The 144,179-nt window shown below is 38.9% G+C and overlaps 7 protein-coding genes and 1 long non-coding RNA gene across 13 annotated transcripts in view; 5 read left to right on the top strand and 3 right to left on the bottom strand.

The window, feature by feature from the left end:
• LOC111862599 (cadherin EGF LAG seven-pass G-type receptor 2) overlaps positions 1–28,697 on the bottom strand; it is a 29,389-nt gene extending 692 nt beyond the window's left edge. Inside the window, exons 1-8 of one of the 3 annotated variants that reach the window (XM_023848115.2) lie at positions 28,592–28,697; positions 15,123–15,246; positions 14,003–14,190; positions 13,612–13,776; positions 13,114–13,299; positions 11,681–11,791; positions 4,101–4,337; positions 1–1,712 (exon numbers count right to left, since the gene is read on the bottom strand). The exon at positions 1–1,712 is cut by the window's left edge and continues 692 nt beyond it. In XM_023848115.2, the coding sequence (XP_023703883.1) occupies positions 1,494–1,712; positions 4,101–4,337; positions 11,681–11,791; positions 13,114–13,299; positions 13,612–13,776; positions 14,003–14,190; positions 15,123–15,231 (1,215 nt within the window). In that variant the 5' untranslated portion in view covers positions 15,232–15,246; positions 28,592–28,697 and the 3' untranslated portion in view covers positions 1–1,493. Of the gene's footprint in view, positions 1,713–4,100; positions 4,338–11,680; positions 11,792–13,113; positions 13,300–13,611; positions 13,777–14,002; positions 14,191–15,122; positions 15,247–19,758; positions 19,793–28,591 lie in introns of those variants that run through there. The other 2 variants (XM_033750729.1, XM_023848116.2) reach the window with 2 other exon arrangements.
• Positions 28,698–35,775: 7,078 nt separating this feature from the next.
• On the top strand, positions 35,776–64,233 carry LOC111862603 (poly(A) polymerase type 3). The gene is made up of 14 exons (XM_023848124.2): positions 35,776–35,881; positions 38,397–38,509; positions 49,677–49,877; positions 52,666–52,924; positions 53,013–53,117; positions 55,124–55,274; positions 56,680–56,891; positions 57,734–57,939; positions 58,967–59,235; positions 59,320–59,389; positions 59,804–59,855; positions 60,346–60,507; positions 61,277–61,408; positions 62,641–64,233. The coding sequence occupies exons 3-14, from the start codon at positions 49,678–49,680 to the stop codon at positions 62,680–62,682; spliced, it is 1,860 nt and encodes a 619-aa protein (XP_023703892.1). The 5' UTR covers positions 35,776–35,881; positions 38,397–38,509; position 49,677; the 3' UTR covers positions 62,683–64,233.
• Positions 64,234–71,296: 7,063 nt separating this feature from the next.
• Positions 71,297–85,588, top strand: LOC111862610 (WD repeat-containing protein 43). The gene is made up of 10 exons (XM_023848132.2): positions 71,297–71,743; positions 73,482–73,729; positions 74,092–74,316; positions 75,080–75,235; positions 77,205–77,370; positions 79,610–79,696; positions 80,322–80,516; positions 82,957–83,108; positions 83,682–83,929; positions 85,084–85,588. The coding sequence occupies exons 1-10, from the start codon at positions 71,564–71,566 to the stop codon at positions 85,227–85,229; spliced, it is 1,803 nt and encodes a 600-aa protein (XP_023703900.1). The 5' UTR covers positions 71,297–71,563; the 3' UTR covers positions 85,230–85,588.
• Positions 85,589–95,638: 10,050 nt separating this feature from the next.
• LOC111862608 (GPI mannosyltransferase 1) lies at positions 95,639–97,494 on the top strand. Its single transcript, XM_023848130.2, has one exon. The coding sequence runs from the start codon at positions 95,728–95,730 to the stop codon at positions 96,985–96,987; it is 1,260 nt and encodes a 419-aa protein (XP_023703898.1). The 5' UTR covers positions 95,639–95,727; the 3' UTR covers positions 96,988–97,494.
• Positions 97,495–97,677: 183 nt separating this feature from the next.
• Positions 97,678–120,474, top strand: LOC111862602 (cilia- and flagella-associated protein 91). The gene is made up of 15 exons (XM_023848123.2): positions 97,678–99,075; positions 104,242–104,318; positions 105,760–105,878; positions 106,598–106,666; positions 108,492–108,703; positions 109,746–109,912; positions 110,122–110,290; positions 111,234–111,416; positions 112,470–112,616; positions 113,455–113,603; positions 114,130–114,261; positions 115,072–115,197; positions 117,250–117,398; positions 117,614–117,774; positions 119,389–120,474. Exons 3-15 carry the CDS (start codon positions 105,784–105,786, stop codon positions 120,036–120,038), a joined length of 2,409 nt encoding a protein of 802 aa, XP_023703891.1. The 5' UTR covers positions 97,678–99,075; positions 104,242–104,318; positions 105,760–105,783; the 3' UTR covers positions 120,039–120,474.
• On the bottom strand, positions 110,620–120,709 carry LOC117282166. The gene is made up of 6 exons (XR_004512810.1): positions 120,629–120,709; positions 120,474–120,538; positions 111,654–111,784; positions 111,256–111,400; positions 111,041–111,157; positions 110,620–110,949 (listed from the first exon to the last, which is right to left on the bottom strand). It is a non-coding gene; the product is annotated as an uncharacterized LOC117282166 (long non-coding RNA).
• Positions 120,710–122,046: 1,337 nt separating this feature from the next.
• Positions 122,047–133,042, top strand: LOC111862595. 4 transcript variants are annotated; one of them, XM_023848105.2, is made up of 6 exons: positions 122,047–122,191; positions 123,946–124,060; positions 127,625–127,965; positions 130,034–130,094; positions 130,174–130,315; positions 132,603–133,042. In XM_023848105.2, exons 2-6 carry the CDS (start codon positions 123,957–123,959, stop codon positions 132,636–132,638), a joined length of 684 nt encoding a protein of 227 aa, XP_023703873.1. In that variant the 5' UTR covers positions 122,047–122,191; positions 123,946–123,956; the 3' UTR covers positions 132,639–133,042. The 4 variants fall into 4 exon arrangements, with proteins under 4 accessions (XP_023703873.1, XP_023703872.1, XP_023703870.1 ...); XM_023848104.2 differs by lacking the exon at positions 122,047–122,191 and adding an exon at positions 122,349–122,470; XM_023848102.2 differs by lacking the exon at positions 122,047–122,191 and adding an exon at positions 122,518–122,934.
• A 1,223-nt stretch (positions 133,043–134,265) lies between these two features.
• On the bottom strand, positions 134,266–142,522 carry LOC111862594 (F-box only protein 28). Its single transcript, XM_023848101.2, has 5 exons — positions 142,273–142,522; positions 141,255–141,503; positions 136,913–137,102; positions 136,687–136,835; positions 134,266–134,960 (listed from the first exon to the last, which is right to left on the bottom strand). The coding sequence occupies exons 1-5, from the start codon at positions 142,357–142,359 to the stop codon at positions 134,499–134,501; spliced, it is 1,137 nt and encodes a 378-aa protein (XP_023703869.1). The 5' UTR covers positions 142,360–142,522; the 3' UTR covers positions 134,266–134,498.
• Positions 142,523–144,179: the final 1,657 nt, after the last annotated feature.

The following is a 144,179-nucleotide window of genomic DNA, read 5'->3' as shown; positions in this document are numbered from 1 at the left end:
TTCAGTGAACACAGAGTAACATTATTGAAAAATATAATTGTTAAGAGTTTGTGACTCTTGGCCTTGATTTGATGAATATATGAATGATGATTCATAGAAACATCATACCGGTTACCTTGTTAAATGCTTACAACTTTTCATTCACAAGGATGCCTGCACAAGGTAGGATGTTCCCTGGGTTCCTGGATTGGTCCAAGAATAAAAATTGTGGAATGAAACCATGTAATGGGATATCATGTTTATTTAAAGTAGAACTGGATGATCTCTTTACTAAAGCCAGAAGGATAGGTAAGAAATGTAGCCTGAAAACTCTTCTTTACAAACAGAACTATAGCAGGGAGAACAAGTATTTCAAATGTTCAAGACAGCTGTGAAAATTACAGAAAGTTGGGATAATGTTTAACAGATGTGGAACCATATTTTGCTGGTAAATGAAGTGACAACGTTTACATGTTTACACAGTTATATTAGCAATACAAGAAAGGATAATGGATGAGATCAGAAGAGAAGAATCCAGTGGCATTCATACACCCTGCAATGATGGGATTCCAAGGCAGTGTAAATTACAAATGTTTAAACCAATGATACATCATGTTGAAACATAAACAATCAAGCAGGTGAACTAAAGTACAAACAATATTACATTTTAAGACGCATCATAAGGAAGATGAAAAGACATATGATTGAGACAAGCAGGAAATTTAAAGATATTACCTAGTTCCCCCCTAACATAGAAGAAGATACTAAAGAACCCTGACACTTATACTAAATCTTACTTAAACATGGAATATCCAGAAAAAAAAACTGGGCTGATGATGCAAAGCCCTGCTGATACAAATGGAATGGCAAAGGGTTCAAGAAGTTAGAGATGAAAGTATAATAGTTTGAAAGGAAGCTGTCTAGAAGAAGCATGGAATTATAAGTGAAAAACAAAAGAACCAATGGATGGATCTAATTTTAAATTAGAGGAAGGTGTAGAAGATCACAAATGTGGAATGACAGTAACAGCCAGTATTGTATACACATTTCTGATGGATGACAGAAGCCCTCCATACTTTGGCCCTTGTCGAATTAAATGGACTTTCTAATAACTTCATGATGGAGATTTGCAGGGATTGTATTCTAGCATTCACTGGCACAGTACTTCATAAGAAGAAAATTATAAGGAATATGCAATATAGTTCACAAAGCATTAAATGAATGTCTAAAACTCCAGTGACAGAGATTGTCATGAGACTTAATTGGTACTTTTCTTTGGATATCTTCATTAAATAGATGTATTATCCAGCAGTTAACTTTCTTTAATTAAAATCACTTCTAGTGATCTTGGGGTTATCTGTGTCTGTGAATTCACTTGCCGGTCTATATTTATTTCCAGGAACTCCAGTTACACAGATGCTGACATTTGAGTTCAGCTATGAAAGAATTCATCTGTAAATGATCATCAACTGTTGATGGAATGCAGAGTATTAAGGTCCTTGTTGTGAACATTTTCATGAGCTGATAGTACTGATAGAATCGAGTCTGAGTTCTAGTAGTTCTCCACCATTAGCGGTTGCAGTAACTAGGCATGTAGGGCTTGGTGCGTGAACAGGAGTTGTGTCTGAGGACAGAAGTGGTTCAGTATCTGACATCTTGCGGTCTCTCTGTTCCTCTTCTAACACCAGCAATGGAGGTAGCACCATTGATGAACATAGGTACAGGAGCCAGTTCTGAGAATGAGAAAAACATTATAAAATACATGGTAAAAAATACAATGAATTATAAACTTATTATACAATGAGAGTTAGGGCATAAAATAAGGTTAAAAGCTTTTCATGTGATATTCTATATCATCAAGTCAGTTGTTGCCATTTGTTATATTCCTGCGGACATAATGGTATATTCTAGACTTGTATACATGTAATAAACTTCTTGGAGGCCCGTGGTATAGATGTAGTGTAGTTCTGACATTAATAGTTTAGCCGGTGCGTCATCTTATAATGTATTTTGTCCGTTCTGTGGGGAATATACTAGATTGCAACTGTATATAATTGTATATAATAACACAACAAGATGCACAAAATGAAAATTATGCAGCTAGAATTTATCTAAGAGTCTTGCATGTAAAAATGTAAGTTATTTTGACTTGCAAAATGAACCATCCAAATATTGTACTGGAGACAGTGGAACTCTACAAATAAATATGTAGCTAGAAAGAAAACTGTAAGTAAATGATCTCTACAATATAGTTTAGAATGTGCCAAAGTCATCATTATTAGCATCTGCTCTCAAATATGTGCCTATGCCATAATTGTGTAAATGATTTATATACAGTGCGTACAATCAAGTGCGCGCCGCGGCTGCAATTTGCCGTGAGTCATACCACCGCAGAACGGATGCAACTCCTCCCCGCGACTGCAGTGCCGTTCCCCGATAGCGTGAGTGTAGTGGTGTCGCTGAGTCTCCGTCCATCAGTTGCTCTACATGCACACATTTATAAGAATACAGTAAAAAGATAACTTACCGTGGTTTATAACAGGTGCTGAAAGTGACCTCCTTCTGCTTGCAAACATGCCGCGCATCTCACAAATAAATTACGCGACACTCTCTGCAGTTCGTCGACGGTAATTGAATGAATTACGCGTGTAATTTCATTTTGAAGACTATCAATGCTGCGGGGATTATTTTTGTAGACTTTTTGCTTCAGGTTGCCCCAAAGATAATAATCAGAAATACTGAGATCTGGGGATCTGGGAGGCCACAGTCCTCTACTGACAATTCTGTCTTCAAACACTTCCTGTATTGCGACCATGGATGCATTAGCCGTATGTGCTGTAGCGTTGTCCTGCTGAAAATACCCGTATTGTCTTTCTTCGGCATTCAACTGATCGAAGAAGGGATTCAGTATGTCATTAATGTACCGATCAGAGTTCACGGTATCGTGGAAAAATATGGGGCCAATGATTCGCCGCGGGCTTACAGCACACCACACACCCACCTTTTCACTATGTAATGGCACTTGCTGTATAGCGTGAGGATTTTCATTGCTCCATATTCTTACGTTTTGTGCATTGACGTGGCCACCAACGTGGAACCACGCTTCATCAGTCATGAATAGAAGCTGAGGATCCACTATTCCATCGTGTACATTTTGCAGCAGCCAGTTGCAAAAACGAATTCTTGCTGCATGATCTGGTTCTTTCAGCTCATGCACAACTGTTACTTTATACGGGCGAAATTTGATTAACTTTGTGGCTGTGCGAGCAGATCCTAGCGAAACACCAGTTTCCTGTGCTAAGCGTCTTAACGATTTTCGAGGACTGATCTGTAATCTTGCCTGAATATCCTTAACCTTTTCTTCAGTCAGCACAGTTCTCTTCGATTGCTTCTTCTTGTCACTCACTGAACCTGTGGCCCGCCACTTTTTCAGAAGCCTGTTTACACACGACTTTGTGGGAACTGGCGAGTCAGGATATTTCTGACGAAACCTACGTGCGAATTTTCTGTAAATGTTTTTCCTTGCAATAGTTTCGACAATAAACACACGCTGTTTAATAGTGAACTTCATTTCCACAGTCTGTCGACAGCTGTAAACATTCCACTCCACTTCCACAGCAAGACAAAGACTGACTGTTTAATGCAACCTCGGGTTCCGATTATGCAACCATCGGCGAGGGAGCACTGCAGTCGCGGGGAGGAGTTGCATCCGTTCTGCGGTTCTGCGGCAAATTGCAGCCGCGGCGCGCACTTGATTGTACGCACTGTATTTTGCTGACTTGAAAATTCTCTACAACTGTTGATTCACAATCACTTAGACTCATGACCAGAAAATGGCTAACATGGCAGGTCTTTTCACAGTCTCCTTCAGTTCCTTCATTCCAATGCTGTGACAGTTTCTTAAAATAGGACATGACCATTTCTCCTCTCCTTCCTCCTGATTTATCTTTGAGCCCTACATAACCTTGAGAGTTAATGAAGAATTTTTAAACAACTGGACAACATTTGGTAATCATACAGAAAAATGTGTTAAATATTTAGAATTTGGAAAGCTATAATAATTTTAAAGAATTCTGTGAGTTTTGTAATCATGTATTACTTCTAAAAGTAATTTTACTTACAAGAAAGGAGTTGGCAGCAGCAAATAACACTGGAAAGATAAGGGTGGAAGGATTCTCAAGTGCCAATACACCAAGGAACCAAACCACTGCAAACAATGGGAGCAGCATGGCAGCCATTCTCAAAGACTTGCGCAGTGCCTCTTCACTAGTGTTGCTTTTTTCTAGCAAGCAGAACTTGTGGTCAACATCACATCGTGACAACAGTCGGAGTCCCAGCACTGACAAAATAGTATTTGCCTTAAAAACAAGCACAATGTCAGATTAATCAATTTGTAATATTGTGTTGTGTAATATAGTCTAGTTCTAACAGATACTGTACAACTAGAGTCTTACAAAGTTCATCATCATCATTTTCTTGGATTAGGCCATGCTTGGTCTATCCTGTCCTCTTGAATAGTATATTATTCCCATCTTAACCTTGAGCATCCTATGTTTCTTCATCTTATTGGGTTGCATGTTAAAACTGTCTGTAATTTGTCTCATGAAGTTAAATTTTAAAAATGTGTAAAGCACACCATATTTGGTATAATTTTTAGTTTTTTTTTTTACATTGAGTAGATTAGAATAGTGGTAATGCTCTGGACATGTTTGACAGTTTGGCAGTTTGAACATACACATAAATATAGAAAATGACAAGAAAAATAACAATTTTGATAATAAATTTTCATGTCCAATATGAAAAGCCAATAATGTAATACAATACATGAAGATTGCTGTCTTCTGGGATGTGATGTTGTGCAGTTTGATACATTGGTACCAACGTTTTGGATGAACCTGCTGCTCCCATCATCATTGTATATTCTCCAGTCTACTTATCTACTACAGTACATAAATCAGAACTCAGAGGACAGAAATATTCAGAGCCACTGCCATGAGAACCCCATATCTCAGGATGATAAATTCTTGGAACTGATGTGTAAGAATGGATGTGTGCATGTGTGTGAAAGAGAGGCATGCATGTGCATATATGCACTGCTGATTTACCAAAGAGTGTAACTTGCATCTGACATTTCTAACAAATGAAGTATTTCTGATTTAGTCAGTAAGAAGCCTCTGATGTCTTGAAGAAGGTACAGTTGTGATTGTTTTATATTCTGAGTCATTTTAAATAATATGTGGGAACATCCCACATTATCGCGTATTTTCTGCAACGCACACTCTTCACATCACTTTTCACCATCACGCGCGCTAACCAATCAAATTGCTCCAAACGTTTGCATTTATACAGCGCTTCCTGCTAGCCCACATCTACATCATTACGCGAGCTAGGCAATCAGCGCTCAGCAAATTTTCGCTCCACCATCACGCGGTGGATAAACAAGGGCAGCTCCAACGCCGCTTCATGATTGATTCAGATTCGACGCGGAGTTATTCGGATTCGGATAGAGGGGGAGTTCGGATAGTGGACGTGGAGTTGAGGAGTTCGATTCGGAGTTAGTGTGCTGTTGTATACGTCAGAGCGGATTGGATTCGATGCGGAATCGGGATCGAGTGGTGGATTCGAGATTGTCTGTTTGACAGGACAGGACTGATTCACGCTCAAGGAGAGTATTAAGGAGTTATATTGCTGGTAGCTCTGAAATTTTCGATCCTTTGTTGTTAAAATTATCAGATTTTGGTTGAGGCCTGTGTCGTGTCGTGCCGTGCCGGACATGGCGGGCGCCTCGGTGCCTGGCTACCATGCATTCTGGACAGAGAAAAGAGCCTCACTACAGGCAGAGTACAAGGAAAACGTAAAGCAATATCCTGCAGCAGATGAACACTACAGGAGACTGTTTAAAATCATCTGTGATATTGAGGATGTGGCCAGCTTCACACCAGCCACAATTGGAGAAAGTGCTGAGTGGGCGGCAATAATAAATGCCGCTGAAGAAAGCAGAGAGGGCTATTGCAAGGCTCTCAAGGGCAAGATTTTGTTCAGTGCTCTGTACGGAACCTACACAGTTACACTGAACGATCTGAAGTCCCTAGTGAAAGCCAGAACATCGGAGGCAACAAAAACCCAGACGAAGCCCTCCCAAGAGGAAGACTTCAAAGAGGTCCGAAGGCGGAAACGGCAGAGCACAACCGAGTCCGCCCCGACTTCAAAGAAGGCAGCGGCTGCCACAGGCAACACCAAAACCAAAGAGGTGCCTACCCGCAACTACTTTGCTCCTCTCAGGGTGACGACAATGGACACCGACTCTGCTGGTGACGGAGCCACTGCGCTGGAGGAGGGATCCACTACTCTGGAGGTGGATACATCAGGGAGAGCAGGCAGGCCACCCCCAATAATTATAACGACCACTGTAAACCTAATTCAATTGCAGAAGCAACTTAAAAATGTGGTCAGTGGTGACTTTGAGTTCCGTAATACCAAAAGCGGGACCAGAGTCATCACCAAAAGCATGGCGGATTTCGAAGCCGTCAAGTCCTATCTCTCAAACAACAAACTTTCCTATTTCACCTTCTTTCCGAAGTCCCTAAAACCCATTAAGGCTGTAATCCGTCACCTCCCCCACAACACCCCGGCGGAAGATATTTCTGAGGGATTGGTGACCCTGGGATTTGACGTGGTTAGCGTCAAGCAGATGACAACCACCCGAGGGTCGCCTTCAGAAGGAAGGATATCCAGAAACCTTCCCCTCTTCCTTATAACCTTACCCAGGACGGCAAAATCCCAAGATATTTTCAAGCTAAATAACCTTTGCCATATTTCCATCCGGGTCGAGGCTTATAGAGCACAGAGTGGCCTTACGCAGTGTCACAACTGCCAACAATTTGGCCACGTCTGGGCTAATTGTAAACAACCTCCCCGTTGCATGTGGTGCGGGGGTGGCCACCTGCACAGAGAGTGCCCCGAGAAAGAGAACGCTACCTCCACTCCAGCGTGTTGTAACTGTGAGCTGAAGGATGGGGAGAAACCGCATCCCGCTAACTACCGCGGCTGCAGTCACGCGAAGGAGGAGCTGCAGAAGAGGAAATTGCAGAGAGCACCCAAAACCACAACAGGAAGGGTGTTCTCATCAAATATAGTCACTCCTGGAGTCTCCTTCGCGGCGGCTCTCCGAGGCAACACGTTGCAGGAGCAGCGGTCTCAGACTCTACATACACCAGTGGCAGTCCCACCAGCAGTCAAGAAACCGACCGTCCCGGTTCCTGTACTGGAACAACACACAGGTCAGTCAGTTCAGGCTTCTAATGTAAACAGTCAATCTCTCGACAATATGTTGAGAGTGGTGACTGTAGTACAGCAGATTATGACAGAGGTCAGTGGTGCAGTGTCCGAAGAGGAAAAAATAATGGCCATTACCAAAATTGTTCTGAGTCTTATGAAACAGAATGGCCACTAGAGTTCATAGGCCCCTCAAAGTCATAGCATTTAATGCGAACGGCATTGGGAGGCAGCGCTATGAGCTCAGTAAACAGCTGCAAGACCTACACGTAGATGTGGCCCTGTTTTCAGAGACACATCTGAAACCTCATGAGAGGTTCTTTATTCCAAATTACCACTTTTATAGAATCGACCGCCAGTCGGGAAGAAAGGGCGGAACTGCCGTTGCAGTAAGAAAAGGCATTCCCCACATCCATGTAGACCTACCACCCCTTGTTTCAGTAGAAGCGACAGGGGTCTGCATACCAATTGGTAATAGCGAAGTGCTGCTTGCAGCTGTTTACAAATCTCCAAGCAAAGCCTGGAGTGATGCTGACATCACTGAGCTCTTAAGCTTCAGACGTAAGTCTCTTTTGGCAGGTGATTTGAATGCTAAGAACCCATTTTGGAATAGCAGAGTTTCAAACCCCTCAGGCTTGGAACTCGTTGATTTATTTGATAGGAGTGATTTTGAAATTTCAGCACCACAGAGCCCCACTCATTATTCCCCTGCGGGAAATGGTGACGTGTTAGACATTGTGGTTCACCGAAATATCAGAGTGTCAGATGTCATCGTCTCTGATATTTTGGACTCAGATCACCTACCAATAGTATTCCACATACTGGATCATGTTAAAATTAGGAATCTTTCGGAACCCATTGAAAAATTTACAGATTGGGAGCGGTTTCAAAGCCTCGCTTCTGAATTAATATCACCTAAACTAGAAATTAATTCGGGGGTAGAAGCCGATAAAGCGGCACGCGACTTTGCAGCCTCTATTGCTTCGGCATATAGGCTGTCGACAAGTAAAGTTACCCTTTCGGACATAAACAACGATCTTCCTGGTCTAGATCGTTTGATAAAATATAAACAGAGGCTACGAAAATTGTGGCAAGAAACCAGGGATCCAGCGTGTAAAACGGCAGTCAATTGGGTCACCAAATCAATCAGGCAAATGACCCGTAAAAAGGCACTTGAACGGTGGGAAACAAAAATAAGTAACACCGAAGTCACACCTCAGTGTATATGGCCCATTGCGAAATCTCTCCTTCAGAGAGACGGACCAAGGGCACCAACTGCTATTCATGGTTCTTCTGGCCTAAAATTTTATCCTTCTGAAAAAGCCAATGAAATTGCCGACTGTTTGGAAACTCAGTTCACGCCACATGACCTGTGCGATAAAAACCATGAAGAGCGGGTGGAGGCTAGAGTTCAAGCTCTGCTGGAAGCCGTAGATGAAACCCCCCCTCTAAGGATCAGACCATGTGACGTTCATAAATTAATAAAATCTCTGAAATTAAAAAAGGCCTGTGGAATTGACGGCATTCCAAACGAATGCCTCAGGCACCTTCCAAGGAGACCATTGGTTCACCTAACTCACTTATTCAATCACTGTTTTCGGCTCTCTCACTTTCCAAATACTTGGAAGGAAGCAAAAATAATAACTTTACCTAAACCGGGTAAAGACCCGAAATTTCCTCAAAATTTACGTCCGATCAGCCTCCTGTCCACGACAGGAAAACTATTCGAAAAAGTAATTTTGAAATTCCTCCGTAAACATATTGAAGAAAGAGACCTGCTCAACGCAAGTCAGTTTGGTTTTCGTGCACGTCACAGCACGACATTGCAATGTATGAGGCTGGCGGACCACGTGACCCTTAATTTCAACAATAAAATGTCTACGGCTGCAGTGTTCTTGGACATCGAAAAAGCCTTTGATACCACGTGGCACTCAGGCTTGCTGTTTAAATTATCAAAATTGGAATTCCCCAACTCTTTGACCAAGCTTATTGGGTCCTTTCTCTCTAAACGTAAATTCAGGGTCTCTGTTGAAGGCGAAATGTCAACGCCAAGGGAAATGCAAGCAGGGGTGCCACAAGGTTCTGTTCTTTCCCCTACTCTCTTCAATTTGTATATAAATGATGCCCCCCATACACAAGGCGTTCACCTGGCCCTCTTTGCAGACGACACCTGTCTGTATGCGACAGATCGCAAAGAGGGTTTTATTGTTAGAAAACTCCAGCGCGGTCTCAGCTCAATGGAGACCTGGTGTGAGCGCTGGAATATAAAAATTAATGAAGATAAGACTCGGGGGGTCTACTTCTCTCGTGGTCGTCGACCGCCTGAGTCTTGTCTTACTCTAAATGGAAGAAACATTCCATTTGTAAATAGTGCAAAATATCTAGGTGTAATCTTCGATAAGAAAGTGACTTGGAGATTACACATAGAAATGATCGAAGCCAAGGCCTTCAGAACATTCATTAGAGTGTATTCCCTATTCAAAAGTGAGCGATTGAGCGCTAACATTAAACTGACCCTCCACAAAGCTCTTATTAGATCCGTAATGACTTATGCTAGTCCCGCCTGGGAGTTTGCGGCAGACACTCATCTAGTGAAATTGCAGCGCCTGCAAAACAAGGTTCTCCGCACGATTGGCAATTTTCCAAGGCGCACACCGGTCCGCGATTTGCACATGGCATTCAAAATCCCGTACGTATATGATTACATAACAAAATTATGCAGGCAACAAGCAGAAGTCATACAAAATCATGATAATGAGAATGTTCGCAACATCGGACAAGGCGAAGCCCGACACAGAAAGTATAAGAGGCTTAAACTTGGCGGCGGTCAGGCGTACGACCGTTCGAGTGACTAGACTGCCGTGGTAGCTAATACTACTAGTATATATATATATATATATAAAAAGGGCATAATCTGCTGTACCTAGCCTGGACTGACAGAGGCCGTGTATATAGTGTACATAGAAGTAAGGATTAAGTGTGTATTTGTAAATGTATGTAAATACAGACAATAGACTTAATACAGACTGACTGACAGATGACAGACCCGACCTCTCGTCAGAGAGGGCGCGGTTTTATTTCTTTTAGTTTGGGTTTGTTGTTTTTTTTGTGTTGTACTAGCTTGGGTGTTTACACATGGATTNGACAGGACGGTAACTTTCATTGAAAAGAAATATCTGGTCATGAGCCCCAGCTGGGGCTCGACACCAAGACAAACAGACTGACCTACCGTCAGTTGTAACATGACTCTTGCCTCTTGCCTTGCCGCTTCATCAGTCGATCATCAGTCTACGATCAAGCCACACCAAGCAACATCAGCCAGCAGGCTTCGTCGTCAGCGCTCGGTCTTCGGAGGCATCAGCAGGCTGCGCCAGGCATGACTGCCTCGGCCCTCCAGCTCTCCCACACCCAACTCACTGGGGCACCGCGCCTGGACTTCCCGGTGGTCGTGTCCCTGTCCGACCCACTGGGCATCTGGCGCAGCCACTGCCTCATCACTCCTATGACCGCGCTCAAAGACTAGCCTTTCACCAGCAGCCTACAACCACGCTGTGTTAGCCATGCAACTCCAACTCACCTGCCTCACGGCGACCAAGCAACCTCCAGCAACGGCCGCACTGCGGCCAGTCCACTCACCGCAACTAACCTCTCTCCCTACTGGCGCACGCCGCGCTACCTCACTGATCAAACATCTCAGCAACCACGGTCCTTTTCAGGACCAACAAACTATTCCGAAGAAGTGGGTTGTCATCGGAGTAATGACAAAACTACATAAAACCCCACAAATACTTTTAATGTACTTTCCTTGCTACATATCGGATAATCACTTTATAACTACTCTTCTTCCACATTTATCTGCAGCAAGTGGCAATATCAATGAAATAAACCTGTTCTGCCATCTCTTTATATTTTAGGTTACATTCAGCATCCCACAAATTATGTGTTAGTATGAAAAGACAAAACAAAGAATGTATGTCTGCTGACAAAGTCAGCTTGAACAAAGATATTTTGTTTTGTTCTGTTTTGTTTTAATGTTTTGAAAATGTGACTTACAGGGCTTGGAAACTCATGGTTCTTATGTGAGACTCCTTCAGTGACACATTTTGAAGGTGCAGATAATTTCCCCCTGTCAGTTGTCCTTGTAGTGGTTTAGGAGGACAGCAAAACGTAAGCTGTTACATGAAATCTCACATTTTAGTAGGAAGATATCAAATTTCTTCTCAAATTACCATTTTTTATCTGGCACTAGAATTGAAAAACTTTGAAAGAATGCATTTGATATGGCATGACAAACAAAACAAACTGAAGTTTCATTGACAAAATTCTAACTAAATGACAAGACAATTGGAGTTGGCAATGGAAGGTTTTAGGACAAACAACTATTGTGGAAATGAACATGTATTGGAAATTCATTACTGAAACCCACCAAGATAAGTGAGGCAACTGGGACCATGTAGGATAGCAGCATCCCCCTCACAACAGACATCCAGCAATAGCGGTGGGTCTCATACCCATGTGGATTCAGCGCATAGCACATCTGCATACAGACAATGAAAATACAGGTACAGGTAGCTCTCATTATACCTGAGTTTGAAAATTGTAGTTTCACTTTAATGCACTCAACAAATTTAAAATAATAGCACTTTCTTAAGGTAAATTGCTTACTGGCCACTCAAGAGATGTGAGAAGAAAGCGGAGTAGAGAATTTGTGGATGGCAGAGGAGGAATTCAAGGAGAGAAACGAAAATTATGCTTGACTTATGCAGTTGCACCCTCTGCAACTTTCTTTTTTAGGCTCATGGCTGTCACATAACTAACTTCATGGAGCTTAGCCCTTCTTGAGGAGCTGCCAGCTGTGCAGCTACTCAAGAAATTCCAAATATTTTATGGAACCTGAAGTGTCATTTCCGTGTTCACAAGAGCACTCCACTGGTTCCTATCCTCAGCCAGATCAAACCAGTCAGTACCACCATATCCTCTTTCTTTAAGATCCATTTTAACATTATCCACCTTCCTACATTTTGGTCTTTGCAGTGGTCTCTTTCTTTCTGGCTTTCCCACCAATATCCTTAATGCATACCTCAGCTCCCAAAATTCGTGCTACATTCCCTGCCCATCTCTCCCCCCTTGACATGATCTTTCTAATTATACTTAGTAAGTTATGAATCTTCTCATTATGCAGTTTTCTCCAAACTTCTGTCACGCCATCTCTCTTTGGTCCAAATATACTCCTCAGCACCCTGTTCTCAAACGCCTTCAGTCTATGTTCCTCCCTTAATGTCAGAGACCAATTTTTACACCCATACAGTGTGCATTATTATTGTCCAGTTTTAACCAAAATTGGAATGTCTTCTCAATAAATTTCAGTAAAACTTCCCAGGATCATATTTCATGAATATCTGTTTAGTAATTATCAAGTTGTTACATATAGACTGATGGCTGGGCAGGCATCCCATATATAATGTGTCCATTTTTGCAGTTTCTTGTTTGTGTTTGCGAAAAATAGCAGGAAAAAAGCAGATCCAAATATCAGAGGATCCTTACACCAGTACATAAAAGGCTGAAAACGTCAGCAGGTGATCATGATCATAATGAATTCTGTTGGATGAAGATTCTGTTATATGCATCTGAAGGTGGAAAATATCATTAAGCATTCGAACAACACATAGTACATGAATTATATACTCAAAATTATGCAGAATGTGATACAATTATCTTCTTTGATATGTTGATTTGAGTCTCTTGATAATGTATATCATAGTGCTTATACATTTTTTAACATCTGTTTCTGGATTTCAGTAGTAGAGGAAGGTAAATTTCTAATTGAGAAGTTTTGCTAGCCTAAATTCAGTTGCTTACCGTTACAATACTTGCTGGTAGGAGCCATGCTAGGGTGCAATGAAGACGCAATCCTGAATGGCGAGGGCCCTCAGTGAGACGTCGGTATGCCAGTACCCCTATTGAGAACAGCCAGCAACATGCAACTAAGTGCAGATAATGCAGCAGGAGTGCCACGCCTTCACACCAGTGCTGCTTCCCAGTAGCCTGTATGTAAAGGTGAGATTATGTTAATATGATGTTCATGATCTGTGCTAGACTCAATCCAACATTTACAAAACAAAATTCTAGTCCACTGTTGGAATGAATTCAGCAGTTTTTAAATTCTAAAATATTAATAAATTTAAACCAGGTATGGAAACACAGATATTTGTTGCATGTAAATCTGGCATTGGGTATGAAAATCAAATTACTTATATGCAAAAATATTTTTGGAGATCTTGAAGTGACACCACTCAGTGAAATGTAAGTGCACACAGGACTGACATGCATTTGTAGGGACAACACACTTGTACAGACCTGCACACCGAGCATGAAGATCAAGTTACTGGTAAACAATGACAGTTCTGTGTTGATGAATATAAATGTTGCAGGATCATGTGGGTTGGAGCGTAGCCTACGTAGAGCTGTTGTCAGGGATAAAAATTGAGCCACCAGAGAGATAGCGGCTCCCACAATCAGTATCTGAAACATTGTAACAACATAATTATTCTTCTCCATTTTGTTTAGCAATTGCCTTCGCTGTAGCGTAGTTGGTTGAGGCACTATGCTACAAGCCAGAAGGTCGCGAGTTCAAGTCCCAATGAGGTCATTGGATTTTTTCAGTTGACCTAATCCTTCCAGCCGCCCTATGGCCCTGGGGTCGACTCAGCCTCTAACAGAAATGAAAAAATTATTTAATTAATATCACCTGTTTGCCAGTTCCTCCTTCAGTGTGTGAAGATGATCCGAAGTAGATATACATGACACTGTCAATGAGGTCATGATCATGCAAGTCAGTGTCTGCCAAGCTGTCATCAGGTAACACAACCTCTTCAGGTTCAATCTGCTGCCTTGTCACTGATAGCCCTGGATCAGGAATCACTCCAGGCTCATATCCTGACATGAAAAGATGTGCCAGTTTTTTTTACTAAACAGAACGATTTAAAAATAAAGTATTTAATACAAATGACTGGCAATAAATCATGCTGTGATTCTTACATATAGCTGAATTTTTACATGGCTGTAGTTAAAGGGAATTTATGAATTCAGGATAACTATATGGCTTGTACAGCATTGACTAGGAGACACTGTGAAGATTGAATTGTAAAATGTGTGGGTAGAAGTAGACACATCCTATTTTAAGGCTTCATCTCGTCATTTACCTGAAGATACTAAGAAAAACCATAAGAACCCTTACTCAGGATAGCTGACTTTGACACTGAGACTTGATCCTATGTCCCACTGGATATAAAGTGGGAATATTAACTTTGAAATAGTTATGTCAGATGAATGGTTTGAAATTGGTATAATACTAGTAAACTTTAATGAGCAAATTATTTCTTGAGAATCTAATAGTTGCTCAACTAGTCAATAAATTCCCCACCTTATATGGAATCTGGAGATTCATTTCTGTTTCTGAAGCCTGCCACTGAACTCTGTCCTGACCAAATAGATCCAGTCCACACCCTTACACACTATTTCTTTAACATGAGACATTTCTGCCTAGGTCTCTCAAGATGTCTTGTTCTATCTGAGCTAGTTCAATCTGGTTCATATCTTTGCACACCATTTCTCTAAAATCAGTTTTAATATTATCTTTCCATTTATGTCTAGGTCTCATTGTTAGTCTTTCCTATTGAGGTTTCCCAGTCAAAGTGCTCCCAAGGAGGATGTGTGGTCTGTCCATTTTTTTTTTGTCTTTCAACTCTCAATTATATGTTACGTAGTAGTACTGAAAGCAAAGAAGCATGATTATTTATTACTTATCATCGGAGTATGCTAAAAAATACACATTGTATTTGCAACTGCTCTGAAGTTCAGTTTCTTACCTGTGTTGTTAGTTGTATCTGGGTAATCATATGCTGCATAGTATTCGTCCATCTCCATGTCTCCTGCGTACTCACTCCTCACATGACCCATTGTATTGTTGCCTGTCATACACTGCAGGGTTTACTACAAAACAATATGTCATAAAGTCAGGATTGCATTCTTAAAACTGATAATTTTGATATCTTGCAAAAAATTAATTAGTTTCTTATTCAATTATGAGACCAGATAGTGCAGTCGGTGTAGTGACTGAGTACAGCCTTGATGGCTGACGGGTCAGAGGTCAGGTTCCTATAGAGGCAAGAATTTTCTATTCCCCAAGTTGTCCATACCAGTTCTGGGGCTGGCTCAGCCTCCTATTTAGTGAGTAATAGGAGCATTTTCCCTTGGGTAAAGTGGTCAGTGCATGAAGCTGATCGCTCACCTCCAGCTAGTGCCTAGGTCAAGAATACATTGATCGATGGATCCATGAAACAGGATGTTATGTGAAACTGGTGATGATGAAAAAGAAGTGCATGTACCATTTTCTGTGATATGATTTTGTCTGATTATGAAGGTACAACATGTGACAGCAAGAGCATAACTGCACACTGAGAGACACTAAGGTGTACTAATTCACTTTATGTTCACATTATAGCTTCATCGGTAGATGGATGGAAGCAATAAGGAGATACGTTATAGCACTCCAACCATCTATAATTAAATAATGAAGTGCATTAACATTAAGGGAAGAACATGGATTGAGGATGTTTGAGAAAAAATTGTTGAATTGAGTATTTAGATGTAAGGTGGAAGGAGTGAGAGTAGGATGAAGAAAACTTTATAGTGAGGAAATTCATAATTTGTCCTCTTCATAAATTATTATTGGGATGAAAAAATCAAGAGACTAAGATGAACCGGGTGGGGGGCAGATGTAGCCGCCACCGGAAGTATAAGAATAATTTTAGTTTGTGTTATTAACGGGGCACCCGGTAGCGTAGCGGTTGAGACACTATGCTACAAACCAGAATGTCGCGGGTTCAAGTCCCGATGAGGTCATTGGATTTTTTCAGTTAACCTAATCCTTCCAGCCACACTATGACCCTGGGGTCGACTCAGCCTCTAACAGAAATGAGTACCAGGAATTACTTAAATAATTTTCCTGGGGAGTAATGTGCGGCCGGCGCGTAAGGCTGATAAGATAATGTCTGGATAATGTGGGAGCCTCGACGTCTCACAACCCTATGGGCCTTCACGGCCTGTTACAGGGATAGCTTCACATTTTTTGTGTTATTAATTTTTGCTATATTTACTATATTTCCAAAAATCCGTGGAAAGGGGACTGTCCCACAGGCTCCTATGATGCTATGCAATGTCATTCATGACCTTGGACGAAACAAATACAACGGTCACATGAACTTCTGACACGAGAAAAACAGCTGTATCATTTAATACACAGCTTTGAAATTCTGATAGACTCTAAAAAATATATAAAACAGATTGTTAAGTTATTGTTAATGGACTGTAAAATAATAATATGACAGCAGTTCAAAAGTTGTATTTAGTTTACACTTTCAGAACGCCGACTAATAAAATATGGCAACATTTTGGGTAGGTCTCAATCATACCTCTAAAATTGTATGTTTTATTTTAAAATTATGAATATGGTGAACTTTTGGGTTATGCCACAGAAATCTTGAACAGAATTTCTCAGACCAACGCCTTAATTTCCTCCAGAACTTCTTGTTCTATAATAAATAGCGTTGCATTCCTAATGTAATAGAATTCTGTGGGCTTGGCTTTAAATAATAGTTCATAGAAACGGACTTTATACATTTCTTCCCCCTGAAAAACTTCGCGAACCAAGGTCTGGGAAACCCTGGTCTAAAAATATTCGAAATTTGATCGAAAATCTAGAAATTGCTTAAGCACCTAGTACAGTAGTTTAGGTATTTTTTTTTAAACCTTTCATTTATTTTCGAAAAATTTTAAAATGTTTTCCATGATGTCTATCAAAATAAATGGAATTGCAAATACTTCAGCCTGCGATCGCAATTTGATTCCATTCGATTGCCAATTTATAAAGCATTCTTCCAGAAAATGTAAGAAGTGAGATAATATCTTGTGAACTTTTACTCCAGCGCTGATTTCAAAGTCCACAGGAGATCGGACGCATCCATTCCTCGCGCTTCTGTGATCACACAGTTTTACACCCGAGTCGTCATAGCCTGTTATCAACTTCCACTGAAGTGTATCAACAAGCTGTGTTGAAAACACCGGCACGATGCTCAGTTTGCACAGTGCTACAAAATAATTTCATCTTCTCGACCCAAGTTTATTTCCTCGTCATTACTGCCTCTCGTTTTGAGGGTGTTCTAAATTATAGTAGTTAAGTGGTAGAACTATTCTTGTTGGAAATGCGCCAGGCGTGGACTACATATCTTCATCGACGTAAAGGTTTAAATATTCAAAATTATATCTCCATTTGTATGGTAAAAGGTAAAGGTAAAAGTACCCCTGTAACAGTCCGTGGAGGCCCATAGGGTTGTGAGACGTTGAGGCTCCCACATTTTCTAGACAATTGGCTCACAGATCGCGGGGAGGTCAGCCTTAAGCGCCGACCGCCTTTTACCCCCAAGAATATTCCTGGTATTCATTTCTGTTAGTGGCTGAGTCGACCCCAGGGCCATAGTGCGACTGGAAGGATTAGGTAAATTGAAAAAAAAATCCACCTCATCGGGATTCGATCCCGCGACCTTCCATCTTGTAGCATAGTGCCTGATCTAACTACTCTACCACGTGCCCCCACATCTGCATTTGTACATTGGGATAATTAAGTGTGTGCGTAATCAAATGAATTGATATAAATTAATAAAATGTAATCCAAAGGCGTTCTTATACTTAACAATCTTCTCATATATCACCAATAAAATTAACCGCCCACAGAAAACATATGGTTCTGTGTTTGTTACGATCATATTATGTTACAGCGGGCCTGTTAGAAAGTGTTGTCAGGCCGGCTTTTGACCATCCTTGATTTAAGCGAAGAAAAAAGCAACGTCTTCCTGTTAAGTCGCATGTTCATCAGAACTGACTTGGATTCTGTGGACACAACTAAAATGGCGACAGTGACATTTAGCAATACATGTTAATTTATTTCATAATAGAACTGAAAGTATACATTAATTTTCCAAAATTTAAATTTTTATTTCCATCGTTTTATTGAAATTTTAGTTTATTTACGCATAAATATCTCTTTTGGATTTGAGGTTCTTCTTGCACCTGCTTTCACGTCGGTTTCTTCCTCGACTTATTTTTCGAAGCTGCAGATAGAGGCGACATGTTCCTCCAAAAAGTCTATTGACTTTCAGCGGACTACACGGCATTATATCCTCGAAGGTAGAACTCTTCGCAGAAGTTTCTGTTTTCAATGTTCAGTTAAGACATGTGATCTTCCTGAAATGGCACTCACAATAATATCAGAATTCACGTCGTCAAACTCCAGTTACGCCTGCAGCGAATGATCTCGGCATCCCGGTGAAACAGCAGTGTCGGAGAAGTTGCCGCATGTTCGCGGCGGCACGCATGACTGATTACTTAGGCCGAATAACACTACCTTACGATCTTTATGATGTCCTGGCTGCTGCTTTGCGATGAAGAGCCTAGTTCTTCTAGCCACGGTTGTGGCTTCATTTTGAGTCTTTCTGGTGGCGGCCGTTGTCGTTTATATTTGTGTGCATAAACTAAACTTTCATGAAGAATACCGCCGTCTGGGATGTAACAGCTTGTAATAGGATGAAAGTCCACTGACATTTCGATGGGATGGACTACCTCTGTCTTCATGGTCAAAGAGTAAGCCAAAGAAAACACCAGAAGGAAGTAAGCTCAACTTTTAAGATGGTTGTAACCTCTCGTCTCGCCTTTCTGACGGTGGACAGATACGCGGCGACAGTCCCCTTTTGTCTTTGAGACGTGACTGCTTTTAGTTAATGAAGGGAGACAGAAAGTTAAGGTGAATGTGTGGTTTTGGCGCCAGAGGATTATAGGTCTATAATGAAGCACAGACCACTACTACCTCCCACTTCTTGATATTGTGCCAAGATCAACATCTCGCCGGTCATAGTGGACGCGAGGTCTAAGACATAAAATGTTTTGCCCCCTCAAGCACTGGAATCGTGGGTTCGAATCCCACTCGAAACATCGATGTCTGTCGGCGTTTCTTCTGTGTCTTGTCTTTTGTAAGCAGTGGCCTTGCGACAGGGCTGATTACCCGTCCAAGGAGTCCTACTGTCTATAAGATCCATATTTTCAGATTAATTCTGATGAAAAATGGGCCAGAGGGCCTAACAAAATGTATAAGAAGAAGAAAAAGAAGGAGGAGGAGGGGGAAGAGGAGGAAGAGATGGAATAGACTAAGAACTCGGTGAAGCAATTAACTCGGCCAGGGCGTATTCATGTTGGTGGTGATTTGGGATGAGAAGCTGCAACAACTTCGAGAAGTAGCGCAAGGCTCAAAGAGAACAATTGCAGAATTTACATGTATTTGTTTGTCAAAACCAGAATTACATTCCGACTGGCTGTTTACGGCAAATCAGGTAGCCTTGGCGCCAAGACCCATGAGGTTAACGACCAGAGATATATTTTCATCTGAACCCTTACGGTCGGGGACACGCGGTAGCGTAGTTGGTTGAGGCACTATGGTACAAGCCGGAAGGTCGCGGGATCGAATCCCGATGAGGTGGATTTTTTCATTTGACCTAATCCTTCCAGCTGCAATATGGCCCTCGGGGTGACTCAGCCTGTAACAGAAATGATTGCGAGGAATATTCCTGGAGGCAAAGGGCTGCCGGCGCGTAAGCCTGACAACCTCACCCCCATCTATGTGCCGATTGTGTAGAAAATGTTGGAGCCTCAACATCTCACAACCAATGGGCCTCCATGACCTGTTACAGGGAAAAATTTACTTTCTTCTTACTTTTACACTTGCGATCAGAGCCATTATGTAACATCCCTTCTGGCGAGAGAATGAGTTTGTATCTGATGATTATGCTTGGCTTTGTCAATTATACGTATCGCACAAATAACATGTTATTGAAAATTTTACAATTTTACAATTTTAATGTTGTCCATCCACCTACACCTTGGTCTATCCAGTGGTCTCTTTCCCTCTGGCTTTCCCACCAATATCCTATATGCATTCCTCTTCTCCCCTATTCGTGCTACATGCCCTGCCCACCTCATTCTCCTTGAGTAGGTCATTCTAATTATACTTTGCGAGGAATACAATTTACGAAGCTCCTCATTATGCAGTATTCTCCAACCTCCTATGACTTCATCTCTCTTCGGTCCGAATATTCCAAACACCCTGTTCTCAAATACCCTCAAGCTATGTTCCCCCCATGTTCCATATTTACAGATATCTGGACCTCAGGTACAGAAACTCGATCATGCTGTCTCGTTATTAAAACCATTTTAAGAGCTTTTAACACTCCAGGAGCTGTTTACTATTCACGACCCTTTCATTCCTAGACAATTTTACCTTTCAGAACACGACAGGCTAACTAACTGTGCTAATGACGCCGGACAAACCCTTCTCACTATTTTTAGACAAGAAGTCGTTTTCCTCAAGGTTAGGGGTAAACAAACCTTTGTGTCCTTTGTGAACCCAACCAGGCAAAGTCGATAGAGCAATGGGCTCCTGGCTGGAGAATCGGGATTTGATTCCCGGCAGGAACAATAGAATATATTAAGAAAGCATTTTTCTTCATGGACACCGCCCTGAAAACCTCAAATCTTACAATAGAATATATGTTACTGCACAGCGTCCAGACAGGCAATGGGGACCACTAATAAACCTGTCCGATGGGTACCGGGGGTTCAATCCCTAGAATTAATGCGGCCTGGGAGTAAATCTGGTAACTTACCTCAATAATTACACTATAGTTGTACTGAATATACCCTTAAATATACTTTCTTACACTGAAATATTACGCATTCTCAATTAATGTTCTTCTCCGCAAGATGACATGGCGTTTCGCAGCCGTTCGTGAAGCACCCGGAGAAGTGCTTTTAGCCTGCTCTCCCTATTTCGAAAAAATAAAGCAGGTTTATGAGATCACCTTGCTGTCTCTCTGTGTGTTCGCGTCTGTCCATCTGTCTGTCTATCTCCATGTAACTTCCACGCTTGTTAGGCTTAAAAGATTACCTTCTCATATATGTACTCATATCTGCTCTAATTTTTGTTAGGAGGCTTATGAGATCACCTTGCTGTCTGTGTGTGTCTGCATGTTCCTCTTAATTTCTTTTTTCGTTTTCTGTGCGGACCATTTCTTGTCACCTTACCGCCATCTGTGATCCGATTGTCCAGAGAATGTGGTGAGCTTCGACTTCTCTTAACCCTATGGACTTTCACGACTTGTTACAGAGGTAGCTTTACCTCTCATACATTTTATAATTTCTTATCAAAGAAAGAAGGCGATTAATTCTTCCCATAACTTCTTGTTTCATGTAAGGTTATGGAATACAACGTTTGGGCGGTGTACTCCACGAAAACGTAGGGACGAAATTGAAGTTGAGTCGACGACATTTAACAAAGTTGTCGTTACCAAATGCAATGTAGTGAGTTAGTAAGTAAGAGGAAAGCTATCCCTGTAACAAGTCTTGGAGCCCCCCCCCCCTTTTTTTTACTTTTACCCTTGCGATCAGAGTCCTTATGTAACATCCCTTCTGACGAGACAATGAATTTATCTCTAATGAACACGCTTGGCCTTTGTCAAATGTACGTATCGCACATACAGCGTGTTATTGAAAATTCTTCCTTTTGCGCTGTATGCAAGTCCTCTGTCAGTGCAGGGTTTGCAAAGCAGATCATTCAAATCTTACGTATCTTATGTTATAAGAGCAGCTTAACAATTTGATCGGTCGTAAGCTTGACCACCGCAAAGTTTAAGCATCTTATATTTTTTATGTGTGATTTCGCCTTGCCCTATACATCGAGCATATTCATTCTTATTTATCGCCCTTAAAGGTAAAGGTAAAGCTATCCCTATAACAGATCTTGGAGGCCCATAGGGTTGTGAGATGTTGAGGCTCCCACATTTTCTAGACAGTCGGCTCATAGATGGCGGTGAGGTTGTCAGCCTTACGCTCCGGCCACCATTTACCCCCAGGAGTATTCCTGGTACTCATTTCTTTTTAGAGGCTGAGTCGACCCCAGGGCTATAGTGCGGCAGGAAGGATTAGGTAAACTGAAAATAACCACCTGATCGGGAATAGAACCCGCGATCTTCCGACTTGTAATATAGTTCCTCAAGCAACTACGCTACCGCGTGCCCGTTTATCGCCGTTACTCTCTCTTATTTGCGGGACGTTGTAAAATTGCAGGTTGTCCAATGTGAATTGTTATTTACTTGTCCGCACAAAATCTAGGCACAGAACTAATATCTCATTGCATGATCAGAATAGTCCTGAGCCCGAAACGTTCTTGATGAATTTAGAAATGTTGTTAAGGAGTTACAGGTTCACTCCCGTCCCCCTTAGTGCCGTGAGAGTTGCTTCTCAAATGTTAGTTACTCCAGGGTCTCCGTTTGCCATCTGCCTTTACGCTAGTTTCCTGAATGCGGAGGCGACATGTTCCTACATAACGTTGCTTGTGTTTCAACGGACCACACGGTGTTATATCCCAGAAGCTAGAACTCTTCATATCCACCGCTGCGAGAGCGCCCTCCTACAGCTGCATGTCTTTCGCACTGCCCAAAGTCACTCATATTTACTTACTCATGGAGCTGAGCCCTTCTTGAGGAGCCGCCAATTCTGCAGCTTCTCAAGAATTTCCCAGCATTTTATGGATCCCTAAGGTTCATTGCCGTTTTCACAAGAGCCTTTCACTGGTCCATATCCTAAGCCACATCAATCCAATCCATACCATCCCATCTCTCTAAGATCAATTATACAAGTAATATTGAAGAAAGCGTATTTCCTGAATGTGGCGTCGTGTAAATATTGTGTTGACCGACGATTCGGAGGAACGTATCTCCTCCAGCTTCAGGGTAGAAGAAAAAAGACAAGAAACACCGCTAGCGAGGAACTAGCAGGAGCAGGTGCCCACAGAGTGTTTTCTTCATATTCAATTGCAGTATATACTTCAAATTTTACAATTTTAATTTTGTCCACCCACCAACGCCTTGGTCTTCCCAGTGGTCTCTTTCCCTCCGGCTTTCCCACCAATATTCTATATGCATTCCGCTTCTCCCCTATTCGTGCTACATGCCCTGCCCACCTCATTCTCCTTGAGTAGGTCATTCTAATTATACTTTGAGATGAATACAAGTTACGAAGCTCCTCATTAAGCAGCTTCCTCCAACCTCCTGTCACTTCATCTCTCTTAGGTCCGAATATTCTCAACACCCTGTTCTCAACCACCCTCAGTCTATGTTCCCCCCATGTTCCTAAAGTCGTACTAGTTCACTTAAATGACATAGGCTGGTGAAGGACTTTGTACACACAAAAACATATTTCCTCTAATGAGTCATGTTTGGGATGTTCAGTACAACAGCAGCTAAAACATGTGAGCACATTTCCATATTTACAGATATCTGGACCTCAAGTACAGCAATGCGATCATGCTGTCTCGTTATTACAACCCTTTTAACAGCTTTTAACATTCCAGGAGCTGTTTACTATTCACGACCCTTTCATTCCTAGAAAATTTTACCTTTCAGAACACAACAGGCTAACTAACTGTGCTAATGACGCCGGAGAAACCCTTCTCCTTATTTTTAGACAAGAAATCGTTTTCCTCAAGGTTAGGGGAAAACAAACCTTTGTGTCTTTTGTGAACTAAACCAAGCAGAGTCGATATAGCAATGGGCTCCTGGCTGGAGAGTCGGGATTTGATTCCCAACAGGAACAGTAGAATATAGTAAGAAAGCAGTTTTCTGGGATGTGGCGCCGTGTAGATATTGTGTTAACCGAAGCTTCGGAGGAACGTATCGATTCCATCTTCAGGGTAGAGAAAAAAGGAAATCCGCTATTGAGGAGCTAAGAGACTAATTAGACTCTTAGCTCCTGCTAATGCTGGTTCCTCCCTCGCCGACTTTCTTTCTTCTTCTACCCTGAAGATGGAGGCGATACGTTCCTCTGAAACGTCGGTTAACCCAATATCTACACGGTGCCACATCCCAGAAGACTGCTTTCTTCATGGTCACGGCCCTGAAAACCTCAAATCTTACAATAGAATATATATTACTCCACAGCGTCCAGACAGGCAATGGGGCCCACTAATCAACCTGTCCAATGGGTACCGGGGGTTCAATCCCTGGAGGTAATGCGGCCTGGGCATGAATCTGGTATCTTACCTCAATCTAGTGCCGGGGGAAGAATGGTGAAGCTATATATCTGCTTCCCTATACGTCTTTATGACGTGCTGCTCAATTGTATAAATACAGGGACAAATTTACTTGTCACCTTTATGAATTCAGTCAGGTATGTGTCCAGTTAAGCAGCGTGGTCGCCATATGAGTTGCATAAGCAGACGTTGTACTGTCACGTGGTGAATTTCTACCGGACTAAACGGAATTACATCCCAGAAGACTGTACCATTCGTAGTCACCGATGTGAGAACCTCAAAGGACTTTACTTTCTTACTCTTTAAGCATTTTGGTGTTTGTTTAGAGACGAAGTCCCCACCTTAAGGTCAAGAATGTGATAAGGTGCTGCCTGATGATGGTAATCGCACACCTCAGACCGTGACGGGTGAATAAGGAGTAGTTGTGGAATGATAATCAGCAGGACGGAGCAACGGAACTCGGAGAAGCCCTGCTCCATTTCCATTTCTTCCAACACGAACCCCACATAAGATCGTCAGGGTTTGAACGCGGCGCTCACGATAAGAAATCAGCATCTAACCCCCACTGATTTATGACGTGTCATAAATTTAAATACTTTTGTGGATTAACATTAGAGACGAAAAGTAAAGTCAGTAAGTAAACGTTTCTTCCAATAAACGTTAAATTCAAGCACTACAATATTTGAGAGGTAATGGCCATCTCATATTGAGGTTGAACTCACGAGAAGTCCACTTGTGGTATGCTGCTGATATGTCCAGGCGTCTTCCCCCACATATCGGTGCTATGTGGCCAGATTCCAACTGGTTTCACAAAATTTTCTATACATCTATCACTTCCTCCATCCGAGCTACATGTCTAGCCCAATTTAACCTCGTGCTGTAAAAATGCCATGAAGAAAGAACGAATCGTGAAATAGATCTCCTTGTCGTTCCTCCACGCCTAACGTGCCTCACCAAGCGGTGACGCTTCTGATTTTATTTGGGGTGTGCCCGACTCGAATCTCGGCTAGAACATCGACTTCCTTAAATGAGGTTTCTGTGGCTTTCCTCAGTCGCTCCAAGCCGGGGTAGTATATGAAAATATGTCGCGATTACTTCTTTCGACATGTTTTCCAGTTCATTATTCACATTGTCATATCATTCGATGGTAAGTATTTTGATGCAACGCATTTTCGCTAAATGAACTACAAAATATGTAAGATCTAAAAGTTTGTGACGATGACATATTAATACAACTATTGTGTTCTTGGACATTATCCATCATCCTGTTTTTATTTAAAATAGAACGTTTCGGAGACTGGATTCGGTCTCCGTCCTCAGGTGGAACGTACTCAGTTGGGACCAAAAGATATAGCTAGTGTCTATTTCCGGACCTGAAGATGGAGGCAGAATCCAGTCTCCGAATTGTCGTGTGTTTTAAATAAATATATTTTGTACAGGAACACAATAGTTGTACTGAATATATCCTTAAATATATTTTCTTCTCACTGAAATATTACGCATTCTCAATTAATGTTCTTCTCCGCAAGAAGACACGGCGTTTCGCAGCCGTTCGTGAAGCAACCGGAGAAGTACTTTTAGCCTACTTTCCATATTTCGAAAAAATAAAGGAGGCTTATGAGATCACCTTGCTGTCTGCCTGTGTGTCCGTGTCTGTCCATCTGTCTGTGTATCTCCCTGTAATTTCTACGCTTGTTACGCTTAAAAGATTACCTTCTCATCTATGTACTCATATCTGCTCTAAGTTTTGTTAGGAGGCTTATGAGATCACCTTGCTGTCTGTGTGTGTCTGCATGTTCCTCTTAATTTCTTTTTTCGTTTTCTGTGCGGACCATTTCTTGTCACCTTACCGCCATCTGTGATCCGATTGTCCAGAAAATGTGGTGAGCTTCGACTTCTCTGAACCTTATGGACTTTCACGACTTGTTACAGAGGTAGCTTTACCTCTCATACTTTTTATAATTTCTTATCAAAGGGAAGAAGGCGATTAATTCTTCCCTAACTTCTTGTTTCATGTAAGGTTATGGAATACAAGGTTTGGGCGGTGTACTCCACGAAAACGTAGGGACGAAATTGAAGTTGAGTCGAAGACATTTAACAAAGTTGTCGTTACCAAATGCAATCTAGTAAGTTAGTAAAAGTGAATGTATCGCCTTAACAGACCGTGGAGGCCCATGTGGTTGTAAGATGTTGAGGCTTCCACATTTTCTAGAAAATCAGATCACAGATGGCGGTGAGGTCATTAACCTTGCTCTCCGGCCGGCCATTACCCCCATGAATATTCCTGGTTCTCATTTTTGTCAGAGACTGAGTCTACCCCAAGGCCATAGTACGGCTGGAAGGATTAGGTCAATTGAAAAATCCACCTCACCGGGATTCGATCCCGCGTCCTTCCGGCTTGTAGCATAGTGCCTCAACCAACTACGCTACCACGTGCTCCCAGTGCAATCTAGATCAGTTGTATTATTTTGGAGACGAAATGCATATGTGGATGGGCGCACGTGAACCTCATAATATGCTTTCATTCTCTGGACTTCGTGTAAAGACGGCACAGAGCTCCGGGTGTCTGCTGAATGAGCCCGTTGAGCTGTTTATAAGAAAACAGTTTGGAATCCCAGATTCTATGCCAGGGTTTAGCGTGCGATTCAAAGTGTCACGAGAATAATAGCCACTATCACAAAGCATACGCTCACCACAGGACAGCATAGGGGAATCTATGGCAAACTGGTGAACACAATAGTTTCAGAGCAATCATCATTTTTAGCCTACTTTCATTAATTTGAAAAAAAATAAAATTAAGTTTATGAGATCGCCAAATTGTCTGTGTGTTCCCTCGTAATAACTTTTGAAAGCCTGAAATTTGATATGTATATCATGGCAGCTGAGCCCATATTAACGGCATACTTCATAAATCCCTCATATAAGTCTCTGTGTTTGTATGTGTGTCCCTTCCATCGCTGTTAGCAACGGCTCAGTAAAAGCATTACCGCGGCAACATATACACACGCAACAACAGAAGACTTATTGGACGTGTCGTTTTTATGAGGAACGTATTTTATAAAAGGAAAGCGGGAGATTAGTTCTTCCCAGAACTTCTCTTTTCTATTGATTTTTTTTTTATGTGAGTCATCGCATTTCCATTTGGAAGCGGTTCGGACTAACTCCACTTATCCTTGCGGACGGCGAAGGAAAGGAAACCAGGTGCCTGAGGGTATAAGTGGAAAACCCTGTCATTAGGAGTAGTTACTATAGGATTCTGACGATGGTGTATAACACACTGATATATTGGGTTTTCGGACTTTATCCATCGTCCTGGTTTTTAAGATAACTAATAAAAACACGACGTTTTTATTAGTTATCTTAAAAACCAGGACGATGGATAAAGTCCGAAAACCCAATATATCAGCCTGTCATTAGGGTTTTGGGGTTGGAGGCAAGGTTGATGACCTTGCCGCAAACAAATTAGGTGCCTGGGGGTATAAGTGGAAAACCCTGTCATCAGGGTTTTGGGGTTGGAGGCAAGGCTGATGACCTTGCCGCAAATAAATTATTGTCACGAAGTTCAAAGAACGAAAACTGGATCGTCTAATTCACGACAGAGTAGACAAATCTGTCAGAATTTTCTAAGGAAGGCTATGGCTCGAGAAGGGCTCTTTGCCACTGGTGTTAATGATAATGATAATAAAAAAATAAAGCTATCCCTGTACCAGGACGTGAAGGCCCATAGGGTTGTGAGACATTGAGGGCCCCTCATGATGATAATAATAGTGATTATAATATATTGTTTTTACTGTTATTGCTATTGTTACATCTTAGTCAGATCGTTTTGTTGATTTAGAAGTTCGGAAGTGCGCGGTAATACAATAGGCAGAAACGCTTTCACAAGAATAATGAACCACATTTATTTCCGGGACACTTCTCCTCTGTGAAATAATCATAGCGCGTACACGTTTACGTGAAAACGATCACATATATATATATATCTGTGCCCAGCCTTATTTCTCAGCCCGCAGCTGGAATTCCAATTTGGGTCATCTTCAATAAGACCGTTTACATGTAATATCAAGGTGGAGATGCCTTCCCAAATCCTCTCACCTACTTCTAATAACAAATCCACGAGTCTCTAAGCAACGTGCAAGTACTCACCAGGCGTCACCTTTGCTGGTATCTGCAACACAGCATCCCCAGCGGTCCAGCTTCCCGGCATGTCGACGCCTGGCTGCCGCAATCAATTGGAGCTTATTGCACTGCGCCTGCCAAAAGGCGAACGCTTTCAGCAAGGCGCTGGTATCAGCGAGCATGCTAAGGTAAGGGAAAGAGCGGGGTTTTCCAGCGCCGTCCTGATGCTACAGAATTCCACGAGTTAATTGTAACTGTTAAAAGGTAAATTTGTCCCTGTGCTTAACCAATTAAGCACTCTGCCACGAAGGCTTATGGGAGAGTGGACGTATAGATCCAGATTTTCTTAACCTAGGCACTAGTTGGAGGTGAGTGGTCAGTTTCACGGCCCCGTCGCTTTATCCCCGAGGAAAGGGCCCCCTATACGCACTGTATATGAGGTTGGGTGGACCCCAGAGCCGGTCTGGGCGACATGAAGAAGTAAAAATTCTTGCCCCACCGGGTCTCGAACTCCGACTCCTCCGTCCTCCAGCCCGTAGCTACTCCTTATACTGAATGAGCTATCCCGGCTCCTAATGGTAAATGTTACCACTAACTAACTCCATGGAACTGAGTCCTTCTTGAAAAGTCGCCAGTCTCGACAACTCAAGAACTTTCCAATATATGGACCCCGAAAGTTCATCACCTCTTCACAAGAGCTTTGCACTGGTCCCTATCCTGAAACAGATCAATCCAACACTCCATACTATATATTCTAAGGTCCACTGTATCAGTTGTAAATAAATAGTTGCCACTATTAAAGTTCCAACCCTCGTATTATTATCCTCTTACCTACGTCTAGGTCTTCCAAGTGGAATCTTTCCTCTGGCTTTCCCATCAAAATCATATATGCATTATTCTTATCCCCATTCGTGCTACATGGCCTGCCCACCTCATATTCCTTGACTTGATCACTCTAATTATACATGGAGAAGAGTACAATTTATGAAGCTCCTCATTATGCAGTTTTCTCCAACCTCCTGTCACTTCATCTCTCTTCGGTCCAAATATTCTTCTCAACACCCTGTTCTCAAACACCCTCAGTGTATGTTCCTCACTTGATGTCAGAGACCAAGTTTCAGACACTTGTAAAACCACAGGCAAATTTATAATCCTGTATATACTGCATCTTAAGTTTTAGACAGCAGATGATAAAACAAAACGTTATAAACCGACTTGTAGCAAGCGTTACACGAATTCAGTCTGCTCTTAATTTACTTACTATACTTAATTAATTAAACACTTCACCATGAAAACATATATGGGAGTGGGGGTATAGCTCCACGTATTCTTACTCCTAACACTATATGGAGGTAAGTGGCCACATTTACAGAGCCACAAATTCTATTTTTGACCAAGGTAATCAGCAGTTGATATAGTACATATTACACAGAATTATACGTTTTATTTCTTCTAGTCCCTTGTATGAGCAACAAAAATATTTCACATGATTTTATGTAAGTTCATATCTTGGTGAGATCTATCTTGTTATATTGCTTATGGTTCAGTTATTAGCATCACGCCAAAGCATGTCAGATATTACAACAACAACAAAAAGTACCAATGAGAGAGATAAGACGATAATTTCTTCTGTGCAGCTCCCCAGAATTCCTTGTCATTGCATTTCGGATGGTATGGACTGGATTCATCTAGCTCGGGATAGAGACCAATGACGAACTGTTGTGAACATGATAATGAACCTATGGGTTCCATAAAATATTGAGAAATTTTTTAATAGATGAACGCCTTCCCGTTCAACGTGAAGGATTTGTCTCGAAGGAGTTAGTTCATTCTTGCATTCACAGCTTCTAATGCCTGGTACAGGAGTACAAAATAACAAGTGTGGTCTATACTGACTTCGGAAATCTGGTGCCTGTGTGACTCACTAGTTTTACATTTAAGCCATCACTAGAAAGTCTGTTTGAAGTGATGACGGATTGGTTCAAGTCTTCCTAATGGATTGGTGGTAAAAAAAAAAAGTAATGTTATGGGCCGACACATGTAAGAAACGACGACCATTTTGTGTATCCATACTTCTTATTGTGGAGATGGAATAAAATGAAGAAATTTTACACAAACTATATAATGCTAAAATGAAATATTTATTGCTGAAATTGTCCCTGTGCTCATTTACTTAAGCATTATACCACGAAAACATGCGGAGGAGACATAACTCCACAATTTTTGACGTCGGCACTAGATGAGTGGTAAGCTTCGCGCTCCGGCCGCTCTATACCCCGGAGAAAGAGTCCCGAAAATCATTGGATAGGAGGCTGTGTGTGTTCCAGAGTCCGTCTGAACGCTTTGGAGTAGAGAAACTTCTTTCCCCTCCCGGAAATCGAACTCCGGCCGTCCAGTCTGTAGCCCGTCGCTATACCGATTGAGCTATCCCGGTTGTTATCGGTTGCTGGACTATGACTGAAGAACATGTTACTCTCTACTACAGTAGGTACTACCAAGTTCTTGAAATCTCATAAAAAGAAGACCGACATTTGTCAGTAAATCATTGAATGACCACTGGACACATATTTGAGCTATGCTGCGCCAATTTGCAACTGAACAGACGCAGTGTCTACTGGCTTCAGACTAGAGAAGCAAACGGGAACAGTTTTCTGCAGACAGTTTTACAGCAAGATGGTCTTGTAGTCTGGATGTTGACAGCGTCTCTACATGAACCATAAATAAATAAAATTAAAATTGGTTCCTACGTGGTAAAGCACTCCGAAATTTCAACTGCGGGCAAACAACTAAAAAACATACCAATCCCTGGTCCTGATGGCCGAAGAAATAATGCCAATTCATCTGAAGAAGATGATGGCAACCACAGCGCAGTAAATGCTGGCATGTCTGAAAGAGGCACAGAGCGCAGTTCGTTTCGCATATATCCAGAGCCGGATTTATCGGTAAGCGAACTAAGCTGCCGCATAGCTACCCGAATTCCAAGGGGTCTTCCTAAGACATATAACCCTTATCATTTTTCCAAAGCATTTCTTAATGCAGTGGTTCCCAAACTAGGAGGCACGCACTGGAGTAGCGCGAGTAAAAATTCTACGAACGCTTCAGTACTGAACTACCAACTGATAAAATCCTGCACGTACTTGCCTCATAAATTCTTAAAAAACAATCAATTATTGGGGGTATACAGTAGCGTAGTGGTTGAGGGGCTATGGTACAAGCCGAAAGGTCGCGGGTTCAAGTCCCGATGTGGTTATTGGATTTTTTCAGTTGACCTAATCCTTCCAGCGGCACTAGGCCCTGGGGTTTACTCAGCCTCTAACAGAAATGAGTACCAGGAACTAATTAAATAATCTTCCTGGGGAGTAAAGCGCGGCCAGCGCGTAAGGCTGACAACCTTACCGCCATCTTTGAGCCGATTGTCTAGATAATGTGGGACCCTCAACGTCTCACAACCCTATGGGCCTTCACGGCCTGGTACAGGGATAGCTTTACTTTTTTATTGTTATTATTACTATTATTATTGTTATTAGACAGATGTTTAAACCCTGAATTCTACTACATAAATTTCTGTAATAATTCCTGTCAAACACAACAGCTCACCAAATAGCTCACACTCCGTTGTGTGCAACTAAGTTTCATTGCTGTAGAAAGCGATGTCGCTATGCTTCGGCTCATAAAGCCATCCCAAGGCGATATACGAATTAACGTAATTAACAAGTCTTTTCCAGTTGAATAGCGACTCTTGTATGTATCCATATACGAGTATTCCATTATCCCAAAGTGTTAGAAAATGAAATGAATTAAGATATGACGAAGTGATCGTCTTTCTGGAAAACGGTGTAAAATCCGTTCAAAGAAGTGTTGAAATTTCTTGTTTCCTCTTCATTGTTCAACAAAATTTTTGTCTAAAGATCAGGGTGAAATTATAACTGACATATCAAGTATCGGTCGAGGCAACATTTTCTTTTTATTAATTTATGTGTTTAATATTTCATTTGAGCGATTTTTTTAAGATTCTCATATCTTTCTATAAATGTTTCCCTATTGTAAATATTATTTCATCTACGCTGTACATGTAATATATATACCATAAAGAAAAACACACAAACTTTAATTGACGCAAGTAAAGAGGTTGGTCTAGAAGTAAACACAGAGAAAAATAAGTCCATGTTATATGTTGCTGTCTCGTCACCAAAATGCAGGGCGAAATCATGACATAAAGATAGCTAACAGATGTTTTGAAAATGTGGCACAGTTCAAATATTTGGGAACAACGATAACAGATCGAAACTTGATTAAGGAGGGAATTAAGAGGTGATTGAACTCGGGTAATGCTTGCTACCATTCAGTCCAGAACCTTTTGTCTTCTCGTCTGTTGCCCAAAAACATAAAAATTAGAATATACAAAACTATAATTTTGCCTGTGGTTCTGTATGGGTGTGAAACTTCGTCTCTGACATTAAGGGAGGAACATAGACTGAGGGTGTTTGAGAACAGGGTGTTGAGGAGAACATTTGGACCGAAGAGAGATGAAGTGACATGAGGTTGGAGAAAACTGCATAATGAGGAGCTTCATAACTTGTACTCTTCTCCAAGTATAATTAGAATGATCAAGTCAAGGAAGATGAGGTGGGCAGGTCATGTAGCACGAATGGGAAGACGAGGAATGCGTATGGGATATTGGTAGGAAAGCCAAAAGGAAAGAGACTACAGGGAAGACCAAGGCGTAGGTGGGTGGACAATATTAGAATGGATCTTAGAGAGACAGGATGGGATGGTATGGACTGGATAGATCTGGCTCAGGATAGGGACCAGTGGAGGGCTCTTGTGAACACGGTGATGAACCTTCGGGTTCCATAAAATGCTGGGAAATTTTTGAGTAGCTGCAGAATTGGCGGCTCCTCCAGAAGGGCTCAGCTCCATGAGTAAGTAAGTAAGTACGCCGTATAGGTTCCAAGAAAGTCCTCGTGCGATGGACCCCGTGAATCTTAGACCATCGCACCAATCTACACCTATCATCCCTTTGTTACTCCTAGAGGAGGTGCCAAAATGTAGGAGGAAGTCTGTGATTGGCTGTAAGCCGCGGGAAAGAAGCCTCAATACGAACAAGAGGGGTAGGACGTGATTCTATTCGGTGACCACCCTCTGCTGTCCACTCTCTTGCTGGCGTCACACAGAGTTATCTGAAACTGTGGCGTCTTTGAGCGAGTACTTAAACTTTCAGTCAGCATTGTGTCGGGTCACAGTACGAGTTATTCTTCTTGGGCGTTGGACGGCATCGCTTGAAATCGTGTGTCGATAAAGAAGTTGCTTTTTACGCGTCAACGTTAAACGTAGTTTACTGATAAGTTTCACATCTTAAAGTTCGCGAAAACTGAAAAACTCACAAATTCACCTGTAGTGTGTTACAGTGACCGTATTTCGGTAGTCCGGAAAACGCGCAAATTCTCTTGTGTGTGACGACAGTCTTAATTTGTAGCTTGGCGTGGATCTTCGTCTGCGCCATTAAGAAGAGGAAGGTAAGCCCGAATATATATAAAATATGTTATATTGTATCGTAGCATCCTGTTGCACGTCACATATTTATTCCTAATAATTATTACCCATCTCACATGCAAATTGCTTTCTAAAACTGTTAAAAGTTTTAAACGTTAAAAACTCTTCTGCATCACTTCTGTCTACACACGACATATTTCCATCAACAGCGGTCACTTTAGGGTGTCTATAATTGCTGATGAAGGTACTGTGCCTCCGTCCCTAAGTTTAATTTTTGGGTTACGCCCTCATCTATGCGCCCATATGTCCTGTAATGATGGGTATTTCCTCGTAGTATCGTGTGTAGCTGTTATGAATGTTCATAACACGTTTATTTTTGGGGGTATGGAACATTCATAACACTTTAAAAACTTTAAAACTAAGTTGCACGTGAGACTGATAATAAGCAACAGGAATAAATAAAATACGTTGTTTTAGCCTTGCTACGCATATTTTATTTTGTTGCCCAGAGACACAATGATTTTAGTTTCGTAACATGTATATTTACTGCATAATGAGGAGCTTCATAACTTGTACTCTTCTCCAAGTATAATTAGAATTATCAAATCAAGGAGGATGAAGTGGGCAGGGCACGTAGCACGAATGGGGGAGAAAGGGAATGCATATGGGATATTGGTGGGAAATCCAGAAGGAAAGAACCACTGGGAAGACCAAGGCATAAGTGGGAGAGCAATATTAAAATGGATCTTAGAGGGATAGGAAGGGATGGTATTAATTGGATTGAGCTGGCTCAGGATAGGGACCAGTGGAGGGCTCTTGTGAACACGGTAATGAACCTTCGGGTTTCATAAAATGCTGGGAAATTCTTGAATAGCTGCAGATCTGGCTTCTCCTCAAGAAGGGCTCAGCTCCGTAAGTAAGGAACAGAATGCACCCAGTAGGGAACACTATGCACATGAGTTTATATTGTACTGAAATGTTATCTACGAATACTGATTCGATATTTTTTATGCTAGGGTGAAAATTATTGTATACGAGCAGAACTAGTTAGACGCTCCTAATCAGTAGAAATTTTTGGGTGACCTAATAATACTCTTTAAAATTAAAAGTAAGTAAGAGTATCCCTGTAACAGGCCGTGGAGGCCCATAGGGTTGTGAGATGTTGAGGTTCCCACATTTTCTAGACAACCGGCTCATAGATGGCAGCAAGGTTGTCAGCCCTACGCCCCGACCGCCCTTTACCCCAAGAATATTCCAAGACTATTCCTGGTACTCATTTCTGTTAGAGGCTGAGTGAACCCCAGGGTCATAGTGCGGCTGGAAGGATTAGATCAATTGAAAAAAATCCAGTGACCTCATCGGGACTTGTAGCATAGTGCCTCAACCAACTACATATTATTAAAATGCGTTCTATACGTATCATTGCTGGGAACGGTAGTTACTTTTTCATAGGTCAAAACTTGTGTAAATTTGTCCCTGTGCTTAACTGATTAAGCACAAAGTCATGAAGACGCAAGGGGGAGTGAAAGTACAAGTCCACCATTCTTGACGTCGGCACACACGGACTACTAAATTCCGTGTTACCCATCTACAAAACTACACGGCGTCACATACAAGATGACTGTAACATACACGGAGTACTATGTAACTTAGTTCATCTCTTTCGTCTGAGGTACATTCGATCTTTCGTCATATCGATATGGTTTGATTATAGCGTTTGACGCCATATTGGCATTTCTGTTGTAATGATCTGGTTTGTACGAAATTATAAAGCAATACGCTGTTTCTTTGTGAAAGAAAAGTTGACAGATAATATTTTATAAGGTTAGTGAAATCTGTACTTTCTGTTTACCTGTAAACATTTTCGTTTATCTATCACGAACCCATAAATCAAGGGCTGCACTAACACGGAACAATGTTTCTGTGTTACGACAGCAGAACCCAGAAAGTACAGATACATAGCTTGAATTTACGTAAATTCTCCATATTATGTTAGGTATGTAGTAATTTTTACATCGTGTACAAGTATATGCACACTTAGGTTAGAGAGAATGAAAATTCATATTATTACATAGGTTACCTCTTTGCTTGTCAGGTGCAGAAGTTAACTTAAAGAAATACAAATGGTAGGATTGAAGCACTGTAGTCGCAAAAAGTGCACTCGTAATATGTCACCTGACATACTCAGTGTACCTGACCCCAGAAAATTACATTGGTTAATTGTTAGGAATTCCGAAACAAAACATTTTTATCACAGGTTTGAAAGTACATACCCAGTTTGTTAAAGAAAGAAACTTATGATCCACTTCTCACATTTCCGATGTTCTGATTTGACATTGGTGACAGGACAGACACATTCATCATTGTACAATATCTAAGTGGACAGAATGGAAAATGTGTATCAAAATTTTATTAAAGAAATTATTGTATTCCCCATTGTTTGACATGCCATTGTCATCAAGAGATAATGGTTCAGGAAGTTATGATGTTGACCTTATGTTTATCCAAATGGTGTCCTTGACCTTCCACTTCTTCCTTTAATGGCATAAAAATGTGAAACTCAAGGATTATTCAGAACTGTGTGGAGGGTAGTCCAGTACCCCTGTTTCCTCTTAAGATGTCGTGTAGTGTGAACGGTGAGGGAATGGTTGTGTGTAACAGGAAGCTTCTTTGGTCTTCAGCAGGTTGTTTGGATTTGTCATGCACACTCTGGATTATGGTTTGTGTTATCTCCGTGCATTCATTTTCTAGAAATCTCAAATTCCAGTGGTCTGACGCGATCAGAGAAGAAAGTCGTCACTTTTTTTGTATTTTCCTTGAAGAACCTTTTTCATGGTGTCAAAGAAGTATGTTTTTATTATGTACTTGCATATTCTGTTTGTAGGGTATAGTGGTTGCACCTCGTTTCTAATGTTCCTGTAGGTACTGTTCATAACCCTATTTCATTTGGTGATAAATATTGGCAGATTTGACTCAGTAGGCTACCAGGAAATGAATAATTCCACATTCAGGTTTAGGTACTTCTATGCTGGCAGAATATGTGTTTAGCAAGACGTGACAGGTTCAGGTAGTCTGCTTGTTTTCCAAATTCGTGAGTTTATGTTTGCACCTTTCTCCGAAATATTGCCCCCTTATTTATGGAATCATTTTATATTATTGTGATTGCTTACAAAAATTTACCTAAAATTATTGTATGTTGAACCAGTTATTAATCCTTTGGAGATTGCCTTCTTTTGTTGTGAGATGTGTCTCTTACCAGTTCTGTTTTGGGGAGTAGACTCTTCTGTTGTTATATCCCGATTTGTTGACTGTTTTAGATGTTGCATCAGAACCCTTCATATACTTGTAGTTAATTCCTGGTACTCATTTCTGTTAGAGGCTGAGTGAACCCCAGGGCCATAGTGCAGCTGGAAGGATTAGGTCAGTTGAAAAAAATCCAATGACCTCATTGAACACGCAACTGGCACGTAAGGCTGACAGCCTTACTGCCATCTTTGAGCCGATTGTCTAGATCATGTGGGACCCTCCACGTCTCACAACCCTATGGGCCTTCACGGCCTGGTACGGGGATAGCTTTACTTTTTTTTTTTTTTTTTACTTTATACCTATAGTTAAGTGAATGCTATCATATGTCTTACTGGGACAGATATATTACCATTGCTTTGTAGCACTGTTGATATAATAGAAGAGTGTAAGGGACCCAAGATATGAGATTCCTCAATAGGAATTTATTTACCTTCCTATCAGTTGTAAAAGCAGGCTGCCTGATTGGATGTATTTGAACTATTCAGGAAACAGTGAGATTATATATGGGCTTTGAGAGATAATTATTTTTCCACACAGCAGTTGTCTATGAATAAAAAATTGTGCCTTATGGATTAACATTTTGTATGCATTTCTTATTTCTTCCACGTGTGCTTCACGGGCCTTGCATCCGATCCTTGTTGATTTGATCAGTGAAGAATATAAATAATGAGCTCATTATGCAGTTTTCTGTAATATCCTCTGACTTTCTCCTGTAAAGGCCAAAATACCCTCAATCTACATTCTTTCATTTGTATGAGTAAACTAAGGTTCACACCCATACAAAACATGCAGAGTTAGGGTTTCATGTATTTTAAGGCAGGAAAGTAAAAGATTATGACCTGAATGATAGCTTGAATTCCGAGAATTTAGTGTGCTCTTAATTTATTGGCAGATATAATTTTGATTTGTTGCAGTATTTCAGAATATGAAATATTTTTGCCACATTTTTTAAGGATTTAATCCTTAGTTTAGTTGTTAAATAACCAAAAAGAAAAACAAACTTATCCTTATTGGTTTCTTTTCTTTGTTACAGATGTCTTTGACATGGTTTCAGCAATGGTCCAGTGTACAAAGGTAAAATAATTTGATGATAGTTCTGAGGGTTTGAATATGATGATTATACGGATTCATCTGACTCTGTATCAGGTTAGTTTGAGTGTAATAGAACATTTTTATATTTGGTGTTGTGCTCCATGTGTTACTGTTGTAGATGCCCATGAGATGGTACCCAGAAGTTATGACTGTATTGCCATAATGACACCACTGGTAGTAGTATGACTGAGGCTAGGCGGTGGTGGAGTATAGTTTCACTGATACTTTGCCTCACATATTAATTATTATGTTAATTATATGTGAAGTTCTAATATAAATTTGTACAATATGTTTCATGGTATTTTTTAAATGATCAATTCAAGAAACTAAAACATTTCCATCAAGTTTTGTTTCAAGCTTGGTAAAACAGCTTCAGAAAACATCACACATTGCAGATAACTTTTGGAGAAGCTGCTTAATGAAAAGCACACAAATTGTGAGAGTGGTTTGAGGTTTCACAGGTAGGAACAACAAGGATGATTACTCCACAAGCATGTTGATTCCCCCCTGCCAGTTTGTGGTTCTGCACAGTGAATCTGTCTCCCTAGGCTAAACTGTTAGTATTTTATGGATGTGGTGCAATATCCACAAGAAAACATCCTTAGAAGTAGAGATGAGCAGGTTCATCATGACAGTATGCCTGCTCACCCCACCATATACAGGGATTGGACAAAATAATGGAAGAACTGCAGGTACTATGCGCATTTCCTTATTAATATGGTATTGGACCACCTTTTGTCTTCAGTACAGCTGCAGTCCTTCTTGGAATGGACTCGTACAAGTTTCAAACAATCTGTAGTGGAATTTTATACCATTCTTCTTGAAGAACGTCTGCAAGTTCCCTTAGAAATATTGGAGGTGGGACTGTGTTCCTCATGCTAGTGTCTGAAACTGGCCACAGTGGTTCAGTGGTGTTCAGATCTGGTGACTGTGTTGGCCAGGGAAGATGTTTAAGCTCGCGTTCATGCTGTTCAAACCATGACTGAACAGTTCCAGCTGTATAGATGGGGGCTTTATCATCTCAGAAAAGTGCATCGTTGTTCGGAAATCACGTCAGGATCATAGGATGCGCCTGATTAGACAACCTGTCAGTATATTCCCTTGCAGTAATTCGGCCATGAGGGCAATAATAGGATCAACAGAATACTGTACCATGATATTGCTTCCCAAACTATCACAGAACCTCTCCTGTGTTTCACTGTTGGAACCATGCATTCTGGATTGTGGGCCTCCTTGGGTGTTCTGCAGACGTAAACTCCTCCTTATGTAGAGATGTAAGGAACAGCGTGAAGGACTCATCTGACCATATGCACACATTTCCACCTGCCTGATGTCCAGATTTTATGGTTGTGACACCATCATTTACGAATCTGAGCGTTACTTTCAGTAATCAGAGGTTTAGCAATTGCAGTCCTACTGTGGATATTGGATTTGTGAAGCTCACGTCATACAGATCTTGTGGAAACAGGGTCTTCAAGATGAATATTCAGTTCTGTTGTCACCTGTGCTTCAGTAGTTCTGTGATTTTTTTAAATGATCCTTCTCAATGTATGATGTTCTCTTTCTCTCACTGGTGATTTTCACCCACCATTCCTTCGTGTGGGTGATGTCTTCCCATGGTTCATGTATGCCGACATAACGTTAGACCTGACTTTGCATTCCTCTTTTTGCCGTCTTTGTGCAACGTTGGTTAATATTCTCTCGTTTTCTCTTTATTGTCACTACATGTTTCGTCCTAACCGGCCATCACCAGGTACACATCAGGTGTACAGGTTGTTGTGATGAAGTGCTCTGCTGCTCACTGTAATGCTGTTTTCCTTTTCTTATGTAATTGCCTTGATTACAGTAAGAAGCAGATTCGTTCATCACAACTGTGTGTGCCAAAACATGTAGTGACAGTAGGGAGAAAACGACGAGAGAATATTAACCGACAGTGCACATAGATGGCAAAAAGCAGAACACAAAGGTAGATCTATGCAGTGCAACAGGATGCTGTGATTTAATATTTTAACCATAGTAACTGTAGATTTCAATACACCCAATAATGTGGCAGTCATTGTCACAGATGCTCCATCTAAACACCACCAAAGATCTGTCCTTTCAAAATTTGACGAGTCTACCATTTTCCAGTTCTTTCACTCTACGCAATCACTGATGAACTAACATGAACACTACAGAGCATAAACAAATGGAAGAACAACATTCAGTGTAGCTAACATGAACAAGTTCTGTTCCTCAATATCTTAGTGTTCCCATTATTTTGTCCACCCTCTGTGTATCCATGTGATTGTGGCCAAGTGAAACTAGCTGTGGTTCCCTTGCTTCTCATGAGATGAAATTGAAGCTCAAATGAAGGGAATGTAATAATACTTTGAAGATCAACAAAAATTGTAACAGATGAGTAGCAGAATTACAAAATAAGTGCTTCAGGTGTGCTTTGTGTGGTTGCAGAATTTCAGACCGCCTCTGTGGCTACAGCTCCAGAGGTCCGGGTTCAATTCCCGGCGCTACTAGATTTTTTCTGAGGAGTAGTGGGTCTGGAATGGAGTCCACTGAGCCTTGTGATGATAATTGAGGAGCTCTTTCAAGGAAATAGTGGCTCTGGTCTAGAAAACGGAAATTAACGGCTGTGGGGATTCATTGTGCTGACCACCCAACACCCTCTATCCACAAAAGTTGGCACTAAACTTCGCTGACAAGCAGCGGTCGCTCACTCAATATAGTTTGCTTGCGCACTAAAATCATGGGAGTTTTTTTTTTTTTTTGGTGTACTAACTTAGAAGGGAATGTGATGCAAAATTTGATCACATAAATGAATCTTTGTCGAAACGCACATTCTCATAACTTTTGTCAGCTGCTGTTATTGTGATGGATGAGGCTGAATTTTTGTATAGATAATAATATCCATGTAAGATTTGAGGCTTTCACGGTGGTGACTATGAAGAAAGCAGTCTTCTGGGATTTGGCACCGTGTTAACCGACGTTTTTTCTTCTACCCTGAAGATGGAGGCGATACGTTCCTCCGAAACGTCGGTTAACACCACATATACACAGTGCCAAATCCCAGAAGACTGCTTTCTTAATAATATCCACTCCATAGAGCGTGCCTATTTTGAATGTGGAAAAAGTCTGTGTGCAAAAAACACTACAGACAAGTCATAGGAGAACAAGCACAGGACATCATCATCATCATCATCATCAGTAATCTGTCAAGATGACAGGTCCACAGTCTCTTCCAAAACAATACCTCCATTTAATGCGATCTAGAGCTTTCTCCTTCAAATGACAGTATCCTCTTCTGTCCCCAAGGTCATCCAGCATCTTCTTACGTCTTCTTCCTCATCTTCTTGTCACTTCTATGCGCCCCTCTATCTTTCCTTCGATAACTTCTCTTAGAAGGCAGTTTCTGCGTAAAACATGACCAATCCAATTAGCCTTCCATTTTCTTATTTCGTGTAGGATATTCCTTTGCTCACTGACTCTAATTAACACTTCTTCATTTCTCACATAATGGGTCCAACTGATCTTCTCCATCCTTCTCCAACACCACATTTCAAAACTTTCCAGATGTTTCTGACACAGGACATATGATACTTAAATTAGAATTACCTCACAGTGCAGTGCACACTACTCTTAATTATGTATAGTTTACAAATTCATCAGCAGAGTAGATTATATATGAAAAAAGAAATTATATTATTGTCAGTTGAAATTGTCTTCTGGCAGTAGATATAGGTTTGTAACCTATATTGTCTGCAGTTGGGCTTTTTAACCTTTAAGAGCCGAGCGACACCATATGGCGTCATGAAAATAAAGTCAAGGGGACGAATGAAGCCATATGTCGTCGCGCAGTCCACGCGTGCGGCCGGCTTTTTAAAATCTAATTTTAAGTTATAAATTCTTTTTCTACTTACATGATTTTTGGTCACCAGCTTTATAAGTAGTCTTTCTTCCCACCAGCGTCGTCTAACGCGATGTTGGCTTTGTGTGGAAATCTTGGAAACATCCGGAAATCAAGAGTCCGACGTCGCACTTCACGCACTTTGTCTAGACGGTTCTTCGTTTCCCACGCAAAAAGCACACACGACACCTCAATTGCGAAGTAGAGGAAGTCGGCCAGTGATGTGGTTTGGCCTCCTATAATCGAGATATCTCCGATAAAACGGCAGGGTTTCAACCCCTGGGCCATTGATGGCGAAGTGGACCCCTTCCAGCATGTTCCGCACAAGAGCGAGACGAAATTCTCTGTGTGACAACAGGATGTAACTGTTCAGATCCAGGAGATGGAAAAATAGTGTATTTGTCCATTTCCAGGTTCGACGACAGATGCTATAACTGTTTACCACAGTTTGCCCACAGCTCCACCTGAATAATTATTCACACTTCTCTTGCCATGCTGGTGTGGTGGTCCCCAGGTTGCCGACCAAGATGATGGTTCTTCGTCGAAATCAACCGCCAGTGATGTGGTTTGAGCTCCTCTAATCGAGGTATCTCCAATGAAACGGCAGGGGTTCGACCCCTGGGCCGTTGAGGGCGAAGTGGACGCACAAGAGCGAGACGAAATTCTCTGTGTGACAACAGGATGTAACTGTTCAGATCCAGGAGATGGAAAAATAGTTTATTTGTCCATTTCCAGGTTCGACGACAGATGCTATAACTGTTTGCCACAGTTTGCCCACAGCTCCACCTGAATAATTTTTCACACTCCTCTTGCCATGCTGGTGTGGTGGTCCCCAGGTTGCCGACCAAGATGATGGGTCTTCGTCGAAATCAATTTCTGATTCACTTTCCTCAACGCCACTCTCAGAATTGAATGTACAACAATCTGATTCGGAGTCGTTTATGAATTGAAATATGTCAGCGTCTTACAAACGAGACAGCGCGATGGTTGGTTCACGCTTTTGATACTGCTTGGCTGTGGTATTAGGATGCTAACCATGAAAGTACTTATAATCTACTTCCAGCAGAGTGAGAACAGAGAGCTTGTTGTGTTGCGACAAGCGATAATAAACAATCAGGGTTCTTGTATACGAATAGATACTCACCACACATCTCTCATACCGAAATGACCTACATGTATAATTTTTCGAGACATGCAAGACTAAACATGGCTACAACATAAACCATCCGCTGTGTTGCAACATCTACATACAGCATTCTTTGTTCCAAGAACTCTGAATTCTTGTAGACAGATAACAAATTTGGGAATTTTTTACTTGGAATCAGTCTAAAAATTTTTACACATTTTATAAAGTCTGTAAATTACAACATCTGATTCTATATTCTTTCTAGAAAAAAAACCGTTTATTTGGTTTGTCTATCACAAAAATTGTAGAAATCACAGCAATTTTAGGAAATGATTACAGTTTTTATTGCTTTAAAATTGCGCGTATTTAAATCAAATCCGCCCCGCTGCCATTACCAGAATTTAAAGGGCCGTAACTTAAAGGTTAAATCTCTTAGCACTAGAGGGGTGATGGCTACATGTTAATTCAAGGGTAACACTTCATCATGAAAAGGGTGATGTTTACCTCCAATTACTACATTTCTGGTGGCTGTATTTTAAACACGGGGATAGTGGTATTAGTACTGAAAGCGTGCTGCTCAGCCAGCACACTGACCCCCAAAGGGGGTCAGAGTTATTATAAAGATTAAGTCTTACAGGGGTCTTGTTAAATTCATGCATACCATAAACAGCTTTTTAGCACACTGTAAGAATGCAGTTGGTCTGTTGAATATACCTGCATAATGCTGACTTTATAAACATTTCATAGCTTTCAACTGTAGATATCATTAAAGCAAATGTATACTCAGAGGCAAGTGTTAATATGGAAAATCTCATAACTGGCCCTTACATACATCACATTTCTGAGCACCAGCCATAATTCTGGTTATTTTCTTCTCCATAAGATGTACTTTATAACCGTTTTATTTTTTTTTTATTTCTCCAGAAAATAATATGAAATTGCATGACTGAGCAAAAGTATGCAAAATGCACTGTCAGAGACTTCGGCATTAACAATAAGAGAGCTCGCATTACAGAGCACATTGAACTTAATTTTTATATTATCTGATCTGTGATTTTCTGCATTTAATTGATTGTCAATTTGGAGACCAAGGATCTCGCTAATTAAACTTCCTTTGCGACATTTGCATTTTGGCTTTCATCTGTTGTGCATCCCCTTTGTGAGATTTACCTTGATTAATTGGACCATGTGCTAGTCATTTAGTTCCTAGGTGATAGAATTGTAATTCAGCTGGAAGCTCACAATTCTAAAGGATGCGTAAGGCTGTTTGTGGGCCTCAGGCTTGAACACATGATGTTAGTAACATATGTTCATGTCAGTGATTAGTTTATTATTGGCGACAAATGTTATGAAGTCTGTTTTATCAGTATTTAAGGTGGATTTATTAATTTGAGCATGTTCACAAGAACGTTGTAGTGGAGCATCATGTTATATTGTATTACAGTTGTGAATTCTGTTTACACAGAATGTACACAGTAATGATTATATATTTAGTTAGATACATGTTTTGGTCAACAGAGCCGGAATAGTGCAGTCTGTATAGCGACTGGCTATTGGCTGGGTGACCAAGAGGTCAGAGTTCAAGTCCCAGTGGGCGAAAGAACTTTCACTTCTCCATGTCGTTCAGACTGGGTCTGGGGCCAACCCAGCCTCCAATCCAGTGGGTACCAGGGTCTTTTTCTCTGGTTACATAATGGTGATATATATTGGAAACTGGAAAGTTACAGTGGTTAAAGTCGTCAAAATGTTGAGCATTGTGTTTTGTCATAAATTCATAGTACTAAACTACATGGTGTTGGTTTGTGTGATTTTAATTATGTGTGTAAATATATGATCTTTAATATGTTGTGAAGAAGGGTTGATTTAAGGTAACCAGTTTTCCCAGCCCCAAATTTGGAACATCTAATAAATGTTTTGAAGGGGGTTAAAAAAAGGCCAGTGAAAATGTTTAATTTATATAAACATACGAGAAATAGTTTAACTGCAGTGAAAGTCTGTTACATACAATAAAGTAGAAACTACTGTTAAGATGAAACTGATGTGATACTTACATTAAAAATAAGAGACGAAGCTTCTGTTTTTTTCAGAGTTGTGAATTTTCTTAAGGAGCTTATACTTTGTCAGAAGCATTTAAAAAAAACTCAGCACAAGTTTCATCATAATTTACCTTAATCACGAACATTTCCTTCAGAGTGTCCACACCAAGCTGAGTTTTGTCAGTGGTCCATGTGCTATTCATGAGGAAATGTACCCTTTCAGTGGCAGCATTGGGTTCAGGATGGCAGAAAAGAAACTCTGCTAACTTAAGTACATTTGAGAAAGGAATATGGCTCTTATTGAAGTGAGAGACCTTATCAACCCATATTTGAGCTAGCAGAGTTTTGTTAACTGTTCACTCAGAAATTCTTTCCCGGGTTACATACTGCTTCACATAGACATGTTCATCATACCTTTCAGTTTCAGCTAACAGAACAGATTGTGCAGTTTTAGTCACAAGAGATGAAGTTCTCTTAGTGTCTGCCTATGAAGTTGTGCTGTTCAAGGTTACTCAGCTGTAGGATTCCAGGTCCTGAAAGCTTTTTAGTCCATTTCTTAAAGTAACAAAGAGCAGTTTCATAGAATGAGAGTGCAGTATCATGAAACATTTGTACCTCTTCTTGAGGTAGGTCTCCTTCTGTTTCCAGTTTTCCGAGGTTTGTCATAGTAACTGAAAGAAGTAAACAGTCTTGAAGTTTGAACATCAAGGTAGTTTTAACCCATTAATGCTATCAGTTACTTCAAATACCCTTTTCACTGCTTCATGAAAAGATGAAACTTGAATGTGAACAAAGTATAGCCATACTTCAGACAAAGGATTTTCAGAGAAATTCAGCAGAAGCCATGAACATTTGTCCTCTGATTGAAAATATGATTTTAGAGGCAAGAACGATTTAAGAACCATTTCAGTAGCAGGCAGCAGTGCTAGCCACCTCATTTGAGCATAAACCCAGCATCATCTCAAACTCAAACTCTCAATCACAAAATTCCTTAAGATTTCAGCTATGACTGTGTAAGATTTGAAGTTCAGATACATTCTGGAAATGATTATCTCTACATAGCAGGCAAAATATCAGTATCTGCTCAAAGGATGATGTGGAAGATGTGGCCAGCACACCCAACTTACTTATGGAGCTGAGTCCTTTTTGAGGAGAAGCCAAATCTGCAACTACTTAAGAATTTCCCAGCATTTTATGGAACCCGAAGGTTCATCACCATGTTCACAAGAGCCCTCCAGTGGTCCCTATCCTGAGCCAGATCAATCCAATCCATAACATCCTATCCTATCTCTCTCAGATCCACTTTAATATTGTCAATCCACCAATGCCTTGGTCTTCCCAGTGGTCTCCTTCCTTCTGGCTTTCCCGCCAATATCCTATATGCATTCCTCATCTCCCCCATTCATGCTACATGCCCTGCCCACCTCATCCTCCTTGACTTGATCATTCTAATTATACTTGGAGGAGAGTACAAGTTACGAAGCTCCTCATTATGTAGTTTTCTCCAACCTCCTGTCACTTCATCCCTGTTTGGTCCTAATATTCTCCTCAACACCCTGTTCTCAAACACCCAACTCCTAACAGTATTTGTGTTATCTGCACACAGTCCAAAAACTTTTCCTACTGAACAGTTTTCTGTTAGGCAGGTACTCACTCACTTAACAATAGCAAATGTTTCGCTAGGCAATGATTTTAGCTCTGATATTTTAATTTTCACTCCAGTTTTGTAATCAGAATACCTGACAAGCACAGGAAGAACCTTGATCTCTTTATGATTCAATCCATCAATCAATGCTGAAATAAATGTAGTTTTTCCAGATCACAATGCAAAACATTTAAAGCATGAGGTTCATACATGTTGAAAATAATGGTTTCTGCTTTGGTACCCACACATACAAATTTGGGTTCTAAATGTTATCTGGAATAGCTTTGACGTACAGTCCCTGGACCTGAAAGTATGATTCTATGAAACTGTGTGATATGTGAAAGCACCTTCAGTTGCAGCAAACTGGTCTTACTACCAATTTTCTCAGTCCTAGAAATTTGTTAACAACGAACTAGAGGCAGCTACAGATATTGCTTTTTTGTGTTTATCACTGTTTAAGTGAGTTTTAATAGCACCATGTCCACTATGGCTCTTGGAAAATCTCAGTGCAAATGTGTTGCACCTCACATGAGAGACTGAGGCACTGTTCCTTGAGACAAATGGGAATTGCTTTTGTAGCTGTTCAGTAAAGGTGCACTTATGCTTCTTTGCACTCATTTATGTTTTTAGTAAAACTAAAATTGTTCATGAAAATTGCGAACAAAAGCAATCTGTGGTAATCCACAAGTCTACACCGTCAGAAAAACCTCAAAACCCAATCAGGATGCATAACCATTCATAAGGAGATGGGTGTGACACTGCCATGCACGGCGAGTGTTGCTGCCTGCAACAATGTCTTAAACATTGGTGATATCAAAGAACGTAAATATGACCAACTTAAATTCTCAGCCTTATAAAATGCCCTTATGTCAAGAAAAATTCTCTAAACATGCTTACATGTCTTATGTTCTTATTTGAATCATTTTCTCATCTGACTAAATGTGGTGCGTTTTCAAGGCCATAGAGATGGCTGTTCTAATTATGATCTCTGTGTTACATATGTAGTTTCCGCAGAGTTTATGTATGAAATTGATGTATAGGATTATTTTTACCTTAGTATGCTATGAATATTATGTTTGTGGAGGTCGGTGTGGAACAGATGTTGTGGCTGTTATAGTGTTATGCCTGTGTATATTGTGGCATGTAAATGCTTTGCTAGGCAATGACTATGAAATATGCGGCTATACGAAAGCTGTTGCTAGGTAATCACTCTGTAAACAACAGCTGTTGCCAGGTAATGACTGCAGCAGATTCGTAATGTTCAACAGTGGAGTAACTTGGAAGTGGTGTTCTCTGCGGGTTCGTGCAATCACAACAGAACTGTTGGAAGAGGTGTTTCCTGTGTAGTCTGTGCCAAGATTTTATTAGTAGGACAAGACTAGAGTCTAGATAGCCCAGTTACTAATCCAAACCATGTCTGTAGTCACTAATAAATGTGACAGTTTAAATAAAATAAAATAAAACATTAAAAAGAAACATTTTACGTGAATAAATATTTATAACCCTCTGGGTTGGCTTTGTCCATGTACAACCTCCCCCCACCTATTTTCCCCTAATATCCTACAGAAAAGCACCTGATTTGTGTCTTTAATTTATACAGTGCTTTTCAGGAACATATCAACTGGTTAAATCAAGAAATCAGTGTGTATGTATTTGTATGTCAGTGGGAAACACTTCGTAAGTAGGCAAGAGAGTTTCTGAAAAGCAAATCTGTTAGAAAATAGTTGTATTTTCAGATTACAGTTTTTGTTGTATCATAGGAAAGATGAGAAATGCATGCAAGTACAAAATTTTAGCCGGAAGTGCAAAAGAGAAGAAACCACATAGAAGACCTAAGCATAGATTGGATGTTAAAATTAAAATGAATCATAAATAAGTAGGGTTGGAGGTTTTGGGCTCGATTCACCTGCTTCTTTCACTTTCAGATTCACTGTTGATATTGCTGTCACTGTAGTAGATTGAAAATTATGTTGTCCTAATAAGTTTTTGCTGGACCACATCGTGGTTGTTTTGGGTGTGAAAGATCCTGAGTTGAGTTACAAGAATCATCAATTGTATCTCCCCTGATTTGTAGTCTTAGCTATCGTCTTTGATACAGTGCGTGACTACATTTTACAGCTCACTGTTACACACACTAGTGTCCACAGTCACATCTTCACTAGACATGGCTCAGTAGCTGAGAACAGGGTTAGTTTGGGAACCCAGAGGAAGGGGAACATCCACCGTTGGAAGCTGCTACCAACGGCTAGTGAAGACTGTGATAGACTAAGAAGACCTAGTGTGTCCTGTAGTGATTTGTGTAGTGAGTAGAACAGTGAGAACATAATCCTTACTTGTATTTACAAGTTATAAGAGTTCAGTAAATCAAATTACTGATCCAAGTCCTGTCCATAGTCACTCCATCACATGACAATACCATACCTGTTCTATAGAAGTGGATACATTGTACTAACATTAGGCCCTTATGTCCCCAAAGACAAGTATTAATATTTGCAGTTTTACTTCCTTTGCAGAATGTGGACATCCCAGACGCAGGCTCAGCCACAGCCACAGCTGCAGCAGCAACAGCAGCAGTCAAACCTGCGTACCTTGGGGATGACTTCAGCCATTAGCACAGCTGTACCCAAACAGATTGATTATCAGAGAACAGCAGAGTTGCAGGAAGTTCTCAAACCTTACAATGTGTTTGAAACGGATGAGGAGCTGAATCATCGGTATTATATATGGCATTTTTATATTTGTTGTGTTATAGTAAAGTTGTAATGTAATTGTAATGGCTTAAATTGCAGCCTGTTTGAATTATAACAGTGATACCTGTTAAGGGGTCATGTGGAATCATCTCAGATTTCACCCATTAGCAATACTTGCTGAAAATGATGTACGAAATTTTAGCTGTCAGTGCAGCCTATCAGGTGTCAGCAAAATATCAAATGTAATGTAAAGTCAGTAGCATGACTCACAGACTTAACTTTTTTTTTAATATTATTTATTAACAATCAGAATTACGTACATTCTATAGGTTAATGGTTTCACTAAGGACTATTACATGTCATGCGAGGAAAATGTCCATCGACATTACCTCTTCAGAAGTTGATTTGTTTTATATCAGGTCATTTGGCCATTTCCTTTTTAGTCTTCTATTGTTGATTGGCTCCCTGAGTGGTTGCAATAGTTCGTTCTTGTGGGTTTCAATTTTGCTCATGTGTTGGCGGCTTCTGTCCAGGATGATTTCTTTCACGAATTTTAAGTTAAAGTCTTGATGTAGGGTTTCGTTTGACACATACCAAGGTGCGTCGACTAACATCCTTAGGATTTTCGATTGTGATCTTTGGATAATATTGATGTTGGACTTACTGGCACATCCCCAGAGTTCAATGCCGTAAGTCCAAATTGGTATAATTACTGTTTTGTATATAATGATTTTGTTTTCGAGGGATAGTTTTCATCTTCTGCCTAAAAGCCAGGACATCTGCTTGGTCAGTAAATCTATTTGTTTACGTTTTTTTGTTATGTGGCATTTCCACGTCATTTTGCAGACAGACTTAACTTAAGACAATTTGCTGTTATAATAACATACAAGTTGAATATCACAAATGGTCCTGTCTACAAAACAAAATCTATGATTGCAAACAAAGACAAATTTGATACTAATATATCACCATTTGTTTATTGTACAAAGGTGTTCCACTACATGTTTTGACCTTCAGGCGTACTTACAAGCATTCATTCATAGTTCTTGAATTGTGTTTTAACATGGATCCATATTGTAACGTGTTTCGTTACTGAAGACGCCATAGAGATCGTTAATTGGTTTATTCAACAATCTACAAGTAACGGCTACAATTAATTATCACACAGTTGCGGGGTTTCACACTTTATAACCCTATGCGCAAATCAGTTCACTCTGCCTTCAGTAGTCTACACGTTTACAGTAGGGGAGCTATGTAACTGTCCCTGTATCACACACTCCCAATTACACAATCACACACACGTCCGGTTCTTCTTTCCGCGACGGCTGCTATACTCCAACTGTAGTCTGCTCACTGGAGAACTGTTGATAACGCACTCGCTCGTAGGCTTGCTCGAACTATCTTCGGCGATGGCTACATTACAACTCTGCGGTAGCCACATTAGAACTCCCTGGTAGCTGCTGTGCAGTTCCCTTATATAGCCGCAGTGGTGCCTGTTGTGTGCCACGTCACAGTAGGAAGTTGATTACAGGTATGTAGCGTTGCGCGTTACGTCACCGCGGAGGGTTGGGAGGGAGCGCTACGTTACCGCCACGCGCCTGTGGCCTGAGTTGCCACGTTGCTGCTGGGTAGGGAAGGTTTCTCCGTTGTGCAACATGTTACAATATTATTACAATTTGTTTTATTTTTGATAACGAATACTACCGTATTCTTAGGCCACACCATAGCTCAAGTGGTTAGTCGCTGGCTTCCCATCGTAGCGGCCCAGGTTCAATCACGGGTCTGGTCAAGTGGGATTTTTGGTGAACAAAGTTGCCCTGGGACAGGTTTTCTCCGAGTAGTTCGTTATCCCCTGCCAATCTTCATTCCACCAATTGCTCCACAATCACCCTCACCAATCATCTGGGGCTGGTACAATAGGCCAGAAGTGGCTGCAGTGCAGGGGACTTAGTCCCACCCCACTAGCAATAATAATAAAAAAAACCCTTATTCTTAAATATATCTAATAAATGCACACTAAAATACGTTTTAAATTCTGTTTAGATATTAACACAAGTAACTTTTATGTAGTTAGGTCTTTAATATTACATGGTTATTAATGCAGTTTTGTCCTTGAAAATAAAATTAAGGATTAAAATTTTTTAAAAATTTTCAAATTAACTACTCGAGTCACACTTGAGATATAGAGTTGGTTCTAAAGTAAGCTTGAAATTAGGAGTAGTTTGGGGGTAATCTGGTTTTTTCATAGTTATTAGTTGCTATGTCGCAGGTCGATGCAACGTGAGGGGCCCCTTCCTTAGTTAATATAGCATTGATTTACTTTTTTCATCATGTAAAGGCTGGCTGGCAGTTTTTCTGTCTTGTATCTTTCTCACCTAGTTTTGTTCTTATAAATAGAGAATTTAATGCCTATGTATGTGTATGCGAAGGGATCCCCGTTGTTGTTTTGTTGTTCACATTGCGGCTCTGCTTAGAAGACCTGCTTGAAACATACGTTCAGTTTGTTTAATTTAAGTACCGCAAACGTGTTGTGTTCTGTTTTTCATCAGTGAACAATTCTTGGATTATTTTAAGTTATTATCTGAACACTTTTGGGAGCGACTGGAGAAAACACAAAAACTTGGTCATGATAAGATTTGTATCTAAAGCAGACTCTTCCCATTTCCTCATCCAACCTTCTGTTTTCACCATTTACAATGTTCAGCCCAACAACAATAATTCTGTGCTGTGTAACATTGATGTTTGACAGTGCCATAACCAGTAGTGAGCAGTCCTTGTTCCCAAGCTGTAACAAAACTTGTTTTGAATGCAGGATGGAAATCCTCAGCAAGTTGAACTCCCTGGTCAAGGAGTGGATCCGTGAGGTATCAGTCAAACGGAACATGCCCCTGAATCTGGCAGAACAAGTGGGTGGGAAGATATATACATTTGGGTCATACCGTCTGGGTGTTCACCACAAGGGAGCTGATATAGATGCTCTCTGTGTGGCTCCAAGACACATCGATCGCTCTGATTACTTCACTTCCTTTTTTGAGCTCCTGAAGCAACAGAAAGAAGTGACTGATCTTAGGGTAAGTGAAGCAGTTGTATTACAAATTGTATGGTATAGAATTTGTTTCAGTTCCAAGTTGCTTGCTTAATGTTTTTCTGTTTTGGCAGGCAGTGGAAGAAGCATTTGTTCCTGTTATAAAAATGAACTTTGATGGCATTGAGATAGACATGCTGTTTGCCAGATTAGCATTGAAGGAAATTCCAGATACAATGGTAAGTTTACCTCCTTATATAGGATTTATGAAGAAGTGTGTTCAGGCATGTAAAATAAATTTTCTGTGCAATAAATGTAAAGTTAAAATCCAGCTTATGACTAGAGTGTTACTCCCATGGCGACAGCATTCCAGCATAATGGAATGTTGATATACTTGTATACTCACAAATGCAGCATTAACCATTATGTGTCAATGAACACTTTGCTTCTCCAAGGTAGCACAGAGAGACTAACACTGTTTATTGAATAGTATGTTAAGAGATAAAGCCTGGCAACCAATTATGCAGCTGTTATGTTTAACAGAAATCTAAAATTGGAGTACAGTATTATTGAAAACAGTTGCAAGTGAATGAATTATTAATTACTTTGATAACTAATTATGCAGAAGAAACATAGTTTCATGTCACTGGCAAACTAGGAATGGAATATTAGTCTTTGTGTGGGTGGTGCTGATGGGACAAGGTAACGTATTCTTAATGCTACCATAATTCAGAGTGAAAAGTCATACTGCTGCCACAAACCCAGAGAAAATATCTGTAGTATCCAGTGGATTCTGAGCCCTAGAGCTATTAGATATAAGGCAGACAATTCCCTTCTCCCATTCTGGGAATGAAAATTGGCAATCCTGCTAAATCCAGGCAGTTTCTTTCTGCTGAAGATGAATATTGCAGTACTGGCTGAAGCATAGTTTCCTAAACCCATTGAAATTTTAACTGGCAGATTTGACATTTCCCATCTTTAGCTATAGTTTGACTAGATACTGTTTCCATTGGTCCCCCTTTGACTGGCTATAGGCTGGACGGCTGAGGTGATGGAGTTCAAGTCTGAAACGTACCAAAGCCCAAGGACCGAAAAGTGGTTTGGGATAGGAAACTATATTAACAATACAGACAGCAAATGAATATAACAATATAATAATATAATTGATTAGAAAAATACAAACTGCCCCAGATAAGGACGGCACAACGTACAAGCGTCCACCAACTCCGCCGTTAATTTAGTAAACCAAAATTCCAAAAAATAATTTGGGGTCGAGACCAGACTCTTCCACGGCGTGCAGCAGAATGGCCCTCCAGTGTCCAGACGAGCCTCTCAGTCCCTGGTGAAAGGATGAAGGGCGCAAGCGTAGGGCATGTGGAGAGGGGGAAAAGGAAAGAAGGGGGTCTGGTTGAGGGACCTGGCGGTGGTTGCTGCCGTTACAAGTCTCATTAGGAGCAAGATGTTTCTCTCCAACCAGTTCCAGTGCCCACCGAGCCTCCTCTCCAGTGGATACCTGGGGCCCTTTCCCTGGTGATAAAATGATCGCGTGAAGCTGACCACTCATCTCCAACTAGTACTGAGGTCAAGAATGCATGGATCCATACATCCAGTCCCCCATATGCCTTCATAGCATAGTGCTTAATTAGTTGAGCAAAAGGGCAGCTTTACCTTTCTACCTTTTATTGATCCTCCTTATATGTTAAAGCCCTTGAGAAACGTTTCAGTATCACGATTCCACTGACTGCATACCAAGAACTTGAAAAATTCTGGAAAGCCAGCTTGATAGAACAGGCATTGCTGCTACTGAGAAGTAACTTTTCCAGTGAAAGTTGAGACTGCAGTACTGACTGAAATATGTATCACTGCCATTTACTGCTGCCATCTTTTGGCCTATTTGTAACTAGTAATGGCCACAACATAACTGAATAATGACAGTAGAAAAGCCTTAGCCATCTATATGTTTGTATGTATGTGTGTGTGTAAGAGGTGGGCCATAAAATTCAGCCCTTGCATTACGACCTTCTGTTTTGCTTCCCCTTTGGATTAATCCTTCATTAATCCTACACTTTGAATGCAAATCTATATGTATCATTAACTTCTTGAGAGCATTTGTAACATGGAAAAAGTTAAAGAGGCTCCATTTCACAAATTGTTCATGATCACCCACCATTGTGGATAGTCCTCCAAATATGTATTGACACACTTTTTATAATAATAGTTTTTATGCCTTGTGAACATGTTGCAGGACCTACAGGATGATTGTCTGCTCAAGAACCTGGATCAGAAGTGTGTACGAAGTCTGAATGGTTGCCGGGTGACAGACGAAATCTTGAGGCTTGTACCTAATATTGAAAACTTCCGACTTGCTCTCAGAGCCATTAAGCTTTGGGCCAAAAGTAAGGAACACACTGCGTCCCTAGATATTTCACACAGTATAATTTACTTTGCGCTTGTAAGATGCTTGGTGTTGCCAGTGAATCACTATACATTGTAACCCCCATTCAATGTTTGTTGGTTGAAGTTGTGATACATCTGAACTCCATTGAATATTTCTCATTTTAGGGTCGTCAGTGTTAAATTACTTTGATCTTGGCCCCATTATTTTGCTGTTAAAATCCCATCATTTTGGTTTTCTGCAGTTTGGACTTTACTGGACAGAATTAATATTAATCCGGTGACCCCCAAATATGCTTTAAGTGGGGCATGTCACTTTGGGTGGGCTATTTCTCCGAGTTCTGTCCGTGGGCTGTTAAATATAATGTAAATTTGGCGTTGTGATTGTAGATTGAGACATCCTTGCACCCTAGAAGTGATGGTATTCTGTTTTTAATTGTACATTTGGGTTAAGGCTCTTGGCCATCCATGCCTGTTCAGAAGCTTGCTGTTTCTTGAATTATTAAATGACCTTTTTTTTGTCTACTCCATATATTATGTAGCATAGTAGTTATGAATAATGAAGTGGGAAGGATGTGAAAATATGTGGTGATAACTTATTTGAGGTACCATACTGCATTTTGTGGGGGTAACTCAGAAAAACCTAAAATTAAAATTCACTTAGTGTGGGGTGGAGTCCAACTTGGTCCACTTTGTATGGTGCCACTGATTGGCCTATTATAGCCTGCCCCGGGTGATTATGATGATGGAGAATTTGTTGGAATGAAGATTGGCAGGGGAAACTGAAGTACTTGGAGAAAATCCATCCCAATGCCACTTTGTCCACCACAAACCCCACTTGACCAGACCTGCGATCAAACCCGGGCCGCCACGGTGGAAAGCCAGCGACTAACCGCTTGAGCTATGGCGCGGCCCCAGGGAAACCTAAATGTGAAATGAAAATTTAAATCCACAACTTGTCTGAGAAGCCTTGCTTGAAAGTTATTTTTGAGGTCAACGGGGAAATTCATCTGTCCTGCTCATAAGGTCTAATGCTGAAATTGTTTCTGTCAGTTGAGAAAGTTCAGGTCACGAAGAATTGGTTATAGCAAATAAGATTTTTGAGAAATCTGAGTGGTGACTGCATCAGCATAAAAGTGTTTCTTACAGATATTCAGTGTAACCTTCCTAACATCAAGAATTCCTTAGTTTGGGCCCTGTCCTGGTCCCTTGTGTGTGCTGTACTATTATGTGACGGGCAAAATACAATCTCATATTTTTATCAGGCCATTAGATCTAGAGTAAGAATGTATTTATTTTTGATAGGGAGCAGGAGTTGAAGAAGCCACTTGTATATCTTGTACTTGCAGGAAAATTGAAGCATGCACATTAAACCCTTTAAATCAATGAGTTTTTTGTGTTTTCCAGAACATGGAATTTACAGTAATGCTTTGGGCTACCTTGGTGGAGTTTCCTGGGCCATGCTGGTAGCACGCACATGTCAGTTGTACCCCAATGCAGTAGCCGCCACACTTGTTCACAAGTTCTTCCTTGTATTCTCCCAGTGGAAGTGGCCACAACCTGTTCTACTCAAGCAGCCTGACACTGTCAACTTAGGCTTTCCTGTCTGGGATCCTCGGGTGAGGAAGCATTTCATCTTGTTTTATTGTAGGTTATGTGAGGGGCTATGCTACAAGCCGGAAGATCATGGGTTCAAGTCCTGATGAAGTCATTGAATTTTTTTCAGTTGACCTAATCCTTCCAGCCGCACTATGGCCCTGGTGTTCACTCAGTCTCTAACAGAAATGAGTACCAGTATGCGTGGCCGGCACGTAAGGCTGACAACCTTACTGCCAGCTTTGAGCGAATTGTCTAGATAATGTGGGACCCTCAATGTCTCACAACCCGATGGGCCTTCACGGCCTCTTACAGGGATAGCTTTACTTACTCTATGAACATATGGTGATGATCAGGAAAGTTAGACATAATTGTTGTTGGTCATTATTTCTTTTCACTGTTACTACAAGAAGTGAGATTAGTTTATTTTTAGGTTTCAGTATGTGAACTATGGTACATAGGTAACAGTAGTTTGGTGGACAAACTTTGTATGTTCTGTACAGTTTCTGCTTTTCTGTTATGTAAACCACTAAGGTCCTTGTGGTCCTTGGCCCATTTTCCATGTAATCAAACCACACTATCTGGTTAGATGGCTCCATTTGTCTCACATTTGCATATGTTTTGAACTGGAAGCTTCAGGTAGAATTTTTAGCTGGAATAAGATAAATACATTGATCCATGGTGGCAGAATATTTTTATTTGTAATCAGATTCTGTAAGTGAGGGTTGAGTGAAGTTGCAAGGAAATTTGTTTTTGATATTAAAACTCATATAATAGCCGCAATGTCTGATCTGTTTTGCTTCTTGTTTAAATTCTTAATCTGAATAAAACATGTTAGAAATGTTTTTGTCATTTCAAATTTCAGGTGAACGTTTCAGACCGATACCACCTGATGCCTATTATCACACCAGCGTACCCGCAGCAGAATTCAACTTTCAATGTGTCAATATCTAACCGCACTATCATGCAGGAGGAGTTCAAGCAAGGCCTGGCTATTACTGAGGAGATTATGGTTGGCAAGGCAACATGGGAGAAGCTTTTTGAACCACCCAATTTCTTTATCAAATACAGGTATGTTGATTTGTGAATCTTGTTTTGCAACCTGTAATGAAATGTGAATAGATTAGATCTGAAGCCATTGGATTCTGTTCTGGCACAAAGGCCCTAATAAGTATTACTTCCATCATGTAAGATTTGAAGCTTTCATGGCAAATAAATGGGGTAAAATCTTAGCAGTCAGCCATGTCAGTGCTGAACTAAAAAGCCAACATTTCAGAGATCCCTTTGGTTTCCATAATTGGGATGTGTGTTGAATCTTTCAGTCTTAATGCAAATGGTTCCCGTTTGAAACTAATGATTATAAGGTCATCAGGTTTGCTTAAAATCCTAATAATTGTATGATATTGAGGAAATACATGAATACCTCAGGCCAGCATGTGACATTGGTTATTTGGGAAAAAGAAATTCCATTGAATTGGCCCATACTCATGTAAATGCTGTAACTAATATTTTTTGTTGTTTCTATGGTTTTTAATTAACCATTTTGGTTCTCCCCTTTGCTGTGATCGCCAGATAGGTTGATCTCTTGCTGAGGTGATCCCTGAGAGAGTAGTGCTAGCTGCCAGGACATTGTACATGCACTGCTCTGTTCTGCTCAGAAAGAAATTTATAGTTCCTTTAGTAATTCATGTAACAGTATGCTTCAGAAGAGCTGTATGTTCATGTTAGGTAGATAGCTGCCATGCTATACCAAGATGCTCTCTACGAGAAGATATGGGCATGCAGGGCTTAAGAAAATGGTTGCAGACACTGATAATTGAAAGTGTATTCATTTTAAAATCTATTCTAGGAGCAGTATTGTATATGCACCATTTATAACTAGGATAAACTGCTCATTCTATTGCTTTTTTCTTTTATCCGGTAATCATATTTTCAAGTAGCTGTGATGAACAAATGAATATTGCTGGTCAATTTATTTCTACCATGACACAGTTCATATGTTTTTTTCTGTTGTATTATGACACTATAAAAGGTGGCACTACGTAAATATTCATAAGAAAATCATGTGTCAAATTGAATTAATATTTTGTTATTCCAGGCACTTCATAGTGTTGCTGGCAAGCTCTTCTTCGGCTGAGGATCAGTTGGAGTGGGTTGGTTTGGTGGAATCCAAGGTGCGTCATCTGATTGGAAACCTAGAGAGGAACATACACATCACATTGGCACATGTGAACCCAGAGTGCTTCTCACAGTTGGAACCAGAACCAGACAAGTTCTGCACGATGTGGTTCATTGGCTTGGTTTTTGCCAAGACTGAAAACCTCAATGTTGATCTCACATATGACATTCAGTCCTTCACCGACTCTGGTAGGTACTGTTTGTTAACATTTGAAAAAAATATGTATGTCTGCTAATATTGTGTTTTAATCATGTGTTTATTTTTCATTCCAGTTCACCGACAAGCCGTACAAATAAAAATGTTGAAGGATGGTATGAAAATTGAAGCAAGACATGTTAAAAGGTAAGTATACCACTTGTTGAAAAAGCGTGTTTTATGCATGACCTGCCGAAGTCCAGTGTTTTAATGTCATTGCTAAAGAATTCCATGACAGGATCTGCATCCCAAATCTTAAGCAGTAAGAAACACTAAGGTAAATTTGTCTTCAATATTTCTGTGAGTCATCACAACCAGTGTTCAACAGTGCAGTTTTCCAAGTGTGGTGTACATTCACCGCATTCACCTTCAGCCAGTCCGGGTGCAAAAAGAGAAAAGAATCATGGTCCTAGTTCAGAAGAGTCCTGTAGGTGGGAATCCACAGCAGTAATTGGAGAGTTATTTTCTGCTAAACTCCCCAAGTATAAAAATTATCACTTTGTAATTGAATCACTCTCTGTAATATGTCATACAATGTAATGTGTGGTGTTTCTGTTACAGGAGACAGTTACATACATACCTATCACCAAGTCTCTTGAAGAAGGACAAAAGGGTAAGTAAATTATTTTGTTTTGCTGTAGTTCTTGGATATTGTCCATTATAGGACTAAAGTGTGACAAAATGTAATAAATTAAATGAATACAGGAAGAAAATTTATGGAAAAGTATAGGGACGTAAGTAAATATATGTTATAACTAGTGTCAAGACAGGGCAGGCAGTGAAGCTGTCTTGGATGTGAAATATCACAATGGTTTGTAATGCAAGATGGCAGTTTTTTTTTAGAGAGAGAGAGATCAAAATAAATGCGAATGTTGTAATTTTTATGTAAACACTTATGGTTATGTATAGATTTGTCAAGGTTTGATAATATATTTTCACCAGTTTCTATTATAGCAAATTTATTATTCATTGAATAAATATTTTGTGTCCATTGAACTTGAATACAATAGTATTTCACTTATGTTTACAGCATTTTATTAACAGCATGTGAAGGATTGTGAAACTGTTATCACACAAAACTTACTCTTTTCATCTTCTTACAGAACAATGTTACTCCTAATATTACACCACTGCAGCCCCTTAATGGTGATAGTCCTGCGGTTGATGGTGCCCCTAGTAATCCAGTAAGCAGGAAGCGACCTTCAGACACTGCTGCTGAGAACCCACGCAAGAAAGTCAAGACAGGAGAGGAAAACTTGAACCAGGTATGTGGTGAAGTGTAAGTCTAGGAAGAGTAGAATGCAAACGGTCAGGTTGAGATGTAAATATTGTTTGTTCCATTCATTGTCAACACATTCAACCATCTGACCATTAGAGCCCTGTCAGGGGTAGATGATTCTATAAACACTGTAAATGTAAATAGCAGTAAATGTTCCTTATTATCATGTATGTTGTTTAGTGTAGGAAGTAATGGATTTTCTTTTAAATGGGTGTGTTGGTGTAGCAGTAATGCTCTTGACTCATGAGGTTCTTTGTTCAGATCTCTGCTAGGTCACCAACTAGCCTGAGTTTGTGTTTCATTATTTTCATCAGTCCCTCCCAGAAAATGCTAGGATAGTACGCTGATTATGCTGTGACTGCTTCCTTCCATATCTGTCCAGCCCTCCTATCACCCTACCATTTGCCACCCTATAGTCCAGCTGCTGACAGCAAAATGCAATAAATTTTTTTCTTTTGTGAGAAATCATTTCCCATGAAGTTACTGAAGAACTTCACATTTTACAATCAATTATAGGATGTGACATCAGAAGAAGACCGGAGTCTCTGTTATTTGTGACACTGCACTGTGCTGTTACTGTACTTAAATTGATTTAAATTATGATCATGACACCTGAATGGTAGTTTATGATGGAGTATGAGGAACTTTTGAAGATATCACCAGAAGAACTTTGTATGCTTACAGGACGAAAAGAACATTTAAAAATTGATTTGAACGATTAATATGTAACGTAACAAATGGAATTATTGTTTCAGAGTGATGATTTGCCTAGCAATTCGATAGTAGTTCACTGTGGTGATGACTCCAGCTCAGCAGAAGACCAAGGGCTAAATGCTGGCGAGGAGAGACCACTGCCTCCTATATCTAGCTCTCCAATTACTGCAAAAGTAAGGCTGTGTATATAATCATGCATGATTACTGAAGCCTTCTGGTCACATACACCGGAAAGTATAAATTGAAATTGGTGAGATATGAACTTTTCACAGCAGTGAAAATTAAGATCGTGATCTGCTTGGTTATGACATTGAATANGTGGGGGGGGGGGGGCAGGAGCTTCCCTTCTGATGTTCATAACCGGCTGTTGAACTGTATGTTGTCAGACTTCAGAAGATGACAGTCATACACAGTGATTAATACTGAAATATGAAGCCCTTTTACTCAAAACGTTTGTTTGTTATAGCTGTGTAACTGAGCACTCAAAAACACATTAATAAAGCATCTCTTTATACAGAAATAATCTTAGTCCATTTGGGCAGCTACAGTTTTTTTATATGTTCTCAGGTTTATGGATCCAAAAATGTGTAACATCTTTAGACAGTAAAGAAACTGGAGTGCAGGCTAAATTATATCAGCTATTTGTAGGCTTAAAAGGAAAATCTTTGGCTCATTTAAAAGAATAATAATGTCACACAATAGCTGAAAGCCATATCTGGTCAGTAGCACGTGACAATAATTTACACATAATTTTAGGTAATTTAATGATTGAATGAACATACATATTTGTATTTGCCTGATACATTTCCCACTCAGAATGTTCTAAAACAATGCGTACTTCACTGTCATAGATTTGTATGCATTCTTTGTACGTATTGAATGTTCTGTGTGAATCATATTTCCAGCAGTTATTTCTTTAAGAGTTTTTTTTTATTTATGGCCAACATTCCATTGTAGAGTTACACAGTATTGATGGAATGCATCATATATATGTTGGATGCTTGTTGTATTCCTTACACAGGCACTCCTTGATTTATGGAACAGCGTTTCAAAAAATCGCAGAATAAGAAATATCATATGTCAAACAAATTTCCCAAAATTCACTTAGATTCCTCCTCTACCACCCACACAACTATTATACTCCTCTTCTCCCCACATCTCATGATAGGCTGACAGGCAGTTTGCACTAAGGAAAGTGACTGTTTGAAATCAGTCTGAATTAATTAAGCACTTCAAAATGAAATAACGTTTTCAAATTCCCATCTAATGAGGAGTACCTGTATATATCCTCAGTAATGCCATGGTAAGTAGTCCTCTCATTTTCACTTATGCAGTAGAAATAGTTTTTCCATTCATACACTTCTTTTCATCATTTTAAAATCGTTGGTGTGGTATTTCTGTGCAGGAAACATCGAGTACACTCCAGGAAGGCTTCATTTGTACGTGACCATTCAGCATCAGAACCTCAGTACCTTAATTGAAAATGGTATGCAATCTCCAGGAGTTAACCATGTTTTCTATTTTTAATATGCATTTGTTGGTGATGAAAGAGCAGTGCTGTGGTGACACGTGTTTCAGTTGAAGTGAACATTCCATTACTCCTGAAATTTATAAATTTGACTTTTCCCAAGGCTATGTCAGTACAGCGGTTGATGGGCATATGTTGCCTCATTTGTGTTTTGTTTTGCTTTGAGAAGGTATCCTGAAACTGGGATTTCCTAAAGTGTTGATAATATTGGGTTTGCAGTAAGCTGTGAGACGATTGTGAGGTAGTTGTAATTGAATCCCATTGAGTAACGAAACATGTATAATGTTGATTCTGTAATACAGGAGGGCTTATGCTGATGCAGACATTATTGTGAATCTGGCAGGATGATGAACTCAGTAGTGCTCTTGCCTGTTTGCCTCCCTTCCTGCACTATCTAGAAGTGACATTTTATAGCTGACGAGTGTCTTGTGACTGTGTCAGTTGCACTAGTGCTGCTGGTTTCCCAGTGGGTGTCCGAAAGTGCAACAAAGAGTATAAGTGGCTGGAACATCTCCAGCATTAGTGCAATCATTTCTTTTTCCTTCCTTATATTATTAACATGTATTTTTTTAGGATTGTGACATTTTTCATTGTGATAGTGAAAAATGTTGCTTGTTTTTTTTTCCAAATGAAATATAATGAAAATTATAAAAATATGTCAAAATATAGACATTTTAATTTAATTATTTTCTTCATTGTACTTCCTTAATTTTTGTTTCAAATGACTGTAAATAGAGGAATGCTTAGTGTGAATTTTTGTCAGTTTTATATAAAAACCATTGTGTAAACAGAATTGTTTCATTTTGTGACAATGTTTGTGTTTCTCAGTGTGAGTGTAATGTTGTGATTTCCCCTGTGAAACTCCAGTCCCACAAGCTTGTCCAGGTAAGTGTGTGCCTGGGTTACTGCATTACTTTAGAACTGAGATTGCATTCTTTGACTACAGCTTGACCATTAGTACTCGTACTATTGATACTTGGAACATTTTTTTCATTACTACAAAGAGAGTGGTTCCTCAAATTCCATTGTTTATGTTAGAAACAAGTGCCTGGTCATTGAATGTTGGTTCAGGAAAAATCTCCATATTTGCTGATTTCCTTGCATTTTAGCTTGAGATATTGAGAAACCATTCTCTAAAATTGAAATGTGATTCATCTATCAAGAGTGTGAAGAAGAGGGAGGAACAAACCTCTCCTGTTCTATTGACGTCATTAATTACTTAGGCTTGGTGGGATTCAGTAATTGTTATCAGTTTCCTGTTTTGGAATCTTTGGAGTGTGAATTGGCTTTGGATAAAATGTCAAAAAAAGGTCTGGTTATGTTTGGTAGCTAACTTTTTTATGTATTTTATCATTCTCAGATTCCAGAGAGATTGAAATCTCTAATCTAGAAATGTATTGAAGAAAGCCTGGTTATTCATAGTTCGATGTATATGTTCTGGCAAATGAATAAAATAACTCTTGAGAGGAATTCTTATTTTTCTATCATTTCTTTGAATTGTCCAAAGAAATAATGCAGCAGCATGTTTCAGTGAATTCTGCCATGCCTACCTCAATGCCTTTAACATGGTTTGAAAATAGTCTTGATTCAATGACAAAATTTAAACAAAAGAACATTTAATGAGGTACTATAGCCTGTAGGGATCTTGTATTTGTGGTGTATAAAATACTTACTTTGTGCAATGTTTAGTGTCTTTTTATAAAATAGAAGACTGTATCGTGTTATTTATATTGAGTTATGATGTAAAACAAGAGAAACCCCATGTAAGATTTGAGGCTTTCACGGCGNGGTGCCAAATCCCAGAAGACTGCTTTCTTCAAGAGAAACCCCGATTTCACTTGCGATGAAATGGAGACATGTGCATTATCATAGGTGGAATGATTGATTTTTACTATCAAATATTCACTTTTAAATGTACGTTCATACACACGTGTCAGTTTAAGTTCATCATGATAGTGGTCAGAACTCTCTGGTATTATGCAGGAATAACTATAGTATGAAATGGTTTCATACAAAAAATTAAAGTCAATTTTTTTAATTAGTTACATAGTGTAGAAAATAGTTTTGAAGTAGTATACTGTAACATTTCAAGGCTTGCATTTAGATTTCACTTCTGAAAAAAATAGGGCATTACATGGTGTGATAATGCAGTAGTTCATTATAAAGAGCTAATATGATAATTGTGTTGGTATACTAATACACAACTTTCATAATAATTGGCTGTATGCCCCAGATATATGGCTTGTGTGTTTATTCTTTCAGCAGTCCAACAGAACAGCTGTCTGCACTGCATCATGGAGGGAACAGAGTGACCGTTATATATATATATATATTTTCTTCACCACAGTTATAAGGAAATAGTATGAGAAAGATAGCAATGCAAAGATCTGCCCTTCATTGTAATTCTATGTGATAGATGCTGTATTTATGCAGTATTATCTGTAGGAAATGTATTACAATAAATGAAGTGCAGTGCTCATGCTGTGCTGAGGATGATAGTGAAAGAATTAAGTTTTGGGGAGATAATTTTTGTAAATTTGCTAATACAGGGAAAGGGCAATTCAGAATTCTTCAGAGAATCATGAGCATGAAATGTTCTGGCCATTAAATGTAAATGGACGTTAAATCAGGAATGACAAAGTGTTCAGGGGCTTAAGCTTCATGTTTTTGAAGTAATTTTTAAAAATACTTTACTGCAAATATGTTAGTGAAACTGGCTGTCTGTGTGTCCCAAATTCAAGACTTGAGACATGAACAACATTCATTTTCCCTGTTTTAACAGTTTGGTTTAAATGGAATGATAATATTAAAATTGATCTTAGGGGAACAGTGTAAGGGAAAGGAAATTGGGCAAAGATGGGGTCCCAGTATGGGGTGTTTGTGAGCATGGTAATAAATCTTTGGGTGCAATAAAAGAGGTGATCTTGACCAGCTGAGTAACTAAAGTTTTAAAATAATTCTCTGCTTCACCCAATAGTGTTTGTCACTGTTGTGCGGGCAGTATGTGAATGTGGGTGAGAATTCTTTTGACGTGTTCACATTATGTTCATTTAGCAAACTTAATGCTGCTCATGTCATTATTAGGCATTCATTACAAAGTAAAAGAAAGAATACACTTATTGACTTTTTGACATCTGTTGGCCCATTTTTTTTATTTAAATGGTCAACGTTTCAGAGGCTGGGCTGTCTCCCCATCCTCAGGTTGGGCCCAGTCAATAGAGCTAATCCCAACCTCCAGACCAGAAACAATACAAGGGAGGATGTATATAAACCATCTGCGGAAGTTATGAAAAACATTTCAAAATAGCATGTGCATGAGGCAATACACCTGTGGCCATGCATGCGTAATGGGCTAAGAGTCCTACTAAAACAGAAGCGAAAACCAAAATTCAGATCAGTGATATAACAGTATGAACCAACTGAATAGGATTTTACCTGAGGACGGGCAGAGTTCAGTCCCCAAAATATATGTAATTTTACTCACATTACCGTAAACATCATCACAAACTTTAAACCTACTGAACAGAAAGAAAACACTTTGTGTCAAGGCTATGTCTGGCCTTTTGCTTGTGACCTAGTATAAGCACCTATAATATTAAATAAATTTTCTTTAAATTCCATGTGGGAGACTGTTATTGAGGAAGTGGAAGAATTAAAATTTTTAGCTGCCTTGACCCATAATAAAATGTGATTTACCTAAGGCCATAAATCATTTAGGTGATACTGTTGAAAACTGACATTAGAGGCCTCCACCAAATGTGCAGCAATTTCGATTTTCGGCCATTAATCCATAATAAAGCCTATTTTCATAAGACCATAAATAACTTTTCCATATAATCAAAGACAATTTTACAGGTTTTGTTAAAATATTATGTAGGAAATTTCCATCTGAATTTGTCAGAGAGGTCCTGTTTTAGCTGTGTTGATTTATAAAGCCTTGTTTACATACAGCCATAAATGAGTTTTCCCATATGTCTCATAATCTGTTCCACTGGTGCTATTGAAAATCAACATGGGAGACATTCACTGAACCTGACGCAGTTTTGATTTTCAGTCAATTTGATCCACTGTAAAGCCTTACTCACCTAAGGCCAGAAGTGAACTTTTCCATGTATCCCATGGACTGTTTCACAGATTTTGTTGGAATTTGAAATAGACTCATATTTACAGTTCATTCCCATTTTTAAGTAAACTTAATGAACCTCAGAAGTACCTGTGTACTACATTTTTAAGTACAGTCCTGTTTTTGAGTATAAACATCAGTTTAGGTCTTGAAATAATTCTTCATTCTGAAAAACATGAATACTGTCAGCCCAAGATTTTTCATGGTAGAAAATATTTTGCTAACAAGACTAGAGTGGGATCTGTGACTGAACCAGTTCTTTTTAAAAATGGCATGCCAATAGTCATGTGCAATATGTCAGGTTTTGTGGTACAGCTAAGGCCAGGAGTAAATAAAACAAGGTTTCCTGCTAAGAGTCAGATTTGGAGGAATAAAAGATGTAGCATTCATGATAATGCTTTGGAAATTTTGGTGCTCTTTTATGGGGAAAGACATTGCTCATACTATATTTGGCTGCATACAGCTCACATCTCTTAAGTACCTCCTGATTGATGAAGTACTTGCAGAAATTGTGTATTTGTCGGCTATCTATACATACATTCACCCATATGCCTTCATGGCATAGTGCTTAATTAGTTGAGCACAGGGACAGCTTTACTTTTTTTATTTAAAACTATTCAGTATGTTCTGTAATATCACTTTATTAAAAATTATCATATGCAGTAATCAAGACATATTCAGAAATATGCAGTAAGTCTTTTCAGTTTTACCGTTGCAGAATTGGTTTCGAGTTTTATCACAACCACACAAGCTCACAGATTTAAGCAGCAAATGTATGAAAACATTCTCAACATATCAGTCATACTGCAATAAATGTTGCAGTTGTACAAGAGATAAAACATGGTACCTTGATATCTGAATGAACGCTGCATACAGTATGAGAATGGTCTTGTGGGACATGTAATTTGCATACATTGTAGTAATGTTTCATAAACCAAATAAAATGATCTACTGAACATGAGGTGGAAGTCCATATGACCATTATAAAAAGCCATCAGATAACTCCCTTAAGAGTGATGACTTAGGAAGGCCATTTGCCCTTAAACTGACAAAGGATTTTACAGAGTGCTCAAAGTATGCCTTTATTCTGTGGAATTTTTACGAAGTCATATCCTGTATGAATAAAAATTATAAATGATGCATTATATAACTGTCAAACTATCTGAGCCAACCTTACTGAGATACACGAAGCTGTGTGTAAAGTGAAAATACAATGACAAAAGTTCTGCAGTAGAAATTATAATTTTGAAATATGTATGATTTTAATCCGTAATATGTTACAGAAAATAATGTCTGTTGTTTATACACCTGCTACTATAACTTTACATGAAGACCATCAAGATCTGTTAAGCCATATTAGTTTGATACATCATATATGTTATTTGTATATATCGTAGAGTAATTCATTTCCATTTTTATATACTCTTAAGAGGGATGTGACTTAAAGACATATACAATAAATAATAACTTTTATCACAAAGACAAAACAGCTCCATCCAGTGTGACTATTGAAGTTTGAAGTAAAAACAACACAGCATGCCATGTACAACACAGGACAATACCAAGAATCTCTTTCTCAAGATAGACAGGCGCCACACGATCAGCCCCCATCAAGAAAGACGGTAGGAGAAGGGACACGAACCTACATGGTTTATAAATTTTAACTTAAATAACAAAGTTTTAAAAACTTTAATACACCAAGAAAGATGCTGCAGTTGTGGAAAAGTTGGATTTTGTATATATTGTGCATTACAAATACTGTATGTATATGTATTTTAACACTCAAAACGCCCATTGTGATAGTAGCTTCCAAAAAAGTATCGATGTCCCTCTGATGATGGTCTATAGGAACCGAAACATGTAAGGGTCTTAAGTTTTTAAGTAGTAAAAACTTCAGTTGTCACACTGGACAGAGTTGTTTTGTCTTTGTAATTTGTTTGTGTGACGGACCAGAATGAAACAAATCAAACTTTTATCAAGTTACGCTCTGCTTACTATTTTAGTTATTTTCTTTTGTACAGTTTATACAAAGTTTCCACCTGATGGTGTTCATGAATATGTTATGGAAGTGAATTACAGAAATAAAATTCATGTGAGAGTTGTACAGTGAATTGTTCATGACCATTCATGACTGCTGAGTTGGAGAGTAATTAACTTCGAGAGCTCTGTCTTCTGGAATATAACGATGTGTGCTGCATTGAAAGTAAACTGATGTTTCGGGGGATCATGGCGCCTCCATCTTCAAGGTCGAAGAATAATCCGTGTAAGACCAGTGTGAAGCAGGTAGCAAGCAGATCCCTGTTTCATTGTCACCGCGCTGAAAACCTCAAATCCTACTTTACCGATGGAGCTATCGCGAGACCGTTTTGTTGTTCTGTAACCTCTGTAAGATGGCAGAACACTTGTATGATGTGCATTGATTCATGACGATTAGATTTCACAGAGATATGTAAATGTATAAGCTTTTCAATAGAAACAAAAATATCGTGCTGAGCGATTCTGAGCCAGTATATTGATCATATTGATCACAGATCACGATAGCCTACCTCTCAATGCCCTCAATGTACGGATTTTTTCCATCGCATTCGAACAGCGTACTCCATTCTATACGTCATCATCATCATCAATAATCTGTCAGACGACAGGTCACACTCTCTTCCAAAACAATTCCTCCACTTAATGTGATCTAGAACTTTCTCCTTCAAATGACAGTATTCTCTTCTGTCCCCAAGGTCATCCAGCATCTTCTTACGTCTTCTTCCTCGTCTTCTTGTCACTTCTATCCGCCCCTCTATCTTTCCTTCAATAACTTCTTTTAGAAGGCAGTTTCTGCGTAAAACATGACCAATCCAATTAGCCTTCCGTTTTCTTATTTCGTGTAGGATATTCCTCTGCTCACTGACTCTAATTAACACTTCTTCATTTCTCACATAATCGGTCCAACTGATCTTCTCCATCCTTCTCCAACACCACATTTCGAAACTGTCCAGATGTTTCTGATCTACTGCCCTAAGTGTCCATGTTTCAGCCCCATACAGAGCTATGCTCCAAATGTAGCATTTCACTAGTTTCTTCCTCAAATTTAAGTCCAATTTGCTGGTAAAAAGATTCTTCTTCTTGCTAAATGCAGCTTTTGCCATGGCAATCCTGGATTTAATTTCACAAGTACACCTTCCATCATCTGTTAACAAGCTACCCAAATATTTAAAACATTTCACATTCTCCAGTTGTTTTTGGTCTATCTTTATTGTGACTGGGGTTGGTTGTCTCGAAATTTTCATTACTTTTGTTTTCTCCACATTCATTTCCATGCCATAGCACCTTCCAATTTCAATTAGTCTATCAATCATGCCCTGTAGCACAGTTTCTTCCTTAGCCATTAACACAAGGTCATCTGCATATTTCACAGTTTGAATAATTTGCCCTCCTAATTTGAAGTCTCCGAGCCCATCCGGAGTTTCCTGGGTAAGGCATTCGCTGTACAAGTTGAACAGAATTGGTGATAAACAGCATCCGTGTCGAACTCCTCTTCCAATCTGCACCCTTCTTGTCTCCCCTCTGTCCATTCGTACTCTAACTTTCTGATCCACGTACAATTTGCTAATCAATCTTCTTTCACGCCAATTGATACCTGTTTCCTTTAGGATTTGCATTAATTTGGTCCAGTTTACATGGTCAAATGCCTTCTGCCAGTCTATGAAGCAAACACACAGTTCTTCATCTATCTCCAAAGTTCGTTCTGCTATAATTCTCATCATCCCAATTGCATCCCTGGTTCCTTTTCCTCTTCTAAATCCAAACTGATGTTCTCCAAGTATATTCTCTATTTTCCTTTCAATTCTTCTTTTAAGTATCTTTGCTATTATCTTTGCTGTATGTGCAATAAGGCTTATTGTGCGATGGTCGCTGCATTTTGTGGCTTTTGTCTTTTTCTTTAAGGCAAGCATTATAAGTTCTGTAAAGTCCTTGGGCCACTCTCCAATTTCATATATGGTGTTCATTAGTTCTGTAAATGTTTCCAAACCACCTTCTCCCAGTAACTTAAGCACATCTCCAGGTACATCATCTCCTGTCTTCCCCATAAGTTGCATGAACATGTTTTATTTTATATGCCGAAAGAACATAATTTCTTAGCGAAATAAATTTGTTCACCAAATACAGGCTTTATTAACTGATATAATAAAAAAAAATATTTAAACCATCAAGACAGATATAAGTTCGTTTCAATTGTAGTTTTGCTTAGATGCTTCTGAAATGTTCACTTACTGAATTCTGTCCTTCAGAAGCTATATAAGTGTATTCCAGAAAACAGAACACCTTTTATGAGTTTGAGAACATCCCTATGCTTAATGGCATCCGCTCTGTTACCCTCGGTTACGCTCGGTTACTGGGCACGCTGGGCACTGGATATTAATCCGTGTTGAAGATCAGATGCAACAGTTGCGTCCTCGAGCGATGTTTGAGACGTGTGAGTGAATGGAAGTAACCGAATGTTTATTGTTTCCGGGGGAATATGTCGAGCGAACTGTATTTTAGGCGTACGCTTGAAACTTATTTTTTTCTTCATTGCTTAGGTTATTCAATGTATATCCGTAGCGTTATTCGGTCAGTGAGATACGCAGGACCGAAGTGCTATGTTGTGCACGTGTAGTCTCGTAAGAGCATTATAAACTCAATATGGCGGGCATGGAATGTTCGGCCTTTTCAGAGGATGGCAAATATTTTGGATGCTGTGGTGCAGATGGGAAGCTGAAGGTGTGGGAAACAGAATCTGGGATATTAAGTCAAGAATATACACCAGACCTACATCTGTCCTCGCCGTTTACTTGTCTTACGTGGGTAGCTTCAAGAAACTGGGTAAGCCATGTGGAACACCGTGGAAATAAATGATATTAAATGGCCGCTAATTTTGTTGTTAGATGTACAGTCTGTGATTTCTTGCACAACCAGTTGTAACTCCTGTTTGTAACCCCCACTGAGCCCAAAGAAGAAACAGTTGTTCAAAAATTAAATATCGGAGTCTTCTGTGTACTTCGAATTATATTATGGACTGACGTTCCTTCGTATAATTTTCGCAGAATGGTGATGACAACAATCGTTGCAATGTATCTGTTCAACGTCTCCCCATTATACGGTTAAAATTATGTTACGGGAGTTTATTTAAGTTATGATTCCAGTTCATCGTGTTACAGGTTAATCAACCCCGGAGTTCATTCATACACACGGATGAAATAGAATGTAGGCCGAACATCAAGGCTTGTATTGCAGCAGAGGAATTTGTTTGGCTGGGCAAGGCAGCATGTAGGCTAAGAATACAGGGTTTGCTTGATTTGCCAGTCCACAGTATTCTTTGTTAAAGGGATTTCCTGTACCTTGTGTGCTTGTTACCTATTGGTGTACACTCATTGTTTTAACTGAATTAGGGTAATACAAGTAAGATAAAGTTAAGTTGTTCTGGTGCTCAGGAGTTGTCGGCTTCACACTTTAGCGGTTAACCCACAAAAAAACTTCACCAGTATGTATTGGGAAGGAAACTGAATGGTACTACAGCCAGTCTGAACATGATTGTGAAGAGAGAGGTCCCTGCATTTACCAGGAATTGAACCCTGGCCAGTCTTTATATGCTGATTAAGTATTGTACAGCTACAACTAGTTGTTTGCCTTAAGAGTAAACAAGATGTTTAGTACACATGCACATGTTACCAGGATTTAATTTGCACTGCAAGAAATTATTGGGACTTATGAACCGATGAAATCAAGAAGTTTCAGTGTGCTTGACACATAATTTTTGAGGGAAAATAAAGAACTGCATATTGAATTTGCTGGTTCTGAGTTCAGGGAAAAGGCTACTTGGGTTTAGCTTGACTTTAGCATAAATACTGTGCACATAGATTCACTGTGTGAACTGGATTGAATTGGCTATGAATGTCAGACAGTATGCTTTCATATGAGTGCTGTTATGTCTTTGGGTTTCATTACCGTAGGCTTACTGATGTGTATATGATACTTACAACTGAATTTTAAGTATTGAGTTGGGGAGGGTGAAGGTCTGGTCACCCCAAGCATTCACACTGTTACAGGGTCTATTTTGTGTCCCTGTTTTCACCAGGGCTAGAGCCAGAACTTGTTTGGTTGTGGTACTATTAATGTAGGTTCCAACCACGCAGACCCTAAGATCCTAGCTGGGCATTGATGACGTATGACAGGAGAAGTCTTGCTTCTATCCATATGTTACATGTGATAATTACAATATTGATTAATTTGTGTTGAAAATTGTCTAAAATATTACATTATGCTGCAAATAATATAATCAAAATACTTACAGCTCTGCAACTTAATTTTTATTTTATGAAAAATTATTGTCCATCATTCCATGGTAGTATGAATATAAGAGTGTATAAGGGTTGGGCCTTCTTTGCCCTTGCACAACGACCTACGGTGATCTATTGTGCTTCCATGGTAGTATGTTAAAATTTGTTACCAGTATCTGTTAAGTGTGGCACAGAATGTTCTTTTGTGGAAAATCATTCCTCATGTGCTAATGAATTTCACATTCTTGTAGATGGTAAATAAATAGTGACATTATGCTTGCTAGGTTTCACCGAGGAAGAAAAAGAAGCGGAAATCAGCAGAGCATGCGTCCGAAACAGATACTGTGGCACTGGGAACAGTTGCAGGAAACTTGCTGTTGTACAGCATTGCAAGTGGCAGTATGGTGTGTCAGCTACAGGGTGGTCACAGTTTTGCAGTGAATCATATAGCGTGGAGCAGGGGCTCCAATTTGTTTAGCTGTGATGACAAACACATTGTGGAGTGGAGTGTTGCTGATACCTCAGTAAAGAGGTAAGCAACTGCTATATGGCAGGGTGGAATGTATTGATGGTTGCGATGTATTTACTGAACACAATAGAGTATGAAGTACAGGGTGTCTGGATGAAAGGTATCCAAAATAGAATAATTATATCTCAGAAAGCATTTATTATACACATTTATGGGTTACACTGTTATAACTATCAGCGTTTTTTTTTTCTAGGTATATAACTTTCCCAGTAAATTTCAATGTGGCCTCCCTTGGTGGCATGACAGATATCCGGATATTTGACTCATTCCATGTTGCTTGAAGCGTGTTTGGTGTTACTGTAGCCACAGCATTTCTTGCATGTCTTGCTAGTATTTATACCTAATTCTTTTTCTTTGTTGTGTAGCAAATGGAAAGTTGGCAGAGAGCGAGTGACATGTTTACTGGTGCTGCCAGACAGTAATTCATTAGTGGCAGCAGGATGCACAATTGGCTTGTGGGACATACCTAGCAAGAAACTCATACGCAGGTATACAGGGCATGCTTCAGAAGTGACGTCTCTCACGCTCATCCCAGGTAAAGAGAGCTACTTCTTAAGTGCTGCTAGGAATGACCGGCTCCTCAGTGCATGGTAAGTTTATCAGAATGGATTATTTCTTTCAAGAATGAGTGTGATTTATTTTACTGGCCATTGATAGAAAGGACATTGCTGTGCCTTAGTGAATAAAAATGCTTACATACATTATAAGTACTGTATTTTTTGTATAATGCCTGTAAGGTATTTTCATGGTTTGCAGCTGGCAGTCAGTCAATATAAGTACCACCACAGTGGAAGGTTAATTTGAATTTTCTTCTAACCCCTTCACTTTTTACTACTTAGCACACAGTCATACCTCTTATGCTAATCATTCTTACAGTTTTCCTTAAATATGGAAATCGTGAAGAAGTTGATGTGATATGTATTAACTCTTGCCTGTATTATGAAGATTGTTTGAGAATACTTTTGGGTACCAGTTTTACTCTCTGAGATAGCCAGGGCAAGGTGATGTTAAGATAGGGTGTTTCTAACGCTGTGTATAGCAGTTTCTAAATTATTTTACAGATGAAATACAGAGACAGAGAGACAGGGGACAGATCTAACATGGAGTTCATAATATCTAAGTTGGAAAGTTTATGGCATTGAGAAAGTTTGTTTTGTTGCATCTGTAATTGTAGAGGCACAGGAAGAGCTGGGGGGACACCAAACTTCCTGTCATGTGGCTACTATGGGATATTTTTTTCTAAATGCACCTATTGTGTGAAGTTATATGGTGTGGTATGTGGGCACAACCGTAACTGCATTTAACATGAAGGGGATGATTTAGCAGGCTTGTTGATTGCTACTGTTATTGCAGGTCATTAAGTTCCAGTAGTCAAGATACAAATTCAGTGGCATCGTTTGTGATGGAAGATGTTGCAGTGTGTGTGTCGTTATGCAGTACTGATACAACAGGCATGGTCGCAGTTACTAGGAGTGGGGTACTGCACCTGTATAGGCATCAACTAAATGGGTGAGTTATATTACCTACCACCACCAATTTCAACATCATAAGACTTCTTTAGTTGTAGGTTGTAAGGAGAACAGGTTTTATGTCACAAAGGAGTGAAGATGCAAAGTGCTAGACATGTGGGAGGGAGTGAGGGACTAAGGTCTCTCTCTAAGTTTGTGCTAAAATGGTTACAGGAAGTAAGTGAAGATACACCTGAAGTAGTGAAATTCCCATGTAATGTTCTTTGATTCCCAATTGTTCCAGGGCTGTGCCATGGCTCAGATGGTTAGTCCCTTCCCACAATGGTGGCCTACGTTCGATAGCAGGTCATGATAGACAAAGTGGCTTTAGGGCAGGGTTTCTTCAGTTACTTTGGTTTCTCTAGCTGTTTTTCCTAGCTGCTTCTTAATCCTCTTATCATAGACGCTTTGTAGTCTGGATATTGACAGCATCGCTAAATAATCGACATAAAATAAAACTTTTTCAACATCTAATGATTTGTGTGTCTGGCATCAGACCAAGTTAGCTTATAGTGTCATGGCTTCTGTGTAAGTTTTCTTTTTTTATCAGTTTAGCAGTGAAAGTGATGTCTCTCAGAAAAAAATTAAGTGGAGAAAATGCTTCAGATGAAGCTAGTAAAACTTCTCTGCATCAATTATACAGTTTGATCTTATGGTCTAGGTTGTGTAAAAGGATAAAAAGCATGGTTTGAAGAAGTATGTTATTGAAAATTTATATAGTATGTAATTTATCTTTTATAATTAATTTCTGTTGTGTTATGATTGATTTAATCCTACAAAATTAAACATATTTCTGAAATTTGTTTTAAAAAATTCTATAATTTTCCATTTATCTGTTAATAATTTTCTGTGTGAATGCAAGGCTTACATGGTAGCTCTGCTAAATGTGTGTTGGGCAGGCCTTCCGAATATTGGCTGAAATTGCATGCTAGGTCGTGAATATTAAATTTCATGGTAAAGTCAAAATGATTATTTGTGCTGCATGCAATTCTTGTGTGTGTGTGTTCTTCCCTGGTTGCATGACCATACAAGAACTGGGCTTTCTGTTCTTACATGCTAGACTTATGATTAATTTGCGTCAGCATGTGTTCAACATCACAAAATGACAGAAATTCATAGGCTGGCAGTAATCAGTATCTTAGGAATTAAGGCTTGACTTCTGTAGGTCAGTTTTGTCAGATTTATTGTTCCAAATATTTGTATACTGCTATATAAAATTGGTAAGGGAATAAATTTATAAATATGTCACCTCTTTATTGTTTTTGTAATGTAGCATGTAGTCTCATTGCTGGGCAACAACCATGAGGTAAACAAATATGCAAAGAGCAGTTGTTGAGTGATGGCTTTGCAAACAAACATATTCCCACAGAAACGATTGAGCTACAACAATGAGGAGTGGTGTTTTCTGTGCGGTCCGTGCCAAGATGTTAAATGGCACAAGTTGGGAGCTGCAGTTGGTTAGTGAAAAGAAGACTAGGAGGTTGGAGTTAGATGGCTGCCTAGGAGTTAAGACAGTTTGAGCAATGAGTCAGTTGTGGGATATCTGCCAGCCAGTAAAGGCGTAAGCAGAGGACATTATTAGGGTCTGTTACCAGGAAATGACTAGTGAAGACATAGAAGACATTATGGGTGCTGCAGTTACAATGAGCTTTAGAGTGTGTAAACCAGTGAGTAATTATGAGTTGTGTGTATAAGTGTTCATTAAATGCAGCGACCAATCCAAACCCTGTCTCTAGAGAGACTCGTGCACTTGACAGTAATTAGAGTCTGGTTGTATATGAATGAATGAATGAATGTATGAGGGGTAGGCCTTCTCGGCCCTTGCACCACGACCTCAGCGATCTATCACGAGTCTGGTTGTATAACATGGCCACAATATGAAGTTTTGCTTGGCTTAGAACATGTGTAGTGCTGATATGTTTGAAAGTGTAGTTCACTATACCAGTCTAATCATATTCTATCCTTTCCAGAAAATGTTCTAAACCTTTGAAGCCAGCAGTAACCGTACAAATTGCATCAGACACTGGCCAAAGCAGAGATGCTGTGCAGCCCATCCCTATTCTCGGAGCTGTTAAACAGGGACCCAACATCCTTATAGCTCATGGGAGTCCAGTTTTCCTCTCATTTGAGTCAATAGTGAGTATGAGTCTCTTTTATGTTACCATCTTTATTTATGTCATCCAATTCTGAATATCTGTCTGTGAACAGAATTTAGTTTCCATGTGTAGAGTTCAGACATCTCCTTTGCTTCTGTGTGGGTCTCATAGCCTGTATTTGCTTGAATTGAATAAGACTCCAAACATCATAATTCCTGTTGCCAGAAAATTCAGAGATTGTGCCGTGAGTTACACATCCTGTTACTGTTTCATTCGTAGAAAAAATTAATATATGTAGGACTTAACAGTTCCATTAATGTTGACCAATTATAATTTTTTTGTGTAAGTTAAGGAAAAAATCAGGTGAAAGATCTATGAATTCTGAAGTTACTACGGTCCATGCTACATTTTGCTGTGATTTGTAGTTATGTCAGGTTATTTAATAAATTTTAGAAGGAGCACAACTATCACAAAGTGATACACAAGTTTGATTAGTGTATTATTCGTTCAGTTCACTTTTGATAGAACAGCATGAGCTTGGAGCTCTTTAGTGTGCATCTCTACCTTGTGTCCTCAGTTGCTTGGGTTTAAACTCCATGGCTGCCAAAATTCTGAACTTCACTTCCACAATTTTTTGTTGTGTGGTCGAATGTTTTACAGATACATGCATCTCTTGAAATCTCTCAGCTTTTTTTGGAGTTGATTTAGAACTTAGATCTGCATTAATTTTTGTGATTCACGTTAACATTATAGGATTCATAATATAAGTATTTTATTTAAATTCAGAATGTTACATATATTTACAGAAAGATTAAAAGAATATGTTATATAATCTGTGATTAACCCTATCAACAGAGAAAGAGTACAAGTGATCATGTTACTGTAGCAAATACAAGAAATACAAATGTCAAGTACCTCTGTTGTCTCATGCATGAAAGTAGTAGCCCAAAACGTCCAGTACACGTGAAACACATTCTCAGTACAGAGCAGCTAGGGTTGAACTGAGGAAGTAATTCAGTAACTGCAAATAGTTTGACATTCATAAGAACGTAATGTTTGATTAGCTAGTCAGATTCATCCTTTATTCAACCAAAACATTCATTACTATGTTTACAGGAGCCCACCACGGGCTGTTATCCAAGCCATAGTCTGCGCCAAATTTCTTTAAGAGCCGTCTTACAGTGCACACAATTTCACCTTTCTCTTCACTACATGTTTTGGCACAAATGTGCCATCTTCACGTGTGGTTTTGTTTACGTCGAACCATTGCACTGTATGCCATCATGTCTCCTTTATAAAATGATTAAAATGTACATATTCATGTATAATAATAAAATTTATATATTAAAACTTTTCAAGATTTATCATCTATACGTCGTACTTCAAATTCGTGAGTTACGTCAATCCTCTCCTATGGGAGTACTCTTCCTATATTCTTGTGTATATTGTGTCCTTCCCTTGTGACTGCGTGCATTGTATTGTTGGATATGTGTGTCGTATCCAGCAATACAACACACGCAGTCACAAGGGAAGAACACAACACAGGACACAATATACACAAGAATATAGGAAGAGTACTCCCATAGGAGAGGATTGACGTAACTCACGAATTTGAAGTACGACGTATAGATGATAAATCTTGAAAAGTTTTAATATATACATTTTATTATCATGACATATATACGACTTGAAGCACAGAGCAAATGATGCTCGAGATGGTTGAAGTTCGTATAGCAACAGGCGTGACCAGAGTGGTTTGAACGGCTGTTGTACTGCGATGTGGAAAGCAAATGGAAAAACTACCACATTATCACTTTTCTTGGATAGTCCCTTTCCAAAAACAGAAGATCGCATTAAGTGGAGGAACTGTTTTGGAAGAGATTGTGGACCTGTCGTCTGACAGATTACTGATGAATGATGAATGACATATATACATTTTAATCATTTTATAAAGGAGACATGAGGCATACAGTGCAATGGTTTGACATAAATAAAACCACACCTGAAGATGGCACATTAGTGCCGAAACATGTAGTGAGGAGAAAAGTGAAATTGTGTGCACTGTAAGACGGTTGGTACAAATACACATCATGAACGATTCTGAAAATGAGTTTAAGAAATTCATGAACTGTGAAAAATGAAAGTCCGTACACCAGTTATAAACGCAGTATGGAGCTTCAGCATGAAGTTTACCTGATCCTTTATGGGATGTATGAAAGATTAGATGGTTGTTAAGTAAATGAACGAATCATTTTCTTACTGAGTGTTTTACATTTCAGTGTCCTAAGGGGCATGAGAAGGTGTTGTGCTTGGTGAGACAAGATCCTAGGGAGAATGTTAAATCAAGGGATGCTGTCATATCCAAGGTAGGATGCCTGTAATACAAGTTTCATGCAATTGTAACATTTGCACTCTGTCTCAAGGTATATGTACATACATATACTTGCAGTGTAAGTGGTAATGTCCACTTAAAAGTTTCAGTTGTGTATAATATTAAAGTGCAGAAATGTTTATGGGAGTTAATTTTGAAACTGGTTTTCAGTTTTGAGTTTTCTTACATTTCAGACAGAAAATGCTGAAGTCACAATATATTGAGATTTTTAATCTTTAAAATTACAGATTAGAAATTCTGAATGTGATACATAATTCTTCTTAGACATGCCTTAAGAAACCCAAAATTAAAATGCTTCTGAATGTATGGTTTGTTGAGGTAAAGTCATATTTGGAATGTAACATCAATGCAGCATGTTATGGATGAAGTCCTTTACCAGAATGAGCATAGCAGAGAACAGAAATCCAGAAAGTGTAGGAAGATACAAAGAAAAACGTTATGAGGCACTCTCTAGTGGAGATGCCAAGCTTTCTGAATGTTCAAGGGTCGCAGGATTTATCCAGTAAATAGCTGGCCTAGTTATTGGTGTATTAGAATCCAAACTATTTGTAATATTTCATGGTTCTTTATCCATTCCTTCTTTTTATTTTCATGAACAGGTTAAAGTACCGGAGGATGATGATGTTGAATATGTCTCACAAACAGCAACAGTGGCGACACCTTTAAAGAGAGGCAAAAAGCTGAAGACAGATGTACCTATGGAAGAACGTCTAGATAACTTAAGCCTTACGAGACAAGAAGCTGTCAGTCATAAACCTCCACAGGCTGATAGCATGGCTCATCTGCTTATGCAGGTGTGTATGCCTTGGCAGATATTGTGCAAAAGCCAGTAGACCTTGGGCAGTGAGAATGGGGAGGGGTCTTATGAATCATGTGACTTCCTTTTCCCATACGGTTGCATATTCGAGGTTTGACGTACCCACAGAGATATTCAAGACTGCACAGTTTTGCCTATGGAGTGAGGGAAAATCTATCCTATAGCTGTGATGCATTTTTACTACTTTTGCAGTTTATCACATTATTTGTATCAAGATTAAATTGCAGGAACAGATGTTGATCAAGTGGCCTTATCATCTACTCTTTCATGATATTGATTTTGCATTATGCTTCCATTTTACACCTTGTTATAGCTCGCTGTTTTGGCATCTCTCCTGAATGCTTAATACCATACTGTCATGAATACCCTGTGACCTTGAATAAGTCATAAAGCATATTCGTTTAAAATAAAAGCTCATGAATGTGTTGGTATATTGAATTATGCATAAGGGTAAGGTAAAGCTATCCCTGTAATAGACCGTAGAGGCCCATAGGGTTGTGAGACATCGAGGATCCCACATTTTCCAGACAGTCGGCTTGTAGGTGGTGATGAGGTCAGCCTTACATGCTGGCCACCCTTTACCCCCAGGAAGATTCCTAGTACTCATTTCTGTTAGGGGCTAAGTCAGCTCGAGGGCCATAGTGCAATTCGAAGGGTTAGGTCAGTTGAAAAATCCCATGACCTCAAAAGGATTCAAACCTTGTGACCTTCCAGCGTGTGGCATAGTGCCTCACCCAGCTATGCTACTGTGTGCCCAATTGAATTATACATACTAGGCATAAGTATACCTAAATATCCTTGGAATTTAGATGCATTACCTTTTCTTTATTTCTACAGCTTCATACTTTCGGAGATCTGATATGCAACATGAAAATAGTTTGTGTTAATGTTTTGACTGTTCTCGCTATTAAAATGCTGCTGCTTCAAAATAAAATTTTACATACAGTTGCTCTTTTCTTCTGTTTTTGTCATCATTAACATAGTATTGCCATGAACAGCATGATACATGATTCCTTCTGCTTACGAAAGTAGGGCCGTGCCATAGCTCTAGCTGTTAGTCGCTGGCTTCCGACCGTGGCGGCCCGTGTTTGATCCCGGGTTTGGCCAAGTGGGATTTGTGGTGGACAAAGTGGCGCTGGGGCAGGTTTTCTCGGAGTACTTCGGTTTCCCCTGCAAATCTTCATTCCAACAATTGCTCCACAATCACCCTCACCTATCATATGGGGCTGGTACAGTAGGCCAGAGTTGGCCGCAGTACAAAGGACTTAGTCCCGCCCCACTTACTTACTCATGGAGTTGAACCCTTCTGGAGGAGCTGCCAATTCTGCAGGTATTCAAGAATTTCCCAGCATTTTATGGAACCCGAAGGTTCATTACCGTGTTCAGAAGAGTCCTCCACTGGTCCCTATCCTGAGCCAGATCTATCCAATCCATACCATCCCAACCTGTCTCTGTAAGATCCATTCTAATATTGTCCACCTACCTATGCCCTGTTCTTCCCTGTGGTCTCTTTCCTTCTGGCTTTCCCACCAATATCCTATACGCATTCCTCGTCTCTCCCATTCGTGCTACATGGCCTGCCCGCCTCATCCCCCTTGACTTGATCATTCTAATTATACTTTGAGAAGAGTACAAGTTATGAAGCTCCTCATTAAGGAATTTTTTCCAGCCTTCTGTCACTTCCACTAGCAATAAAAAAACCCACGAAAGTTTGTAAATGCATGTCTTTAGTGCCCATTTTTAACAGAAAACATGCACAGAATTTCATAGATTAGTGTAGACTTATACACTGCAGCTGTGAGTGGATATGTGAAAGAAAGCAGAAATTATGAACACACTGGTACTTGGAATGAGTAATGTTGCCAGCCTCATCACTCATAAACCACAGACCCCACTTTTTGTCACTTTTAAAAGAATCTGTGGGCATTCGAGAAAATCAAGCATATGTTTTATGTTAATGATTTGATTGAAATTTTTAAACATCAACAAAAATATTTGCCATTTTTTTATTTAAACATTGTCACACATCTGTATTTTCACTGGGATATCTCAGTGAGTACAGAGACGGGGTTGAGGGCTGGATGACCAAAGAATTGTTCAATTCCCAGTAAGGGCGAAAAGATTTCTTCTATGCAGTGTCCAAACCAGTTTTTGGGTCTACCCAACTTTCTGTCCAGTATGTACTTGGGGGCTCATTCTCCAAGAGTAAAGTGGCTGAGATGTGATGCTGACCACCCACCCCCCTTCTACTGCTGAGGTTAAGACTGTATGGAGCTGTGCCTCTACTCCCCCTGCATCTTCATGGCTTGATGTTTACTTAAACACTTATAGTTTAATGTTACATGTGGACATTTTTCTTTCAGTTATAGTACATCATAAAGACAAAAACTGAAGCAAATTGATTGTCATTGTTTCAGGGACTGCACAGCAAGGACAAAAAGATCTTGCAGAGTGTCCTAATGCAGAAGGATCCTGTCCTTATTTCCGGTACTGTTATGAGACTGTCTCTCCAGTGCATTGTCCCCCTGCTTAAAGAACTGGTCACTCTCATCCAGGGCAAGACAATAGCGTGAGTTGACTTCTTATTGTATATTAAGAGTATTCAGATCTCTTGTCAGCAATGGCGTATATAACTTTTCCTCTGCTAAATTATCACAGCAAGAAATTTTCAATGTGATCCAGAATGAGCATTGCTTTTGTACTAGTTAATCTAATTGGAGATATCAGTGGAGAACAGTTTTGCAACATAAAATGAATCTTTTACTTGATTAGTATTTAAAAGTGTGTTAAAAATTATGGTCGAAAAATTTGCATCTTTTGCGAAGCTGCAGTGTCAGTCCGATGAAATTCTGGCCAATCCTAAATATATTAAAGGTTGGCAGTTGTATGAACTTATGTGTTGAACTCTTGCAAAATATCTGGGGTGCAGGAGAAAGGCTGTTACTTTTGTCATGCCCATCTCTGTATATTTGGAAAGTGTGTGTACTCTAAATTGGCATACATCTTTCCACTTTTATTATGTTTCAGGATTGTACAGAACCATAGGAGAGTTTTGGTAACGTAGGACAGCAGTTTTGACAGTGTGTTTAATTATGTTTGGTGGAGGCTGAGAATTTGAAATGTGTTGCTTTGTTGCTTTTAGGAGTCAAATTGCTGTCCTCTGGTTGAAAGCTGTTATCAAATCACATGCCGGTCAATTGATGGCCAACTCTGATGTAAGAGATACATTGTCTCCTGTCCTAGGACTAGTGGAAACAAGATTGGGGCTGTTGGCACCTTTGTTACGGCTTCGTGGTCGGCTTGATTTGTTGGTAGATCAGATAGGGGAAAGCAGCAAGGGGAATGTCGCTGGAGACTTTGGGGAGAGTCTTCTTGTATTCCAGGATCAAGGTAGTGGGCTGCTATTTCGTGACATGTTCGGGTTTCCATTTGCATATGTTCTCAATTCTCATGCTTCATAAATGTCTTTGATTCCAGTCTTGTTCCCTCTAATTACTTTCTTCTGCCCTTTAGCCACTTTCTTTTTGTCTGTCCCTTTCACAATTTCCAGTTGGGGTTAAATTATTTTGGGTTTTTGGTCATGTCTGTTTTCCTATTCTCTCTGTATGTTCCTAACTCCACAGCTTTAGTATCTCTGATATGCAGAATTTAATTTCCTGTGATCCAGTTCATAAAATAATATTTCTTGAAACAGACTGATAACTCTTGTCCTTTGAAATGTTTCTGTGCTTATTTATATTACTTGAAAGTTCAAACCTATTACTTTCCATGTTGTGTTATAAGTTCAGACAGGGTGATTAAATGTTCTTGAAGAGTTGAGTTGCAGAACAATTGAGTAATGAAAGTCAAAAAACAGTTTAATTTTTAAGCCACATCACTGATTCAGCATAGTTTTTAAAGGTAAAATAATTTGAGGTTCATGTTTTGCCATTTCTACCTAAAAACAGATCTCTCTCAACTAAGAATTCACTATTGTTATTTCATAAATATTTTCAACTTATCATTAGTATGATATTGTGTTTCTAGGCCCTCTTCCCTTTTCCTGTTCAAATAATGCATGGCAACGCATGACAAATAACAAAAGCTTAACTTAGAGCTGTGTTGCTGTTTTCTTCTCCATTCCACTCCTCTCCTAAATACTCTAAGCACAAGCTTTGTTTTCGTACTCAGACTCTGAGAGAACAGTTACTATGTTGATAACCAAGATCACAGAAATATGTTTTCTGACACTGAAGGATGTTTGCTATGTTCTTTTTGAAGGTGTGATCGAAGTTATATTTTAATTTTAAGGTAATTATTGTGATTTTATTTTGTGTTCAATTTCTGTGAATGCAGCCCATCTGAATATTAAATTTGTGTAATTTTGAGGTTTTTCTTATTTTGGTGTTGAATGTGATGTATGGATTTCTGGTGCACCGTGGAGTAATATCTTAGATTCCAGTTTCAGTAAATAGATAAATGAGATGTTAACATGCCAGTATGTTTATGAATAAGCAACCATGATTGAAGACACTTTCCATAATTTGGATTTTATTCTGTTCTAGACTCAGATGAGGGAAGCGAAATAGAAGAAATAGCTTTGGGTAGTGAGTCTGAAGATCACTGGGAGGAACTCTCAGATATGGACAGGGAGGAAGAGGAAGAGGAAGAGGGAGAGGGGCAGGCTGATGAGGTGGACATGTTAAACTGAGAATGTACAAGTGCATGTGGACTCTGGTGATATGGGGAAGGGAACGTGGTGTTGATGAAGAAGGAATATGCAACCATTACAGCGTAAAAGAAGAAAACTAGACAAGCTGATTGGAAGATAATTTGACAGAGATCATAGTATTCAGAATGCTTGGCAACTCTGAGACAGCACAATTCAGGGTGTGGTTTTTGTTGCCTAATATTGCTTTTTCTCTGTAATGGAAAATTGTATCATTTTACATCATGCCATAAAATATGATGGCAGATCATTTACATGCATGTCTTGCATATGGCGTGTTTATTAATGGACTGCTGTATTACCAAATGTAATACAATTGAGAAGAAAATTTTAACCCATGATGTAGCTGTTTTATTTTATTATCCCTAGTGCTGGTAATGCCAGCTTCTGACAGGTCTGTGCCACTGCTGCTTATCTAAGAATAATGTAAAAATACAGATTGTATGCTGTCATTTTATCCTGCCTTCTTCACACTGATACTGTAACAAATTTCTATTTTTTTATTGGAGAATGAGCTTGGTTAATATACAATTGATACACTATTGCATTACTTTTTTGTTGTCAGAATGAGGAAGGCTGGTGTGAAGTCGTTTGAAATTTGAGATCTGTAGATATAAAGAGAATATGAAACTGGAGGTCTCATGTTTTCAGGACTGAGTATGTATTTACTTCTGATGGCTTGTACCTATAAGAAATTTTACAGAAAAAACATCATAACCCCTTGACTACTATGCACAGGATATCCAAGGCTTACCTACTCCATAGCACATCACATTGGCTCTGATGTTCTGGTCTGTAAATTATTTTAGCCTGCTTTATAGGAAAAGATAGGCAGATGATATCACATTCATGTGTGTGTCCATATCACATCGTAATAACTTCTGAACTCGAATGAATTTCCATGAAACTTCATATGAACACAATAACATTTGAAGCTCACCCATGTCTCTTCTTTTGTATTGTGTTAACGTTAATAACACTGATATGGGTGCCTTGTTGACTTTTGAGTCGGAGCAATGCTATGGCTGTTTCTTGTGGAGCACTGAAGTTTTGTGTTTATAGACTTATGTAGAATCCAATGCTTTTGTAAATGCCTCGCACGATGTGTACATAGCTATGTACTTCATCCAATGGCCATTCTCATGATACAGTGTATGTATTCTAATGAAACTGCTGTTAAGTTTTTAAGTTAATATTTGTAAATTGATAAAGTTTGTTACTTGACTTAGATTTAAAAACTTATTAGGTATTAGTTATGGGGCTGTTTTGCCAATGTCTTCCATTTTATCGTATTATTTATTGCTGAGAACATTGTAATTAATGTGTTTCAGAATCTAAATTAACAACAGAAATCTGAAAGAAATAGGACCTCACAACCTTGACTACAATAGTAAGATGGTAAAACAACAGTGTGTAGAAAAGAATTTCATGGTATAACCATCATCGTCCTTGGCAAAAACAACCCTCCTTGAAACATAGGCTTGCTTAGAAGATTCTGCCAGATTTGATCCAGTTTCCAGAGGAATAGCCTTGTGTACAACCCCCCACCCAAGGAACCGGATTCTCTTTTCGTCACTTTCTATGACTTGCAAGGCTGTGGTGGAAGAATTCTAACCAGCCTTCACATGGCAAGATGGAATAATGTAATAGCCAGCCAAATATTCACAACAGAAGATGAGACTTCATAAAGTTCAGAACATGTGCACAACTATACCTCGATATGTAAGCCAGGAGGTATAATATATAATTAATTTTATAGCATAAAATTACCATAAAAGTATGTAATTATTGTAATCATATAATGTAATTGACATATTTTATAATCTTGTGGTTTTACACAAATTTCTTAACTATGTTTAGGAGCAGTATGAGTATGTTGGACAATATCAACAGTTTAAACATTCCAGATGAAAGGTCACCATTTAACAACTCCTAAAAATTGGATGGTCAAAACCATGCTTATCTATTTTTTAATATCAGATGAACTGTCCATTACAAACTTACTCCTCCAGAACAGCTGAACAAGCAAGCAATGTGAAGTTCTGTAGAAGACAAGGTCTTTGGTCACTCAAGAGGATTTCTCATCAGGACAGCACACCTTTCCACATAGTACTGATGGGAAAGCAACTTGACCAAAAAGCAAATACCAGTATTGGACTTACCTGATTTAGCCCCCTATGATATATATTCACAAAATTAAACAAGTTGAAAGACACCCGTTTATAAGTCAGCTAAAGATGTTTAGTGTGAAATAATGATCTTTGTTTAGACTTTGAGAAAGTAATTCCCTTCCAGGTGTGGTAGAGGTTGTTGGAATGCATGTTTAAAGGAGAAGAGTAATCACCACACATTTGCATTATCAGATCTATAAAAAATATATGAATTCAGTGACATTTTAGTGGCTTATGTATAGAGTTCTTTGGATTAGGATCTTATGCCTTTCCTGAAATTTTGTGATTCTGACATTGGAAGAGCATGGGCATTGCATGAATTGGCATAGTCCCATGTTAGGATTTCTTGTTAAACTTATATTGTATATGATAACATCAACTGACAGTTCAGACATGTTAGTTTAGCAAGTCTGATTCAAGTTGGGATGTAAAACCCAGTGTTCACAGTTCTGCATTCCTATGAGAGTGGCATCTGCTTAGGTTGTATAGAGGAGTAGGGTAGTGCACCTTCAGGCCATTGTGTGGGCAGTTACTAACATTTGGTTTTCATATAAATTGGTGTTGCAGGAGTTTACAATAGCAGCCTGTTTATAAGTCAGTTTGATTTCTCACTTGACAGCTGTCAGTAACGTCCGATCTCGTGGGGAAAGGTTTATTAATGATAATGAAGGCGCACTAATGCAAAATGTGTGCCTTGGTGAAACTCCAAAGTTGGAGTGGACTTTAGAAAGCTCATTAGGTAGGATTATTTATTTTGCTGCCACAATACACACGTCACTTTGATATTTCTGAATACTGTGTATGGTTCAACTTTCTTGATTTACTTCCAGTTTTTCAGTTAGGATAATTTGAAGGTATTTATTTAGAGACTTCAATTGATGCTTTTAAAAAGGCAGGTCTAGAAGTAAATGCAGAGAAAACTACATATGTTGCTGTCTTGTTGGCAGAATGCAGGGCAAAGTCATGACATACAGATAGCTAACAGATTTTTGAAAATATGGCACAGATCAAATATTTTGGAATGACAAATCAAAATTTGTGTTAAGGGGAAAATACAAAGGAGATTGAATTTGGGTAATGCTTGCTATGAATAAGTCCAGAACCTTGTGTCATGTTGTCTGTTCTCTAAAAACAAAAATTAGAATATACAAAACTGTTTGGGTTTGAAACTTGATCTCAGACATTAAGGGAGGAACATGGGCTGAGGGTGTTGAGAACATTTGGGCCTAAGAGAAATTAAGTTATGGAAGGTCGGAGAAGTCTACATAATTAATTGCTTCACAACTTTTACTCTTTTTCAAGTATAATTATAATGATCAAGTCAAGGAGGATAAGATGAGCAGGGCACATGATGGAGAAGAGTAATGCAAGATTTTGGTGGGAAAGCCAGAAGTAGTAGCCCACTAGGAAGATGATGTAAGTGGTGGATTTTTTTTATTGCTAGTGGGGTGGGACTAAGTCCCTTGTACTGCGGCCACTTCTGGCCTATGGTACCAGCCCCAGATGATAGGTGAGGGTGATTGTGGAGCAATTGGTGGAATGAAGATTGGCAGGGGAAACCGAAGTACTCGGAGAAAACCTGCCCCAGCGCCTTGTAAAGGAGTGATCATCTCCATAAAATTGCGAAATAACCATTTTTGGAGCCTTAACTTCATCATTCAACCCCCCATTAAAGAAAATAAGGTATTCGCGAAAACATTACGTTTACAGTGACAGGAACTTGAATTGGTCTAGCGTTCGCAATACGCTGCATTGGAAGTGACCCCATAGCGACGAAGGAAGAAATTCCATTGGATAGGAAAATACCCGTTGCAATGGTGGCAATGCTGAGCAGGGATATTAAATTATTTAGAATTTTGAATAACCTTACTTTGCAATACTGAACATGACATTAATTTGTACAGAATCATTTTTGGTTATGACACATTCCACATCCAACAGTAATTTTGAATAACTTTTAATCCAGGGAATACGGTGTCGTAATGTAATGTAAATTAATGAATAAGATTTCGGCCTTCTAGAATTAGATACCGTTCTTATGTAACACAGATATTTCTTTTTTGCAACTATGCAGTCACATACCACGGTCCTGTGGGTTTTTGGCACCTTTTAATTACATGTAAATGATCCGTGGTGTAGTTGTGTTACGCTTCCGTCAGCATCAGACCAAATCAGACGTGGCCCGTTTTGGACACATTACGTAGCAGTAGACGCAGTAGATGAATTATCATCAACGACGTTGGCTGAATCGGGCCGAATCGGCAGAATGGTGGATGGTAAGCCGTAATGGCAACGGTAACGTCGTAATTTTTGGAATTTGGGAATATGCCGTAGCGGAAACGAAGTTGAATGAAGAAAGATCCGTGCAAACCTCATGCTTGTTGCATTCAGAAGTGTCTGAAAGGTGGCTATATAGTCATTAGCAATGGTTCAGTGATATTTATTCTAACTTTTAATTTCAAGGAAGTAGATTATATTTGCAAAGAAGAAAGCCGTTAGCTATTAATGACAGCATCCTGATATTTGCATGTTGAAATACTATTTTGATATACTGTTAGGTGTAACATTTCTCAGTAGCATTTATGCATCACAACAGTACAAAATTTTTGAACTGTTCAAACCTGTGTGTGTTGCACCAATACTTCAAACCAGTAATCACCTCGATAAACATACTGTATTATCCTTTTTTTTTTTTTTTTTGCAGAAAACAGTTATCAGGAAGCTTCATGTCAACAGTTTATTGAATTGCTAAAGGAATGTTGTCGTAAATGGGGCAGTGCTTCAATCAGTTGTTCAGGAATTGATACTTCAGAAACTCCTTCACAGACAGTAAGAAAATGTATCTGTGTGTTCTGTGCCTGCCAGGTTTTTCCATGTCATTTATTTTATTATACATTCCTGATATACTGTTTAGCAGGTAATTATGTTTGCAGGCTCATATCCATTTGTGTCCATTACATGCCATCAGAAAATTTAATGTCAGAAAAACTTAAAATAAAAGCATAAAATTAAACTTTTCTGACCATTTTATCAAAGCGAGTCACTTACTTTGAAAATCTCTACTGAAAAGTTGTATACTACTACGTAATATTCTGAGGGAATAAATGCATTGCGCTAATGTTACAGAATTCAAGGAATTCAGTGTTTCATGTTACGAGTGGTTTACACCTCTGTCTTATGATTAGTTGCATATTCAGATGAACAGCTTGCAGCCTGTTACAACACAGTGTTGCTTGGAGAAGTTGAGAGAAGGACCTTAATTTTCTGAGATAAATTCAAACCTATGACAATCACAATGTAATGAGATATTTTATAAATCACATGATCACAGATTATGCTTGGCCAGATTTGTTTTTGAAGGTGTTTCAAGCTATAAAACAAAAGAGTTGAGCAATTTCAATACTTTCTAAAAATATCTTTTATTCTGTAATAAAATACTGCATTTCAAGAAGTGTGGGAAATTAGAGCATGGGCCCAAATCATAAACTGGATGGAAACAGACTTCATAATTGAGTTTACTTTTTAAATGTAACAGACTTTAACACAATGTCTGAAAGAAATGTAGTTTATAGAAGTTTTCAGGCCTCCACGGTGATTCAGTGCAAATATTGATCCATTTTTTATGTAATGGCACCCTATAGCTATAGGCTGTATTTCTGGTGGTTCAGAGTTCCTTACTGTTTCCATGAAATGAAAGATTTTCACCAGTGGTGTTGGGAGAAACAAATGCATATAATGTTTTTTGGAAACTCATGTGAAAGGGTCATTCAAAATGCCTGGACGTTGGTGGGACAATAATATTGAGATTAATTCTGGAGAATTTGGTTTTAAAGGTGTGAACTCAGCTAAGCAAGTTGTTTATCAAATAGCATTGCTTCTGGCTTACATTTGGGAATGACTAATTCAGATCTCTGCCAGCACATATATATTGACTAAGGACTTTCATGTCTTTCCTCGGTCCCTTCAGGCAAATGCCAGGAGAATACCTCAAATTACACCGACCACTTCCTTCCACATCTTACCCAATTCATTATTCACTGAGCATATACTCTTTGATCCTGTGTGATTGTGGGATACTGTATATCAATAAATAATAACATGCGTGAACTAGATTCTGCTATCATTGAATAAGATGGAGGGGTAAACTGAAAAGACACAGGTAAGAAGTGGTTATTATCTCTATCAAAGTACTGTCTTGACATTTACAGCAAGGGACTGAGGAAAACTGTGATGAACTCTGGTCAGATATTCATTAGATTTTTGAAGGCTGTGACTGTGAAGGTTAAGCTACAAAACTGTAAAATGGAACCTGCAGGAGATACAAAATGGTGTGCGTATATGCTCATGCATTCATGCTTCACTGGTGCCTGGCATTTGTGTTTTAAATTTAACCTTTTTCATCTGTGAATATGGTACTTACAGCAAGGGACTGAGGAAAACTGTGATGAACTCTGGTCAGATATTCATTAGATTTTTGAAGGCTGTGACTGTGAAGGTTAAGCTACAAAACTGTAAAATGGAACCTGCAGGAGATACAAAATGGTGTGCGTATATGCTCATGCATTCATGCTTCACTGGTGCCTGGCATTTATGTTTTAAATTTAACATTTTTCATCTGTGAATATGGTACTTTAAATTTCCTGATACCACAGAGTTTGTGGCAAGGTGTTCAACCAAGGATAGCAGTTTACTGTCTGGGAATAGGGAACATTGAATGTCACAGTACTTGGGTTATTGGTTATGTTTTAACTTGGGAATAACAGAATTGGTATTGAAAAACAGAGTGGTTTAACAGGTAGACCGTGTTCAATTCAATTCAGTTTATTTCAGATTCAAAAATAGATCCAGATACAGGCTGGGAAACAACCATTGGTTATAGAATGAGTCACAGATCAAAAAGCAAGCATTCCATTCCCACAGGAATAAGTCAAGGCATTCATAATATAAAACAAAATAAAAGAACATATCAGCCATATATACAACTCCCCCAGTATGGAACTCATGACTCATCTATTATTTCCATAAAATCCAAATACTTTAGGATGTGGAAAAGTAATATTAGGTAAATAAGTAGTACAAAGAACTAAGTGAAGACATAAGAATAGAACCAGAATACAATTAATCTTACCGACTAGTATATACAAAAAATTCATCCACAGTATAAAATGGGTGACAAGTCAAGGCATTTATAATATAAAACAAAAAAAAAAAAGAACATATCAGCTATATATATACAACAAAACTCCCCCAGTTTACAAAAACAACACAGAACCAAGACATATTATAGAACTTTCAAAGGTTTCAGGCGTCAGTACAAGGTGTTGCTGTTGCCCTAATGTGATGCATGCAGAAAGTTTAATGGTATATCGTGCATGGTACAGCAGTCAGTCTTTTAGTTGCTCATTTATTATGTTTTCCTCCCACAATTTTCTCATTTGCCTTATGAAATTGGCGATTGATGTTGAAATAATTTTGTGAAACAATTGCGGAGAAGTGAGCAAAGATGTGTAGATAAGCAAGTGAACTCGGGAGTTTCTCTCATAATCTTCAGCGTGCTATAAAGTAAGAGCCCGATTCCATGTGAAACTACATGATTCACTGACATGCCTAGGTTGACATTTCAATGGAATGAGACTTTTGAAAATTCAGTAAATCATATATATATGTGTCCCAGGTCAGCTGTTTTATTGACCTGCGTGTTTGTTGCTTCAAAAAAACGTCTGTTATAATCATGTANGGGGGGGGTGGGGGTATGACTTTGTTCCTGTTTACCAGAATATGGTAAATCCCTGTTATCTCAACATGCACAGGGAATGGTGTCTGCTGGTTGCATGAGAAGAAATCTTACACAAAACCAGTACAAGGTACAAACAACTTGTTTTCACTTTAATTCTTTTGTGTATGCCTTTCTAGGCATCATAGTGGATTGGTGCGTGAAAGCTTTTAGATACATTTGCTGTGACATGAGTACAGATTTGCCTGACATCAACAGAACAGTGGGTAGTGCTGGTGCTCGTGGCTGGGTGAACTACTGCATGGCAGTTGAAGATACATATGTTTGTAGTTGAATAACGTCATAAAAACAGTATTTTCTTTTTCATTTTGCTAGTTGGATGAGAATTATGGATGCTTGGATGCTGGATAAGCAGGAGTTCACCATAGTGCCTTGATGTGACCCATCTAATATTGTGTGGAAGTCTTTTATACATTTTTAAACATATAATAATAATAACAACAACCACCACTGAAATTTATTGGATGATCATGTGAGAAACATGGGGTTATGGGGTGTTTCTGTTTCCAGCCTGAGAACAAGAAACAATGAAGCCACCGCCTCCATTCATTCGACGGAAAGTTTTGAAGGATCATGGATGGATCAGGCGCAACCCTCGCCTGTTTGTTTTAACGTCCACTACATCTTGTTTGCTTATACTGTTCAGTCGTCCTCTGTATGATATTTTCATCAGGGAATATCCTCCTGTTCCTGCTGAGCCTCCACTGCAGAAGTGAGCCAATTGATGCAGTCATACCCATTAGTGTGAGTGATAAAAGAAGTTCTTGCATTTCTGCAATATTGAAGTTATTATGATAGTTATATAGAAAACAAAAGTACCTGAACAAGGCACAGAGAGTTGTACAGATGCCTTTATCAGTTATTGTATTTATCTGCTTCCAAACATGAGCAGAGAATATTAACCTCTCAGATTCTGTGGCATCGTGCATTTCACATATTGGATATCTGTACGGGTGGAAATGTTCACAGAATTGTGTGATAATTCATTTATGATTTCTGCTAGCTTCTGTATGGGGCACACGGCAATGTAGTTGGTTGAGGCACTATGCTGGAAGCTGGAAGGTCGCGCGTTCAAGTCCCGATGAGGTCATAGTATTTTTTCAGTTGACCTAATCCTTCCAGCCGCATTATGGCCCTGGGGTTGACTCAACCTCTAACAGAAATGAGTACCAGGAATTAATTAAATAATTTTCCTGGGGAGTAAAGCATGGCTGGCGTGTAAGGCTGACAAGCTTACCACTATCTTTGAGCCGATTGTCTAGATAATGTGGGACCCTCAACATCTCCCAACCCCATGGGCCTTCGCGGCCTGGTGCAGGGATAGCTTTACTTCTTGCTTGCTAGCTTTTGTATACAAACTGGGGACTTGTAAAGAAAACAGAAACTATAAATTACTCTCAAAACTACCTGCCTGTTGTATTCATACAAAAAAAACGTTTCCTGGTGTATGGTAACAAGTCTTCAATATTCCATTTAAAAAATAAATGCCCTGTTAATTTTGGAAGCTTGATACTGAAAGTAAGTTGAGCCTATAAAGTTTTAAGCATTTTAGTATGTGTGAAGAAACATATATCAGCCAGCTATTTGTTACCACAATTTAGACATCCATGCAGTATTTAATCCCTGCTAAAAGCAAATATTTTATATTCATGACATTGTAATAGTGTTGTCTGTGTTCATTGACCAGTGACATTATAATAGTGGTTTCAGCATATATTGATATGTCCTTCTGAAAATGGTCACTCCGACTGAAACATGTAGAGGATGAATTATTAAAAAAGCATTTATCGATCACACTGGAGGGTGTTGATGATCTTTTATACTGTCGCCTGTTGCCTATGTAATGCGATGAATAAATTCACGCGGCTCTTGGATTTGGCTAAGACGTTTATTGGTGTATATACTTTTATCTTTAATACAGAATTCTGAATAGGACCTCATCTTAGATTTATTTGCTTTTCTGTTATTCTGTGTGATGTTTCTGAAAACAGAGTTGGTGTTGCAGTACAGTATATTTAGTGAAACAGGTTTGATTGTGCTGTTCAGCATAATTCCATTTCTCTGAACTGTTCTGTCTTCAAGGGTGTGGTATAAAGAAAACACACAGATAAAGATAGTGTAAAGGTTGTCTGACATGTACACCTTACCACTAATGAGCAGTATAGCTGTAATGAAATTCACTGTTTTAGAATTTTTAGTGGTTTTGTTTGTTTTCAGATTTAGATAGTTTGTAATGGAATCTGTGCAGAAAGCTCGACAACGTTTGAGGCGCTATCCAGAGCTGTTGATAGAGTGCAGTGCCCCAGCTGCTGCATATGCCACCTGTGTGCTGGCCAAAGAGAATGTTAAGCAGGCCGAATGTGATCGTGAATTCCAAGAACTTCGACAGTGCTTACAGAGGGCTGCTCGTCGAATGGGAACCCGTCTTTGAACTTTCTTCTGAGAACTGTATCAAATGTGAATAAATTGAAGTAACATTTGTGTACATAATAGTGGCAACTTCTGGGATTGTCTGATGTACTGTAGCTGCTGTGATATGAAGAATATGTTGAGGATGAGTAGTATTGGTACCCATTGTATTCTGGGACTGTGCATTCGTTTTGCATTAATAGCCTATGGAGAGGTACATGACAGATTATCAGTCGTACAATACACTGATATTGACTACCGTGTTTTCACAGATGCAGCAAGGCACATGTTATTGGGGTCATCACCTTATAACCGTCATACATATCGTTACACCCCTCTTCTGGCTGCAGTCCTGACTCCCAATCTCATCCTGCATCCTGCATGGGGAAAACTTCTATTCTCTATGGTGGATATATGTGTTGCATTGTTAATACAATTCCTAGTTATAGCGCAGGGTTCATCTACACGTGTGGCCACATGGTGCTTAATGGCTTGGGTCTACAATCCCCTGGCGATCGTGATTGCCACACGTGGTAATGCGGATTCTATTTCTGCTATGTTTGTGTTGGGGACACTCCTGTTATTAGAGAAACAGTATTTCATGTTGGCTGGTGTGATGCATGGGTTAGCTATTCATGTCCGTCTGTACCCTATTGCATTCAGTTTGGCCATGTACCTTTCTGTGCATAAAGACAGGCATATATCTCTCATGAAAGAGGCCTTTTGCAGAAATGCTGTGAAACAACTATTATCAGACTTAAAGCCAACATGTAACCATGTCAAGCTTGTGTTGGCATGTTTGGCAACTCTGGGCAGTTTAACAGGTATGTGTTACGCATTATATGGATATCGTTTCCTATATGAGAGTCTCTTGTACCATCTGGGTCGACGAGACATTCGCCACAACTTCTCTGTCTATTTCTATTTGCAGTACCTTGGGTCTGATGCTCCAGCTGGTTTAACCCAACGGGTGCTCACATTTGTTCCCCAATTAATTTTGTTACTGGCTTTATCATGGGCATATGGATGTCGGCGAGATCTTCCATTTTGCGTACTGTCCCAGGCAATTGTGATGGTGGCATACAACCCAGTTCTCACTTCACAGTACTTTGTGTGGTTCCTGTCCCTGGTGCCACCGTGCCTGCCATGGCTATCCCTGTCATGTCATCAGGCCATTGCCATTACAGTTCTCTGGCTGGCTGCCCAACTGGCATGGCTGCTGCCTGCATATTGGCTAGAGTTTCGAGGCCAGGACACATTTGTGTACTTGTGGCTGCAGGGTATAGCTTTGTTTTGCGCTAATGTGGCCGTGCTGGGACGATTCATCCGGGCATACCAGCCAATGAAGATAGAGAAGTTGAAATGATTGTAACATTATAGCGTTAGCAGTCAGTCTAGTCCACACACCCTTTTCCTGTTTGTATGACATGTGACAGTACTTAATGAGTAACAAAGTTTAGTTCTGTAGCATCATTGTTGTTCCTCTTGGTCTTCGTCTCTCCACTCTTTCTCTGTTCCTTGCCTTAAGCTCTAGTGTTGGCTCACATGGCAAATCTCTTTTGGATGATTTGATTCAGGGATGAGATTGACTGTCTTTACTATAGTCTGTAGCTGCTTCTAGTTATTTTCATGCGTCAGATCATGTAAATAATAAAGGCATTGAAAACTTACTTTGGATGCAATAAATAATAAAAATAAAATATTTTGTTTGTTGTGGTGTTCAGTTTCTCTTGGACATTTCATGAACATATTTTATGAAATTAATGAAGCAATGAAATCACAGTACAAGATAATACTGTATTGTAGCATCCTGCTGCACTTTTCCATTTTATTGTAAATTTTATTTTACAATCTTATGTGCAACTATTTATTAATTTAAAATTTAAAAGTCACTTCTAAATTAAAAAAAAATAAATTTTAAACTTTTAAGGTAATAAATAGTTGCACATAATATATATGACATAAACACCGTCCCAAGTGCAACAATTTATTGTAGTTCTTTTGTCTTGCCCTCTTGTAGTGTAGAAGAGGGCAAGACAAAAGAACTACAATAAATTGTTGCACTTGGGACGGTGTTTATGTCATATATCATATAGAGTGCAATGGGATGCTTAAATATAATATTGTAAAAAGTTGCACATAAGATTAAAATAAGATTTACAATAAAACAGTACAAAATGTTGGAAAGAGAATGTACAGGAGAACAAAATAAAACTTGAGTTCTGTCCCATTTGGTACTCTTTGGTACTCTTTTAGGTATATCATATGACTTTCATTGGCAATTTTAAATAAATACTGTGAAACATGGCATTCTTGATATCTTGAAATTAGGGAATGGTTGAATCACTTTGATTTGATGCAGATTATTATATTTTTGTTGTTTGTAATCTGTGTGGTGATATTAAAAATAATGTTCTTATGGCTCTTTTATCTTGTGTTTGAAGCTTTTGTTCATAATTGTATTTTATATCACAGTTGCCTCAGTCTGTGAACCGTAACCATTGCAGTCCTTTATTCTTCTGATGAAATAGAACTTACATATTTCAGTACATTTACTACCAGTCTGCTTTTTGATGAAGCTATTGAACTCCTTCATACATGTGTTGAGGTCTTTGTCTGATGTTTACATAGACACTTTATACCATTTTCCTGATTGATTTCTAAATGGTGATTGCTAAGTCAATATATGTAAATGGAATCTCTACAAAGCTAACTCAGAGATAGCACTGTACAGTCTCCTGGACCTCACTTTAATCAAAGGAACATGGTAAATGTATAAACAGTATATAATTTAGTTTTCTGTTTGCTTAAATAGTACCTCAGCTTTGTTCTAGATGTATTCATGAGCTCAGTGATTCATGGTAATTGTGTTGAACATTTTTATTATGCTTGTGAATGTATATTTAAATGAATAATTCCCCATCTTATGTACAGATCAGATATTTATTTTCAATATATACGTGTATATAACACTACAGTTCTAAGCACCAAGATTACATCCGATTCTCATTGGATTTTGGAGTTTCCCATACAGGGTAATTTCTGATTGAAGGTTGTAGTGTGTTGTTTACCTTGAACATCCAGCTGTGTGGTAACAAGGATTCAAAAGTCACACCTGTGCCACCTTTAGGCAGGTAGTTGAGGTGTGGTATTGAAAGATTTCATTAATTTTCGAAACTCATTCTCAAACTTGCTGAGAACCTGCCATATTACTTATCAGAAATCTGAATTTAAAAGTTCAAAGTAAATTAATTATTGTTGTAATGTTTCAGGCGTTTATCATGTGTATATGTAATGCAAAACCCTTTGTTTCCACTTACTTGGGGACTGGCCAGAAAGTTTGGAATTGTGGAATACATTGAGTCAAGAGTATATAAGGCCACATGTTTACTCGGTGATTATGCTTCTGGGAAGCCCTGTGTGCATTGAACCCCTTCAAGATGCTAGAGCTATGGTAGGTAGGGCTTCATGTTACAGGTGCACAAGTTAATCCTGCCACATCCATCTTTTCCTTTACAAAATAATTTCACATGACTACAGAATGAATCACATACAATGAAATAAAGCTTGAGGTAATTGCTATAGCAGTATTTCCTGTCATAAAAGCAAAGTATGAAGTTAACAAGTTCACACATTAAGTGCCTGCAGTTGTAGGAAGTGTGATGGTAAGACAATAATTTAGACTGGTAACATGACTGCAACTAGTACACTTTAAGAGTGAAATTGCAGGATGTTACAGAAGTAAATGTGGTATGGTTAAGTGGTGGCTCATGATTATGCCATACTTTAGAATGCAGGATCTCATCCCTTCTGGTCAGAAGTCGTGATAATTGTTTCTTTTATATTTCAAAATTGATGAAGCTTTAAACAAAGTGGTGAACATGACTTAGCTCATCCTGGTCCCGTCACACTAGCAATAGTATAAAATGACCCATAGCACCGTCCAGTGTGACTGATTTATAAAATATGTATTTCAAACTATTATATATTAATGGCATTGTAATAGTGGTTTTCTAAATGTGGATCGTTTCCTTCTGAAGATGGTCAACCCAACTGAAACATGTTAAGGAAAGTGAAATATTGAAATAAAACTTTTATAAATCGATCACAGTGGACGGTGCTATGAGTCATTTGAAAAAAGTGGTGAACAGTTTTGCTGAACAAACATATATTTATTAATTGAGAGGTTATGGGGTCCAGTTATAATACAACTTCCAAATTTTTAATGACATGGTAAAGAAAGGTCCCTTAACTAAGTAAGCACTATGCCCTGAGGGCAATGGGGGAATGGATGTATAAGTGGACATTTTCTTGAACTTGGTACTAGTTGGAGGTGAATAGTCAACTTCATTCCCCCAGTACCTATTGGATAGGAGGTTGGGTGAATCCAAGAGCCAGTCTGGATGACATGGAGAAGTGAAAATTCTTGACACTACCAGGACTCGAACTCTGCCCCCTTGGTTGTCCAACCAGTAGCTAGTCACTGGATCAACTGCGCTATCTTGGCACAGTGATATTCATGGTACCTTCCTTAAATGAATGAAGTGATTGGCTGTTGGTCAACACATCGGATTTCAGAGGGACACTCTAATCAAAATATAGCTATTATAGTGTTCTGCATGTGATGTTCATGTGTTAGATTCCTTAACATTTAGAGGTACCATGCTCTTTTTTGGGGGGGGAGGGGGAACTGTTAATGTGCTTCATAGCTGTCCTACATTATATTTTTGGACATCAGTGTTATAAATATTAATTGATAACTTTTCATGAATATATGTGCTGAAGCTTTCATGGCGACAGTTAATAAAATGTCCAATTCATGAAGGTCTGATGATTACCCTGATTATGGAGACAGAGATGGTCCCTAACACATCAGGAAATTTTAACCAACTGACATGGCTGATGAGCCTGAGAAGATTTAATAAACCTTGTGAAACTTAATATGAATAGCCTGACATGCCAAGGTTAATTTGTCTCAGTCCATATTAACTCCCTGTCTCTAGCAGTACAAACATTGCAGTCTTGTGAACTTGTGAGGTGGAAATGCTACTGATATTCAGTGCAGAGTCCTTTAGTTTTGTACAGTGATAGAAATCTGAAAATTATACACATTTTGAGCTGTCATATAGAACACCTTTTTCTTATAAGTGTGAGATTTGAATGCTGTATAATAAGTGTTAATATTTTTTAATATAAGTAAAGTTAGTGACGTGCCAACCATGAGTAATATTCATATTGTCGTTTTCTAGGTCATAAAACTGGTGTAAGATAACTCATACCCACTTACCTGTAAGATTACAGTATGAATCTTCATTGCCATGCAAACCTCATATCTTATGTGTAATAATTTGGCGTGATAGTGATAACTACTTAATCATTCTAGATCACAGTGACAGTGCTGACATTTTTTAAATGTATTACTCCTAATATGACTGGCATTATAATCATTCGAGAAGTAATACTTCAGAAGTTAAAACTTGCCAGATAAATGGATAGTACTCATTTGTATATCTGTTGCTGAATAACATTTGGCACATGATTCAAAGTAGAGATTTGCAGTTATGTACATCACTTTTCTTGGGTAATTGTGTCCCATTAGGTTAAATTAGTACACTTCATTAGTACAGCTATGTCATTAAGCAAAAAGCGTGATACTCTTTTACATATAGAAACAAAACAATTTTCCCAAATATTTGCTCGTGTATATAAAAGTCCAAACTCAAAGGTAGCTAATGGTTGCCATAGCAACCAGTACCTGGTTTCTTATATTAAGATGGCCACTTCAGAGTGTCATGTGATGAATTAAGTCACTGTTTTCATATTGCTCTAACAGAGCTATCAAGATGGGCACAAAAGTGAAAGTGCAAAATTCAGGGAAATCAAAATGCCGCCCTTGTAGGCCTCTTGATTACATTTATGGTAAGAGATGTTATTAATATGAAAATTTCTTGTTGCAGTTGGAAGTTTAATATTGCCATATATATGATTTTTCAGTCATTGAAGAAACTAGTTCATAATTTTCGTCCACTGCAGTAATGTGTAACTGAATATGTAAAGTATATTCATACACCATTTAGAGGTGATTCTTTAGTTATATGTATGTATGTATGTGTGTATGACTCATGCTATTTTAAGGTTTGTACCAGATATGAAATGCATCCATTTTATAAAGAGAACAGACCAGTGCTGTTTATTAGCTGTAGCTGCTTCTTTCAAAATGTGATTGACAGTGTTAGAGGGGTAGAAAATTCTTATCTAAATTGCATATAGTTGCTATATTTTGACCTTTCTGGCGTGTGCCTGGCAACAGTGAAGGATTACATTTTTATGAAGGGAATTCCCATATAGTGGGTTTCTGTTTGGACAGTAGGATAGAATGTTCATATCTAGATAGTACGTGGGAGTGGGGAGTTTAAATTAATGTGAAACCAAAACCATGGTGAAGCCTGGTATGATTGTTTTATTTTTATTTTATTTTTCTTAATCAAAAGTGAAGAATTTAGAGGGCATGGGGAAAGCCTATATTACTCTCACTGGTGTTGAAACCATCATTCTCCTGCAGCAAAAACCTTGACTGACAGCTTTCCACAGAAAAATAAATATTTTAATGGGAATCAGTTCACACCTATGAGATACAACTTTGTGATGTACTGACACATCATAATAAATTACAGTTCTGCCCTAAATATTTTGACCTGCACTGAGTTATCTTTGGGGGTATTCATATTTCCATAAAAGTACTGGATTACATTTCACTCTTAGAACCTCAAAATGCTATACACATAGAATTGTCTAAAAGTTAATTTTACTTAACTTTTACATACTATATTATTTAATTTGTTCCTTTTTATAACATTTGTAGTCTGTCCGGATAAATGTGTTCACCGTATTGTATCTTATAATGCATTTCAAACTGCCCTCGTAGTATTATTTTACAATTGAATCATAGGATTCAGCAGTATGGTTTATATATAAATCTAGATGGAATGGAAAAATCATATAAACAGAAGAGTTATTTTTAATGTTTTAACATATATATATATATATATACAGCTTTTTTTTCCTTGGCACTACAGCCCCAGTGGGCCTAGGCCTACCTCCATGAACTTCTCCGTTCACTTCGGTTTTTCTAGATCTTAGATATACGGTAGGACTCCTTGGGCGGGTGATCAGCTCATCGCACAAGGCCTCTACCTGTACACAAACACAGAAAAACACACAAACATCCATGCCCTGAGTGGGATTCGAACCCACAATCACGGCTTCCGAGCAAGCGAAGACAGTACACGCCTTAGACCGCGCGGCTACCATGACCGGCATATACAGCTTACACAAATTAAATTTTAGATGACTGTGTATCTGTAATGAAACCTTAAAATAAGTTTGACGCTGAAATGTATGATAATTGAATAGTTTTCTGTAACATGTAAGAGCTGCAGATGACTGAACACAAAGTAAAATATGTAGTGCAAATATAATATATTCCAATGTTTGTTTCATGATATCAGATTTTTTCCAGTTTGAATATTATGAATTTCAGTGTTGTGATGTTATAGCAGTATGTTTACGTATGACTGAACTAAGACTCAAGAGTACATTCAAATGTTGAATTAAAATTAAGTACTAAAAATTGTTTTAATTTATTGCATAATGCAGTTGTTAATGTCCTGTATACTATTAAAATGGGCAGGAAAAGACTAAGGTATATCTAAATGTTACATTATACTTGATGATAAATATAAATCACAATAAAATAAACAATTAAAATAAATAGATTTAAAAGATAGAACACTTTTATACAGTGTACCTATAGGTTCACTTTTTTCCTTTCCAAACTCCCCACAGAATAAACAAAAATGATAGATAGATAGATAGGATAGGTCAAAGTTGTCTCCTTTCAATACTTTAAATGTGATTGATTTTGAAGAAAGGCATTGCAAGAAATGTAAAATATGAAGGTTACTATCTTCTGGTATGTGATGCCATGCAGTCTGCTAGAAGTTTACAGACATTTTGGAGCAGTGCTTTGCCTCTGTCATCAAGGTCGAGGAGTATGCTAGCAAGAAGCAAGAGGATCGCTACTTGTTTCTTGTTGGTTCGTTGCCTGGCTTACTCTTTGACTCTGAAGATGGAGGCAGTATGTTTTTCTGAAACATCAGTAAACTTCTACCAGACACATAGTATCATATTCTTGAAGCTAGTACACTTCATAGTCATTGCTGTGAGAAACTCAAAACCAGCAGTGTTCAATGTGTTGCTGACAGGGTAAGGAAAGTAAGCATATATGATCAACCATCAGAGTTGGATGCCATCTGTATACCTCTCCTTTCATTTTCTGGGGCTCATTATTTCAGTAGCACAGAGGTTGTAAATTGTTCTGTACAGATATCTGATTTTCTGTTGTCAAGGATGATAGGATTGTAGGCCATGAGCCCTTGGCTGCTGAGTTATATAATTACTATATTCATTCAAATAAGGACTTATTATATTTTTACAAAATGTATGAATTAGTGATGTTTGTTTAGCATGTCATTCATTCATATACTTCCTCGCCATATTTAAATTTTCTTCAGGTTCTTATAAGAACAACTTGTAACATAAATTTTGCTTTGCTTCACAGATCCAGATTATGTATTTTCGGGATCCCATGACTTTCACAGATGCATTGCAGAGTCTTTGAATACGCAGGCAGAATTTGTAAGTCAGTGCCATCCTTATGTTAATTTTGCCAAAGAGATCTCGTGTGACAGAGCTGTGGCTAGAGCTTCATGTAACAGTTTCTGCTTTCCACTGCTGTGACAGTTCTTGCTTATTCCAAATTCAGAGTTGTATGTATGTATGTATGTAAGGGTAGGCCTGCTCGGCCCTTGCACTTAGACCTCAGTGGTCCATTGTGCTTCCCCTTTTTAATTATTCCCTCAGCAACCCCACGCTTTGGATGAAGCACCGGATTTTGGACGTGGGGGTGTCGAAATAGTCACTTGGTTCCATGAAGTACTGACCCAAGTGACAAAGTCTTAAAGAAGCTAAAGCCTCACATTCACACAGGATGTGTGTGGCTGTTTCATTTTCTATCTGACACCTCTCACAAGTGGGACTATCACTTAGTCCCAGTTTGAACAGGTGTCCTTTGAGGTGACAGTGTCCTGTAAGTAGTCCTACCACCCATCGTAGCTGGTTCCTGTTGAGCTTCAACAGTTCCTTCGCTCTTTTATCAGAAGTTCCTCGTATGAGTCCCTTAGCTTGCCTGAGTCCAGTTAAGGATTCCTAGTATTTCTTATGTTTTATGTTAGTCCAGTCCCTGATTGCGTGTTTGGCAACTTCAAGAGAGATGCCACAGGCTGGTTCAGGTCCTATGAATGGATGTTCAGCTCCAATTTTAGCTAATTGGTCTGCTGCTTCATCTCCAGCAATACCCTCATGCCCCGGCACCCATATCAGTTGTACCCTGTTATGTTTGGCCAGTTCCACGAGGGTTTGGTGGCTATCCCAGACCAATTTTGAATTGATCTGGTGTTTGTCAAGTGCTTTGAGTGCTGCTTGGCTGTCAGATAGAATGTAGATGTTCCTATTTCTATAGTTCCTATCTAAATTCTCCATAATACATGCTTTAATGGCATATACTTCTGCCTGGAATACTGTCGTGTACCGCCCAAAGCTGAAACTAAGTTTCCGCCTCGTACCATGGCAGTACACACCAGCTCCAGTGCCTCTGTGTGTCTTGGAACTATCTGTATACCAGATCAGTCCCCCTTTTCTGTCAGGCTGAAACCCGTCTTCCCATTCACAAATTCAGAGTTAAAAATTTAAGAAATCTCAGAGTGTAACCATGCATCTATCGATTAATTTTTCTTTACAAAGATAGTTAACCCTCCAAAAATTCATTCTTGTCTCCTACAGATCTGTAATATCTGCATCCATTGTCAAGGTATAGAACATGTGGGACTTTCCCTCCATGCTCCCCATCAAACTTCGGGCCCATGGTTACCTTACTCTTTACAAGTGTGTAATATTATATTTTTGTATTTGTTTCCAAGCTCATTATTTTTCTTTAAAACCTTTCATTTTTAATCTTGAAAGATGTCTAATTTAACTTAATTTTATCTAATATTACAAGTTTAATAATTGTGTGATACAGGAACTGTGTCCATTGTACACCACAATGTTCAGTGATGCATATCCCAGGTACATGATGGTCCTGAAACGACTGGACCACTTGCCACCATGGTTTGACAGAAGCTGGGATTATCATCAGAGGTTAGCCTTTCACAGTTCTTTATGGGAAGCTAAAAGTAATGCAGAAAAGCAACCAGTGAGTGCCAATATTGCTATCAAAAGTAGAGCTAATGGAAGCAGAGTTATGTGCCTGATGATGTAGCATTTGTCCTTTCAGACTTTTGGCTGTCCATTGCATCTCATGTTTGAATGTACAAAGCTTTTCTTTGTGGTTTAGTAATGTAAGGGCATCACCATAAACTTTCTACTCTTAACCTCTCATATGGAGACATCAAAAACTGACAAATGTCCCCTCTTGGGTGGTACTAGGCCACATTTCCTACAATATTATACTTAAGAATCCTGTTGCACTCTACACGAGAAATGATACAAACTCCATCCCAAGTGCAAACAATATATATTATATGTCTTTGGTCTTGTTCTCTTCCACACTACATGTTTCGGCCTACAGCTGAAATTTTGTGATCACCATAAAATAATATGAATACAGATGAAACTCTGTTTATATCTCTTTTGATAAGTTTCCTGAAAATAAAATATTATTTCCTGCTATCATATAACTATTACAAGAAAGTACAGCAGATAGAATTTTGTCAAAAAAAGATGAGGTAGAACTCAGCAACAGTGCATACAGCATACTCTATGCTCATTGCCACAAAAACAATTTAATGGTGTGTGTTCGTTATTTTATACTTTATCTGTTATCACATGGCCCATGTTTGATCTGCTTTGTTTTACAGAGCTGCAAAAAAGAACATAAAGAAGCCATTGGATGTTGATGGAATGGATAGGTATCGCTTCTCTCAACGGTGAGTAGCGTGGTTGAATTTATTTGCAATCCATGGATTCTTCACAGGACTGCATCAAGGATGTAGGATATGGCACAAAATACAAATATAAATATAAATACAGTATATAGTTACTTGTTACACTTATTTACATCCATCTTAATTTATAAGGATATTAAGCAATTATACTACTATAAAAATATCCTTTTAAAAATTTACTATACTTAAGAATTTTCAATTTAAATAAATTCTTCTACAAAATAGATGGAGTGAAGTAAGAGATGATCTTTAAATACTGGTTTCTGCTGTCTTCTGTGGAGTTAGTTAATACAGAATGTTTCATCAAGGAAAGAAATATATTATTTTTATGTAACTGTAACAAATTCCAAGGCTTCTTCTGATCTTTCATAACAAACTTATTTTTTTATGGCAAGGATTTGTAAGCCCCACGACCAACCCCCTAGCTGGAGAACCACCCCTTGTTGGGTGTCCACTACTGCTTAGTCAATATATTCTCAGCTACCCTCCATATCTAGAAGCCTTCTCCTCCATCCGCAGCCTGGTATGTACCATGCCATGGTGTAGTAAACTTTGCCGCATCCAAACATTCATGAATTTACTTGGACATCTCCTGGTGGAAAGACACAACCAAATTCACAATATTTTGATAGATTCAAGAGAGCACTGAAGTATAATTGATGTCCCATCATTCAGGGCATCAGATTGTGATACTGACCACTACCTGGTGGTCGCAGAAATTAGGGAGAGAGCAGTAGTGAGCAGACAAACAAGGCATAGAGTTCATACGGAGAGGTTCAGTCTCAAGAAATTAAATGAGGTATAGGGTAAAGAGCAGTATCATGTTGAAATCTCAAATAAGTTCTCCACTGAGGTGGATATTAATAGAGCTTGGGAAACTATCAAATATTCAGCCAAAGAGAATCTAGGTTATTATGAATTGAAGAAGCATAAACCATGGTTCAATGAAGGATGCTCAAAATTATTAGACCAAAGGGAACAAGCCAAATTGCAATAGTTACAGGATCCAAGTTAAACAAATGGGGATAATCTGAACACTGTAAGACGTGAAACCAGCAGGCATTTCAGGAATAAAAAGAGAGAATATCTGAAAGACAAAATTGATGAGCTTGTAAGAAACAGTAAGAACAAGAACATTAGAGACATGTATATAGGAATAAATGACTTTGAGAGGGGTTACCAACCTAGAAGTAACTTAGTGAAGGATGAGAATGGTGATCTGCTTGCGGATTTCTGGAACATTTTGAATAGGCAAAAGAACTACTTCTCTGTTATTGAATGTACATAGGGTCAGTGATGTTAGGCAGATAGAAATACATACAGCTGAGCCACTAGTACCTAATCCTAGACCTTCTGAGGTTGAAATTGCAATTGCAAAGTTGAAAAGGTATACGAGTAAATCACCAGGTAGTGATTTTGATAGAACTGATTCAAATAGGAGGTGAAATATTACATTCTAAGATCCATAAGTTAATTAATTCTATTTGGATTAATGAAAAATTGCCTGATCAGTGGAAGGAGTCTGTTATTGTACCAGTTCACAAGAAGTGTAATAAAACTGACTGTCGTAATTATTGTGGGAGACCACTGCTATCAACTTCATACAAAATTGTATCCAGTATTCTCCTCTTAATGTTAAGTTCTCAGGACCAATGAGTAAAGCAAAATAACAAAGAATATATGTGGGAACTCCAACTTGTTGAAATGCAACTCTCCACCTTGTTATTTAAACATGTCCTGAATACAGTATGTGTTTGGTAGCATATTACAAGTCCATAATAATCCTGAGCCATGTGTTTGCATGAAGGCCAGTGGTTCCATTCCTGCAACCAGCAGCAACAGCCATGACAGTCAACATTATGGGAACTGAAGACGGAGAGTATATGCCGAGAATACAGAACCGCAGCACGCAAACAGACTACAGAGAGTCTGAAACTCAGACAACACCCTGGGCACCTCCTGTGTTCTCCCACTGTACCCCTACTCCTGAGATGTTGACTCTTGCCAACTTATCATGGGGTGTGTATAATTTTAAGCCTTATTCTTCTTTTTCATGGCATTATCATCATTATATTTGTAATGGATAAACAGTCACCATCTAAAGACATCCTTTCAGGCATATTCTTCAGTAGTAGTCACTGAGGCAGTACTGATTCAGAAAATAACCTGTATTACAAGAAGAACAGAAAAGAGAGTCCTTTCAGAAATTAGTACTCAAAGGAGATTGGTTGGAAGATGGCCTTGTCTTAGGAGACACTGGTAACAACTCTATGAAAATTGAAATCTTATTCATAACTTTCTTGATCTTAATACTTTTGAACATCCTTTAAGAGTCTGATAGAGAAGTGTTGGCCCAAGAATTAAATGTTCTCTGCCAATCACAAGTCCTGAAGTAACACAGCTTCAACATACTCACACTCCCTGTGCGTAGATTATAAATGAAGAGAGGTCCAGAAGAATTTTTCAGGCATTTAAGGAACCTAGGGGAGGATTTCAGTTTTAAAAGTTACAGAAATAACTTAAACACTGTTACCTTACTATCCTCTGTTCTGTGGAAGATTCTGTGTGAAGAAGGGGAGTAATTATGAAATACACATTCCTTCTGATTTAGTGATCAGTTGCATCATCCTTACTGAGGACAGAAACTGGAATACATATTTAATTGATTTATTTACTGGTATTCTCAGCATATTGAATAATGTATCATTCATTGATGGAATGATTAGCTGATAATAAGAATGGATCTGAAGGAAGCAGTCATGGCCTAATTTTAAAGTTGTGTCCTTGAATTTGTCTGAGGGGAAAATCCTTGATCAGGATGGCTGTTCTCTGGACTGACATCTTAAATCTGAGACCTCCCAAATATGAAGCATAAGTGATACCAACTCAGTGTGGATGGATTCTGTATCATCCACACATATGCTTTATGGTATTGGTTGTTAATATTTCTCACTTCTACCCCCCACCCCCATCCACAGCCCTCACCTCCTCATCTTCTTTGAGTATTAGCCATAGGATAATTTCCTAAATAATTGCTAATAGATATTCATATTTGGTGTAGGTCATGGTTTGCCAGCAGGGATGCATGAAGTGGAGGTAATAGAACATGCTCGCATAAGGAGAGCTTGGGAGGATTTTATGCCTACGTCAGGTGATCCGAAATCCATTGAGAAAATGAGGAACATTATAGATGCTATTGAGAGTGATGAATGTCTCTTTCGTGAGAAGGTAATATGTACTTCAGATTATAATTTCTGGTATCTGATGCTCTGAAGTTTGTTAGTTATCCATTAACCGAACTATACAGCATCACATCTTAGATGGCCATAATCTTGATACTCATGGGTATGAGAAACCTGAGCTTTCATCATTCTGAATCCAAAATTCATAACATTAATATTTTCGTTTTGTCTTTTTTTTTCTTCTTCTTTTTGCAGGAAATACAGAAAATCCATAATGTGCGTTTAGACCTGGCTTGTCAGCTTCTTAAGAAGTCCCAGCATGAGGAAACTCATAAACTGAATATTCGCTTGCAACGTTACTGGACATCAAAGCAGCAGGAGAAAAACGAGAAAATACAGAAGATAAGGCTTGATCATAAGAGAGGTACATAAAGTTCAAGTCACATCACTCTTCTGTATTTTCAGCATTGTTTCATTAAATAATAATGGAAGAGAAGGCCATCCTCCTTCATAGATTTCACAGTGATGTTTGTGATTCATAGAGATATTGGGTTTTGGGGCTTCATCCATCGTCCTGGTTTTAAGATAACTAAGAAAAACATGACATTTCGGAAACTGGATCCCTTGGGTCCCTTAGAGAGAGCCAGTGATTGAGGCTAGATCTTTCTAAGGGACCCAACAGAATAGGTGTTTTTCCATCACCTGAGGACAGAAACAGATTAGTTTCCGAAACGTTGTGTTTTTCTTAGTTATCTTAAAACCAGTATGATGGGTGAAGTCCGAAAACCCGATATCTCTATGTGTTATACACCATCGTCAAACTCCTGTAGTAACTACATGTTTGTGATTGTTTCAATAGCTTTGTGATTTCATTCTTTCTTCAAGACTTTTTGAAGATCAGTGCCAAGGGGAACACTTGATAAGTGGCACAATTAGAAACAACTTACACCACATTATTTAACAGTGTTTTTTGAATTGTAGGGGTTATTTGGTAATGAACGAGATAAGGGGATATATGGCGGCTAGAGAGAGATGAGGAGAAAGTGATGTTGTCCTGTTTGAAGATATTCTCCCTCCATTGACCTGAAAGAAAAAAAAATCATAAGAAACCTTAGCCTGGGAATCAAACTAGATACTTCCTGGATTTAAGTAAGATGTATTACTTTATACTAACCTGCATGGACACAGGTAAAGAGGAACTTCTTCATATGTCACTGCATATTATTTCCGATATGCTCTCTTTATGCATAATTAGATGCTGTTCAGGCTTCTTTCTTTGTAATAGAGATACCTGAAAACAGTGTATATTGTGTAGTTTAAAGTAAAATGTGTGAAATTGAAGAGTATATGAAGGTTATACGTTGCAGCACTGCGCAAACTGGCACTCACACACGAAGGTGTCACCATGAAGTATCAAGAGGGAAGCGTTGTGGATGAGTACAGAGACCATAAGTCTGAACTGTATGGTCCCCAGATGCGTTTTGGAGAACATCCTAAGCGTCGTCATGAGGTGATCAATGTGCAAAGCAGATTTCTGACACACATCAAAGGTAAAACTATAAATCACACATTAAAAATTTTAAATTATCATCAATTCATATACAACAGAAACAATGCTAGAAGAAGAAAAAATTCAGAATTATAAATAAATATTTTTCCTTAACACTAAATTTAAAAAGATCACAATTAATTCAATCCTACATTATGCCACATATCAAACATGACAATACAATAGTAATGGACCTCATTTGTATCTCAGAGGGTGCATAAGCTGTAACACTGGCTACCTAAACTCATTGCTGTTTTCTGTTTGCTTCAGTCCTGTCAGGGGGATGCCAGATTCATGCCTCAAAACAAGCCGCTTCATTCCCAGCATTTCAAAATTGCCATTTAATGATACGGAACTGCAGCAGTTGATCTGCAAAAGAGATACACACTTAGATAAATGTTGTGGCCAGCCGTATGGTATTTTCTGCATATCATAAACACAGCAAGATTTTTAATTTTTTGACACAATATTAATATTTTCTTCAAGCTTGAAAGTCATTCATCCATCTAAAGTAAAGTGATATATTTCAGCAGTCTCTTAGACAAAGTTAAGAACTACATAATTTAACATATCTCACCATTATAGAAAGGACAACATGTAAAGCAATACAAAATTTGGATGGGAAAGGAAGGTGAAAAAGTATTTTATCTTTTGTACATAAATGATTGTTATTGTGAAATGGATTTAAAGTTGGATTTACATTGTATGATCAATTATTTTATTATAGTGTTACCTTGCATAGTGAGTGATACATTATATGTGACCTGTCATAGATGCATATGTATGTTTTATACTTCATGATATCCAGTCAGATTTATACTGTATGATTAAATATCTTCTTATTGTTTTGTTATCTAGTATAAACAATGACAGATTCTATATCTATGTACATAGATCTTTGGAAGACATGTTAAATATGAAATATGAATATAAATATTTACTTAAGCAGGGATCCTTAGAAATATTGCTAAGTGTGCTTGTGATTGTCACTATTCAATTTCCACTAGGTGTTGCTCAGTGTTCATTGTTTATGAAAAAATGTTTGTTGGGTCAGGTCTAGAGATCCTCGAGACAGTTCCAAAATTGCTGCAACCATCACTCCATTTGACTAAACCTGCAGTCAAGAAGAAGAATGAACTGTGTGTTCGTGAGACACGCTGGACAGAAGCCGTGCTTGAGAAACTGCACCAGGACTTGAAAAGTAATAAGCCTTATAAAAATCACTTTTTAGTACAATTTCCTTATTTTATAGTGAATGACAGGAATATAGTATCACAATGACTGAGCATGTGGGTTTTCTCCACCCTGTAATAGCTCTTGATGGATTTTAATTAAATTTGAAATGAACATTATATGCCAGTGGATTCTGGGCTGCCATCACATATTTTATTTCTGTGCCATCAATAACAGCAGCTGTGGGAAGTTCTGAGGCAGGAATGGTACTAGCAGTACTTTGGCTGCTTTAGGATGTCTCCCCATTAAATGACATTGATGGATAATATACATACAAGCATTTCACTTTTTGAATTTAGCTGTTTGAAGAAAAAAAGCTAATTTTTTTTGCTCTCTTTTCATGTGTAAAAGGTAAAGAGTATGGTAACCGCATGAATATCTATTTGCTTTTCCCTTTCATCACACTACCTAATTAATCATTTCAGATAAACATGTGAAATGGGATACAAAGACTGAATATAGACATCCAAAAATGTTTTTATGAAACATGCTTTTTACATTACAAACACTGAGATGGTGCGAAACAGTGATGTTAAATCTGATAACTTTGTGGCAGCAGGAATTTTCAGGACTGAAAATTTTACAAAAAAAATTACTGAACTCATCAGTTTGTAATTCGAGTTAGATTCTCTCTATAGACGGAAGAATTTAAAATTCATTTTGCATTATAAGTTCTTGCCAGAAAGCCTTGATTGAATGGGACAACATTAATTCATACATTGGTGAACAGAATTTTCATCAACATTTAAACATCATGAAGCTTCATGCTAGAACACACAATTATCACTGTCGTTTTTGTGTTACAGATGTTTGTAGGAAAACATCTGGAAAGTGTGAGCACACGGGGTTGATATCAAGACTCCGAAAACCAATCCCTGTACCAGAAACTACAGACACAGAAGGTATGCCAGATTCAGAAGCAGAGAAGTACCAAGGAGCTGTCTTTCTGCAAAAGGTAATCACGGGACGTGCGATCCAGACACTAGTACATATTGTGATGACATTATTCCCTGCATGCTGGGTAATTCTTTTGTGCACTGTTTGTAAGTTTTGTGGGATTGTAATAATGTGTTAGTAAGTTAGCCAATCAAAATTTATAACATGGTATGTTGTAGGATGGGTCAGGAGTTGTGAAGGAAAAATTTTAATGTATTTCTGGTTGAAATGGATCATGAGTCAAAGAATATGTAGTTTGATTACAGATTAAATGATACTGGTATTTTCAGTGTTATGTGAAACAAGCTGCATCTAACCAAGGTCATCTTTATTCTGACTTCTGAACTGAAATGATTACCCACTTTACTGAATAGAGCTGATGGGCAATAATATTAAATTATCAAAAGATATCTAGGCAGGAGACTAACAGTTAAATGTCATCAGCATAGTGAATTAATTTCTCAGATGATCATAACATTACCATATTGTTTATAAATGTTCATGAAATTATGATTAATTTAATTTGCGATGGATGCAATGGACAGCATAAACGGCAGGAGTTGATCGAGGAGATGAAGAGTACCACAGCATTACAGCAAGAAGACCTGCTGCTCACCGTGCAACAACGGGAGCATGTACAGTCTCCTCAGCGGGAACAGTTACAGAATGAGAGAGAGGTACATACATATTGAAGTGCTGAGATTATGTACACCAAACACAGATGAAGAAGGAGAGAAAACTAAGAAAATTACATAATGAGAAAGTTCATAATTTGTATTTTTCACCAAGCATTGTTTGAACCATTATATAAATTATATAATTCAACCAAACATGTAAGATCTGAAGCTTCCATGGTGGCTAAAGTTGACAAAATCTTCTCTAGCTATCAGCAATGACAGCTGACGACAAATTACTGACGTTTCAGGGACCATCTCTGTTCCGACCATCAGGGTTTGATGTCACATCAGATTCTGATGATGGTCCCAGAAATGCTGGTAATTTTTTACCAACTGATACACCTGAGAGCCAAAAAATATTTTATGAAACAGACATGTAGCATACAACTGGGGGGGGGGGGATGACATTAAAAATTTTAAAAGTACGCTAAGTTAGACAGAAGCACATTTCGGTAGTAAAGATAAAGTTGGCTCTGTGTGTGAGCACCACAACATGAAGTAAAATTGATGAAATAGAAGTAAAACTGCTCTCAGTCTTGTTACTGTACTAAATGGAGATGAGTGGGTAGCTTCAAGAAAACAGATCTTAAAGGAATATTTTATGTAGATGCAAGCTGAATCAAAGTGGCTCAAGGAAGGACCAGAAGCAGACTTGTGTGATTACAATGTCAGCCCTAGAACTTATTTAAGACATTTTCTTAAGCAATTGAATAACTACCAGTTGTTCAAAGAGAACCCCTAGACTTCCTGCAGGGCAACAGAGTAAGCTTTATGCTGCATTTCCTCTCCAAGGAATTATGGTGCTTGCAGGATGAATGGTGTGCTCGCACTTTGGCCTTGCTAGCAGAACGAGAGAGGTCCCAGCAGGAGACACCAGAAGCAGGACACAGACAAGAGGAATGGAAACATCATGAACATCATGAAATATTCATGCAAGTAAGAAAAACTGTCATCGATACTAGAGAGTTAAAATCTTCATGTTCTGAGTCTGTGAGATGATAATTTAAAACTTGTTTATGCTGTTAATTTAATCCATAAATCATGAATTATTGGTGTTGGGGAAGCTGTCAAAATAAACTGAAATTGGTGATGTGTCTCTTGTCCATTGGTGCCAACGGACCTTTAATCGATTTCAGTATGACATTACAAAAGTAAGATCTCAATCCAATGTTCAGCTGAATTCAAAATTCTAAAAATTAAACAAAATTAACTGCATCCTTATGGGGTCTCGTATGTTAAACTAAATGTACAAGGTGTGGCAATAAAGAAACCGGATTCATGCTCTAACCCTTTATTAAAAAAAATCAGACAGTCGAAATGTTATCCCCTTCAATGTAGTCCCCTCCCCGATCCCTACACCGCTCCATGCGAATTTTCCACTGTTGGAAGCAGTGCTGCAGGTCATCTTGTGTTATGCTCTTCAAGAGTTGCGTCGCTTTTGCTTTCACTGCATCCACGGACTCGAACCTGGTCCCTTTCAGCGCAGACTTGATTTTTGGGAAGAGAAAAAAGTCGCACGGTGCTAGGTCCGGAGAATACGGTGGATGTTCCATCACTGGAATGTTGTTTTTTGCCAAATACCTCTTCACAGATAGCGCGTTGTGTGCTGGCGCGTTGTCGTGATGAAGAACCCATGAGGCATTCTTCCACATGTCTGGTCTCCTTCGTCGCACACGTTCACGGAGGTACGTCAAAACATTTTTATAATAAACCTGATTGACAGTCTGACCTTCAGGCACCCAATCAATGTAGATTACCCCCCGGATATCGAAAAAAACAATCATCATTGCTTTGAATTTGGACTTGCTCATGCGCGCTTTCTTCTTCCTAGGGGATTTGGGGCTCTTCCAATGCATGGATTGTCGCTTAGTCTCTGGATCATATTGAAGAATCCAAGTTTCGTCACACGTAATTACGTTTTGGAAGAAATCAGGATCATTTTCAATGTTTTCAAGAGTGTCAACACAGCAATTCACTCGATGTTCCTTTTGCTGGGGGGTAAGGATTTTTGGCACCACTTTAGCACACACCTTTTTCATGCCCAGATCGTCGTGCAAAATCTGTCTAACACTTTCCTTATTGATGTTCGTAAGTTCAGAAATTGCTCGAATGCTCAGTCGACGATCTCTTCGAACAATTCTAGCGACCTTCTCCACATTCTCTGGAGTTTTCGCAGTGGGAGGACGGCCCGATTTTGGATCGTTCCCGACGTTTTTCCTACCCTCCATAAACTTCTTAAACCACTCGAAAACTTGCGTGCGAGATAGACACTGATCACCATATACTTCTGTCAACAAATTGTAAGTTTCAGTGGCAGATTTTCCAAGTTTTGTGAGGAATTTGATGTTAGCACGTTGTTCTGCATTAGCACTCAGCATTATTCCGACGGAGCTCAGAAACACGATCCGCTTCTAACAATGGTCGCGGCCAGACTAACCGATGCACGTGAATGAAACTTTGTGTGACGGTAGAGGGAAGTCCAAGGGTCAATGCCCTACCCTCCTCTTCGTAAATGACGTGGCCGGAAATGAGTCATAAAAGTAATCCGGGTTCTCTATTGCCACACCTTGTACTTGAGAAGGTCAGTATCTTAACACACTGGTGATGGTTCATGAGAATCCTTGTACTTCTGGTCGCTATTGGTGGGTGTTGGGGCCCTAGAATTGCCATGTCCACACACGTCAACTTTCAGTTAGCTGAGGCCATGTATGTGTAAGAATGATAACTTGTTAGTCCTTGGCAATATGGTGGAGGCCCTATGTTTCTCTCCCACTTTCCATTTCTATTCTGTTGTGAATGAGTGTTTATAAGAGCAGGTTTAAATCACCTGGTTCACAGGGGGAGTGTAACCGAGCAGTATGTCAGTCACCAGTGTGTTAATGGTTAAGAGTTAAGATGTAATGTGTTCATATTATAATGTAGTTTTATTGTAACACTTCTTGCTCAAAATTTGAAATTATATAGCATATATAATTTTGTATTTGGTAGGCAGTAAAGGCGCACCAGGACACAGTGTGCACATATGTGGAAGATCTGATCCCTGAGTCCACACAGTGGGTTGCCAAGGCAGAGTTACAACAGAATGTTAGATACCTTGCAAAAGGAATAGACAAGGCAGTGGAAGAGTTCCACCTGAGGTATGTCATACTTTGTTACTGCACTGGAGAGGCAGCATAGCCTAGTCAGTACAGCAAAGAGCTACAGGCTGGATGGTCAGTGGAGTGGAGCTGTTCTCAGTAACCATACTACAGTGTTCACTACTGAAGTACCATGATGTGGTCATTTTACATGACATTGCAATTAGAAGGTTAATATGGCATTTGAATACCCTACTTCAATAACTTTCTTGCAGACAAAATGACTTGGAGCAGGAGGAGCTTGTAGCTGACTTGATGCATAACTATGTGGCGCCAGAAAGGAAGCAGAGGCAGGCCAAGTACTTGCAGAAGGCACATGCTTCAGTATGTGGAAACACTAAGAACCTTCCTTGTGTGATACAGGCAGTCTCTACAGGTGAGTTGTCCATGTGTCTAAACACCACCCTGTGAGGTTGTACAGGTATATGGAGGCAAAGATCCACACATTCTCAGCCTCAGTACTGGATAGAGATAGAGATACACTCCAGCTGGTTTATCCCTGGTAGGATAGGAGGCTGAGTTGGTTGGTTAAATTGCTGTTGGCCCTCACAAGCACAGTAGTTCTTGGTTTTGGGACCCATAGCCATATTCTTCTTTTCAGGACATGTACATGTTTTGAAATGGAGCCTCCTATTCAATGAGAGGAGGGGTCTGACTACTATTGTTCACTCCCTCTTCTACTGGGGAGTGACTTGTGCAGGCACTCAGTAACTCACTTAACACTTGCTGTCTGAGTCACTGGCTGACTCACAACTCAAGAGTTCAGAGTTATCTTATGACTGCTGGTTTACTGCCAGTCAGTTCATCTTTTGAGGCTTAGGACCAGAGTTCCCCCCCCCATTTTCTTTCTTAGCAACTGAACCCTTATGGTCTGTCCTGTAACACCCCCTTTATGAGAGGATGGGTTTGTCTCTTACGAACAAGCTTGGCATTTGTCAAGTGTACATATTGCACATATAGCATAACATTGAAGATGTTCCCTTTTACAATATATACAATTCTTCTGTCAGTCCAGGCTTTGCAATGTACGTAGACCATGCCTATCTTATTCAGCTTCTGCTACAATGGGAGCTTAGCCACTTGAATGGCTGTAAGCTTGACTAGTGCCAAGTGTAACAATGTTATATTTTCTGTCTGGTCTTGCCTTCTCCTATGCTTCGAACATGGGTGTTCTCATGATTTTGTATGACTTCTGCTTGTTGACTGCACAGTTTTATTATATAATTGTGTACATATGGAAGGTTGAAAGCCATGTGCAAATTGCAGACCTATGTGCATATTGGAAAATTTCCGGTGGTATGGAGAACCTTGTTTTGCAGTCACAGATAAGAGGCTGGGTGGGCCTAGAGCCTGTATGTATGTGGTAATATGGTGAAGAATCTGTTGAAGCTGGGAAGTGAACCCTAGTCATCCAGTCTGCTGCCAGTCACTTCACTCATAGAACTGGATTCATTCTTTCCAACAGGTACCACAGTTTTGAATATTGGACAGAGAAAGTTACTTACTTTCATTATTCCTCCCTTTTCTTGTGTATTAACTGGATAGCGTAGGTATTATTTGTTTTGTTTTCATTGCATAAAATTACATTTGCCCCCCCCCCCCAAGCCATGATTAAGGAATCAATGTTGTGTAGGAAACTGCACTGGCTGAGATTCCATTTGTTGCCAGTGGTAGTATGGGGATGAAGTCAGTGGCTGGCAAAGCAATCTTAGACCATAATGGTATACAAAACCACGGTGGGAACCTCATATCCTACCATTTTAACCTTGCCAGGATTTCATATTTTATGTGAATTTCACACATCTTACCCATTTTTAAGATTCATTTCAGCCTTCTGTGTGGTTTTGTTAACATACTGCTTAATTTATAGGATGTGGTTCCACAAGATTTTAAATTTCACATTTCTTTTTGTCACACCAGAAGCATTTTGCATTCAAGGGAGACAGTTCCTTCTGGCTTTACAGCTTCTCTATTATAAAACTGATAACAGATGCAGAGAATATAAGGGACAGCAAAAAGGATGAACAGCCGAGCACAAGAGACAAGGGAGTGGAAATGACTCAGCAGGATTCACCAGAAGAGGAACAGCAGCAAGAGATTCCGCTAGTTGAAGCTGCAAGGCCAACTTTAAAGGAATCCAACAGAGGAGCAGAGGAAGAAGAAACACTGGCAGGAAGATTCCATGATTCTCATGAAGCTGGAGAGATATATGGAACACATACAGCAACTAAAAACTATGGAGAAGCCTTGGAAACACTTGGAGGCATTTTCAGTATTTCTGAAAATGTTCATGAAGATGATGATTATTCATTGCAAGGACCTGAAGATCCATCTATGAAAGATGAAGACAAAAAACTGAAGCTTCCAGTGAATATATACACTGTAAGCTTGAAACAGCCTGACAATGAGACTGAGGATACAAGTTTGCAGCATCCAAGGTCAAAGCCTAACACTGGATTCAGAGAACATGATACTGGTAACAAAGATGAGAGCAGTCAGCATACAAAGTCAAACACTAGAAGTGGATTCTGGGAACAGGATAAGGATGAGAGTATTGAGCATCCAAAATCAAAGCCTAAAATTGCATTAAGAAAATCTGACATTGGCAAAAAAGGTAACAGCACTCAGCATACAAAATGAAAAACTCAAAATTAGATTTAGAGCACCTGAAGATAATACCAAAGGGACATCATAGCATTTAAGAATAAAACCTAAAATTGGTTTCAAGGACTGACAATTATAATTACAGTAAACATTATATATATATATATGTGTGGAAGTACATGTGCTAACTTGTAAAGAAATACACTAACCAGTTAAATGAGTGTGTCACTGAAAATGGGAAAAAGTCAGCCCATGAATTAGATGAAGGTACTTGGAACAGATCTGGCATGTTTATATTGAAAGTGTTGAATAAAAATAATTTTGAAAGAAACATATTTATATATAAGTTCACAAAAAATGATTAAACAACATATATAGAGGGACAAATCACATCAGTAACATTATTCTTGTTGAGAATTCATATAACAATATAGTGAAGAATAAATATTTGTGTTTAGTTAGAGTCCTCACCAGGCAGTTTTTCTTGTTTGTCCTGTTTACGATTTGTCATTTACATGAACAAGGCTATATTCCAGCTGTGGACAAACAATATAATACAGTTTCCAGCAGACTGCAAGTAGGAGCAAATGGAAATCTCTGGGAAACTACAGCCCCCTACAGCTTACCTTTTATTAGGATATGTCAGTAATGTGAGATGTATTTAATGAAACTGCCTGAAGATGGCCCAAATATGGACCAAAACTTGTAATGGTTATTAAATGAAACCAATGTAAACAATTAGATTGATGTATTTTTTGTGTTGACAGCCAGAATACCACACAAGATGCAAACAAGTAAGGCTGGACTCAGAACGCTATGTATGTCCAATCTTTCAGATCTAGCCATCCATAGCTTCTCTCTAGTTCCCTTGAGACCAGCTTAAAAATGAAAGCTAACAGATTTCCTGAGAAGCCTACTGCTAGAGTCTATCCATCAAATTGCTGCAGTGAACATTATTGTATGCACTTTTAATGTTCAGGTATAGATCCGATGTGTTCTGTTCTCCAAGCGGTTTTATTATTTCAGTTGTTAGTATTGCTTGATTATCTGTACATTCTGAGTTTCTCTGAAATCCATATTGTGTTCTTAAGAATTTATGGTTCTTTTCTAGCTACCAGGTTATATGCAAGTTTATAATTCATTCTAATATCTTGCACACACATGATGCCAACGATATAGGTCTTACGTTCGTTTTGTCACTTTTAGGGATAAAGAACACTACATTTTCCCAGTCGCGTAGTAACACTCTTGCTCCTAAAATATAGTTATAAAGCTTCATTTGGAAAAATGCGAAGTATAAATTAGTCCTGGGTTCGATTGGACTGTGAAATTTTTAATAGCGAAGTTGAGTTCTTTAATTGTGTCCTCTGAGTCTAGGAAGGGATCCTGATTAACATTTTAATACACACACACAAAAAGAAAGGCTTAATCACTGCTCTCAGACCTCCTCCTCTATAGCCCAATCATATAAACCATTTTATCCGCTAAACCTCTAAACGGAGGACAGGGATCTCTTCCTATTGCCATCTAACGGCAATACCGGAACACAACGACCACAACGACGATACTCTTAGGCGCTCTAAGGTCGCTGTTACGACTGGCGAAGACTGCTACGCTCTGAACGTAATGAATTAGTGATCCGTGGCTACGAACAGTCTAATCGAGACATGAAGCGAACAAAAGAAGAGACGTTTTCTTTTTATTTCTTTTGCAGATGTTGACAAGCGATGCTCCACCAAAACATTGGTACATTGCTAACAGAATATTCGAAGTTAGAGCTCGGAAGGTCGAATTCTATATGGTTACCACGGTGAAAAAGAGGGATACAGCTTATATATTTTTCTTTCTTGTAGTCCATTAGGACAAGAGACTTCTTTTGCAGGCGACGATGGTATTTATCTCACAGACGGTCAGACAGAGCAAATGCAATTATCTTCCCTGTGTAACCGAATTCGTAATTCGAATTCATTCTTTGGCCCTCGATCTCGGATTCAGTCACCCAACAAGACTGTTATCGCCATTCGTTCAAACACTTTACGTACGCGATTGTAGATTGTCTCTAGCTGGTGGTACGTGGAGTACGTGGTTATCATGCTAGAATATAAAACCACAAATGAGATAGCTGCAAAAAAGATATCGTCACTGAAGACTTTTAAACAGTTTCAGGCTACACACGCTTTTTGTCAACGGTACTGTAACAGTTCTTCTGATCTACAATTAGAGTGAATATTTCCTCCTCATGAGAAGGAGATAATAGAACATTTGGAATTATATATATACTTTGGGACTATAATAATTTCGTGTGAACAAATGATTTGTTTTGGGTGGTCCGTAAATAGTTACTTCACTCTTTACGCTATTGTTTAATACAACATATTTTAGATTTCTGTATTGGATATACATCATAATTGTCTTTTCAGTTTATCTGTGCTGTGTGGAATAACGTACCCAGCGTAAGGATCGGTGAGGTTGGTTGAAGTGTGTTATCTATGGTTAATCTGCAAGGGTCATACAGTCGAATGCGAAGCAAGTATGATTAATGGAACGCAGCGAGATGAAGTGACCTCCATTTTAAATATTTTGTAGTAAAGAGAAATTTTGGAGTCTTTTGTGGGGATTCTAGTTTTGTGGGTTGGTTGTATTAAAACAATGAGCAAAGTTTTCAAAGTACGTAGTATTCCCAAAATTGTGGAAGAAATGGGGTCTGTAGAAACTGAAACTGAAATGTTTTCTGAAGAATGGTTGAAAATTGACACGTTCAAAGACTGGTTGGAACGTGTGCCAGGAGATCAGTATAAAGCGAGATGTTCAGTGTGTAATATCGTATTAGATTGCAGCATTAGTCAATTAAGTAAACATGCTGCTTGCTCAGGGCATCAAACAACCATTCAAAATTCAAGAAAAAGGAAAGCAGTGATTGGGCAGTTAATAGGTGAGGTCATATTGTATATACGTTTTGTTGGCTTGTTCATGCAACTGTGGCACTGTGTAGTCAGCAGAAGTTCGTCATTGTTTTGCAGGAATGTATTGTCTCCATCTTCAGGTTTGTAGAGTAAGCCAAATTAGCTGAAGCTGAGTTCAGCTTATTCTTTAACACTGAAGATGGAGGCAGTACGTTCCACCAAAATGTGACTGAGCTTCCACTGGGCTACTCAGTGTTACATCCCAGGAGATATTTATTCATCGTAGTCACTGCTGTGAGAATAGCAAATCCAGAATAGATTGTTTTTATTTTCCTACTTTTTAAACTAAATACTGTAGTTTTTATTTCCCGATTTCTTCATAACCACTGCCTCTGGTGTCTAGTGGTCAGAGTTGCTGGCTACAGATCCCGAGGTCTGTATTCGATTCCTGGTGTTACCAGGTTTTCTGAGAAGTATTGAGTCTGGAGCGGGGTCCACTCAGCCTCGTGAGGATAATTGAGGAGCTGTTGCAAGGAAATAGCAGCTCTGGTCTAGAAAACCGAAATTAACGGCCATTGAGATTCATTGCCTGACCATGCGACACCCTCTATCCACTAACGTTGGCACCAACTTCGACGACAAGCAACGGTCGCTCGGTCGGTATAGTTCGCTTGCAAACTAAAACCACGGAGTTTGTTTGTATTCTGCATACCCAGTAACAGTTATGGTCAGGAGGACACAGACCCTAAATCATCATTTTTACACCCTCACAGTACATATGCCTGGGGTTTCATTTCCATATTTTGCTGCATCATTGAGTTCTTGACTGTTGTCTCATTCCATGGAGCAATTCTATTTTGAATTGTGTATCGCATCATGATTTGAGCTGGGCACTTACAAATATTAAGAGAAAAGAGATGACCTTCATGCTCATTATCATTGGTTATTTTCCATTAAAATGAATGGGTACATTAACTTTCTTACAGTTGTGTGTCTTAAATGTGTGCATGGTTGAATTCAGTTGCAGTGTCTGTTTTTAGGGAAAGTAAGAATGGCAAGTTCGTCAGGCAGCAGTGGCCAACCTCGAAAGATCATACTATTGCGTCGCAACATAGAGCCCAGTGTAAAATGTGAAGTTGTGAATGAGGCAGTTGGGTATGTTTATTCATGTAATGCTGAAGATGCAGGAGTAAATGTTTGTTGATTTAGACAATAGGAAAGATGAAAAAAAAAAAAGGAATGAACGGGACTGTAACATGAATATTAGGCTATGAAGATTAATGTCATTTGGAATGTGGTGCTGTGTTGTCTGGTGGGTGTTTACCTACGTTCTTGAGGCATGTACTGCCTCCATCTTCACAGAATAAGCATAGAAGGAAGTGGCTCTGATTCAGGTAAGGAGGACCAGGACTGGGGCTATTGGCAGACCAATAGGAAATGGTAGTACTACAAAATAATGGTTATACTGAGGGCACAGGGGGGAGAGTGTAGGGGGAGTTGAAGGAAACGGATAAGAGATGATGAACAGGAATAGAAATAAAGTTGATATAGAAAATGAAATAAGTGAAACCTGATAGGGAGTAAAGTAGAATAAAAATATGCCTTTCTTGTGCCCATCTTTTAAGTTTTCCTTTTATTTTATCTTTCCCTTTTTCATCCATATGTATCATGGTCTATGTCTCATTTTTTGTCTGTACCCGAGTCTTTCAGGTTTCTACTCTTTGTTCCCCCCCCTCTGGATTTTATCTGTTGTAGGATGCCTGTTTTGTACCCCATTTCTCTCCCTGACCCCCATTTATTTTGTGTCTTGCATATTTTTTGCATTCTATTTTATTCCATTTTCTCTTTCCATTACTTACCTGTTTCCTGCTTTCTGATTTGTATTCTTTTCTTCATCTTTAAGATTCTTAGTTCTTCTCTGATGGATCTACCATTAAGTGATCCTTTGCAGGGCTGCAGTGACCTTTACTGTTTTGCTCTAAACTTTGTTCTTTTTATTTTACTTGTACTATTGTTTTGGATTGTACCTTCCTTTCTCCTAAATTTCATTATTTTAATTACTTCAACCTTTGAATTTATTTAATTTTATTCTTTTCTTAATTTTACGTATATTCCTCTTCATCCTGTCACCACTCTTCTTTCCGTTCCCATACACTCCTCCACCACTACATTTTCCCATAGCATAACTGTGACGTCTTAGTGTTGCTCTCTCCTGTTTGTCTGCTTACAGGGCCAATCCAGGCTCTTTCGCTTATATCAGAATGACTGTTTTTCAACACTAGTCTTATTCTTCTACCATGAAGTAGGCAGCATATTCCTTTGAAACACAGCCTATACAGCATCACATTCCAGAAAAGCATAACCTTTCATGGTCACTGCCATAAGAACTTAAAATTTCATATTTAAAACATGAATTAGTGTCTGAAATGTTGGTGTATTGCATTGTCTTATTGTATGTACGAGTATAGTTTTAACCACTACAACCATGCTGTTTTCGAACAGCACATTGCATTTCAATTTTGTTATTAAATCATCACAATGTTCCATTGCATTCGTCAGACCATATTACAAGTCACTGGTTGATAATGTTACCTGGTATTCACTGCGCACACTGTTCATATTGAGTCTTTGACTAGTGATACTCTTCATGTTTATTGACCAGCAGTTATGTAATGATATCCACATTTGCATTTCACAGATGCGTTATGCTTATTATTAACTGTTATTGAGACCAAAATTAAAATTTCTCATGATAATGATAATCACACAAATATATTCTGACACATATTGGCCAAACAGGTCATTTGGAGCAAAAAATATCCGTTACACTCAAAGTTGATTCAACACCATTATCGAGTTAAGTCTAGTGGATTGAGCCGGAGCTGCTGCTGTAACTTAGCCAAGTTCCAGCTTATACACTGTTTAGGCTAGTGTGGCTGTGTTCTTTTGCAGTGTGAAGTCAAAATATGTAACTTCACAAGTGAAAAATACACCAACCTGTATTTCATATATGATTTCTGCAATGAAAATGATTGGGCACAGGTATATGCAGAATTTCCAGGGCAACTGGTATAGCACAGACACAGGTATGGAGAATTTTGCACCATGATGGTTTCTATCTGTATCATTTCCAAAGAGTACATCACCTCTTACCAGGAGATCACACCACCCATATTTGATTTTGTGAATGGCTGCAACCATAAAAGATATAAAAAGAAAGTTGGGCTATCCCTGTAACAGGCCATGAAGGCCCATAGGGTTGTGAGACGTTGAGGTTCCCACATTTTCTAGACAGTTGGCTCACAAATGGCGGTTAGGTTGTCAGCCTTACGTGCTGGCTGCCCCAAGAAGATTCCTGGTACTCATTTCTGTTAAAGAGGCTGAGTTGACCCCAGGGCCATAGTGCAGCTGGAAAGTTAGGTCAGTTGACAGAGCCAGTGACATTGGAAACTGACCCTGTGACCTTCCAGTTTGTAGCTTAGTGCCTTAACCAACTACGCTGCCGCGTGGCCCTGAATGGCTGATACCATGCCTACACATTGTGCCTGATGTTTGGTTCATGATTGAGGCTCCGTTTACCTAGGGTGGTAATACCAGAGCAAGGAATTAGCACTCTTGGGCACATGCAAATCCACATAAGGTAGCAGAATGTCATGTTCAGCACTGATTTTCAGTTAATGTGTGATGTGGGATGTTAGGCAATAACCTGATTGATCCATGTTATTGAGCTCCATATTACAGGAATTTTCTGGAAAATGAGTTACCGTTGAATTTTGAGGATGTGCCTCTTGTAACATAAAGATGAATGCAATTACAGCATGGTGGAACACCTTCGCATTTTGGCAGAGCCATAACGGAATTTTTTACTGAAGGTTATGAAAGAAGATGGATGGGAAGAGGTGGAGTGGTGGCTTGGCCCGCTCAGTCTTCTGATTTAAACCATTTAGATTTCTTTCTGTGGGGTGGAATGAAGTTGAGAGCATCATGGCAGTAAACCAGAAGCAAGTGATCACTTAGTAAAGGCCATAGAAGAAGCCACCACTGGTATAAGAATCTAATAGGGATGCATGTGTGCAAGCTAATGATGGGCATTTTGAACATGTGTTGTAATAACCTTGAAAATCACGTTTTATGTTTAAAATGATTATAAAGATGAGTTGAGAAGATGGTTTTTATTCAGTGCTACACTAAGTTAGCACTTGATAGCATTGTCAAATTTACCTATCTCCAAATGACCTGTCAGATATGCTCCTGAAGTTCAACCAGTATGTGTTAAACTACATCATCACTACATGTTTTGACCACTGTGGTCATAAACAGGTGTTAAAATCTTTGGCGAAGAAACTGCTGTCTTATGTTGTTATATATATATATATAAAGTCTTCTCAGTTCACATATGTGTTAGAGTTGGTGGGTTGTGTTCTCTTGGGGTTTTTTGCTGCATATTGAGAGGACCTATATACGTATGTATATTGAATAACTGAAGAAAGCAGTCTCCTCACCAAAGATTTGAACACCTGGTGATGACCACATTCGTACAAACGTGTAGTGATGGACTTTTAAACTTTTAAAATTAATAAATCTTATAGAACATAGTGTTGCACGTAAGACTGTAACTAATCGTCACAGTGGAAAGTGCAACAGGATGCTGCAGTATAATATTGTAACTATACAGATCATCTGTCATCAGCTGTGACATAATTGTTTTATGTCTGACAGTGAGGATTCAGAAGGAGACACTGGTGTAACAATGATTTCTTCTTCACCTGCATTTGAAAAAGCCGTACATTTGAGTGAGATTCAGTTGGCACAGCAGCGCAAACGCAAATCATTTCGCTTGGAATGGCTTGATATTCCAGAATTCAAGGACTGGCTCAGTCCAGACCCAGATAGTCCATATAAGGCTCGTTGCCTTGCTTGCAATACAGTTCTGAATGCAGGCAAGAGCGAGCTGGAAAAACATGCTACAGGTGCCAAGCACGAGAAGGCAGTGGAAGCTCTGAAACGAATGGTTTTGGAACAGCAGGAATGGGATGAAGCAAATGAAATGGATGAGGATGGTAAGGAACTTCTCATTCACTTATCTTGTGACATGCAGTATCAAACTAACTTCATGAGAAGCTGCCAGTTATGCAGCTACTTGAGAAGTTCCAAATATTTTATGGAAACCCAAGGTTCATTACCATGTTCACAAGAGTCCTCCACTGGTCTCTGTATTGCGCCACATCAATTCAGTCCATACCACCCCAACCTATGTGTCTAAGATCCATTTTAACATTATCCACCCACCTATGTCTTGGTCCTCATAGTGATCTCTTCCATTCTGGCTTTCCCGCCAATGTCCTATATGCATTCCTTTTCTAACCCCTTCATGCTACATTCCCTGCCCATCTCAACCTCCTTGACTTGAACATTTTGATTATACTTGGCAAAGAGTGTATCACCTTGAATAAAGCAAAGAATAAAATATCAAATCTAAGGAAGAAGTTACTCTGGATGACTCATAAAGACTGTGATGTACAGATGCAAGATGTAAATGCTACTCCCCCTCACCCCCTTCTATGTCCACATCTTTAGCTGTGTGGTCACTGGGTCACTGATTTCATCTGTATTACTTCATTATGAAACTTTCCCCCTATGGTCCTTCTGCTATTGTCATGTTTTCCCCTCACCGGCTATATGATTGGCTTGGTACTATAATGTAATGCCGTCATCATGGGGTTTTCTGAAAATCACTGAGCCGCTCAGACAGGCGATTCCTCTAAAAGTTTGTTCTCCCAGGGTAAGCGGACTGAAAGAAATAATGGATCCGAGTGAATCCATGGGAAATAGGATAAACAGAATAAGGAAACTGTGGCCAGGCCTGTTGGGAGAAAGGACAAAATATTACCTCTGTTAGTCTGCTTAGGCTCCAGTACTCCCTCTCCCTGGGTCTATTCTGATTTTATCATGCATGGCTTTATCCTGAAGATGGAGGCAGCTTATTCATCTGAAACAGTATGTATCAGAATATTTGGAAATCCCATCCCAGAAAACAGTAATGTTCATAGTCACCACTATCATGGGATTCTTATCTGTCATAGAAGTTACACATGCTAATGGAATCTGTATTACAATACTTTGTGCTGTTAAAGAAAAGCAGCTTATGTTTAATTGTAAAAACATGAATGAAATCTCGGTATCATTGTTCACTGAAATTTGTTAGGTAGTTTTGTAAATGAACATTAGAGAAAGCTCCAGGTCACTGTCATAACTTTGGCTATAATGGCATTGGATAAAATAATTTTGGGTTTCAACTATTGGAAATTACAATAAATATATAGTACCACTAACAAAAATAAACCTTGATATACAACTCCAGCACCATTTCATCTTCTTGCATTTGCCTCATGCACACTGGTGATGTTCATGTAGTTTTGTTTCACATTCCATTCAAAAGATATTTTATGATGATTACAATGTACAACACTGACTTTCCTAGTATAAAGTTGGGCATTTCATTGTATGTTTTATGCATCTAACAAAAATTTAATAAAAAATGTTCTGATTCCCCGTCCTCAGTTTGATGAGTGACAAGTGTGCAGCTGTTAGATAGGCTGCACACTGACATGTGTCAAGACACGATGTCTGCGACGTGATACAGAGAAGGGAGCACGGTTGAAATGAATGAGATTATGAAAACTACCGCACACCGGTCTGAGACATGATGCTAATGTCAGTTTCATGCTGATGAATCACGAATGAAGCAAGACTGCATCTTTTGTCCCATGTCTTGACACAGTTCATGTGCAGCTGCCCTTACGAGTAACGCCAAATGTCACTCAGCCATTCTTCAGCAGATGTCATGCACTGGTTTCTCAAAAACCCACCATGTATAAGACTGCTGGCCAGTGGTTGATCGTATATCAAGTTTTGATTGTTTTCTTTGAAAATGGTGTGTGGGGGGGGTGATCAAAATTTGCAAGCTTAGATTCATTGGACTCACCTTTTTTCATTTAAAGATGTTAGTTCATTGTGCAGTGTTCTCATATTGACACTAGAAATTCTCTGGGAACTGGCATTGACAGAATTAATACCCGTTTTAGACATACATTGGTCTGAGTCACATAATTTGCTTTGGCTTTGCAGAGGATGCTGAGGACATGTATGAGCCAAGTATGAACATGGGCACACAGACCATGATTACTGGGTAAGTGTGAATACAGGTTAACTCTTTGTTTAAATAATTATGTTAGCATTTGACTAAAAATTATGTTCTTATGTGACAGTGAGCGCCTGGAACAGAATCGTCAGCTGGAGGCACTGAATCGCATCGCCTCCTCTGTTGACAGTTTGGCTACATCTGTTGCAAGTGCTTTTGAGAGCCTCACCAGACACCAAGAAACAATGAATAACATATTAATGCAATTGGTCAGTAAGTAGTTTTGATTTGGAAACTCTCTGGTTTAGTACAACGTGAACTGATATATATATATATTTGTATGTGTGCGACACATGTGAAATCAATTTGTCATTATAATAAAACTAACACTTCACATCTATGATTGGATTTAATTGTATGGTTATTTTATGAGATAATATTAATGACTTGGATTTTGTAGTATGGAACATGGTACAACAGAATGACTGTGATGAACTAGGAACAGATGAGCATGGATCATTCTCTCTGTCTGCCATGCCAAATAAAGTAGAGAGTAATAACATTGAACATACCTTGCCATGCTTAGAGAGTAATAACATTGAACATACCTTGCCATGCTTACAGTGAAACATAGCATTCAAATTAACTGGCATGATAGTGACAGGACACGTGCCATCTCAAAAGACTTGTGCATCGACCTAATACTGTATCTGCCTGATGAAAGGGGGGGAGGGATCGTTCTCTAGATGGCTGGACCCAAGTTCATGTTCAGAAATATTTGATAGGAATTGCAAAACCCAACTCAAAATAACATCGAAAGACAGTAATTGCTATTAGTGGATACAGTTACCTGTACCTCACAAAATTTTCGAAGTTTGAATGTTTTGAGTTTCCAAATGCTAAACATTTTTTACACTTCCCCAATAATTCCCTCTTTCAAAAGAAACCAATTTTAAAATTTATTAACACATCAGAATTATTACATTCTCCACAGTTCAATATATTTCTGTACAACTAACAGAGCTTTTATTTCCGTAATTCATAACCATGAACCTAGCCTACATATGAAACTTTTGTAAGACTCAGATTTATCATTCAGTACGCCGTTTCAGGTTACCGTAATGACACACTATGTCAGTGTATCACATTTATTCTATGAATACTCGTAATATTTTGATGTGATGTTTGAAGTACAGTATACTATATAAAGGAGATGGTTTATGATTATTTGTGGAGACAATGTTAAACACACGCCTTGTTTCATCATCTGACAAGATGTAGGACTGGAAAGGAATAAGGAGAAAGCAAATGACATAGTATGAAAACTTTTGTAATAATAAGACATAGGTCAATTCCTCAGTGGCTTTTACACTAGTCTTGTCATAGAATGGGGACAGTATGTTTCCATGCAAATGTTTTTAACTCTGTGTCTGCACTATTGGCTATTTACTTCAATCATTAAAGAGCAAATACAATGTCAACACTTCGAACCATTGAGCAGCATGTACAACTTACAACTTTACATTAAAATTAAGTTTAATATATTACAATATCAGTGATTTTAATGACAGTGTAGGGGACAGAGGATCTGCATTATTATTTGCTAACATTTGATATAATGCTTGCGCAAACTGTCTTAAACCAATTCTATGATAATGCAGGATTTCCACAAAAGAATGTCTGTACCTCAAAATTATTTATTGAAGGCATATGACAGAACAGCACAAACTCTGACTTACAGCTAAGATAAATGTTTTTGATATGGGCTCCAATCCTAATTACAGCCCACTTACAAGTATCTTCCTCATGCTCTAGATAACTACTGATGGCCTAGAACTCACCACAGTTATGCCCATTTACAACAGCTAATATGTGGAATGTAGTTTTGACAAAATAGTACTTTGCTGAGACAGTCATCTTTTCTTAGCAAATTCAAACAGTGTCAACCATGTGAGTCAAAACATGTCCTGGCAGTAGAATAAATTGCCCTAAATATGTTGCACTGGATGGTACTCTTATTAAGATCATTATGAGCATTCTGCAGCTTTGAAAACCAAACAAAAAAAATGAAAGTAATTTGTAAGTCACAGTTTGTTTTATCATACAGCATTAAGTAAATGTGTGAATCTGAAATATAGTATGTGCCTTTTATGGGAACCTGTTATTCAAAGTTTGCACCAATAACAAGTCCTGCTACATGGTCCCAAAGCAGATCAGTGCAAGATACAGGCCAGCACAACCTTGATTTCACTTCCCTGATACTACATGAATTGGATAAACCATAGACTAATTATGTAACATAAAGATATATAGGAAACAATAAACATCAAGTTAGGGAAAAAATGTGTTATGTGAGTAATGTTTGGGTGAGGTCCAAAAAATCATTGTAGTAGACAAAGATGGTGGGAGACACCCTGTCACACAACTTACACTATACTCTGAAAAGAAATTAAGCATTTACAGTTTATGCCTGGATTGAGACCACTTTTCTGTACAGTGAGTAATCAGGGGCCTGCTTCAAATCAAAATTTAACATCATATGACTTATTTCTGCAGGTAACTGACCAAAGCAGCAGAGTAAAATCGAAATAAAGGATCTCTTGACATATTTCAAAGAAAATTTTCCAGGTAAAGTACTAGGAGACATAAGAAAATCTGATAAAAATATACATTAAGGTACTGAAAGTGTAATAACAATGATGGATCCTATATTGAATCATTGTAACATAAAGTGAAGGAATTAGAATATCACACAATGGATGAAGTTTGGGAAACAGTAATGTAAAATGTAATACAGTATCTTCTCACAACCCTGTACAATTGGTTTTATTCATGTCTCTTTTTGTTATGAAAAATAACACCTGAGAGTGATTTTTCAAATACTAGTAATACCAAGTCTATCCTTAGACTGGGGAACACTCTTTGCTTTACTGAGCTGTAGGTAATAATGCAACAAACATAATACAGTGTTAGCAGACTGTCTCAGATAACATACAGTAATAAATAATGTATACCCAAAATTATTTGTAAAGCAAAATACTTCATGTTTTTAAATTATAATTACATACATTGAATGGTGTTTTCTCAAAAATTTCTGCACTTGTGTCAGATTTTAGACAATTGAGACAGCGAAGCATAACAATGAAAGAACATGTAGTTAATCAATACAGTGTCCCCTCCAAAGCACAAAATGCGAAAAATATGTCACAAAATATACTCCCAGGATGAGAAACAGAAGTTCAGTTTGCAAGTACAAGAGTATACAATCAAATGTGGATGCGAACTTTGAGTCTCTACTTCCTAAACTTAGTTCTACTGAGTTAAGGGTGAAAACTGTTGCACTGTTGGCCACAAAAATTTTGTAAGTATCAGATAAATTGAGTTTTCATTGAAGGGGTTATGGGGGGAGGAGTGATGGCTTTCAAAATGTATGTATGCACCACTGTGTTCTACTGTACTGAGTACAGTGATGTAAGTTAATGCTTTCTGCTGGGTGAATCCCTGCCATTCCATACAAGATGCATTCACAGGAAAACTGATTCAGGCAGTATGGGTATTCATACTTAAGAATGAATATGCTGAATCAACTGTTACAGATTTTAAGTAATGTTATAAGTGAATAACTGACATGTTTAACTTTTATTAGCCATGCAATGATTATTGGGGTTGTCACTTTGTGTAGTCCTGCTGGCTCAATGCTGCATATCTTTAATCCTAATACTGTTATCCCTGAATTAAAATATGGCTGCTACCCTTGTAGTGCCAGGAGAATTAAAGTCACTACTAACTGCTGGTTGGTGCAGACTTGTATTCAGAAGATGCTCAAATAAGTGTTGGCCAGGATACTGTCCATCTTGATTTCAGATTTTTGAGGTTTCTCTCAGTTCTTCCAGGCAAATGCTGGGATAGTACCTTGAGGTCATGGCTACTTCTTCCAAATCCTTTAGAATTCATTATTCATTAGTCATCCTAACATTCAGTGTTGTATATTCTTAATACTGACACCATCTTAAAATGAGATATGATATTTTAAAGCAAAGGTGGTGGCAAAACTTGTCTTCACAAAAATTACCACTTATAGGATCAGAATTTGCTACAGTATCATATTAATGAAAATTACAGTATGTACAAAACTGTGTGTCATTTTCTTTTATAAGTTATGCAATAAAAAGAAACAAAAAATCCGTGGCTTGAGTCCGCAAGCGAACTATACTGACCGAGCAACTGCCACTTGTCGGCGAAGTTAACGCCAACATTTTTTTTTTTTTGGTGGATAGAGGGTGTCGCGTGGTCAACACAATGGTTTCGTAGACCAGAGCCATTACTTTCCTACATAAGTTATGCATTGCAGTTTAAAAATTAGCAAGTCATTTGTAACAGGCCATGAGACCAGTCATTCAACTCGGGGCCTCTCAAAAATATGTTAAATGGCTGTAAAATATGTAAAAAAAATCATTCAGACATTTTATTTGAAGACTGAACCTTCATCTTCTTTGTTACATTGATATTGCAGGCTTCTGGTTCTGCCTTCCTCTTTATCTTGCAGTTTCTATCTTTGTCTTTTCCTTGTCCAGGATCAGCAACATCGACACTTACTACTGTTGCATTCCTTACCATCCTTCGACCCACTCGGCCTTCAGTCTCAGCGGTTCCCACTGGCAGAATCTTCCTGGCAACTCTGCCCTCTACATCATGACTCGTCCCTGCCTCTGCAATGGTTCCACTCTCCTCACGAGCACGGCTCAGTTCAGCAGTGAGGTCACCAAACTTATGGTCCCACTCCTCCAAGTGTCTCTTCAGCTCTCCAATATGTGCATCCTGGTCTGTCAGTTTAGTTGCTTGCTCTGCCAACTTAGCTTCCTGCTGACGAATCTTTGCTGCTTGCACAGTCAGCTGTGCACCATATCGTTTTAACTGTATTGGAAGAATATGTTATCCAAATAACCAGTGAACACTTACTTAAAATTCAACAGGAAAATTTGATAATTCCCATCTCTATGTACAATTTCTATGGATAACTCTTGTATTAACCCACTGCTATACATTATACACATTGGGGACACTTCAGAACCGTGATTTAATTAAAGTGGAAAGTTCTGGATAACTTAGTAGAACAAACAACAACAAACACAATACCAGCAGTCTAAGAGACACCTGTCTGGCAAGGGCTGCCACTATAATTCTGACTATACTGCCATTTATTGCCATCATCTGGTCCTGTTGTAACTAACCTCAAATCCTATGTAAATGATATAAGTTTTGTATTTGCTTTCAGTGGAAGCAACATGATGATACACAGTATAACAAAGACTACTCTGTCAAGACTAATTACATATACATATACTCCACAGTCAAAATGGAATGTAGCAGTGTAGTGGTTACGACACCACGTTTTGAATCTCAACTTAGAAACAGCAGTTGTGGTTTTTTATGGTTTTCATTCTGGAATATCCAGAGTCCCCCCCCTTTTCCTGAAAAAATTTAGTCCAGAATAAATGATCTGGTAATGAAGGCATGAGGTACTATCGGGAAGTTCTTGGACTAGGTCAAAAAAGAAATGCTGGCTTAACTTATTAAATTTTGGCTGCCATCTTCAAAATAGTCTCCTGGGAACGTATACAGCGATTCCATCAGTTTTTCCAAAAGCACTGTAGAAGTCATTTTCTGTAATGGCATCAAGTACCGCATGCAGTTCCCTTTTGATGTCACACCTTGTTTCAAAATGTCATCCCTTCAGTTTCATTTTCAATTTGGGAAACAAAGCGAAATCAAAAGGGGCCAAGTCCGGCAAGTAGGGAGGATGGGGAACGATAACCATGTTGCTGTGGTTTTCAGGGATGTGTGGGCACACATGTTGTCATGATGGAGCAGTGGAACGCATGTTCGAATTTTCTGTTAAGATGATCTGGCAAACTCCATAACTGATCCCAGCAGTGTCTGGGAGCTCACGGATTGTTCGATGACGGTCTCTGTTGATGAGTTCTCGAATTTTTTCAACATTTTCTGTCATTTTGCTGGTGCTTGGTCGGCCTAAACATTTGTCATCTTTAACTGACACTTGACCGGTGTTCAAACTTGACTGTCATTCAAAAATTGCTGTCGAGCTGAAAGAATATTCTCCAAAAGCCTCACAAAGCATTTCAAGGGTTCCGGTAGTGGATTTACCAAGCTTCATTCAAAACTTGATGCAGGCACTTTGCTCAATTTTGCCATCCATTGCAGACAAAATGAAACACCAAGTTGAAAAAGCCCTTGTGTAAAAGCAGTGTGTTTTCACAGCGCAGTGTCATATAGCAGGCTGATGCAATTGGCTTGCAGAAGTGTGACCTTGCCCTACCTTCTCATCTTCTTTCACTGAGGCAGTTAAACAATAATAGTCTGGGAACTTCCCTATACCACCTCGTACTAATGCTGGTAGCATAGTTTGTTGGAAGCCTATGTAATGAAATGTTCCCTCTGTTATCTGGAGTTACCAGACACTCTGTGGAAACAACACTGTTCAAACAATATACTCAAGAGGGCCTTGATTTCTTCCTGCTATATCATGACAACTCATTCAGGTTGTTCCAGCATTCCTATTGAACACTACATAAACTCTACATAGCGTTACATAAGACAAGAAAATCAAATATCAGCTTACTTTCAAAGTGAGATTATCAACAGTCCTTTTGAGGCATCCAACAAATGCTTTGTTCCGTTTTGTTCTGCTGTGAATCTTGCTAAATTCCAAACGCAGCTTCTCCTGACCCAATATTCGAGGTGTAGGTGTGCCAGCCATCAAACAAGATCCTATGCAGATTGCATAAATATGACATTTTGTCTGCACAACAATCATAATATTATTGGCACTCCTTTGTTTTCTGTACCTGTCATAGAATATGATGAGTGAGCAGCAGAGGAGCTTAGACTGTGTTTCAGGAATGGTACAATTTTCTCATCAAAATGTTCCATGGCCATAGAAGAAATGTCTCTCAACTCTTGCAGGACTTCATGAGCTCTAGGAGGTGTTTCAGAATCCTTGAGGCTACGAAGAACTCGAAAAATTTCATCAATTACCTGTAAATGTTATAGTACATACACAAAAAAAAAATTCGAACATCTAAGAGGAACAAAAATATTCATAAGATAGGCCCTCAAAGCAAAGACGTTAATCAGGAGATGCTGTCTGGTGCTATTACTGGAAGAATAGAATAGATAATAAAAATTTAGTAACTGGTCACATTATGAAGTTATGATGTAAAATAACCTGAGAATACTTGACATTCATGAGCCGGGATAGCGCAGTTGGTCTAGCGACTGGCTACAGGCTGGATGACTGGGGGAGTGGAGTTTTGAGTACTGGTGGGGTCAAGATTTTTCATTTCTCCATGTCATCCAGACTGGCTCTGGGGTCCACCCGACCTCTTATCTAATGGGTGCTAGGGGCTCTTTCCCCAGGTTAAAGCAGCCGGGGCATGAAGCTGACCACTCATCTCCAACTAATGCCGAGATCAAGAAACCAAGGATCTATACATCCACTCCACCATACACCTTCAAGGTGTCGTGCTTAATTAGTTAAGCACAGGGACAACTTTACCTTACTTGACATTCACACATATTTATGTCCTGAAGGAAGGAATCAGAGATTAGAATTCTGTGTATTTCTTAAAACCTGCATACATTTAGTAAATGAAAATTATTACCTTGTCACTGGAAGGGACTCCTTATTATATGGGTAATCAGAATATTAAAGAATGTATGTAGGTAAGTCAATAAGTAAGATACAAATGGATATTGATCTTAACACTTTGCGGACCGCGCACCCTTTAAAAGGTTTTTCACTTTTGAACATGGCGGACCGTTCGCCTGCTAACTGGTTTTTAGAACACGATAAGTTGCAACACACAATACATCTCTCTGGTGCCACCCAAATGAATGACTACTGTGTAATATTACTCCGGAATGTTTGCCTAGTAGGTGGTAACTTGACCTCGCTGTTTTGGTTCCCCCTCCAAAGGAAAATAATCTTTGACCCTTCAAGCTGTTATGTACCAGGCAGGATGTTAGTGCAATATGAATCAAGGACAGAAGCGGTTGAAGACAAAGCGATATCTCGGGTAAAAAGAAATATCTTACTTGTTCTCCGATCAGCTATTTGACGTGCCTTGTGAGAGGAGTAGTAAAACTGAGATAGTGGCAGTGACAGGGGTCAACAAACAAGTGTAGCCACAGACAATAAAAGTGAAAGTAGCTCCAACGAAAGTGCAGGTAGTAAAATTGCGGGTACAGCCACATGGGGAAAAGTAGACAATACGCCTACTTTGGGATAGTTTACTGGTAATCCAGGGGTGAAACAAATTCCATCAGACACAACGCAAGTGTCTGAAGTAGCAGAACTGTTGTGTTGTGAATATGATTTCCACAATTCACAATTCGAGCATGGTTCATGTTCAAAGGAGACATGGACAAGTAAAGAAGCCTATTTGTATTTCTGAGTATAATATGTTCATGAAGGGAGTTGATAGAGCCGATCAATACTTGGCCTATTATTCTCTTCCTAGATAAACAATAAAGTGGACAAAGAAAGTTGCCTTGTGACTTATAAATTGTGCGATTTTCAATTCATTTTTGTTTTACAAAAATCTAAACCCCAATTCGAAATTGAAATACAAAGCATTTCTGATGAATGTGGCAAAGGCCTGGGCTACAGACCAGATGGTAATGGCAGAACGAGTCAGACAAAGACTTCGTGCGACCAGGACCATCAACTCCCACCCCTCTCAGGCCTCATGTGGACCCCCCTGGGCTACTCTTGGGTGATAGGCGGAAATATACCCTCGTGAAAATTGTGAAGAGCGAACATTCCAAGGGGAAGCATTCTTCCAGGCAATGTCATGTTTGCACAGTTCACAGAAAAAGGAATATGACTGCCTACATTTGCAAGTTCTGTGTAATGCCACTTCACAAAGGGGAATGTTTCCAGAAATATCACACTCTCAAGCACTTCTAGGAGCATTGGTAAGTGTTCTCCAAAAATTTTAGTTCATAAAATTAATTATGAGATTTTATATTAATTTTTAAAGTGAACAGTGCACAAGTTAGGGTAGTAGGTTTAAAAATGCTGGTCCCCAGGGTGATTTAAATATTTAAATTGCCATTCTGCAAAGTGTTAAACAAATAAAGAGTACTGATTTGAAAAATGCTTTTATTTCTCAACATAATCTCCCTGTACATTGAGGCACTTGTCCCATCGTTTCACAAGTCCCTGAAAACCAGCAGCATAAAATTCTTTTGGCTGCTGTTGGAACCAGGCAGTGACAGATCACAAAGGCATACTGCTCACCACATTCCAACCTCAAGGACAAACTGTAAATGCCGACTCCTACTGTAACATCCTCAGGAATTTTGTAAGGCCATTCAACGGAAGCGACCAGGACTCATCATCAAAGGCGTGCTGCTCTTGCATGACAACACGCGTCCCCATACTGCCAATAAGACAAATGAGACACTGCGAAATTTCAAGTGGGAAGTCCTCGAGCATTCTCTGTATAGCCCCGACCTTGCTCCAAGCAACTTCCATTTGTTTGACCCTCTTAAACATCATCTTTTGGCTGAACATTTTCCCGGCGAAGCTGTAGAAGGGGAAGTCACTGCCTGGTTCTGACAGCAGCCCAAAGAATTTTATGCTGCTGGTTTTCAGGGGCTTGTGAAATGGTGGGACAAGTGCCTCAATGTACAGGAAGATTATGTTGAGAAATAAAAGCATTTTTCAAATCAGTACTCTTATTTGTGTAAGTTTTATATCCGTCTGTAATTTACATATTGACTTATCCTCGTATATGCGACACAGCAGTATAAAAAAAAAACAGTCTTATCAGAAACAACTGACTGAATCTGTTTGCAGGTAATATCTGTGTATATACAGTGACGCAGGGTGGAGCATGATGGCTTTGAACAACAGGTTTGGGAGACCACTTAGTAAGCAGTCTTGGGTTAAAATGGATCAGTAAATTTTACAATATTATGTTGCTTAAGTAGAGTGATTTACTAAAGTAGATGTTACAATACTGTAGTAGAGTTTGTAATGTGTGATGCCACTACAACACAGTATGGGGCACAAAATTCCCTATCACAAGTTCAGTGAAGGCCATGAAACTAACTAGAGCCCCAAAAACATGGACTGAGTTTCCATGCCCATTACTCATAGCTCTAAATGACCTGTCTCCGTGAAATTAATCTGCACCCATACAAAATGGACAGTCTACAAACTAAATGTGAATGAGAGGCAAAACTGTCTGTAGTTACATGGACGTTTCTTGGAGTTGCTGCAGTGCCAGATATTGCTAATAAACTGCTCATGATTGAAGAGGCTAACTTTCATATTAAAGGTGAGAGAAATATGCAAAATTGCCATTACTGGGGAACTCAGAATTCTTATGAACTCTATGAGTAAGCATTTCATACTTGAATATGAAAATGACAAAGTAGTGACAGAGAAAATCACCAATAAGAATGACGAACTAACATCTACAAGTGGCTCAAATGAACAGCACCCATTTTACTCATGACAGGATGGACAAACTTCCTGTATGGCAAGAGCAAGTATGAATCCTCTACGCTGAATATTTCGAGGATGGATTAGCTCTGATTTTGAGGAGTGCTACAGCCACCTCAGTCCGGATTGATGGACTGCAGTATAGAGATACATAAAAAGTCATCGTCAAGACAGAAGGAATGTAACAACATCAGAGCCTTGTATAAGAGAAAAAACTTGAATCTGCATAGATAGTGCCAACAGAAGAGCCTATGAGATGACATACCTAGTCTTAATGGTTAAAGAATCATACCAATGGTTTTATGTTTCAGTCCTAAAGTTTGGATATCACCTTCTAATTAGTCTTATTTGAACACTCCATAATCACCAGTTTACAGGAAGTACTAAAACAAACACTTCCAGAAGACTTCAAGATAAAATTAATGCATTCATATTCATGATCATATTTCTAGTGATAACATTTTTATGGCACGTCTATTAGCCAATATTACAGACTGCAATTTCCATCTTCACAGTGAACTGACACAAAACCTAATCCTGAAGAGGAGACACTGATCTCTATAGGATGTCAGAAGAACCATCTGCTACAATGGTGTATTATCAAAAAAATGAACATGAATTCCATGTGAAAATGTTAACATATTAATTAAAAAAAAAAGACCATAATATCTCACCTTTCCTGGAATGAAGCAACAGACACCAGCATCAATATATTTAGTGAAGGTCATGGCTAAAATAGAGAGACGTGTTTCTATGGCTGTTAGAATATCACAGTGTCGTGCTAATGGATGAGTACGCCTTTCTGATTCTCTACGAGGAAGCTGTGACTTCACTGCCTTGAGACAGTGGCCATGGTGTTTCTCCACGAGGATGAAACCTTTATTTAACAGCTGTTTACACAAAGTATCAAACTGTCTACATATCTAGAACACAAAACACAATGTACAGATGCACGAACAAAAAAAAATTATTATGATACACATTCCTTACATCACACAGCAATCACAATAATCAGGTCAGTATATGTGAAAGTGATTAAAAAATACTACGGTAAACTAACATAACCTATCAAACCTAATGACATTAGTGATATACATCCTACTCAAAATTTTCACGGAATTAACACAGGAAGTGACATCTAAACTAATAGAAAATCTTGGGAATGTCATCAACTTTGATTCTTGTATCAGTTACACAGAATATGGTGTCGTTGAAAAAGTTGGAAGGAAGCACAGGTCTATTTCGACCCTTAGGTGTGCCTGATGCTATGAAATTCTGTCAACATAGCCAATAAATCCTAACCAGGTACTCGGTGGAAACACTACTGCCAAGCAGATAAATTTATTATTCCTGAAATGTGACTTTAAATTAAACATCCAGTAACATAAATATAACTGAACACAAGATACATGAATTGTTCAACACCACTTACTGTGGAACCAAGTCTCCTGGTTAATCAGTTTACATATTTGTTTTCATCTTCACAATCTTAAACTTAACGATAAATTGCCAAATATAACGAGGCCACTACCATCCTAAATACTAATTCACGACAGTGTAATTGCCGCATTATTGAATATACTGTATGATTATAGTTCTTAATGTTACATCATGGTAGAGGTTATTTTCACACTGGATACATAGCACCGTGGAATAAAAAAACCATAAGGGCTCTAACCTATATTAACTTACAATTCTGTATCTAGCAATCTCGTCGTAGGTTAGATACGACAGTATTTTCTCTAGAACGATATCGGGTAAGCTTAAGAGATCCAACATTGTTTCAACACTGTATTCAGTCAATATATATGTTACATGCAGCTATACATCTGAATTATTATCCAATCCTTAACACTTATCGGACCTATCGGACCTAGGAAGACCAAATATCAGACAACATTCCACAATTCCGATACATTACTAGACCACAACCACCGATTACCAACAGCCTGGTTACGTTTAGATCGCTACAGATCGCTGTAAGCAGTTATTGAATATAGCCTTCCTCCGAGATAGGGAAACAAATGTGGGTGTATAGATGGTATAGATCGGTACAAATTTCTACTCGCGTAGGTAGAGTCGGTAGAGTAATACCTCATATCATGAGCCGTCGTAATACCTGCATGAAATCTTGGCTCGAATCTGCAGCACGATTACTGTATGTTATAACTGACATAAATTGAAGAAAGGTTAATACACACAGAGGCCCTGGAGGCTATAAATGCGAGACGACGCGCAAAATGTCATTCTTAATGGGTAATAACATGAAAATAGAAATACTAACGAAGATTATTGGCCTCCTGCGAAGTGATTCCGTGAATTTTGGTAGATTATTACCGACACTGAACCGAAACGTCGGTAAGCATGAATTAGACTATCAGACTACAACCTAGATAACAGGAAACTTAAATTAATAGTGAAAAGTTCCTTATGTCCTTTTCGAATATTTTGGATTAATTTTATTGTTGTGACTCCTTCAATAACAAAGCAAATATCGCAACGTTTGGTGATATTAACCAACAATGGTGGGCTGTGTACAACAATAAACATCTATTATAAATTTTATATATAGTACGTGTATATAGTCAACGCTAGCGAATAAGTTGTCCCCCTGACGGCAGAAGCTTAGCCATTAGGACTTAAGGGGAGTGGAAGTGTAGTTCCACGAATTCTTAACTTACATCACGGAAAGAACCACCGTACTCATTGGATAAGGGGTTGTGTGGACCCTAGAACCAGTCAGGACCGTCAGGAGGTCAGGACGCTATACTCGTAGGCAGGAGAAAAATACCTCGCTTCTGTCGGACAACCCCGTTTCTATACCGACTGAGATATCACTTCTCCATTTGACGATTTCAGGGAGGTGAAGATTTATATTTTCCTACAGCCCAAAAAATCTTCAACCATGACGATAGAGGAATATGTTGCTTTTAAACGCTGGCAATCCATTTACAGATTACAGGGCGACAGAGCCCATAATATTTCAATTTAAATGTTATTCGTCACGAGATTTCCAAATTTCATACTTAAAGTGGATGAAAATGGAAACTTCATCAGATGTGAATATAACAGTCATCTGGGGTATTCTGCTGTGTAGTTTTGTGCCTATTTATCAGACTACAAGTGTCATACCCCCAGATGACCCCAGCCCTCACATTCCCATAGTAAGTAAACCAGTTGAACAAATTCTTGTAATTAGTTCCGTCTGATACCAAAGGGTGTCTAAATATTCTCTCTTGCCATCATTTCATTGGCTATAATTTCTAGTTTCACGGATCTCATGCCGGTTAGGTGTATGGAGATTATTCGTGTGATGAATATTCGAATCTGCATTTCGCAGGATTTCAAGTTCTCACGGCGGTAATTATTAAGAGTTCTATATACTGGGAAATAACGCCGTGTAGTCTATTCCAAGTGAACCGACGTTTCGAAGGAACACTGGCCTTGTTTCATGGTCGAAGAATAAACTAAACAAAAAACCAGCGTAAAGCAAATAACAGATGCTTACTTCGATCATGCAGACTAAGGTCACATGTTGTTCCGAAATGGTGAGGAATAAGCGTTGCAAAACGCTAGCGTGAAGCAGACAGTAAGCAAGG

The sequence above is a fragment of the Cryptotermes secundus genome, unplaced genomic scaffold, assembly GCF_002891405.2.
Source record: "Cryptotermes secundus unplaced genomic scaffold, Csec_1.0 scaffold1813, whole genome shotgun sequence".
Classification (NCBI taxonomy): Eukaryota; Metazoa; Arthropoda; class Insecta; order Blattodea; family Kalotermitidae; genus Cryptotermes; species Cryptotermes secundus.
This window is presented reverse-complemented; position numbering and strand designations above follow the sequence as displayed.

Coding starts and splice junctions, on each gene's coding strand:
- LOC111862602 (XM_023848123.2), top strand. CDS start 105,784: ATGTTCAGTGATGCATATCCCAGGTACATGATGGTCCTGAAACGACTG. Junction 109,913..110,121: donor AATGTCTCTTTCGTGAGAAG/GTAATATGTACT, acceptor TTCTTTTTGCAG/GAAATACAGAAAATCCATAA. Junction 115,198..117,249: donor ATCATGAAATATTCATGCAA/GTAAGAAAAACT, acceptor TGTATTTGGTAG/GCAGTAAAGGCGCACCAGGA.
- LOC111862603 (XM_023848124.2), top strand. CDS start 49,678: ATGTGGACATCCCAGACGCAGGCTCAGCCACAGCCACAGCTGCAGCAG. Junction 56,892..57,733: donor TTCCTGTCTGGGATCCTCGG/GTGAGGAAGCAT, acceptor TTCAAATTTCAG/GTGAACGTTTCAGACCGATA. Junction 59,390..59,803: donor GAAGCAAGACATGTTAAAAG/GTAAGTATACCA, acceptor TTTCTGTTACAG/GAGACAGTTACATACATACC.
- LOC111862594 (XM_023848101.2), bottom strand. CDS start 142,359: ATGTTGGATCTCTTAAGCTTACCCGATATCGTTCTAGAGAAAATACTG. Junction 141,504..142,272: donor AGATTGCTAGATACAGAATT/GTAAGTTAATAT, acceptor TTTGTGTTCTAG/ATATGTAGACAGTTTGATAC. Junction 134,961..136,686: donor TTGATAATCTCACTTTGAAA/GTAAGCTGATAT, acceptor CTTCCAATACAG/TTAAAACGATATGGTGCACA.
- LOC111862595 (XM_023848102.2), top strand. CDS start 122,652: ATGAGCAAAGTTTTCAAAGTACGTAGTATTCCCAAAATTGTGGAAGAA. Junction 130,095..130,173: donor ACACAGACCATGATTACTGG/GTAAGTGTGAAT, acceptor CTTATGTGACAG/TGAGCGCCTGGAACAGAATC. Junction 130,316..132,602: donor ATAACATATTAATGCAATTG/GTCAGTAAGTAG, acceptor TTATTTCTGCAG/GTAACTGACCAAAGCAGCAG.
- LOC111862608 (XM_023848130.2), top strand. CDS start 95,728: ATGTACTGTAGCTGCTGTGATATGAAGAATATGTTGAGGATGAGTAGT.
- LOC111862610 (XM_023848132.2), top strand. CDS start 71,564: ATGGCGGGCATGGAATGTTCGGCCTTTTCAGAGGATGGCAAATATTTT. Junction 71,744..73,481: donor GGGTAGCTTCAAGAAACTGG/GTAAGCCATGTG, acceptor TATGCTTGCTAG/GTTTCACCGAGGAAGAAAAA. Junction 80,517..82,956: donor TGGCTCATCTGCTTATGCAG/GTGTGTATGCCT, acceptor TCATTGTTTCAG/GGACTGCACAGCAAGGACAA.